At 39.1% G+C, this 144,179-nt stretch overlaps 1 protein-coding gene across 1 annotated transcript; it reads left to right on the top strand.

The window, feature by feature from the left end:
- Nucleotides 1-31,305: 31,305 nt before the first annotated feature.
- Nucleotides 31,306-107,162, top strand: LOC124275754 (non-symbiotic hemoglobin 2-like). The gene is made up of 4 exons (XM_046711411.1): nt 31,306-31,606; nt 90,726-90,867; nt 90,903-91,007; nt 106,544-107,162. Exons 1-4 carry the CDS (start codon nt 31,455-31,457, stop codon nt 106,709-106,711), a joined length of 567 nt encoding a protein of 188 aa, XP_046567367.1. The 5' UTR covers nt 31,306-31,454; the 3' UTR covers nt 106,712-107,162.
- The last annotated feature ends 37,017 nt before the right edge of the window (nt 107,163-144,179 follow it).

Raw genomic sequence — 144,179 nt, 5'->3', positions numbered from 1 at the left:
TGGATAACAACTTCTTTTATTTTGTGACTGAGACAGATTGTTGTTCCTGCTGGACAATGGTATAAGAATCTGCACCGAAACGTCGCACTCACAAAATAGAAGCAGTTGCTATCAATAAATTTATCATTTGCCATTACGGTACTTTTCGAATTCTACATGCCACTCAAATATAGTTATAATTATTATTCATATTTTGCAAAGAGGAACGAGGTCAGGAGTAAGGGGGGAACCACAACTGTTTCCCATGGATATGCCTGCCTCTAATAAACATTAACTGTTCTCAAATTCTTTTCAGTTCTATTTCCAGATGATGTGTAGTACTCCAGTACTTCAATACACTTATTCTGCATTTCCTTGTTGAAGGGGTAATAAGTAGTTTTAAAACATCGTTCATTGATTATATAATGTGGGTTGTGATGTTTACAGTTAATGGTTATGGTTTTGAGACTTTGTCAGAGGGTACAACTTGGAACATTTCCTTCAGGGCATCCTGACATTACAATTCTTTTCTCTCTTTCAGTTCTTGTAATTCACCAATGAACCCATACCGCACTGACATCACCCTCTCAGAAAGACAGTCAACAGGTACACCTTCTACAGTTTCCTTAAATATTCAATTATATTTTCTTCATAGAAGAGAAGAGGAGAAAGATTAAGTCAGCACCACGAACAGTTCTCTCAAGGCACCAAAGAAGTTGACAGTAATTTCTCCCAAGACAAAATAAGATTGAAGAAGGTGAAGATCCTATCTCCTTTCTACAGTTCACAAGTGGAGAAAACAGAATCATTGATTTCGAGAGACGGACTTAGACGAGATGTAAACTGCAATCCAACTGTGGAGGGAGGTTACTGTATTTTTGTCACTGCTCCCAGTGCAACCGTCTTCTGCAATAATCCGGTTCACGCAGAGGTGAACCTACAAACTGACCTTGTGTAAACTGCTGTGGAATGACTTGTTCAGGGTTCCGCTGATTGATTGCCGAGTACCGCATTTCCCTTGGGATATTAAATACGGATACGCTGCCACATATTGTACACAGTAAGGTCCTTAAGTGAATAAGAACAGAGAGTCACAATGCTACCATGTCACTGTGCCTTTTGAAGCACCGTTGTGAGTGTGGAGGCAATTGGTATAATTGACACTAATGGTCTCTAGTTACTCCATGTGTAGGGTACAGGTGAGCCGTATATATAAATACTGATCCCAAGAATCCTGTCGCATATGATGCTGTGGTGCACCGCACACACACACACACACACACACACACACACACACACACACACACACACACACACACACACACACACACAAATAAACCTGCCACGTTTTATTTTGTAGCTTTGTAATTAAACAAACCAACTTAACGTCAATGTCTGTCATCGATGTCCACATCAGTGCAATGGATGATCCTAAATTACATATCATGCACAACGTTAGAGATAGATAGTGCTTGTTAAATTGTTTATGCATTGATGGTAGCACCACACTTTCTACATACTAAATTAACCTATTGACAGAGGGACAGATCCTTAAATGAAAAACATTGCTGACCAAGCAGCAATTTAGAGTCCATATTCACTCGCTGCCCATGACAATTAACAGAGGTCAGACAGTTGGACTTGTGATTCATGAATTTGATAGGATATATTCAGTTTTTGCAATCTTAGGTCTGCGGTTTGCTCAGGACTGTCCAATATGATTTTCTTATTACATATGTGTTACTAAATAACCAACTAGCCCTAGACAACCCAGCATGACCGGACAGTGACATGAATCGCATTGATATATATATATTGGTCTGCTTCATTCATTCTCAGTCCTCTTCCATCGAAAGATAAACACTATGGTGGTTGACAAATATTAGCATAACTTGTTGACTTATAAATGACACTGTCTCTTTGTGTACACCCATCTCATCCCGAATGTCGTTGAATTAAACCAACAAGTGGTTTTCAGGATCTTGCTACGAGCCAAAAGCATCCATAAAGAAGCAGAGAGTCCTCCAAACATCAACTGATTTGAGTACCGTAAGAGTGCTGACTTGATAATCAATCTTTTTGTCGGCGAAGTGTTGATATGCGTGCAGAATGTATTCAGGCATATGCACGTTATGGGTGGCGTCGTTCAATTGCAGTATCCCAGCTTTTGGTCTTCATGCTGTACATCAATTTTTGAAAATTTAGACAAGTAAGTTAGCTTTTCGTGTCGAAATCAGCATATCTTCAGATACAGCCAAATAACTGACATTCATACTTGTGTCAAATCTCCATGTTGCGGGCCTGTTCGACAACCTAAATAGATGATTGCAGCATTGTAGCGCTGTATGTGTCGATGCCACAAAACATGAAGTTTCTGAGTACTGGAGTATATATTTAACTATATTCAAGAGAACCCCGTTTAAATGACTAATGTTACCTTCCAGATGTCGAGATGTCTAGCATGCGTGTCCTTCTTGAACAGGAGGGGAGGGGCGGGGGGCACTAGTTGTCGAAGTGTACAGTTGTATATTTCAGATCCGTTTTCCTGTTTAACATAGCTCGGAGATGGCATCTGCATTAATTCAATGCAATACTTGATGAGTATTCTTAAACTGGGAGGTGTTTTGAGAATGGCCATGGTTTTATATTGCTTGTATAAGCAGGTAGTGTGTTACAGGTTGAATGAACTTTCTAGTCTCATTGAACAACATTGAACATCATTTGCAACGAATGAGGAAAATTACATGGAATGCATTTCGTACACGTTGTACTGTCATACGAAACTCGAACTAACAAGCAACCATTTTTACGATCTCTTGCAAATTGTACTATAAGGTTGCAACTCTGTATTGTACGTTGTACAGCTGTTGGTTATTGAAAACGCGTGTATTGTTCCAGATACGAATATACCCATAAGAAGTACCTGTACAACTATATTCATACACGTCAATGAATGTTGGTCGTGTACTTGCCTTTGTAGTTGTACTCTTTATTTAAATGTCATGTCTGGTGTTGTTAAGGTATAAATAATCCATAACATTGACATTGAAATTTCAATTAATACAATGTAACCATGTATAAGATAATATACACAGTCTGGACCTCCACACACCGGTATTATATCCCTGTTCGGAGTATCGTGTGAAAGGAACAAGGTACACACACGTCATTAATTTTAAAACAATGGTATAAAATGTCACACAGTCTCACCATATCGTGAATGACTTAAAGCCAACGCTGTATTTATAAACTCATAATTGTAAAAGAGTCTGCAAGCACGACATTAATGAACATTCTTATGCGTTGATGTTTAGAATTCGCATGTGATTTGCCTGAGATTACGATGACGTAATTGTAATGTTTATTTTCTGGTGTGTCTGGCGGTGTGTATGTGTATGAATTGGATATAAGTGTCTTATATCACTCCCTTGAACACGCCAAACACATACACTTACTAATTAGACTCAAATGCTGGAGACAATATGCGTTCAAATACCTATATGAAATAATTCATCATTTTAACATTCAAGACCGGAACAATTCGTCAAAACAACATTCCTATCGAAAGAGTGGACTTATGGTTTCAATATCCAAATACCGAATATCCATAATCTTGTGTTTCTTCTACGAGTATTTAAGGAACAACCCCGTCCATGTCCACTCCTGTCGCCCACATATAATGTCGTCTATGTAACGTTACACAGAGCATGAGTGTAAGTTATCGAACGTGTTTTCATCTTGTTTGGAAGTGCCACTACCTGTTGTAGTGTTTGTGAAGTTATTTATGGAAGCGAGTTTGTGTATATCTGTGTTCATACGTATTTGAATACATTCACATCTACCATCCCTGCTAATTCCCAGTGCATCATGCTTGTAAGAACCGACAAAAGATCGTTGTTTTGACTGAGTGCCTGCTATGGCGTCCAAAACGTTCTCTGTTTGATTAAAGGTGATAAACTCTCATATAATCACTGCAAAGAGCAGATTGATTATACCAGACACTATCAATTAGATATGATACCATGTGTTCGCTAAATGGATTGTTTCCTTACCTACTGGTGACATGACATAAGTTCTCCTAAACACACACCGTTACATTATGATACAAGTCAAAATAGGAGTTGACCATTGTGAGCCAAACAACGTTTGATTGCTGATTAGTTACTCCCATTCGTGATATATTATGTAATTTATATGCAATATTGCTTTGTAACGTTGATTGTTTCAACATAGCAAAATATGTATTTGCTTTAGTAACCAACTTTGTTTGTTGTTCATACATTGACGCTATTATCGCCTCATCAGGCATCAACACTCAACTTAGTCACACTACTGTTGTGTGTCACACCCTCTTTGGGAGAACCTCTTGCAGGTCATCGGTTTGTATTTGGTCAGTTTGTAAGTAAGCGACAATTGGTGATACCGCCTCATCAAGACGATTGGAACATGAACAGGAACGGCAATCACTGCAACAGTGACGAAAATTAGTAAAACCTGTTACCACTATTTCAACCTTCTGTTGCCCTTCCTGCTTGTCGCATATTAATTAGTAACATGTTTAAACCTCTCTTGGATACGATTTCCAATGCACCCATTAAAAACACTGAATCTCATTTTACTGTGGCTGTAGCTTTTTGTCAAATCTGCCAGAAACCTAGACCAGGAATATTTAAGACATTCAGAGAGAAAGGTTTGTTATAGTTCTCCATGAAGATGGATCCCACGCTGTTATCATCGCTTCGAAGAATTCTTGATTTTATGATTCTACTCAGTTCTATGCAAAGAGATATACTTTACATTGATGCCTAGATATCGTTCTTATATCTATCCATTTTTTTCATTCATTGATTGACATCAACCTAACAGTTTGTGTGCATGATTTTATGAATGAGTAAATTGTTTTCGTCACTATTTGGCCGAAATATTTCCGATATGACGTTGCATCTAAACCAGTGGCTTCAGAATCGTGCATTTCAATATTTCCCTAAAATAAGGTTTGTTATAGTTTCCCAAGAAGGTAGTTCCCATGTATTACTATCGCCAAGAAGAATTATGGATTTTTATGATTCTTAACTACTCAGGTCTTTCAAAACGGATTGGAACTACTTGCAAACAGCATACATTTACGTTTTATAGTTATATTGGTGTCTAGATATAGATTTATGTTCATTCATTGACATCTAACTTGCATTTATGGTACATGCTTTTATGAACGTGTAAATTGTTTTCGTCACTATTTGGCTGAAATGTTTCCGATATGACGTTGCAACTTAACCCATGGCTTGATGCTGATTGACAGCTTATATCCGTTCAAAGGATGGGTGATCTTGCTGCGGGCGTTATGTCTTTTATCACGTGAACGAGATATCAGCCATCGGCTACATAACTTCCTTGAACCTAGAACAGCGCGTAAATTAACTTATTAGAGTAACTGGTGGGATCGACCAAATTGGTAGTCCTATCATATCGATTCCTGTCTTTCAAACGCCGATATGTTTGTCTGCTGAACCTTTCGAGAATACCTGTGGCATCACAGATTGTCAGTGATTCATTCTGGTAACTTCCATCGCTAACTTGACATTTACTCCAAACAGAATTTGATACTGTGGATAACCCTCGTTGTTCTTTGTCGTTTTTGTTTTACAATTTCCTATCATGTAGATAACTATAAGATATAATATTGTGATATTATGTGTTATCATTAGCCTAGCCGTACCACGAAATTATGACAGTTTCTCACATGGCACGAATTTCGAAACCGGAAATGGACCAAAGTCTGCCCTTGAACCATACGGCTTTTAATCTCAACATGTGCATTGTCTTTTGGTTTCTTGTACCACCCTGAATGGCTCTGAGAAATAGAGATGTTGTCAAAGACAAAGCCAATTATATTGTCACCAGATACATATACCGCTATGTAGTTATTTACCAATGTAAGTAACTTTACGTAGTGTTGCAGTTCCTAAAATATTCAACGAATGTGTGACGATAAACTATTTGTATGTTTTGACTTTATTCTGCTTTGCAGTTGAATTTTACATTAACAGTATGATTATGTTTTATCACACACACACGGAACGCTTTTAACAGAACTATGATATAGTGCCATTATTAATTCCCCACATATAGTAAGCATTTCGTTGCTTGATCAATCGGCGATGTGATGGACTTTACTGTGAAATCATCATTACTAAACTAAGCAATCAGTGTCCTTAACGATTAATGGCGGTATAGCAGTCGACCTTTCGTGAAACCCAGACATATAATTAACTCACTTTGTACTCTGACATTTCATAACTTAATCCCGTTGTATGTTTCAATAACCATAAAAATCCGGTTTAGATCTCATCGTGGTCCCTTACAGAGGCCTTCTCCAAGTTAACATCAGTATTGATAAGTAATAACAAGCACAAAGTCTCTCGCAACCATGAGAACGTTAATGTTAACTCGATTACGCGAGACGCGACAGCAATTCACCTCACCGGTAACTTCACGTGTGCAATCACGTTTCAATATGATCACTTAAACAAGCACTTTCTTCCTCTAGACCCCGAATGATCTGTCAGTGATTTCTTTAGCTTATTTATTACAATGGCCAGTGATGACACAAGCAAACGTTGATAGTCAAGATGATCGTATCCAATTTCCACGAACCTTCGTAGGCTGTCTCAGGGAATGGTCCAGTTTAGTGCAACCGATTGGAGTAACTATCGTAACACGACTAATCAATATCTTTTTGGATTTATCACTCTACTACATTTAGTGTTATCCTGACCAAGGCGCTGGTTGTGATAAATCATTGAAGGCAGAGAGATTAGCATTCTACAATATAAAAGTAAACACTAAAGAATAACTAATCTCGATTATCTGTCTAAGAGATTCCATTTGGCGTAAAAGGCAAAATAGAGATGAAACATAAATGAACACAACTGACAATCAGTGATGAGCCAAGTGTTCGAGAATAAGGTAAAACTTTTTATTATTCTATATCCTAATCACACAAATACGTAAAAGTACTTGTATTTGATTCCTGATAGTTCAGTTCCCGCACACAATCTATAAAGATTGTATAGTCCACGCTCGAAGCGTTTTCGTATTAGTTTAGCTCCTTTGGCATCTTACCCGTGAAGATCCGGGTTAGAATATTGATCTTCAGTAACCTATGCTTGTTGTAGGAGCCGACTAACGGGACCGGGTGGTCAGGCTCGCTGACTTGGTTGACACATGTCATCGGTTCCAAATTGCGCAGATCGATGCTCATGCTGTTGATCACTGGATTATTTGGTCCAGACTTGATTATTTACAGACTACCGCCATAAAGCTGGAATATAGCTGAGTGCGGCGTAAAACTAAACTCACCTTCGGCATCTAGTTACAATCTGGTTTGCAAAATAAATACAGACGAAATCATGTATAAATGGACCCATACACTGAGTTACTAATCATTGTTGGTCTGACATAATTGTAAATATCTAACTAGGGGCGGTGGGATAGCCTAGTGGTTAAGCGTTTGCTCGTCAAGCCGAAGACCCGGGTTCGATTCCCCACATGGGTAGACTGTGTGAAGCCGATTTCTGGTGTCCCCCGCCGTGATATTGCTGGAATATTGGTAAAAGTGGCGTAAAACTAAACTTAGCAGCAGGAGTAGGTCGGGTTCCTAGAATCTTTATATGGTTGTCAAGAGGCTCTTGGTATTTTACGTCATGGTTGTTTTTTGCATTGTCGTGCACTGATGGAATGGATTTTACTCATGATGTCAGTTCTTTTACTCATTTTGATGTTACCTCTAAGTACCACAGTTCCCTTTTGGATATACTATACCATGGAGATGGTCTAACTAGGGGCGTTGGGATAGCCTAGTGGTTAAGCGTTTGCTCGTCAAGCCGAAGACCCGGGTTCGATCCCCCACATGGGTTCACTGTGTGAAGCCCATTTCTGGTGTCCCCGCCGTGATATTGCTGGAATATTGCTAAAACGGCGTAAAACCATCAGGAACATTAGGACTATTTAACCGGGGATAGTACTAACGACGCTTCGTTGTAAATAAACCTGTGGCGTAAAACGAAACTTAGTAGCAGGCTTAGGTCGGGTTCCTAGAATATTTATATGGTTGTCAAGAGGCTCTTGGTAGTTTACGTCTTGGTTGTATTTTTGCATTATCGTGCACTGATGGAATGGATTTTACTCATGATGTCAGTTCGTCTGGTCGATTATTGACATGCCGAAGTCCTACAACAAAAATACGGAAGTGAATTTAAAAAACTCACTCATACCTACATGCTCAATGTTCGTGAGGATATTAGGAATCTGAAATATGTTTATATTTCGACAGATACATTTGTAGGACTCATGCAAGAACCAGTGGTCACCATGTGTTCACGTTGTTAACAAACGTTGCTCTCAATGTCTCTGCAGTGCGAAGTGCAGATTTTGTATCCATGAGGTGTGCTAGAAACATGTGATCGGTGCTTGAATCCAGACTCGCCCCGATTCTGTAAGCACCATATCCGTGTTCTTGGATGTACTAAAGGTGGTATACATCTTAGAAATGAATCTATTTGGGTTATTTATTCATATGAAATTAACACACCATGTCACTCACCTAGTCGATCCGTCAGTCAGTCACCCACCTACCAACCCCATGCTATACTGATGCTTCGGACTAAGAAAATCTCACGGTTTTGCCGTGATCATGAGATTTCGCGTTGTCAAAGAAGAAGACGTGACCTATATTTAAACATTTTTCAAATCCCCTGTCATGATCTCGTCAGCTGTCATCAATTACACCGCTCTTAAGCTCACGAGTTCCCGTGAGTACATTTCGAGGGTTTAAGAAGTATTTATCGCGTAGCTAACAAGTATTTAACTTGAAAAAGATTGAGAGCCCCTTTTCAATCAAAACGGTAAGTCTTAGAGTCAGTGGTAAAATTCTAAAAACAGGGACAATGAATCCATGATCGACACAACTGGGACAAATGACGATGGAGATATCTGGATATTCTGAGTTACACGTTCGTCTGTAGATACAACAAGAATGGGCTGAGACAAATTCTGATCGTGTCAGTTAAACCTTCAGATTTATCAATGTTTTTATGTACACACGTGAAATTCTCCGAGAGAAAGTGTGATAACATCCACCAAACGTTGTGATCAAACTCATTACTGTTAGTTTGAACCGATCATAATTCAACGGAACAGGAACATATTACCTTCATGGGATATGGTGTCCTCTGTGTCATTTCGTTCTTCTTCCTGCATTATACACAAAGTCAATAATTAGTCTCAGATATAAATCAGCTACCATAAATGAATAATTGCATATAAATTCATGCTATGCATAACTGTAGGATGTAGATGAAGTAAAGTGTCCCCATGCACAAAAATAAAGCTATTAGTAGGAAAAAACAATTAGAAATAAACATAGAACCTGGGTAAATATCTCGATAGTTCAAACTAGTTCGTTACCCACGTTTTAAAAGACAGAAACATGGTGCTTTCGAAGGTCCCTGTCTGATGGCAGTAGTATATCTTTTATACACACAGATGAAGTGAAGCACGTGTGGCACGAATCGTTGGATTAACACTGTTAATGCAGCCATTCTAGCCACTGTTCGCCGATAGGCCGGCCCATGGGCTAGGAAGTTTGTAGTTTGAGTTTTCGAAAAAGCTTTTTCACTTTGTCATCCTTAGCATATATTTACGATAAATGTTGCATTTTGTCAAATCCTTTGTCAGAAAGTTTCTGGACTTTTGGTTTTCCAGAAAGACATTGTGACGTGTTTCTTGTATATTCACCAATACATCAACGGCTATATACGACCCATGTCGATCCACGTAGCGTCCTGGACATACAGGAGCTATCGGAAAGACCTTCTGACAGTTTGTGCAAGGTTAACCTGGTTGTATGACTGAGAGTCCCGGATATCTGATGTTTGGTACCTTGCAAATTTGGAGAGTAAAGGTGCGAATGAGGAGTCCGTGTTGTACGAATTTAGTGTCGGTTGATTTTTGTGCCATTTAAACTTGACTATTTCACGCGCCTCTACAGACGGGTTACTGTGGGTGCGCTTACGCAGTGATGTGTGGAATTTGTGCTCAAATTCGATTCTACGGATATTATTTTCATCAGTTTGGAAGGTGAGTTGTGACCTCGTGGCTTCAAAGTGTCAGAAACTGAATCGGATTCGCTGGTATGTTTGCGAGACTGCTGACAAAAAAGCGAGATTTGATGGGATATTTCGGAAAGGATGGAACAGGACATGATGGGGAACCTCTGGCTTACATACGGTAAGGTAATTAATTGTAGTTTAATAGACTAGTTTAGGTCAACCAGTGATCCATGGGATCGTGACTTGGCTAAATCAGTTTTTTCAACGAAATTATTCTTTTGAGAAAAATGGCATGTTGGGCTGTACACGGAACAGTTTTAAGTGAATTTTACAGCTTCTGTAATTGTATTATACTACCACTAAATTTGAAACAGTGCATGTTTCTCATAAATATATAAATATATGTCTGAATTTATAACCGAACTGTCTATATTTATGTGGACGGAAGGCTTTCTTCTAGTCTGTCTCACAGTCCCTGAACCACATTAATTTCCCTACTGCCAAGCCCTCTCTGCAGTGCTAAAGCCCTAAATAAAGCAAGTCTAGATTTCCTCAGGTTCAGGTCTGAATCTCCGGTCTCCCTAGGGCTCCTTTTCAATATAAATGGGCTTGTTTGTTACTATCAAAATTATATATATTCAGAGACTAAGCCTTAGTCTAGCTTTCCTCCGGCGTTCGAAGTTAATGCCTCCTCCGTTACCTGATATGGATCAGTGGCCATATCGTGAACGTAATGTGATATGGAAATTATGTAACAGTTTGTCGCTTAATCTATTTTGACATAACGTGGAATCAACGGTTTTTAAGGCACTATCACACATAATCATTTTTTTCAAGCATATTTATGTTCGTATGTGTATCTGGATAAACTTAACCTAAATAGAAAAATTAGTTAAAAACATATAGCAAACGATGTCATAATATATTTTCACCCAAGAGTTCAGTCGCTGGCATTCATGCAAAGAGGTGTTATAAATTAAGGCCCAATCTTTAAAGTGTATTGCCAAAATGAAACGTCAACGATGAGGATTAACAAGTCCCCTAAAACAGATTCCACCAGGGCCCAAAGCAAAATAGCTGTGACAATTATATGAATGCCTAACTAAATATCAGTGTTGACACCTGGTGTTACAAGAACGGATTTTTGAAGATTGGATCATCCGACTCACATCATCGTGGGTCATTGTGCTGCTGCGACAAGGATTGTCCTTCATGCTTTCGCTCGTTGGTCTGCCTGATCTAGGTCCGAACTCGATGTTACAGCAGCGACTCATTTAATGTCACAGTACACACGGAAGAAAAAGGTATTAAGCAGTAAGCACGTATTTACGGTGTACATATACAGGCCTCTATCCCCTTCGCTCTTTGCAACATTCCATTCATCCTTCTTGCACTACAGGGTATTTCCGATACAAGATGTCTCCTTCATTCTATTGCTGTCAGTGAGAATAGAAATACGGATAAAACATAACGTGTTGACGCCCCTGATGTGTCTTCTCTGTGTTGTTTATTTCAGACACACAGATACGTCTCGGGTTACCGGAAGTGAGAACAAGGTCGTTGATCATTGCTCTTGGAAGTCACTCCGAGTGTACACAGAGAAAACAGTGTACTAGTATCTGTCTATAACAATTACAGAAGATCTTCAGAATAATTATTCACCAACCGTCCCCGGGTCGTTGAACCCAATTTCCTTTGTCAAACATTCTTAACAAAAGTAAATCTTTTTGTACTGTCTATTGCTTCCTGGTCAGGCCAGTTGGAGACTGAGGACCGCGAAGTCCTTCCAACATGAAACTACTTGAGTAATATCATTGTGTCTGTTTGAAGGCCACGCGATCAGAACGTATAACATCAGACGTATAGATTCACTGACATAATTGACAAGATTGTGTGAAAGCTCTATCACAGCTTTTGTTTGGGATCAAAGTGATAATAGCACTAGGAAATTTGATGAGTGTTTAAAGCAATCGTAAGTGTTCAAAACAGGCTCATACAGAGATTTTATCTTTTATTCACGTGCTTGCTTTTCATTCACGTCCCGTTTCCGACAGAAAACATGATATTCATCTGAACGTCAATGTTCAGCCTTTAAGCATTTATGTCTGTAGGAGATGCTAAGCATTGCTCCTCTAGCATGATCCATTAAAGGTTAATATAATGGTGTGTAACGGTATCTCCATGTGTGGTCCCGATCAGCCGAGATCTGTTGTGTTCCATATGCTTCGGCTAGTTGACAGATGATGCAGTGCTGTGTATAAGACGTGCCAGGATCTGGTGCTCAAGAGTTCGAAACAGGATCTGCATCATTATTAACCTTTGTTTGTCATACGGATAACGATGATACATATGCTTGTTTCATCCATGCTCTAAACGAGTTTCCTGTTTTCTGTCCATGTTCAACTACCATGAAACGACTTTTGAGCAAGATTCGCATGACGCTCGTTGCACTCTCGATTGTACCACAAACATGTCATGAAATGTAGAGGCCAAAGGCTGGAACTATCAGACATTGCTCGACATAAAGAGAACGCTGACTAATGGACATTTGAAGTGATCCCTCTTGTCAGTCAGTTTTGAAGGTGTTTTTGTCACTGAATGGCATGTAGAACATGCTAAATAGGAACAGATCAGCAGGAAGGGAAAGCACAATAGGTACCTATCACTGATCGAGAATTGATGCCATCAATTCGGTATTCCACATATTGTTTTCCTAGTAAACGTCTGATGGCATTTTCATTCGAATGATGATCATGTGTGACTTTCTGTGGGTACTCAAATTCAGAACCTTCGATACATGATATATATATATAAATAAATAAATATATATATCTGTTAATATTTTCATTCAAATGATGATCGAATCTATATATACATATATATCGTATAGTTAGTTTTGCATCCATATTTATAAATATATATATATAAATTTCAAATTAACAGAAATATGACAGTCAAACAGTTTTGCAAAACATCAGATGATTTCGTCATAGAAAAGATGTCCAACATAAGGAAAAACACATGTCCACCGAGACTATGTATGTCTTGTATTGAAAACTGATGTATTGAAATTTGAGGGATCTAAGGATTTGTTTTCAATTGGGAAAAGGACCATGCGACATAACGTCTTTATTATATTCTCTTGAAATATGTGTGATCCGTGTCATATGAATCAGTGAAATTGTGCTGGGTGTTTGGACCACATACATTACATACTTATAATAAATATTTGATTTGTACAGATTTCATCAGTAGGATTCTTCCACATTTCACACACATGTACATGTAGACATTTATATTTAGATGGTAATCCAATATTCTTTTCATGGAAACAACGGTAAAATGCTGCTTGCTAAGACACATTGATTTGTTTTATCACCCCACTTCCCTTGTATAATGTCAACGTTTGATGAACACGACTATACTAATCCCCAAATCGGAAACTTTACCTACATTTTATGTATACATTTGTATGGAAATCAGTTACACCATTGTATGTTTAACGAGAAGAATTCAAACGAAGATAGTGCGAACTTTAGCGCTGACGACTGCGATGCAACACATCCTTGATGTATTTGTCTAGCTAATTCAATACCATTGACAGAGACGTGCATTTCATGTATGAAAGTAGATTTGAGACACACAAGAAATATACCTACACTTATTTCGTCGCGATGTGACACGGATAGTATGATCTGTCCTCAGTTCAAAGCGTGACTTAGTTTATTGGTGAAGGGCTGACAACCATAAATAGGGTACGGGACGAAGTCTTCTGTAGTCATTACCGGGTTGATACTGTGAATGTAACGTGAAGAGTTGCATTTTGTAAATCAGTTCAGCTTACACTGTCTGCAGTGCTTTGACGCCCATTACTCCATGAAAATAACACTGTTTTAGTTATTATACATAATCCCATTAGAATAGATATTGTATAAAACTTGTATGCATTAAACTATTTCTGTGACAAAGTCCTTGCCTGTTCATAGTATATCTGCACTGTAATGAATTCTGACTCAATATATAGCTCGATGCGTCGGGTGTCTTTGTGCTAACACCAGGTGTCAATACTAGCTTGTTGTGCTCATGTTATCGGAATCGAACAATGGAACGGGTCGGTGGTTTTATATGCATATGCTTATATGCGATTCACAATGCATTCATGTATGCCTCACTATGGGCTGGGAAATGTCAACGGTATGGTATGATATTTGAACAGGAAACATTGGATTCAAGTAAAATGTGTTGTCCAGTACAAATTACAATTTATAATATGCATGTTTATATCATAATTGTAAAGTTTCTCCATTTTGGAAAATACTGATGCAATTAACCCTGAGTTTAGTTAATCACTCTTGCTATTACACATTGTTGGTTTTTTCATTTTGTAAATAAGGTACTCAAGATATTTAAGGATTTTTATGCAAAGGAAAAAATGGCTGACATGCCATTTTTCTATCAGCAGAATATATCAGTAAATTTTTCTATCAGTAGAATATCTAGTGTGACAGCTGGTTCATGGAAATGTTGGAACCCTGCTGCATGTGCTTTTATTAACAAAGAAGGAAAGAAAATAACGTTACGTTTTCTAGTTATACGAGAAGAAGCAAGGATGGCAGGTTAAACCACTTATGCTATCCTGTAACAATTGTATTGTACTCAGTGATATATTTCAACATCATCAACATTCTGCGTTATCTTATCATGTCGTTTCATCTTATTCTCCTTATTCACATTCCTGGTATTCACAAGAAGATAAGAACCAAAGGTGATTTATGAATTCTCTGCATAGGATTCAATGCAAATCCAATTTAAACGTCAATACTTTACGTCAACAGCTTTATCGTGCTCACACTCTGATCAACTTCATTTGAATATTTATTTGTTACGTTTACATGTTACATGTTACATTTGCCAGTTTACGTAAGCTGAACCGAGGCAGGAGCTGATACGTCAGATGATGTTGTCAGTGGCGAGGTGGGTGTCAAGGTTGGCGTGGATTTCGTCTGGTAGTGGTTAGGGTTTCTTCAACCAGCCATCAACAGAGACCAAGGTTACTACATGCCTACTGCCTACCATCAGTTCATCACTGAGTAAGCTTAATACCATATCTCATTATTGTCCTTGTCCGTCACATTACTGATTTCCTCATTAATCTCTCCCTTGTTACTTGTGCATTAACATTCTGTAAACATTAATCCTTATTGTGTAAACGTCTATAACATTTTTGCATCAACTCTATCAACTGAGTAAACATCAGTCAACATTATAAATCTGTACATTAACAGAACAGACTCATTCACTCATTCATAGTACTCACTGTACTCAGGTAAATAAATGCTTTACCCACGGTACTACACTGTTCTTCCTTGATAACGGTGTGAGCATCTACATCGAAACGTCGCATATATTGTAATAAACAAGCTGTATCTCAATATAAGAACATCCCTTGTTATCACCGTTTTATCGTGTTTACATGAGTACAGCAAACCCGTTAGAAACTGCCTAAGCCATAAACAAGCTTGCCATGTCCATGCTGACCAAAATGGCAGATATGGGACTAATTATGTCAACTTTCAAAAAGGGAGAAACCTGTTAATGAGTATGGTCATCCGCTATGTGTCGTCTTTGCAGTATTCATGTAGAAGTCTTGGAAGGTCGAAAGTTATGATGAGGCAAATGTAGTTGACATTTCATGAATGGTAATTTGTCAACAAAATCATCCTTATAATTCTCACGCTACATAGTTATCTAATCCTTCATATTAAGCTAGACATATAGAACAGCATTCAAGTCTTAACACAATGAGAGAGAGGAAAGCTCAAAGTGATGCAGATCTCAGAAGTTTACAACTTGGATATGCTGATCTGGAAACATGGTCCGGCCAACCGAGATTCGGACCCACAATCATCGATTGTGCACAAATATGAGCTAGAATTCAAATTTTGTTCATAAGTATACTTTTTGCCTAAAGTTAAAAATAGGAAATATTTAGTATGATTATTTATTGATTTATATTCCAGTTATGTCTTTCTCTTAAGGTACAATTGGACACACTTTATCGTGATGTTACTACTTTGGTTTTCTACGTTTGGGTTGTAGTTTGCATTATTTCCAAATGAACATGATACTGTAAAGGAAACAAGCCCTATCTAGTATAGTTGTTGTATGGTATAGTAAATGAATTAACTTAGGGAAATGCATAGCCATAAACTTATCTAACATTTGTCTCTCTTTTACAGTCAAACTAACGTTTACACTTCATGTGAAATATTGACTAAGATGCGGGAAAACAACTTTAAATTCACCATTTGTGTCCAAGGGTGCTTAGAACGCAATAAAAAGTACAAAATGTACCAGGCATGTTGCGTCTTGATCTCTACAGAAAGACAGAATTGTTGAGAATTTGGATCGTATTAAGTATCTGTGAAGTGTTACATCATCTGTAATAGTGTGTACACATCCAGATTAATATTACCCCGTTAATATGTCTAGCTCTGTCACCAACCTGTGCTCGTCTGTAGACGCGCATTAGTTAGGGTTTTTTCGTACATAAAAATACACACCCTGATGCACATAACTGAAATACTGTTCAAACCAGCGTTTAACCCAACTATGACAGTGCTAACAAAGTTTCTAGTGTCGAGATATGCGTACATATCAATACGTCCATTTACTCCTGAGACAAATACTAGTCTTCTTACAAGACACTGTTGTGGTTCGTCCGTCCAGACCCATGTACTCATCAAAAGGACAATCACGAGGTAATGAACGAAGATGCCACTGAAAAGATAAACCACTCCCGATGCCTTGTTAGTTCAGACAACCCCGTGGCATACATGCAAAAGAAATTAGCAAGCTCTTGTTTCATGTGTCTGGAAGTCTGCTTGTACTTCCGATGTTCCAAGCTCGGATTTCGAGTCACAATATGTCCCCCGCAACGTACTGAGCGATTGAAAGGATCATACGTTTAGGATCGATGATTTAGTTGTATATGAATGTAAGTATATGAAAGAGGCAAAATCTTAAGCACAATAAAAGAAAGATCTGCTGCTATACACAAGTGTTTATGGAATATTATTAATATTGATGATATCAGGAGTGAGTCTGTCCTGCTTCACTGTCGGCACCAAACATTCTTCTGTGTAAATAGTACATTGTTGAGAAGACAACGAATACTTTTAAGAATGTTTAAATTCAAAAATAATTATTTTAATACCTATGATTAACACGATAATATGAGAAAAGAGCGCCAACGGCGTTTTAAAGAGAGAAGATTCTTATTCGGATTTTGCATTAAACATTATGTAAAATCAATGTTAAATAAGTATCGAATATGCAAATATTAGTTGCGACATAATTGTTTATGACGTTTGTTGATAAACACTGGGAATTTTAGAAGGAGTGTGAACTGTCATCAAGACACTGTCGTTTTCATGTAACGATAAAATGTAGACATGGCGATACATAAATACTGTGTAGCATTACATGCAGCTGTCGTGATGAGGTATATTTCTAGAGTCTTGATGATCAAACACACGACATTTCCAACGTGTAGAAGAACCAAGCAGAGTCGTAGAGCCGGAATGATTACCGATCTAAAAATGTATTACAGTAAGGATTCAAATCAGGGCCTTGAACCTCGAAACACATGTAGGTCTAAACCGCGACTTAGGGAAAACTGCAGACCACATATCACTACCGCCATAGACTATCCTTTAAGTAAACATGTAATCGATTTGCTGAACCTTCGACAGGAGTCATGTTAAACACCCGCACAGACATAAATACAAAATGATAAGAACGATAACAGCCAGCATAATAGCAAGGATGATGCAAGAGGGCTTGGAAATGAAATGTAAACATGTGTCAGAGGAAACGAAATCCACTTTCATTAAACACAAATTTGATGCATCACACATTCTCATCTAAGCCTATTTCAAACTCCAGTCTTGCAATGTATTCTGCCTTGAGGACCATCCAGCACCTCACTCCAAAAACAAACTGTGATAACTGTTGGCAATTGTCTCAAGAGAATCGATAGACCTAACATGTCTACGTGCTGACTCTGTAGACCCCTTGGTCTTCATATTAACACTACTGTGGGGCTAAGCATGCAATGTTTGAAATAATTCGTGCTTCGTTGTCATGGGTTCTGGTCAGCTTGAGGAGGGACAACAGCCTCAAGAAAAGATGTGATTGCCTTAAGAATGTGTGCTATAGGAAATTGGCTCTGAAGTTCCAGCGTCCGTTCGCAAATGTTTCTCCTGAAACAAGATCATGGAAGATTCATTGTTTCTTATCGTCAGTCTTTACAATCAGAGAGTCTTCCAAGAGCCACGGTGCATGGTCCTTTAAATACAAGAGGCGTCTGTAAATATGGACTGTGTCTCTCAGGAGAGACAGTCCTTGATTCAAACACTTGTAACAAGTTATGGTAATTTCGTCAGTGTGCAGTTATTACCGGTCCCGTTTCAAACTTCTTGATAATATGATCGATATGTTTTCGTCGGGGGTCGCTTACTTGGAAATTGACCTAGTCGAAAGTGTTGTACTTTGACCTGTAGATGGATTCTTGAAGACCCTGTGTCTCTAGGGTTATTACTTCACACACTGTTCAATATATCCTAGCGAGCCCAGTGTTGATACGCTCAAGAGATACAGACAGATAGGCAGCATTGAGATGTGCACTTTGCAGTGCTGATAAGCCGTGTGTGAGTAGTCACAGTTTGGGGTACATTGTTCATGAAGCGTTAAAATACATGTTAATTTTCAGGAAATGGATTGCATATCAGACGATTGATCATGTTAAAAGTCCAAAGCCTTTTGATCATACAAGAGCAGCTGAGCGTTTAACAGGTCAATTTTGTATCATATGGTTGATGTAAACCCAGCAGTTTGCTGAGCCATAATATTTTGATAAAAGACAACAGTGCATAAAAACGGAACCGTTGCCTTTCAACCACTAAACACAAGTATTTATAAAACTTTCTCGAAGTAATCGGTATGCCACAAATTTAAACGGAGCCCCAAGACTTAAGTACACCCTGGTAGTTTTTTTTCTCGAAATTTAAATAAATAGCAAGTACATGTAGTGATTCATATTATAGATAATGTTGAAAAATCAGATGAAGAAATTGAATACATTACCACATACACAAATTTTACTTTTTACGTTTTACTTCCATTTTACTTCGAGAACGTAAGGACACAACTAAACAAATGACGTTTTATATCAATAGACAATAAGCAGTTCATAAACTTTTTCAGTGTACATTCTGATGGTAATTCTACCATGTCCGTACTTTCTTAAATGCTAATGATGTATTAAGATACAGCATACATATATGTTAATGCTTATTCACTTTACAAATTATATATATTTTTATAATGACACCTACACACAGCTGTAATTTTACGATGTCAAATCATCTATATACCTGCTGCTCAAGTTTTAACATCTTGTCCAAATTCGCAACTTTTGACTGTCCCATTCTGATCAGAAATTCCGATTCATAATGAGAAAGAAAAAGATCAGCAGATGGATGAGGACATTTCTTGCCATAAAATATTACACAGAAGTTAGGAATGACGAAATTCAGGATTGCTCGTATTGCTGGGAAGTGAACTTCAGATATCGTTTGCTTTCAAATGATGGTAATCTCTCGTATTGGTACCATGCTGTCTGGACAACTAACACCTGTAATAAATGCCTTCTTGATAGTATTCGTACTATTTATGCCATTATGAGCGAGGTGTGTCGAAGATATACATGATGGAGAGCGTGTATGAAATATTGGTTGAAAGTACAATAAAAAGTATTGATTGTGCTATGTCACTTTCATGGCATTTGGTACAGCACGGGAACGACTGATACATGATATATAGAGAGATTTCACGCATTTTCCGGACGCATACCAATTTGTAACCATACTTACTTTGTTATAAATTTAGAAATGATATATGGTAAACGATGTTAGATATGACAAGAAAACGACTTTTATGAAGAAACTTTTCCACGCCTGAATGAAATATGAAAGGTATTTAAACGGTTTGGTCATGCAAGCTAAGTCCAACATGAGGAGAAAATGTCCACCGACAGGAATCTACCTTCTTTGTTGTTTAAGCGAGTGAGTGAGTGAGTGAGTGAGTGAATGAGTAAATATTTATCGGCACATCGGCAATATTTCAGCTATATCGTGACGAGAACAATTAATTGTCATATTAAAGATCCATAAAATTAGAAATTAAAAACTGTTGACGATGAACAGTAAAACAACAAGAGTATCACAGAAAGAGATATATAACTAGCATGTAACTTAAAGCTTATACTGTAATGCAAGACAATACACAAAAAAAGAAAAAAGAAGAGTAAAACAGGCTATAGATCACCAGCAACTGAAGGTTTGTTGCTTAAGACCGCGCGCGCAGCAATATTCAGCTGTATGTAAAATAGAAACGCTATATGTCTGGACCAGACAAGATAGTTGTCAACATCATGATCATTGATCTGCGCAATGTGGGATACGATAACAATGGTCAACACAGTCAGCAAGCCTGACCACCCGATGCCGTTAGTCGCCTCCTCGCCGACAAGCATGGGATGCTGAAGATCAATCCGGATCTTCGTGGGTTACGTACACTGTACAACATCCGGTATTGAGGACAGTCGTAATGATATTTTACACTTGCAATTAAAAACAACATTTTTGAGCCTATTAACATCGGATAAACGACTGTGCGAGACAAAAGTCGCTTTGTATTTCGTACTGCTCCAAATATTGTGAACTGATATCTGGAAACCTCTGTGATCCGAATGATATGAATACGTAAAATTGTGCTGAAGGGTATTCAGACCACATGAATTATAAAGAAAGAATAAATATTTGACTTAAACATATTCTACTAATGCAGACTCTCTCACATATCACATACATGTACATATGGACATCTGTATTTACATTATAACTCAATATTTTCTTTGAATGGGAACTGTGGTCCAAAGTTGCTTGCTCAGACATATCGATTTGTTATATCCCCCCCCCGGTATAATGTCAAGGTTTGATGTACACGACTACAGTAATCCTCAACTTGTTCAGCATGGTGAAATTCTGCAAAATCGCTACATTTATGTATACCATAGTATGGATATCAATGTTACCATTGCCTGTTTTCCAGGAAGGATTCACAAGAAGAAAGTTCTACGTAACTTTATCGCTGCCGATTGGGATGCATCACATCATTGATGTATTTGTCTAGTTAATTCAAGGAATGTACAGAGTTATGAATATTTCATGTACATGTAGACTCCTTGACACATTGGAAGAGGAACTAAAGCAATTACGGCGTCGTGATGTAACACGGATGGTATGAGCTGTCCTTAGATCAAAGCATGACTTAGTTTACTGGTGAAGGGCTGACAACCCTATCTGATACATACATAGTACCGGCCGTTTCAGTTCAGCTGGTTCTGTCTGTAGCACGTAGACGGCCATCACGTCATTACAAGAAAATGCTGTTTCAGTTACTATGCATAATCACATTACCACTGATATTAGAAAAACCTTCATATAATCATAAAAGTATGTTGGTAATTCTGGTATTCTGGTACCAGAAACGAGGCATTTTAATCTAACTATTCAGACTAAACTGTTTAGGTGTCATTGGTATGTTGTGCGATGCATGTTTATTTCTTGAGCTTGATATTTCATCCTTTTCTTAAATGCTTTCCCTCACATGACTGTCTCAGTTGTGAATAGTGCTGCATGTTAGTAGAACTTTGGTGTTTCCTTACAGTCATCGAAACTGCACTGCCCGTACAGTCAACTGTTTCAGACACTTTCATCAGGAAACTTCTGAAACGATCGAGTCTGCCATGTCCATGTATTGCAAGGGGGCAGATAACTCTAACATTCATACTAAACCATTCTGGAAAACTCTACTCGCGTACTCTACTGGGCGTTTCAGTCTTGTATTGTTCTATGTACATGTACATACAAAGAAAACAGGACAAATCTTTTTCAACGTGGTTGTTTAATGATGTAATGAATATAATCATGAACATGAATTGCCACATACTAATGACTGTAGACTTTACAGTCAATCTTATGTTTACACTTCTTGTAAAATTATACCAGAAAAGAAGTTTCAAGAAGTAATTGTTATAAGCATACATGTTACCTTAAGCATCTGGTTTCCCCGGTGATTTGGAATGTAACGTTCAGACTTGTGTCTTGCTCTATACAAACACGGTGTTAACGAAATAATTGCTGAGGCGTAAAATGCGTCGTTGTATTTCAATGAAGTGGCTGCCGTTCAGCAGAGATTAATTATGAGTTCAAAACCAGAACTTTGTTAACTTTGTTAGTTTCTTTTCTAGTTTCTCATCAAACGGTGCTTGTGGGTTTATAGAGAATTGGTAATGTCTAAGACGTGCATCAGTGCGGGATTTCCTCCCACATAAATATACTAGCCACATAAAGAAACTGTGCACACAGAAAATTCCTTCAGAATTGGAATACAACACAGAAAAGACGACATGATGTAGACACTTTATAAGCTGAAGTATCGGGCCTCAACAACATGTCAAAAGAACATGAACAATATCCGTAACGATGACGTCAGAAGTTCAAAATTGAGTCGGGGGTCACACGTCCAAAACGGGTATGACCATCATGCGCGTGAAGCACAGCAGTGCATCGACGACGCATAGAGGCTACCAAATTTTCCAAATGAAGGCCTGAGGAATGGTTTGGGAGGTGGTCACTGCCATCTGGAACCTGTGTCTGATATGAGTCACCCGAATCCATCTGTCCTGTCCTGTCTTGGCGTCGTTACTCGGGGACGCCCAGAACGTGGGTGGTCGGCGACGTCATTACTGTTTCCCTAACGCCTGACCAATGCAGATATCGTGTTACGATGGCATTGGAAATGTGCTGCCACCTGTTGTTGGCTCATGCCTGCTCGAACCATTCCCATGGCTTCATGACGTTGAGCACATGTTAATCTTGGCATGATGTGCATGTGACTTTTCATGTGAATTTGTGAACGTTTGAATGACCAGAGATCAAGCTTTCGACAGTGACATCAATTTCTGAGTTTCACATGTAGTGTGCAGCTGCACAGGCTGCACGTGCAGAAACACATTGCATAGGCCACCATCAATGACGTCACGTCGCCTGGAACCTGCATGAGCGTTTGATTGTCTCCAATACTTGCTATGTTCACACCTTTATTTATGCATAAAGACGCTGTCTGCCTATCTTTATATTTCTGTGCACAGTTTCTTTATGTGGCCAGTATATGACATAACTGAAATATTCTTCAAAGCAGCGTTGAACCCGACCGAGACACATATAACATTTACTCTGTGCAGAGAGATGCTCACATATCAATTTGTCCTAATTTAACACTGCAAAAACCGAAGAGCAGACTAATGATGTTACAAATACCAGTATTCTTACCCTACTGATGTCCTTTGTCGGCTACCGACCCTCATACTCAGGACAATCTTGAGGTAATGAACAAAGGGGCCCGAGAAACGTACTGTTTGAAACATATAATACTATATAAAACTGACAACTAGACTCTGGAAAGAGAAACCACTTCTAATAAGTTGTCTGTTCAAACTATCCCGTGGAGGAAATTGGCAGGTTCCTGTTCTAATGTGTCTGGAAGTCAGCTTGTCCTTTCAACGTCCTTAACTGGAATGCCGGGTAAGAATGTGTCCCCAGCAACCTATGCGTGTCGCACTGAGGCGAATGAATGTATCTGTGATCATCATCTTTGACAAAGGTGGTGTGGTCAATGTACACCAATGGCTTATTATAAGGTCGTTGCTTGAGAAGTAAATCTGTGATTTGTTTGGTTCATGTTCGATATTTACATGTATATAGCTACAACAATGCTGAGTGCAAACAACGAGGATGGAATGAAGCCAACACACAAACATATACAGGTTTGAAGAAGTGTGGTATTATGTTGCATTGGTTTAGAAGATATAGCTCCCGCGGTTTCAATTTAGATTAACAGTGTGTAGGTTTCGTTTGAGCATATCGCTGTGAGGCATTTGCTCTTGGGATTGGGACTAAAAGAGTAGTGTTCGTCACGTGGTGAGGCAAAATAGGATCTTTTTTCAAAACCGGTAAAGCGTAAATTGCCGTTGTAGGCATTACGCTTCATTATGCAACCACTAAATATTTGTTTGATTTTAATTGTATAATTATTATAGCTAGTGGATTATGAGTGAGTGAGAAGCGTTTAACACCACTCTAAACCGGCTCCATAAAAGTAACAAAAGCTGACTCAAAGCAGCAGAATACACGTACGAATGCCCTATTCTAAAAATAAACCTGTTTATGACTTAAGATGAAAATATGAGAAAACATTCACGGTGTACTTTTTCGGATTCGATAGCATTTGCATCAAACATTAAGCAAAGTTGATGTATAATTAGTGTCTAATGTGCAAGCTTTAGCAGTCGTAACTGTCGTGTTATGTAACAAAAACGTCAGCACAATGAAGTATTTTTAGAACGGGTGTGAACTGTCATTAGCTGATTTTCTTTAGCTGATGCTATTACAGGATAAAGACTTGTATATCCTGGATTACGCTGAAGAATTACATGTAGCGTCATCCGTGAACATATTCCTGAAGCCTTGTCTGTGACTGCAATGCCAACAGACCGACATATCCAGCATGAAGCAGAACAAAGAGCCAGAATATTTTCCAATCTAGAAATTCTCTTTGGCAGACAAATGCCTGTAAAAACATTGCAGACCAGATATTACGGCGAGCGTAAATTGTCCTCTGGGTAAACCTGCAATCGATTTACTGAAGTTCAACGTTCTTTTGGAAACACCCAGACAGACAAAGATATAAACTGATAAGAACGATAACAGCCTGATTAACAACAAAGTTGAGGGCGTGGAAATGAAGCGTAAAACCTTTCAGAGTGAAACTTGTTGCACAAATTTCATACAAGTCATAACACGTACTGTGTATTATGCTTTGAGGGCCAGAATCATTACAAACTTAACTGTGATGCTTGAGTCAAGCTCTGTTTAACGTTATGGTGTTACATGCCTTACTCAACAATATTCAAGCTATAGGACGGCGGTCTGGAATAAATTCCCCATTATTGACATCACGAGTACTGATCTGCGCAATTGCGATACGATGACATGCATCGACCAAATCAACGAGCGTGACCAGTGGATCCCGTCAGTCGCCTCTTACGACAAGCATGGGTTGCTAGAGACCAATTCTAACCAAGATCTTCACGGGTCTGTTAGCCATTGCTTCAAGTGAATTGATAGACCTGACTCTATAAATCCCATTCTCGTCATATTAACACAATAAGTATCCGCAGTATGCAATGTATGAAGGACGTGGTTGGCATGGGCACTGGGTAAGGACAAAAACCCAAGTAAAGACTAGCTGGATTTAGGAAAATGTGCCATGGGAGTTTTGGTGAAATGTTCTAGCGTCTGTTCGCAAATGTTTCTTCTAAAACAAGATCACAGGAAGATTTATTATTTCTTATCATCAGTCTTTACATTCAGAGCGTCTTCCAAGAGCCATGGTTCCTGACCCTCAAGATACAAAAGGCGTCTGTAAATATGGACTCTGTCTCTCAGGGGAGAAGGCCTTGATTCAAACACTTGTAACAAGTTATGGTAATTTCGTCAGTGCGCGCTGATTGCCGGTCCTGTTTCAAACTTCTTGATAAATGTGATCGATATGTTTTCGTCGGGGGTCGCTTACTTACAAATTGGCTCAGTCCGGTGTTGTTCTTTGACCTGTACGTGGTCCTTAGATGGATTCTTGAGGACCGTGTGTCTCTAGGGTTATTACTTCACATACGGCTCAATATATCCTTGCGAGCCAGTGTTAACACGCTCAAGATATACAGACAGATAGCCTTTCACTCTGGTCTTTGAAGTGCTGATAAGAAGGTGTTTGAGAACAGTAGTCACAAGTTTGGGTATATAGTTCATGAAGCGTTGATAAACATTGTAAATTTCAGAAACGCGAATTGAATATGAGAAGTTTGATCGTGTTGAAAGTAACAATATACATTTGTACGATATGTTTTCCAAAACCTTTTTGGCATGCAAGAGCAAGAGTTAAACAGATCAATTTTGCAACATGTGGTTAACGTAAATCCAGCAATTTACAGAACCGTAATATTTTCATAAAAATTATGAATTAAAAAATAAATTCATACTAAATTTGAACCGTTTCCCGATTTTCCTAAATTCTTTCTCCGGACACAGTTTAAGCGGTGTTATTTAGATGTCTACAGTCCAACAGGAGTTCGAATTGGGCTCCCGAATCTATGACAAACTCCCAAAGCTAGCGGACATTCCCTATTTTCACAGCCTGATGGAAGCCTCCATCCTGTTCTGCAAAGCCATGTTGGCGCTAGGATGAATATATTCCCAGTTAGTATAAAGATCGCTTTGTTGAAGGGTGCCCTGTACCCCACAACGCCTTTCTTAACACTGTTGCCGCTCTCGAGTTTTTTGTAAGATAGCTGTCACCACAATCTAAAGATACACTGCGTAAACACAATGTTTGCATGTTTCCTGCATCTAGTAATTATTTATAAAGCGAATCTCATGTTGGCCAAACCGACGAAAAGCCACTTATATTTCATCACGTGTTTATCAGAATACTTAGATGTGCACATTTCAGACCTGTCAAACTTCACATCGTCGAAAACTGAGATATTCATGTCTGATAACACACTTCTGTATTATTTTACCATCTTAATCAGACACTGAAACTGTCTACTGCATGAATCCGTGGAGTGTCAGTGTTATTTAAGGGTTTCGTATATAAAAAACATCTTGCAAAATTAACCAAATTGGATGTCGGTGGAGTGAAACTGACGCGATGTGAGTGTCTAGCTGTGGCTAACAATCAACAGCCATGCTGTCTTGCAATCAACTCAAAATGTCTACGAGCTATCATGATTATTTAATCTGTAATCAAAATACCTCCATCGTGAAATTCAAGTACATGTATACTGTGATAAATATGAAACTATCACATATTTCTTTATCTGTGTGGGAAAACCATGGCCACATTGTTATGGAGCAATCACAGGTTCATCAAATCATGCAGACCAGCTGGGACTGACACAGATGTTTTTCGTTCCCGCCCAGGAGATAAACACTTCAAGCTTTATGCCGCGTTTTATATATCACATCTAGGCCTTTAGCCTTATGTAATCCGACCCTTTGTCAACAAAGGAGATACTACATCGTTCTTTATTGCACACATTACTATTTTGCTTCTCCCCCAACAACCAAACGTTTTCAGAACTTCATTTCAAGAAGTTGAAAAAAACCCCGACCCGATTCTTTCATATTACTGTAATGGTGTATTCATCAGCGCGCTAAAAGTCACGGCATGTCAGTTTAACTAATGTGATATGAAAGCATCAGGTTGTCCCAAAGTTCTATTGAGTGTGACATTAGCAAATTTGTTCCGCTATCCCTTTCTTGGATTAAGCGTTACTTTACGCCACAGTCATATTACGGCTCCCTGTAGAAATTTGAGTAGGGTCAGACAAATGTTCAAACAGGATACATTCACCTCTACACGAAAACCTGGTATCATCACTGTATTGATTCATAACATTGTGCTGAACACACACTTCTGATCGTAGGCGGAATTGTTCAATAGATTCTGCCTTTATTAAGGGATTTCCAACGGTTATGGAAATGTTGCTTGTTGCTGTCATTGTATGGATAACATATTTCACAAGTTTTTCTTGTCATAATTGAGTGAGTGAGTGAGTTGGGTTTCACGCCGCTTTCAGCAATATTCCAGCAATATCACGGCAGGGGACACCAGAAATGGGCTCCTCACATGCCATCCATGTGGGGAATCGAACCCGTTCCCTCGATGTGACGAGCGAACGCTTTAACCACTTGGCTACCCCACCGCCCCTGTCATAATTGGCGCAAATGGCATGGAATGAAGCATATTATTTAAAAAATATTAATTAAGCTTTTAGTGATATTTTAAAAAGACTGAATGTCCCGGGACTGTTCTGGACAGTACAGCATGTCTGCCAATACACATCCAGTGAAGTCCAATCAGTACATTCTACAGGCTCTAAAATACGATGTAATACAACATGAGAATATTGAATTTTTCGTGTAGACGAGAAGATGAAATGGATCACATATTGAATTACCAATTCATGATTTGCACAACGTTAAAGGAACTCATCGATTCCTATCGAAAGGCTATAAGACCCCAAGAAGAAGTGGCAGCCATCAAAGAAAACATATGTGAACCGTTGGACTTTTCATTGATAACATTTTCGTAAAATGTCTGTACCAGAACTTGTAGGGAGAAGTACTCATCCCCATGGGAACCAATTGTGCTTCCCTACCTGCTCATGTGTGTCTATATGCAAGGTCTGCATGGAATTGCAAGGTCGGAATAAATAAATGTGGCCAAGAAGTTGAAGTGAAGCTTCAGGTATACCCCGGATCTGATATCGTTCAAATAGCAGCATTCCTCACAAAGATTTACCCACCCGTGAAGATCTGGGTTAGAATTTGTCTTCCGTAACCCCTGCGACTAACGGGTGGTCATGCTCGCTGACTTGGTTATTATTATTATTATTGGATATTTATATAGCGGACATATCCACAAACGAGTGCATGCTGAAGGCGCTGGTATTTGTTTTTTCCTCGATCATTGGATGTCAATCTCAAACGGCACATCGTATTATCAATCTCAGCTCCCTGTGGAACATACAACTCTTGCTGACACAAGGCGCACCGAGTTACGGCGGCTTTCTCATCCTTACGGGGTACCCATTCACAGCTGGGTGGACTGGGACACATAGTCACAGTACTTTGTCCAAGTTTACTGCACGTTGCTGTACCCGCAACTTGGTGTTTGCACGTATTCATGTGGCCACCATCTGGTCATATACCAACGGATTCGTGGGTTCTTTTAAGTGCACAGGGTTGTGTACTGTACACTAGGGGTTGTGACAACACTGAAAGAGTCTGCACACAAAGTTGACTCCAAGGTCTTTACACCCGGTCACAGGTGGGCTCGATCCTGGCACCTCATGCTCGCTGGATCACTAGCCTGGCGCTTTAGCCAGCTCGCCCACCACGCACTTGGTTGACACATGTCACCGGTTCCCAATTGCGTAGATCGATGCTCATGATGTTGATCACTGGATTGTCTGGTCCAGACTCGAATATTTACAGACCAATGCCATATAGCTGGAAATAGCTGAGTGCGGCGTTAAACAACAAACCAGCCAACTCATGGATCTACCCGCCTGAATTGAACAAGAAAACCAGTGATGCCGTCTGTTTCAAATTAGATCAATCATTATAAACGATTCAGGGTGACAAAAAACTAAAAAACACAAGACTTTATAACAAGAGGGGTGACTTCAACTTTCCATTAGTCAACCTTCCCTTTATGCACTGCAATATTCCAGCAGCTCCGGCCTACACTTCACACATTTAGAGGTACATCGACGATGATCTTTCTTTAATGAACGTTATACAACTCTTGCTCAAAACTGTCGCCTCAACGTACAATATTCAAAGCATCAGAAAAGTTACCAAAAAGTCAACCAAAAATGATGTCTGATACGAATCTCTGTTTTGACCGTTGCATCGGTTTGTGACGGGTGTCACTTGGAGGGAAGATATGCTCGTCTTTCAGCGAACACCTGGGCCCCGTTTCACAAAGCTATGACTGTCGTACCTCCTATACTGTAACATAGACTTACGACAGTCGTAGCGCTACGATAACTTTCTGAAAAGGGGGCCCTGGTATCGTCACTATTTCATGGTGCTTAATGAACACACACTCATGACCGAATTGTACAACAGAATCTGCGTTTGGTGGATATTCTCACGTATATGGAAAGGGTTTTGTCGCTTTCGTTTCTATTTAATATTACCCGTGAAGATTCGGGTTAGAATTGGCCTTGAGCAACCCATGCTTGTCGTAAGAGGCGACTAGCTAACGGATCGGATGGTCCAGCTCGATTGACACATGTCATCGCATCCAAATTGCGTAGATTGATGCTCATGCTGTTGATCGCTTGATTGTCTGGTCCCCTCGATTATTTACAGACCGCCGCCATGTAGCTTGAACATTGCCGACTGCGGTGTTAAACAACCAACCAAACAACAAATCAATACATTATAATGGCACAAACACAATTACTTTAGTAAATACTGTATAATGTCATGTGTAATCGTTGTACAAAGTCTACAATAATATTTGTGAAAGGACCGCTTAATGGATAACTTTATGTTCCCCGATCCAAAGATGTCCGCCCCCGTGATCTAGTGCTGTGAGAACGTTCGATCGCTGCTTCCAACCCCTCCGCGCCATACCAGAAGACGTTAAAAGAGGTTACCTGTTGCTCTGTCTGGGATCCAGCATTAAGGGGATTGAACACGGACTGGTCCGCTCGTAGACGGTATACTATTTCTGAGTGGGTGTTAAAAGACGTCATGGTATTTGATGCGCTGTAAAACTGGAATCTGTTGGGACTACAGCCAGCAGCCAGGCTCAGGAAGGTTACAAAATTGAAGGTATCTGTGAAGTTTCCCAAAAGTCAAATTTGATACATGAGTGACAAAATGCTGTTGGTTTAAGGAACGTGTGCACGGACACGCACGTTCACGAACGCACACGCACACATACATACTCATAAATGTGAAAGTGCAATAATGTTGAACGCGACGTCCATAACCCTTTCACCTCATCCACCTGATCCCTTCACAATACGCCTTGATTACGCCAGGGAGACAAATCAGCCCATCGTCAAGCCTATCTCCCCAGTATGCTATGCCCTGTGAGCACTAACTGGCGTATCGATCCGGGACAGAGCTGAACAATGCTTTTATCAACAGAACATAAAATGTTTGCGATGATCTACACACGTTGCGGCACATAGGTAACAAACACACAGAACCCACGAGGAACAGTAACCACAAAAGTAAACATGAATCTCAAGAAGGGATTTCGCTGACAGTCGATCGCCATCCTTCTGAACTTTATTCCTTAAAGGGTGTCCTTATGCCTCAGGTGAAATCTCGGGACCATCTTTGATTGGTCGTCGACTCGTTCACATGGGTTTCCCCTACTGTTCCACAGTCACGTGACCAGGTCACCGTCAGCCGCGAGTACTGTCAGTAGTTTTAATAAGGGCGTCACGTTCTTTGCATATTGATAACCGGCGCGCAGCTCTCTCGCTGATCAGCTGTTAGGCCTGGTGGTAAATGGAATCTGTATCGCGGCTTCAGTGATAGAGCCCTCTTGTGAGAGCTGGCTGGCCCTCGCTGGGCTAACACAGACATGGGAAATAATCAGTCCATCTCCTGCTTGGTGGACCGACCTCAAGCTCAGCTCAGCACGTACCTGACTCCGAAACAAATCAAACTGGTTCAAGATTCCTGGGATGAAATCAAAGATGACTTGCCTACGTTGGGAGTTACCATATTTCTTAAGTGAGTATTAACCTTGTTTGTAAGCGTAATTACAGGTGCGAGAAGTACACACGCTAATGAAAGCTTTCCACCTGGGTGTTATAAGTGAGTTGGCGCTGTATATGATCGCTTTACTTACATGTCAGTGTACTTTGAATTAGGGTATTGATATATAGAAAGATCAGTGGCAGCATTTTGTCCATCATATGACAAGTTGTTGTAGTTTGGTATGACAAGTTGTTGTAGTGTGGTATGACAAGTTGTTATAGTGTCATATGACAAGTTGTAGAGTCGTATGACAAGTTGTTGTAGTGTCCTATGACAAGTTGTAGTGTCGTATGACAAATTGTTGTAGTGTCATATGACAAGTTGTTGTAGAGTCGTATGCCAAGTTGAAGTGTCGTATGACAAGTTGTTGTAGTGACGTATGACAAGTCGTTGTAGTGTCGTATGACAAGTTGTTGTTAGTGTCCAACTTATATGCCCATAACTCTGATTTTTGTAATTTTGTCTAAACAAACCGAAAAATCACAAGATATAAGTTATAGATTTTGAATTCCCAACGTGTATATTATATGAAATTTACACTGACGGTAAATGTTCGCAGTCCATGAAATGATTCAATATAAACATGAATGGGTAGCTTTAAGTGTAAGCTGGTGTGATTCTACAAACATCCTGATTCAGGTCCAAACAGTTATGATATTTAAAAAAAAGGGTTCGATATTTATTTATTTTAACAAGGACCTTTTTCAAAACAGCATATCTAATAAAACACCGGTAGAAGTGGGTGCGCGCTCGCGTGTGTGTGTTTATAAACGTGTTCATATATATTGCAAAGAATGACGTTCAACCTAGAAATACGACGAGAGCTAATTGAACAGTTACGTGCTTCACGCAAGGATGTTACGTAATCTGTATCAGAGCGCGGACACCAGAAATAGGATTTACACATCGTGGCCATATGTGGAATCGAACCCAGGCCGTCACGAGCGAACACTTTCATAACTAGCCTAATCTTGAGTTTATGGATCTTCACAATGACTTTATTTTTTATGTTGGGAAGACGGAAACCACGAATAACATCGCGACATTACGATTATATATATGTTGATGTGAAGACAAACCAACTGAAACAAACTCCATACGTTAGTCAATTACAATCGCGGGATCCAACGACCTAGAACTAATTCATAAACATACATTTTGTGAAAGATGTACTTTGGAGTGAGTGAGTTGGGTTTTACGCCGCTTTTAGCAATATTCCAGCAATATCACGGCTGGGGAAAATGGGATTCACACATTGTACCGATGTGGGGAGTCGAACCCGGGTCTTCGGCGTGACGAGCGAACGCTTTAACCATTAGGCTACCCCACCGCCCCATGTACTTATGGAACTGTTTCCACTGTTTGGTACTGATTCCCAAACACTTGGTCAGGTTATAGTTAGGATCGTGCAATGGCCACTGCTTTTAGCAGAAATTATGAAAAGGGTATTGTTGTTTTTTCACATCGATAATCATAGTGGACATGACAAAATCAGACAATACAACAATTCGTTTCAAACTGTACTCACACGAGAGCACATATAACATGACAAAACAATCAATGTTGATAATTATGTCTTCAGTGTTTTCTTCCGGGACAACAAGGTCCGCGACAACAGATAACTAGACAGTGCGAACAACCAGCGAGCTGATCAGCAAGTTTATTGACCTAATGATCGCGGAGAATGTTTGCCGACATTGGCAGTAATGTTAGCTGAACGGGTGAAGAAAGCAATTAAGTCATACATAGTTGCCAGTCTGATCGGTGCTTAAACTGTTATATAATGCCACAGGGTTTAATCACACAAATCTAGGTTTATTGTAAATCCAGCTTCTGTCGTTAGTATCATATATTTATTCAGAGTCTGTTGTAATCGATATTTGCCTCACATAGAAGACATACAAAGGTTCCCTTTTCGAAGGAGGTTTATACAAACACAGCTTGATTATGTTGAGCTTGGGGTAGCATAACAGTAAAAGTGTTGGTTCATGGCGCTGTTCCGGGTTTCATTCCCAAAATGGATATAATGTGTGAGGAAGTGATATTGCTGGAATGTGGCTATAAGCAATAGGAACTTTCTTATTTATACCCTTGACGCGTCGGACATGTTACATAGGGACATCTAGTTCCAGATACCTGTCTTGAGAAAGACCCAACAAGAATAATGACTGCAGTTTTGTTTTCTACCGAAATTGAAAACAATGCGTAATGTCGCAATTCATCATCATGAAAACTTGTATTTTCCCTGTTAACTTATCATCTGGTTCACATTTTACCTGTCTTGATAAAGACCCAACAAGAATATGGACTGCAGTTTTGTTTTCTACCGAAATTGAAAACAATACGTAATGTCGCAATTCATCATCATGAAAACTTGTATTTTTCTCAGTTACCTTATCATCTGCTCCACATTTTAGCTGTCTTGAGAAAGACCCAACAAGAATATGGACTACAGTTTTGTTTTCTACCGAAATTGAAAAAAAATACGTAATGTCGCAATTCATCATCATGAAAACTTGTGTTTTCCCTGTTAATTTATCATCTGGTTCACATTTTACCTGTCTATGTTGCGTGTCTGCTGGTTCAAGTTCTGATTGCTACTCCGTGGCCATAGACGAGTAACATTGTAAGTTTCATGTCTGTCTGCTGTGGAGTAATGAAAACATGGACAACGCTTAACTCTATCGTTAATCATATACAGTTTAATATGAATTTTATTGAATACATCCATTAAGACGAGGAAAACTTGAGTGTCTAACATAATGTAAAATTACATGAATTATTGAATCGGGTGTTAATGCGCTGGTAAGTATTATATAATTGTCTTACACAGACTTAGAAAAACATTTGATGACTTGTGACTAGATCGTCGAGTAGTTTTGACAGCGATGTAGCTTCTAGATATCCCTTGTCATACAATTTCTCTCAAGTATATATTTGAATTCCCGACCATAATGCTTAAAGCGAGACCATACTTGCATTGTGAAAGTTGAAGTACCAGTCAACCAAAAGCGTAATTGAAACACGGAACCAGTCAGGAAACTCCTTGAAGTTGAAGATGAGGCTTGGTGTAGTCTCTACAGCTCTACTTGAGACTGATTGCTGTACGCTTTAAATGAAGTAGCCCCCTCAATCACTTCCGGTTATCAGGTGCAACATTGTGGCAGTATTTCACTGGGGTTGCTGGTCGAGAATCTTAACTGAACTGTACAATGGGATATGTGGAATGTAATAAACTTGAGAGTATCTGACTGTCTCAGTTGGAGACTAAGAGTGAGAATGAGCGATACACTGGGACCATGCAGCTGGCAATTCGACACTGTAGGTGTACGTCTTGATCACAGTCTGTTGAGATTAGATTACAATCTACTGCTCATCGGTTTGGACATATTGCACAAACTCTGTCGATCTAACGAGGGATGAAGCTGATGATTCAACATTGGAATATAGATAATTACCTTATTTACATTTGGAGATATTATCCAGTCTAATTATGTTTTCACAGGAAGTCGGATTGTAAATTTTGAATAGAAATGAGGAAGAAAAGATAAACAAGGAGTGCAGAAAACTTAATTTTAGGGAACATTGAGTACATGTTTGTAGTTTCTGGAAGCACGGTTAAAACCTCATGTTTGTTGGTAGGAGATTATGATTACATTAAATTTTAAATTCACTTCAGACAACTGCTCAAGAGATAAATACCAAAATGCCATAGCCAATATTAACGAATAGATTGAACCTACTCTCGTCTTTGTCTTTGAGAGATGAATGGGTGATAGACTTGTTTGTAATTATATCACAAAATATAGAGATGGGTATTTTATTAAAGCAACTTGGTGCTTTTAAAACCCCATATATTAAATGCCCAGTCATTCAAGAGAACTGAACTGTAACTTTTGGAAATATCAATGTCCCTATTGTCGAGGGCCACCTATTACACAAATTTATACCACGGTCAAGATGAAGATGAAGGAGAATGGATATCCATTACAAAAACAACGTTTTTATCATTTGTAACAAAGTCCATATCCCTCCTTCGGGTGAGATGAAGTTGATATCCATAAAATGTGTGTCACGTCTTTAGGTTCTGCCAATTTGTAAATGCCAATCAGATACTTCGTATGTTAACGGAAATTTTATATTTCCCCTTTGACGTGCCCAAAGGCTTCTTATCCCAGTCTCACCAACAAAGGCGTGTAAAGCTCCTTATTGGATTAAGTGCCATTAGGTTTTCGCTCGGTCCAAACAAATTTCAGGATAACACAGAATAAGTGACCACTGGCGATCCACTATATGGTCGCTGTACATCGTATAAACATCGTGTACAGCCATTGGCCGCGTCGTACGAAATCCCGGTTTCCATTCCACTCTTATCATGCGTCAAAACACCCAGTGCAACTGCACAAACAATAGATAAAATAGTATTAAACGCACCTACCATTAAGAGTCAAATGTAATTTAAAGTATACGGAATGTCAGATCCTATTTAAACAAGGCTTAGCCGTAAGCTGCCAAGCCTGAGCTGGATCAGACATGTGTTAAAGGCACACTACAGATGACGTGTCAGGGATTAAGGTGACTTACACATCTGGGAGCACGCTGAAGCTGAGTCAAAACAGATCCCTGGCCAACAGATAATGCTGAACTGTCAGGTTGCATTACGAGCAAGGTGCGGTATCTGGAGATGTGGGATCCGTATGAAGGTCCTGTCGTGTTTATCTGAGCATGTTTTTGTTTTGGTTTAATTTTTTATGTAAATCTGACTGCATATCAGCGTCTCACACCTTATCATTCATCTATCTGATTTCATTCAAGAAATAATTAATATTGCCACTTCTCCCTGGCTGTGATTGTTTGTCTGTCAAATGAATAACAGTGATCAAACGTCAAAGACTTTTTAGCATTCCTCCAAAACAAAATGAACAACACAATTGTCGTAGTAACCGAACGTACTACAGACATCTGCGATGCCTTAGGCATCGCGGACTAAATTATCTAAGATTATGTTTTCAGTTGATTAATCTTAAGCTAGGTATAAAAAAATTCCCATAATGAAAACAAATATCTTCTTAAAGGCTATCGGTGAGGAGGCTGGGTAGCGTGATGTTTAGAGAGAGTGAGTGAGTTGAGTTTTACGCCACCCTCAGCAATATTCCAGCTATATGGCAGCGGTTTTTAAATAATCGAGTCTGGACCAGACAATCCAGTGATCAACAGCATGAGCATCATTCTAAGCAATTGGGATACGATGACATGTGTCAACCAAGTCAGCGAGCCTGACCACCTGATCCCGTTAGTCGCCTCTTACGACAAGCATTGGTTACTGAAGGCCAATATTCTAACCCGGACCTTCACGGGTCGCGTGAGATTAGAGAAGATATTAAATAAGTCTTTGAATCATAATGGCGTTCAGCAGTGATACACATAAGGGACAGGACATACTCCGAAACACTGTGTTCCTCATAATAAAGAAGTTGACATCCTCAAAACTTTCTTCCTAACATAATAAATAGTCCCACTGAAAATATACACTGTCAGGTAAAGATTGAATTACACTGTTCTTTCGTAAACTGGTTACTAAGAAACATAAAAGTGTTCAGGGACGTTTATTGGTCTTCTGGTAAATATATGCATGTATCATGGAATAGGTGATATGCAAAAGGACGATAAGACTGTTGCTGTCAAAAGAACTTCTGGCGAGGAAACCACTCCTGAGGTGAACGACAGTACACTACCCTTCTGGTTCTGGTTAATCGTTGGTGGCGACATCCTTGTTGGAAATAATATCGATTATATATCCATGACCTTCGATTGATTAATTATACCTGTAAGTTTCAATAATGCTGTTTTGTAAATCGTTCAATAATTCCAAATACAGTGTAAAGAATTTTATTGAATATTCGTATGACTATATACAGTAGCTGGTTTGAAGCCCCATTGACATTGTGTTGAACATTTCATGTACACACGTGTTATCAGTGACAACACATTTCTTAGTATTTGTTGTTTCTGTCACTCTATGGCCAAGGACCTCGGAGAAGATAATTTAAGAATAGGTGGCGACTTGAGGAATTGGTATTCTGGCTTTGCTTCATGACATCCTATCCTAGACAGATACTCATGGCTCCTTCTGGATTATCTGGTCCAGGCCCGATTGTTTTCAGACCACTATCACACAGTTAAAGTGTTGCTGGGGGCAGCGTTAGAAACAAATAAAACCTCACTGTGAATGTCAATACATTACCAGACTAAGCAAAACACCGCTCTACAGTGCACTTCTAGACTTCCTACTTCAGTGTTTATTTGCAAAACTACAACTTAAAAACAAATGGAAACAAATGAGGAAAACGGTTTTGCTGATAGCTACAAGAAGAATTGGCTGAGGAGGACCACCCTAGAAGGTGAACTCTCTACATCTGCCAATCTGCATTCGTGACCTTTTTGTGCTTGTTTTTGAATTAACAAATACGGGCAAGAATCGCGATGTAGTTACACCACTAACATTTACACATGTCGCTGAAGTAGTCAGTGTGTTTTTCAGAATAAGAGCTTTTGGATATTAATATAATGGTTCAGTTGTAATGATGGAATAGAAAATGCAGCTTGTAAATGACAAATAAATGACCTACCATTAATTCAAACTAATTCAAGAAACAAATTTTGGATTTTTATGTCAGTCTGTATCGAATGCGGACACTATTTCGGGCAACTTGGTCTCTGAAAGCTTTCATCAAGTTTTTGCAGCACTCCTCGTAGATTTAGAAGCAGGGAGATTAAGCCATCAAAACCATCAAATGTAGCAAGTTTGCCTGGCATAATGCCTCAGATTTAGGTTTAAAGTATAGTTAGTTATAGCTCGAAAAAAATAACAATGTAGCATACAAAAGAACCTCACCAAAAAATAGTTCCAAGCTATAACACTTACGAGAGTTAATCCAAAGAAAAACCTTTTCAGGCTATAACTGAATTGTCCTAAGCCTCTGTAATAATATCCACCTTGTCGGAACCCTATTTCAAAAGATGAAAGAGCTGAATTCTTTGATCGAAGCCATTTGACGGATATAAACGTTATCATAATCTTGTCAGATATAAAACCCATTTGGAATCCAAATGGAAACCAATAATAAGGCAGATAGGACAATTGTAATGCTCTTATACACTGCCGACATTTACCCTTATCCAACTGGATAGAATATAACTATGGTATTTTTTTGAAAAAAAGATTTTGGGTGAACCTTCTAATTGGATGGAATATCAGTGTGTTCGTATGAATTTAATCCTGAATTTAATCCTGATCAAATTTTTTTAGTTTGTAAATATTGTTCATTAATTAGTATAGCTAGTTCCACGCCCTTGGTTTATGTACTTCAAACATGAATGTACTGGCGTACTGCTTAATTAGATCTATTTGATGTATCTTTCTATTAAAAATAACTAATTCTAATATATTAATTTTAATGAAAAACGATGCAAAACTGATTGAAATCAATATTTATTCTGAGTTTAATTTTCATCAAAGCAAGTTCCAGAGCGTTTGATGTCTCGGACATTCCTTTCACTTTAGTTTATCGTCACATGTGTTTTATGATTAATTGCTTCACCGTTTTTACTGAAGGATTCTTGCTGTATATTGATCGTTTCCTTAACGCAAAAACTAATTCCCTTCTCCTATTCCCCCAAATCTAATGCCAACTTCTCCCAAGTTTCGAGTAAATAAGTACTGCATGTCAGTCACAATCAGAGCACACGTCTGATTTGAGTGAGGGTGCCCCAATTTACATCCCTGTCGTCAGACGGTAAGGACAATTTGTGAAAACGCAAAGCATTTGTCGTCATAGGAAAACATCATGTAATGTTGGATCCTCAGAGCAATAATTGGGATACTACTACTACTACTACTACTACTACTACTACTACTACTACTACTACTATTACTACTTAAACTACTACTACTATTACTACTAAACTACTACTACTACTACTACTACTACTCCTACTACTACTACGGCCACTTATATATCGCCGCTCTAACATACATCATGATAGATAGTATTCCTCGGGATAACCCAAGGTGCCTGTGAGGCGCTAGAAGGTTCTTAGTCATATGACTTTGTTTACCGGGTATCCATTTTCTGCTGTGAGAACAGAAAGGGATAAGACGTTTAAGTGAGAAGTAAGCATTGTATATTTCCAATTCTGGTGAGTATATTACTGGAACGGGTTTTGCTATTTGACCCTTATTGAATCATAGCGAATCATCAATATACCTCAAGCTTAACGGACTCTTCTTTCTCTATCCCGTTGTTTGAATTTGGGCCATCCTAGCATAAACAGACCAGTAAAAAGAGAAGCATAACTGGTACCCATGGGCTCTTGGCGACATTGCTTTAACGTTTCCAATTCATGTAGAAAGTCCGATTCATATGTATAGCGAAAGAGATGAACACGACGGAGAGCACAATTTGTGTCTAAGGGTGTTCCTATGGTAGCCAGAATGTCTATCTTGAACCTTTACAAAGATGTTATCAACTATGAAGTCCACCATTTTACATTGCACGCTCACTAACTCTGTAACTTCTCTTCTCAAGAATTACTACGGCTACGCTGTAAGTCTGAAATAGAAGTGATGAGCATCATAACATCGCCTATTCATTAAGGTTATCTCAGTATACATATTGCATTACGTCATTAAGCCAAGCTCTGATACATTGCCCGTTCACTTGCGTCTTTGGAGGAGACTTACACGATATGTGCAGCATACATATTTCAGCAACATCTGAGATCCATACCGTAAGGTTTGTGCACTGCCCGCAAACATATGTTGAATAGCGTGGTCTCAGACTATCGACACACCATCTACATAAATTGTTTATAGGTTATTCCACACTTACAGGAGTTAATGCATCTCGACTGCGTGAGAAAACAGCATGAGTGGGTGCTTCATTGGTGAACAGTTGCGTCTTTTGTCGAGGCACAGCTTCTCTCTCTCTTCTCCCTCTCTCTCTTCTCTCTCTTCTCCCTCCCTCTCTCTCTCCCTTTCTCTCCCCCTCTCTCTCTCCTCTCTCTCTCTCTCCCTCTATTCTCTCTCCCTCTCTCTCTCCCGCTCTCTCTCACTCTCTCTCTCCCTCTCTCTCTCCCTCTCTCTCCCCTCCCTCTCTCTCTTTCTTTCCCTCTCTCTCTTTCTTTCCCTCTCTCCTTTAGCAACAACTTCTTCCTTTGTCTCTACAGACACACATGCACTTCTTTAATCTGCATCTCTGTCGTGTAGGTCATTAACAAGCGGAGTCCTAACAGTTTTATTACAACCAGGACTACCAGGGCGAAAACATATAGCGTGTTGCGTGTATGGCTGAAACGTGCAATGATACAGATGTGACCAGTGATGACTTAACATACCGTATAACGGTGTGATGAAAACAAGAAATATCTTGAATTCTACTGCTGTACTTCATTTCTGTTGGTATCTTCTGCAAAGATTAAAAGGCTAACTGTAATTACCATACAGAAACGGTTTTAGGCTATGCCGAGATACATCCAACAATTACTATGAAATATTACGTATCAATATGTGGCTCATAGATGACGTGAAGGCAAAATGTAAAAGCAACCCATCCTCAAGACGTGTTGAAAAAGATGTTTGAGAATAGATAACACCCTTTGCTACTGAATGCGACAATGAGCGCTATGAAGTCAGGTAGAAGTCAAATAGACTAACGTCACTATAAGGGTGAGTGAGTGAGTTGGGTTTTACCCGCTTTTAGTAATATTCCAGCAACATCACGGCGGGTACACCAGAAATGGGCTTCACACATTGTACCCATGTGGGGAATCGAACCCGGGTCTTCAGAGTGACGAGAGAAAGCTTTAACAACTGCAATCATGTACAAAATGTATTTCATCAAAATAATGTAATTAATTATTTGAATGAGTCGTATCAAAAGTATATTCCTCAGCTATTGGTAGAGAATACGATGTTTGGTTTGAAGCAAACCCTATTCCGAATATACCCCCTTCAACGTCCTCACCGACCTAATTTCTTACGTATGAGTGGAGTTTTCGGTCACCGCTTTAGACTACAGTGACCCACACTGTATCAAGGCAAATTGCACTTGTGTTAATGGTCTCAACGTCACGTGCCTTGTAAAGAACTCCTTGCAGTCATGAGATGCTCCCATTGTCGTGCTAATCAGTGGCGGATGTAATAGGCGTACTCTGATGTGTGACTGTCCTAACACATCAAGCAAGCAATTATATCAGTGTTAAGTCGGACTCTAATGAAGGTCAGGTGTCCATTATACATTAAGTATGATTTGTGCATGTAGGCGTTACTGATCAAGGCGTACCAGCTGAAGATGTGCTTAATATAGATGTGCTTAACTGTGATCCTACACAGTCTAAGCCTGAATGTAATAAAAATAATCCGAGAAAAGGACATTGGTAACTTTTGTATAGTGTTTATTGTACTACATGCAGTTTAGAATATATAACCTAATATATATATTTAGCAAATCATCCGTTATACGTCTCTGTCGGTGCGAAGACTATATTACCATATTATTACCTGCGTCTCTCTGAATTCAATCTTGACTTATCAGTGGTATATAGAGAATCTCACCCGAGTGTCTTTAGATATCAAATATATCACCACGAGTTGATAAAGTTACAAGTATCAGAGGCTTGCCGAAGATGTTTTTACTTTTATCAACGAGTGTTGATATGTTTCATATCAGAAGACATGAAGGTGAGATTCCATTTATAATAAAAAATCACTCTTCATTAGTTTTCAATGAAAAATGTACATCTCTGAACACAGCACTGCCAGTAGACTTGCAGCGCAGCGACGTCGTAGTATTGTGACATCATCAAGTTTTTGACGTCATAGCATTTGGAGTCATGTATTTGATGACGCCAGGGCATTGCACAGAGTCTACTGTCCAAGGAGATATCGTTTGATCTCACAAAAGCAATAGATCCCGTGGAACACAGTTTTGGATGATGAGTGTTTGCTGTGGACAGAGTATGTTAACTATGCATTTGTGTCTTGGAACCACGTGGTCGGGCTTGTGTTTCTATCGTCACTAAGTATTAGCATAAGGAAGAGAGTTTTTATGGATGCTAACTTCTTTACTATGAGGAACACAACGTTTCAGAGTATATCCTTACTCCTTCATCAGGTGAATGTGTTCCTCATAATAAAGAAGTTGATTTCTATAAAAACGCTCTTCCTTAGGTGTATCACATCTAAATGCCATTCAAAGATCTAAGTGTTACTAATTCAAAAATATATATATGTGCTTATGACAGAGTTGGAACAGTACAATTTGAATCTACTTTTAGCATAGATTATGGTTATAGAGGGACTTTTTATGAAACATATCGTGCTTGTTGAAATTATAGCATTATGAAACATTTCAATGCAAGATTAGAACGTAGGATCGTTACTTTAGTTTGAAACTATAACAATCTGCAAGATAAAAAGGGAATTGGTAAGGTTCCTGCCATATTTGTGTCAATAATCATTCAATATAATGACAGCGGACACAATAGATGAACTCACACATTGAACTCAAGTACGAATCGAGCTCGAGCTTTCGGCGCGATGAGCGAACATTTGTGCCACAAGATAACACAATGCCTGGGCACGTCGACTTCACCTGCAAGGAAGAGACATTCTTTATCAGTCACATTTGTTTCATAAAGATTATTCTGACAGTTGCAATCGTTCAGTCAGCTGCTATCTGAATCACCTTACTGAATCCTTAGGTAGAATATGCATTGTTAGCAGAAGGACGTATTCAAGTGGCACATTGTGAAGTTCTTGAAAGCATCTGGAAGTTGGCCGAACATGAATACATGACACGTTTTTTGTTATCCATAAAACCATGTCATGTATTCGTGTCACATTGTGATTAGTTAATGTGTCAAATACAGTCCTTTGTCGACACAAATGAGGGATAACTGTCGAAGATTGTTCACATTGTCCATTACCGCATATTATATAAAAGACCAACATTTGAGTAGTCGTACCCGCAAGTCAAAGATAGCAATTTTACAAAAAAAAGTACACTCATTAGTGGTTGTTGTCCTGCTAATGATGACACCAGGTGTTTGCGAAACGGATGAGCACGTAATGCCGCATGACACCAGTTGTCAGCTTAGCTCAAGACGGAGGCTGTTGATATTTGACACTGTGACATCGTCTGACACTGAATACCCTCGTCTCCCTGTCAGTATGCTCGTTTGAAAAACATAATGAAATATGAGCTTGCAGATAGTCTTATTGGGGACTCGTTATCCTCGAAACTCATAAGTATACGTGGGGCTCAGTGTTATTAAACTTCGATACACCAGAATCTCAGTCTGGTTAATAAAACACTCAGTGTTCATATTCTTCTGTCAGAACCACAGGTCATTAAGCATGAAATCTTCCAATTGACATTGAAGTTCGTAAATTTTATTTTATGGCATTTTGGTAGCAAGGTCTACTAAATGCCACGAGTTGATTCTAACATGAAGAAAGACCGTTTTAGTCACACTGTTAATCGCCAGCTGCAATATTAAATCCGTCCATCGACGATTGTTTCCAGCGTTGAGGTTTCATATTCAAGAGACTTTAGCCTCAGAACGGTTAGGACTTGGAAGCCTCCTGTCCTTTTATTCATTTTCTGTAGTTGCCATCAGTTCTTCCTTTATCTGTGTCCTAGGAGTTCATCTGAACAATTACATACAACGACTGCTCATGAATAGTGTGGGGAATTGACGTGATTAGCTCCAGACTACCTTGCCTATTGCCTTCACAATAAGTCCCATTTCGTCCAGTATGTCAGATACAGCATAAAGGAAAACCAAGTTCTATGGATAGTCAACGTCTTTATTGCCATGAGTGCGACGTTTCGGTGTAGGTATTGTCGCACTCATGGCAATAAAGAAATTTTCCGTCATCTCTACAACTTCTAAAATGCCCCTCAAAGAAGAGATACAGCACAGAAACATGAAATACATCGTATGCGTTAACTTGTCAATGCCATTCCATTTCACAGTGAAAATGGAACATCGCATGTTATCGTGTGTTAGCAAAGCAAAACGGTTTTTTCGAGTCCGATTACCAAAGGTCACGATCCCTTGGAATGTTCTACATGTATGCTGTAGAATTTAATTTGGGAATGGAAAAATCATTCGGAACCTTTCACGTAGTGCTCTTCTTTCAGCATTGGCTTGCCAGTAGGAGGATTACATTTCTATGACTTTCATTTTAAGGGAATTAAAGTTAAACAAGACAAGCTGCAAAAAAATAAGCAGCAGGAAAGACTTTTTTCCAGATGCTTTATTTCCGTCATTATCAAAAGAGACATTTCATTTGTGCTAAGTTTTCTACTGAACCGTAAGTCGACATGAATGTTCCTTTCTTGAGAAACTGGTTTTGAATGTTTTGTCTGAGAGTTCCTGCTATACTAAAGATTGCCGTCTGATAATGTCCTTAGGGTTTTACAATGAAATTCTGCTTGACGAATTGGCTGAAATTAATCACCGTATCATACTTAAAGATGTAAGTAATGACTCACATGTTTGGTATTGTGGTTATTTGGGGTTTCCTTGGTCCCCAGGTAACTGTTAAAGAATTATGGTTGATTGTAATGACATCTTTGTGCAACTGAGATAATTCATTCAACGAACTACCTACAGGGACCTGGGCCTACAAGTCAAACGAATTTCCCTTATCTCGCCTAAAATAACATGCGTCTAACTGTGGTATGATAATGACCCTTTGGTACACGTAAACCATGAATAGGTCGAAACATGCCTTCGAATACCGACCCTTTTCTCATACTCGCGTTATCGAATAATGTTTAATCTGCATCGCCAATGAGTAGACACTGCTGAATTTGATGACATTAACTTAAGCCCACATTCCATCATTCAAGATGTCCTGAACAAGAAACACTATTTCTCATCGTGCTCCCAAAATGCGGCGAGCACAAATGGCCCTGACAACTAAGTCATTGTATGACAGTCAATATGTAGGCATGCGTCCTTTCGACCTGCCAGAACCCAAAATGAATTATTGTGGGTTCGACTGACGGTTTGCTCTGTCCAGTTTTATCAGCAATTGTTTAGGCACCAAATCATTTGGCTTCACCAAATTGGTAAACGTCAAAGTAATTTCGGGTTTACCACCTAGATCAAGACAACACGCCCTGATATAATTCAGTGAATATGGTCTCATACACAGCTCTTAGCAATATTCCAGCAATAGCACACCGGGGGACACCAGAAATGGGCTTCATACATTGAACCCATGTGGGGAATAAAACCCGGGTCTTCAGCGTCATAATCGAACGCTTTTTACCAGTAGACTCCCCCACCGCTCTAGATAAAATACTGTTCAAAATGGAGTTTAACATAACCCACCCACACAAATGCAGCACAAGTCCCCAGACGATATTTGATTGTTTGCAGGAAAGTTTCCCTTTGTCGTGCAAATATAATGTTCGAAATGAACTCACCTACCGGATCATTTACGTTTTATTATTTCTTTAGTAACCGAAAGACAGACGACTTTTTAAATCAGGCGCCTATTTACCTAATCTAGTAGTTCTCACTGATGAGCGGGTTTGTGATCTCATGGCACTAAGCGGTTTGAACCTACACATACACACGGTTTGGGAAAGGTCACATGGCCCCGTAATGCCTCAGCACCGTTAATGTCCAATGATCTCGTTGTGATCTGAGAGGTATTCATACTTAATTACTCACATCGATAAACGACGACACAGTTGCTTCACGTACGACCGACTCGTTATCTAATGCCTCTGTGCATTGTTTAATGATTGGGGTTCCAGTGATTCTTACGTTACAAGACATTAGATAGACGGAATAGCTTCATCTCGCAAAGTGTCCATTCTTGCCCAGTGAACCTTGAGGCACCCATAGCTCTAGCTGAGTATTGTCATTATATGGCTACAGTGTCAAGGAGTCATTCCAGCTTTCGGAATACTGGCTTCAGATTCACGATCTCACAGTGATTTGTAAGGTGCTTGTTACTTGAGTCTTAAGTACTTACGTTTTGGCAACAACGCCCAGTGTCTACGACGGGAATATGATTACGACGCCTTGTGAAAAATCAAGTGCTTGTTGTTGACTCTCTAATGGTTGGCTGTTCCTTTACACTTTAATATTTGTGTTAGAACAACGACGCCCAGTGATCTGTCAGGTGCTTGTGTCTTGACACTATAATATTTGCGTCAGAACAACGAAGAGAACTGTCAGGTGCTTGTGTCTTGACACTATAATATTTGCGTCACTGCTTGTGTCAGAACAACATAATATGATATTTGCGTCAGAACAACGAAGAGAACTGTCAGGTGCTTGTGTCTTGACACTATAATATTTGCGTCAGAACAACGAAGAGAACTGTCAGGTGCTTGTGTCTTGACACTATAATATTTGCGTCAGAACAACGAAGAGAACTGTCAGGTTTGTGTGCTTGTGACACTATAATATTTGAGAACTGTCGGGTGCTTGTGTCTTGACACTATAATATTTGCGTCAGAACAACGAAGAGAACTGTCAGGTGCTTGTGTCTTGACACTATAATATTTGCGTCAGAACAACGAAGAGAACTGTCAGGTGCTTGTGTCTTGACACTATAATATTTGCGTCAGAACAACGAAGAGAACTGTCAGGTGCTTGTGTCTTGACACTATAATATTTGCGTCAGAACAACGAAGAGAACTGTCAGGTGCTTGTGTCTTGACACTATAATATTTGCGTCAGAACAACGAAGAGAACTGTCAGGTGCTTGTGTCTTGACACTATAATATCTGCGTCAGAACAACGAAGAGAACTGTCAGGTGCTTGTGTCTTGACACTATAATATTTGTGTCAGAACAACGAAGAAACAACGGGAACTGTCAGGTGCTTGTGTCTTGACACTATAATATTTGTGTCAGAACAACGACGCCCTGGGATCTGTCATGTGCCTGTTTCTTGACACTGAAATATTTGACGTCTAGTGATCTCTCAGGTTCTTGCTTCATGATTGTTTAGAATGATGTCTCGGGCAATCAGACTGATATGGTGTTTGTTCCTTGTTGTGTTTCCGATGTGATTTGGTAAGGTCACAGTGCTATGCGCTCATTGTTGTACCTCATCCTTATACGGGTTCTCACGTCAATCTACACGGGATTCATCTGTGGGTATTAAATGAAAGTCAGTGACTGCTTACAACTGCATGTATCGTCTGTGTTACTACATGTTCACACACATACATGTAAACTACTGTCTAATTTGTGAATAAAGGCCACAAAACCGTTTCCATAGTGACACAATCTCTGTCAAACGCTATCCATTCTACCATTCCGACACCATGATCACTAATTTTTGAATCACTATCAAATAGTGATGATACCAGGAATTCGCCAAAATTCGCCAAATACAAGCCAGATATAGTGTTTGGACAAGTCAGCATCTTTCCACAATGCGTCCACTACATTAGCATCTGCCTCTGTATTAAACATTTTTATACCAATCCATCTGGTGTTGTGAATAATAACACCCAATAACTAATTAACTCACAGGCTCGACCATTACACACCAAACCTTGTAATAGTGTTTCCAATGACCTTTTCACAATCTTTCTGTGTCTCCGCACCTCGGGGATCTCGCCACCTTGGGAAGCCGTTGCGTCATTCATTGGAAGCTGGATTACATACCTTCAAGGCTAATCCCTGGACTTGCTCAGTCGTTTTGATACGGCTGTTCGAGTGTGTAATTTAATGCCGTTGGTTGCCCTAATGGTTACCGTATTGTTGGAACGGTTCAACTAATGATGTATCAACCGGCGATTACTTGAAAAACATAATAACTGTGGTTTGGGCATTTGAACCACATGACCCTCTCGTTGGGCGGTTAAAATCAAGCAATGTAATGAGATGAGGTTTACGTCTAAAAAAGTCATTTTGAGCTCGCAGCAACTGCCTTGGGAAGCAACGGTGTTCATTAGCTGACATCACTTTCTGTTCGGGAGATGTTTTTTCCTCTTTTCCCTCGAGCTCATTTAAGGAATAGTTTGTCTGGTGCTTCCTCGGTGAAATGAAACTGAATAACTAAATTCCCCGGTCAAAGCTTCTGCAAAGCAATAACCTTACAGTTTATCTTTTATATATTTAGGGTATGTTTACACGTAACAAAACTTAATAATAATGATAATGCTAAAAAACTAAAAAATATATTTTTTATAATAACAGTTTTTTTATAAGAATGTCATCTGGCCAAGTAATTATACGTTTCACAACGGAGTGGATATGTGAAAGTATGCACAAAAGAAGACTGTGTTGAACGTTGTCAAATTTACTAAGAGAACAAGAGGTTATTCCACTTGAAAAAAGCATCACATGAAACCTTCCAGGAAATGACAAGATCAATAAAATAGCAGAGAAAGAATCACTGAATTGTAAAGTGCTATCGTAACGACTTAATATCCGACGTTTTTCTTTAATCTGTTGCTAAATCAGATTGTGATGCACATTAAACTTGCACACTGCATGCTTGCCACAATTACTGACATTTAACGTAACGCAAGACCGCTCGTTACAATATCTCACAGTACTTGTACCCACTAGTATAACGTCTCCCCTTCAAGTACAACCTATCAATACAGTTTACGATTAACCATACTCTTGCCCATACGAAATTCTTCCACGTCATTAAATAAATTGCAGTAATCGTAACATCTATCCAATTTGGCCAATTTGAAACCCCAAATAGCCCAAAATGAGAAGTCGGTAAAAGCATTTATTGACCAAGCACCTAATGTTCAAATTCACTTTCACTTCTCGAAAGAAAAACTGCTCTTAAGATAATGCGTTCTGCCATACATGGACACTGCTGAAAAGGGACTCCTACCTTTGAATCCTGCAACGCAGAGAGTATTTATGGACAAAGCACCATGTTAAGTGCTGCATGTATGTGAAGCAAGTCTTCTTTATAGTTCAACATATTGCGATAACAAGCAACGATCGCTGGGAGACTCTCTCCTCGTCGTTCCAGCAATGCAAGAATCAATATGAGCTTCCACGAAAGAATCACTGTCCTGTTCCGATACTGTTAGCTGAAAACGATTAATACTCGGAAGATATCATGAATACCTTTTATGTTGAGTTCGGTAAATAAAAACGTTATTAAAGCAGTATAAACGCTTTGAACAGTTGTGTAATAAAAACAGGTTGGCTGTGAGGGCCAACACGTTGTCCGGTTTATTTGTCAAATAAACGTTTGTATTGTTTCTCTGTCAATGTTTAGAGAAATACATTGACTTGAACGTTTATGACATAATATTATATCAGTGATCCTTGTAACGTATTAAGTGATGGGTGTTTTGTTTCATGTTTGTGTACACATTTCATGGGAATATGTTTCTGATATATACAAGTGGACTCAAGACAAAAGGCATCCATGATCTCTCGATTACAGTAACGGTATACCAAGGTTTAGTATTTTGTGTTACATACGCTTATAAGTCTTGCTACCCCGTCAAAACGACACTGCTGGCTAAAAGCTGTTACCTGTAGCAAAATAGTTTAGCGTCATACAGAGTTACAAACGACGATGGATTCAATAATTTGGTACATAAATGATATGATATTATATATATGTATATATATTGCTATTGATAGCAGAGTAAATTGTTACTCATCACCGGTCTGTTATCGGTGTTGAGCGCAATGTCAACATCTTGATGCGGACATGTAAATTCCCTTAACACTTTCACTCTCCCATCTCATCTTGCAACAATTTAGTCCAATGACACTCAAAAGGTACATTAACGCTCGTCAAAGATAGGTTTTGCTCCCAGTCATACCACAATTCCCTAGAGTGTCTTCATTTATCGTTAACTTTCCGATTGTGAGGTTTCAGGTTTAGCACTATATACATTTCACTGATTGAAAAAGTTGTTCAAACACAAAGCCATTCCCTTCGAGCATGTTTCTCACCTGACGGGCACAACCCAATTTCCTAAATCGACCCACAAGTGTCACAAGTATTACACAAGGCCAGGAGTTCACAAGAAAACAATGACTCCCACTGGGTTTGTGGGCGACATAAATCGCCCACATGTTCACAAAACCTAAGGATGTTTCAATAAATCTGACGGGGTTAACAAGAGAAACTGCACAACTGCTTCAGTTGGCAAGCTCCATAAAAACCGTTGTAATAAAAACCATTGGCACCTTGCTGCTATGCTATATTGGTTGGTTTATCAAAGAGAATTGTTTCCAAGATGAACCGTATATGAAGATTGATCAGCTGTTTCCGGCCGTGGAAGAACTTACAGATTACAGACCCATCAAGACGTCTCAAGAACGACATGATCTCGTTTAGCTCTTTACTATTGGCTATGTTCTAATGATTAGATTGTAATTACAATGACGGGATCTGAAAATAATTGATGACACAATGACAACGAATGCATCATTAAACAGAGTTTAAAGAGGGAAAGTATATCGAATGAAGATCCATAGTTGGTACTATATGTCCTTCTGACAGTTGTGGGAAAAAGGTTTTAAGCTCACAGCAATTGTCGTAGGGACTAAAGGTGTTTATTAGCTAACATCACGTGTTGCTTGGGAGATGGTTTTTCGTCTTTCCTTGTCTTTCTTCTGGAAAATGCATTTGCTACCAAAGTTCACTTTCCTCGAACACCCGCAGCAATCACCGATTGTCAGAGAGTAATTCATACAAGTTTCCCGACTATGTTGCCGTTTAACGATAGAAAACTGTTTCGACAGATACATCAAGATCGCCGACATCATATTAAATTGATCTTGGTCGATGGTTGAGCTGGTGGAATAAAGTCCTTAAACGCAGAAACATGTATGAATCGGTTACAAATAAAAAACGAGTGGAGACATTATTACTGCTTCGAACTGTGTTGCAAAACCAACAAGTTCCTAAACAAACCACCGAAGACGCAGTACAAATTAAACGTATAGGTTTTACTTGCAGCAGTGTGACAAGATTTCTGGTCCATCACTTATGTCTGGAATGTTTACGTGTCTCATAGCAGAGGTGCTGCCATGCGGTGTTTGTTTGGAATGTACAAACAGAAACATTTGTACCCGTTTAGTACAAGGTAAAGCGTCAGGCTGAAGACCCGGGTTCGATTCCTCACATGGGTGAAATGTGTGAAGCCCATTTCAGGTGTCCCCCCACGTGATATTGCTGGAATATTGCTAAAACGGCATAAAACCATCAGGAACATTAGGACTATTTTAACCGGGGATAGTACTAACGACGCTTCGTTGTAAATAAAACTGTGAACATCCGGGTTAGAATTGGTCTTCAGCAGCCCATGGTTGCAGTAAGAGGCGACTAACGAGATCGGGTAGTAAGGCTGTTTTCGTATTTCAGCTGACGTTTTCCTTATCATGAAGATGCACATATGTTCTTCCTGTCACGTGCTACGGCTATTTCGTCACAAGTAATTGTACTTTGGGCCACATGGCCAAAATACCGAATAAATTGTTTAGAAAATGTTATCAAAAGCAACACAAATCTGAATCGTACCCTTCTGTAGATTTCGTTATTTTGATACCATCTTATATACTAGCATTCTGGCATAGCGTACCCAATAGGAAATGGAAGGAGCAGTTGTGAGGATTCTGCAGGCACAATTTGCTAGCTCCATTGACGCAGAAGGACCAAACACAATGAAAACGTTCCGATTCTTTACACTGATCTGAAGCCTAATGTAGTTTGACGTGTGAAAGTTCAACCACGTTAAGAGCTCACTCAGTTTCATGAACTTGATAATTTAGAACCAAAGACCAGAAATCGATTGCATGTTTTGTGGGCAACGACATAACTGAAGTTTAATGGTTGGTTCCCTCGGGTTGTCATGTACAAACTGTGTTTGTGCAATGTACAACACACTGCTCACGGGCATATAGAATCTATCACCCCTTCCCCATACAGATAACCCTATTCATTAAGAGGTAGATTACATTCGCTGGGAGATAGATTTTTTCGTTAGAGATAACGGCAAGTATCCCCACCTTATGAACTAGGTTTGCTTTGATGTTACTTTTTTGAAGTCGGCATTTTCACTCGTAATGATAGCCCGAAACAAAGGAGTCTTAAACGTGTCACATCGTAACATGTAATAGTAATGAGATCCTAAACCAGCAGGCGTAACCATAAACCCCTTAATCTTCCGAAGGCTTTCATCTGTAGATGATAATTAATCTTATCATTTACGTTTTTCATTATAAAATACAGTTAAAAGTCACATGAAATAAAATGTAAAATCATGAAATTCTTCATATAACTAACGAACAGGTGCACGATCAAAGATAAATTTGGGGTGGTGAAATCAATTAACATGTTGATGACATCATAAAGTCAGGGAAATATAGGTAAAGGTGGTAAAGAGTAAAATTGTGACATCAAAATAACATAAACAACGGATAACAGCAGCGGATAACATGACTCTCCTTGCCTAACATGACTCTCCTTGCCTAACAAAACGTACTCTCCTTACATAACATGACTCTCCTTGCATAACATGACTCTTCTTGCATAACAAGAATCTCCTTGCCTAACATGACTCTCCTTACTTAACATGACTCTCCTTACTTAACATGACTCTCCTTGCATAACATGACTCTCCTTACTTAACATGACTCTCCTTGCATAACATGACTCTCCTTACTTAACATGACTCTCCTTGCCTAACATGACTCTCCTTACTTAACATGACTCTCCTTGCCTAACATGACTCTCCTTGCATAACATGACTCTCCTTGCCTAACATGACTCTCCTTACCTAACATGACTCTCCTTACCTAACATGACTCTCCTTACTTAACATGACTCTCCTTGCCTAACATGACTCTCCTTACTTAACATGACTCTCCATGCTTGAAATGGCTCTCCTTTGCTTAACATGACTCTCCTTGCTTAACATGGCTCTCCTTGCTTAAAATGACTCTCCTTGCATAACATGACTCTCCTTACTTGAAATGACTCTCCTTACTTAACATGACTCTCCATGCTTAACATGTCTCTCCATGCTTAACATGGCTCTATTTGCTTAACATGACTCTCCTTGCCTAACATGACTCTCCTTACTTAGCATGGCTCTCCTTGCTTAACATGACTCTCCTTGCATAACATGACTCTCCTTGCTTAACATGACTCTCCTAAAATGACTCTCCTTACTTAACATGACTCTCCATGCTTAACATGACTCTCCATGCTTAACATGGCTCTATGTGCTTAACATGACTCTCCTTGCCTAACATGACTCTCCTTACTTAGAATGACTCTCCTTGCCTAACATGACTCTCCTTGCCTCTCCATGCTTAACATGACTCTCCTTGCTTAACATGACTCTCCTTGCCTAACATGACTCTCCTTACTTAGCATGGCTCTCCTTGCTTGCCATGACTCTTCTTGCATAACATGACTCTCCTTACTTAAAATGACTCTCCTTACTTAGCATGACTCTCCATGCTTAACATGTCTCTCCATGCTTAACATGGCTCTATGTGCTTAACATGACTCTCCTTGCCTAACATGACTCTCCTTACTTAGCATGACTCTCCTTGCATAACATGACTCTCCTTGCTTAACATGACTCTCCTTGCTTAACATGGATCTATTTGCTTGACATGACTCTCTTTACTTAGCATGACTCTCCTTGCATAACATGACTCTCCTTACTTAACATGACTCTCCTTGCTTAACATGGATCTATTTGCTTGACATGACTCTCTTTACTTAACATGACTCTTCTACCTTAACATGACTCTCTTTACATGGCAGCATGGGAGGATGGCAGGGTCGTACAAGTCGCAAGTAACTTCTTTACAACCAAATCATGAAAAAAAGAATGAGCCCACGATCAGCAAAGGAAGACAAAACATCTCAACAATGTGTTGAAGCGCATTATAAATAGGCAATAGATAACAGAATTCATTTTTCTGACAATTGTAAAATAAAGCAATTCTATCCCGCAGTTTCCTAGTAAGTATGCCAGGACAATATTAGCCCTGGAATGAAACATCATGGCAATGGGGGGTTTATCACTGTGAAGCATATGGTGGATGGTCCCGTGTCAGCCCTGGCTTTTGATCATACACACCCTGTGTCACTGATATCTTTATTGTGTCAATGATATCTATTTTATGTCACTCGTCAAAGATATATGAAAATATTTATAGACCCCGATAAGATATGAATATCATGAAGACAGTGCCTGTCCTTATTCAAATCATGGCTCATATCTCATGACATACGCAAATATATAATTATATGGCTATGGTGATGGAAATGTGATCTTGACTGTTCTCTAGGTATTATGTGCACAGTCAGGTACGTGGAACAAAATATAAGGCATATACAAATATATATTTATTTGACAGGAATACAATTTTAATGCATAACGCTGTAAACCTTGCCATGTTGCGGTTTGGTTGGCTCAGAATCTTTCCTTGCGGTTTCTGTGTAAACAGGAAAAACACAGGCTGTCTCGATCACACGTACGTTGGGTTAAGACGAAGCTACTATCTGAATAACTTTAATTTAATAATGATTTGCTGTCAGTATGTATCATAATTCTAATTTGATTTCTTCAGCTCTGAGAAAAATAATTTAAGTGAAAGTGCCAAAATGAGTTTTATACGTGAAGCCATTACCATGACATTTTGTATTACCGTTTCACAAGACAAATTTGTTTCCAGATCATTTATCTCATATCCGAAGGCAAAGAAAGCGTTTCTTGAAAGCACATTATTGATTTCCACGGAACATGCTGTTTGCATTTATAAGGACATATTATGCAGATATTACACGCATTTATGATTTATACTTAGGCAATAACTAGAACACACAACTATTTGATCAGCTAAGGGAAGAGTAATTTCCTTCAACTGAAAGGATTATTTTTATTCTTGATTCTTATCGTTCTCTTATCTTGACACTGGAGATTATTAAATTAGAGTTGTGTCATTATTAATTTCCTATCGCTAACGTCTGCTTGAAATCAATTACACAGTTCATTTGAGTTTGTCTAGGATATAATTGTTCGTACGTCTTCGTAACTTATGGCTATTACGACAGAAGATGGGGAAATGTGGTTAGAACTTTCTTAAATTAAGAAGGAATATGAAGGAATAGAATTTCTTTGCGTCCGTTCGAAGGAATTAGCGTTAGCAGATCAGAACTTGTTGGATGGGATCGTCAATGTCAGTTTCGTTTTTCGTACCAGAAAATGTTTGTGAGAAACCACATGCTTCTTGCGTTGAAAACAATGCAAATCAAACTACATCTACCAAATTTCAGCTTTGTCTCTCAGGAGTAATAAGCATACGTCGTAGCACAACACGACGGTTCCTGATCGGAAGTGTGACGCCTTGTCCGCATGACCAAAGAGTATTTTGTATGTCAGTATTTTGTCTGTGAATATCAGTGAAATATTTTCAAAATCGTCCTTTTCAAGAAAACAGGTTTCCCAAACAGAAAAGCCTGTATATATTGGTTTAGGACTACTTGCGTATGTAGACACCTGTATGGCATCGTTAGAAGGTTGTTGAAGTGATGAAGTATTTAACATGTTGGGACGTGTGGGTAAAAGATACTACAATACGTATGTGCTAATTCAGTGACATCAATAAGAAATGATTAATCGAGTTCGTGATTCCTTTGGGTGAGTCAAGTATATTAAGCACTAATCACGCACATTTTACACCCACTAACAGCGTGAAAGACATCTTAAGCAATATCACATCACTATATCTCTAGGCATTAAAAATGGAAAATAATCGAAGTCAGAGACGTCCTCGAAGAACGGTGTAGCCCAGCTCTTAATTACCACAACGCGTTAAGACAGGTTTGAGAATATTACACATGTCGTAATTCTAGATGATTAATCATTCTGAAAACGTACTAAAAGCTTCCCCGAGCTTCTGTGTATCAGGTTCGTTCTGTTGAGGACGTGAGACCAGCTGGCGAACGGTAATTTATCAATGATTTGTTAATGGGGTCATTTACGCAAGAACGACATAAAACACGACAGATAAGCATGCGATGTGACTAACAATGTAATTGGAATGCATGCCTTATGGTCTACGGAACGGTACCTCATCTCTGTCTGCAGATTAAATGTCTATTTCAGAAGATCTGAATCTGATATTTCTTCTTAATACATAACCACAGAGTGTTTGTCTTCATCCAGAATATCATAATTAGTGTTTATTATTCAATTGTAACAAGGAAAGAGAGGCATATATGAAGTCCCTTGGATGATGTGTGTAATGGAAATCATTGGCATTTCAGAAAGGAACGTCTTCGTTTATAAATGGTGAAAGTGTTCTTGGCGAATTGACAAAAATATCGGTCAGTAATTCAATATGGACAGTCATTATCATGTGAAATCAATACTGAACAAACATTTTGAGCTTTATTTAATTCTGTCATGTAATTTCAATAATCGCGAAAGTAAGGAATTTGCATTTTTGTGAAAAGTTACATGAAAATATTCAAAGCGATTACAAGTGATGGCTAAGACAAACGAAAAGGCATTCACATAAATCATTATTGCCTTAGTTTTAATTTATTTTAATTGAAGATCTCACAGTAAATGGAGTGCCGTGTATGCTAATTGTGTGATATGTGACAAGACAATGTCTGATGTTGACACATGTCGTATCAAAATGAGCTACCATATAACCACGTCAATTTGTCGGCATCTGAAAAATGTATTTTAGCTATACTGGTCCAACAATGTCCATTAAGGCTGATATATAATCACGAGAAAATGCCGTGGATGCAGAAAGCTCATATCTCAGTCTCCCATGAGCAAAATATGGAGGCACACTCTCTACCTTGATTTAATTTCAGCATTACTAAATCATAAATCACATCTAGGTCGTTGCTATAAGTTCGCTGAGCATATTCCTTTATTTATTGTAGGTTAGGGTATTAAATAAAAATTTCAAGATTTCGTTCCACGACCATATTGTCACTTCATGCGACAATTTTACAAGGCGTAATCTTGTTTATTTGATTAAACTCAAAAGCCCCAGGGGAATCTATTCAAGACATCCTGTTAAAAGAAACGAAACAGAATTTGAACAAATGGAAGCTACAAATTCACAGAAACCTGCATTAAAAAAAATAGATCTTCAACGTTCTGTCAAATAGAAATCGTTCCTTTTGCAACAGAATGCGGTATTTTCACAATTAGTTTTACGTCTTGGATGATCAAATTACAGACAGTCAACAGATAACAAACGCCATCCAATGCCCACTACATGCTTTGGCAGCGGTTTGGAAAGTCTCGACAACTAACACTATAGTTATTGAAATTAGCTCATAACCGCTTTGTCTGCATCGTATGGTTCTTATAATTGGAATCAGCATGAATGCCTCCTTTCTATGGTGGCTCTGGTGCCCGGCAAACCTGACATTCCATATCAAAGAACTGTTAAATAGCCTTCCATTGTGAACTTTTTTCCAGGAAATGATATTGGATGATGAATCAAACTCCATCGGGTGTGGAGTCGGGAAAGTGAGATTGTTCAAGTCTTCGCCGGACTGTGTATTTCCTAACATTATTTCCCCCTTCCCGGTTTGAGACTGTGGCGATATTCTGAAGAAGCCACTTACTCTAAACTGACTTTGACATATATAATTCAACTCGACATGTATGATATAAAATGAACCAATTTCACATTTTAAATTATATTTTGTGTGCGTGATTTGTTAGAGGAATACTCTGTAGAAGATGATAAAGCATAACTACTTCGGGGAATGGCGTTGAACTGAGTTGAGGTAAAATGGGGGTTTAAACATCAAGAGTACTGTACACTGTGTGTGTGAGTGAGGTGGTGGATGGGTGGTTTTGAGGTGGTGGTGGTTGTGATGAGAGTGTGTGTGTGTGTGTGTGTGTGTGTGTGTGTGTGTATGTAGGGGATGTGTGTGCGTCGTGTCTGTTCGCTAATGCGGTATAATGGCAGAGCACTGAGATGAAATACCACATTTTAACAAGGATACCCCAACCAACCCTTGTTTTATACGCATAATGTCAAGCGCCAGACAGGGTAACGAGAAGTACCATGATTTAAAGTATATCGTTATGACGCAGTTAGGGGACACAACCACCGACCTTCCGATCTCAGCGTGTAAGGGAACTCTTTAGTGGTAAGTTAGTAATGGTATGCTGTGTACATGGTATCGTTGCAACAGCACCACTAAGAAATACAATGTTTCAAAAGATATCTCAAGCATTACCGTCATCTCGTAAACGTTTCATTTGGACATCTTTCAACACTATTTCAACCGTTTTACGATCTTCTGTCAAGTTAAGTTCCCCAGTCAAAGTTCAACGTCTAGGTCAAATAAATCAATGATTGTATTACTGACAGCTGACACGATATGCACCTATACCGATGTTTCTGAACTTTGACTGATTTGACTGACTTACAGCTCAGCGGAGCACATTGCTAACGATTCAATGCTATTTAAAGACGAATTTCCCGTTAGGCGTACACCTCAGTCGATTTCGGCTGGTACATTTCAGCAATACGATTCATTCATTTGACAACATTAAGTGTGATGTATGGAGTTCAGTTAAATGTCTTCAAGGTGTTAATTCTGATGCATGTGACTGAAAGAAAGTGAATACAATGTAATAAAACGGACGGAATTTCGGACGAGGAGAGGATTCGCGAGAAACAAGGCTGCAAGGCGATTTACAGGACTGGGTTGTCTGGGGCGAGGATTTGGTCAATTTGGTCATTTTGTTAGACTGCACGTCGTCGTGCCCTCGAGTGAGTGAGTATGGTTTTACGCCGCTTTAAGCAATATTCCAGCAATATCACGGCGGGGACACCAGAAATGGGCTTCACACATTGTACCCATGTGGGGAATCGAACCCGGGTCTTCGGCGTGACGAGCGAACGCTTTAACCACTAGGCTACCCCACCGCCCCTCGTGCCCTCGAAACTGATTATTATAATATTGCTCATACTGTCACTTACTCGTAAACGGGTGTCAACTAGAGTATTTACAGACCGCCGCCATATTGTAGATATGTAACAATATGTAATTCGGCTTTAAATAAACAAACACATTGCCATGTGATAACGTATAAATTCACAACCGTTGTCTCAGACGCTCAATGCGGTCGACTGGCCTCTTATCAAGGCGTATCAGGAAGTGAGATATATTTATGATACAAGCATAAATTCCCTTTATCTGTCGCACAGGGCGCTTTATTCAGAAAACGGAACCATTGGAAATGTATTTGACACATCCAGTCTGATCATATCACGGCTCTTTCTTGGATTCTTCTAGAAATATTAACGTAATGAAGACCCAAGAATTATGGTTCGTATCGACCAGCAAACGGAAATTGCTCAGCATTGAGGCACACGGAGAGCTTGTCTGATTTGGGCAGAACGAATCATTGGACATTTTGATCTTATCTGGCAGACTCGTCTAAGATGTGTCAGTGATGGTGTAATTCATTGTGTTCTATTACAGTTAACATAGTTTTGCGTTGACGTTCAATGTTAATGTTTGAAACAAGGAATGTTATAGGAAATTGGTTCAAGCAAAGAATGAGTGTACATTGTTTACCTAAAAGCTCTATTTTATACCCTTTGTTCGCACATACATTTCTCAGTGATATAAAACCAGTTCAGTTCCTGTTCTTAAAACCCACTAGGTGCATTGCCCCTTGTTGATCCTGAGTTACTGTGGAATAACAAATATCCCGATTAACAAGGTAATGTAGAGAGTATTTGAAATGGGTCTAAGAAATTCCTATACTGAATAAAAGAATCCGTGAAGGATAAAATATATATTTAATCTGTCTGGCATGATTTAGATGTAACGTCGTACATATTTAAAGTCCCAATGGAAATCCATTTGGCAAAAGTGACAATTGAATGATTGATTGTTGTTTAAGGCCGCATTCAGGAATATTCCAACTACTAATATATGGCGGCGGTCTGTTAATAATCGAGTCTGGGCCAGACAATCCAGTGATCAACAGCATGAACATCGTTCTACGCAATTGGTATACGGGGACACGTGTCAACCAAGTCAGCTAGCCTGACCACCCGATCCCGTTATTATCCTCATACGACAAGCATGGGTTACTGAAGATCAATTCTAACCTGGGTCTTCACAGGTGCAATAGCGACAAAGCCCTTTCTGCATCTATAAGAGCAATGTCGATTGTATAACGAGATCAGAATCAGGTAGTAATCCAACCAGGTGTTCCCGTACAACCGTCATAACAAATATGCAAAGGCAAGTCTATGTTTCATCTAACAAGAAACGGGAACGCATGGTACAAGTCATAATACGGACAAATTATTTGATGTCTTCCACATGTTAACCATGAAACCTTTTGGAAGATTCACTGAGGTTTTGACACTGTCACCCCGAACAAACTACCCTTAAGCGAGAATCGCATAAGGCAGTTGGTAAAAAGGAGCCTGTTCGAATGTACCTGAAGTTGGAAATGTTAATTCATATGGCGACATAAAACGGACTTTTATCTGACTGTTGGATAATTGAATTACGATCAATTGGCAAGATACAACGTACAGACATCTTTGCACGGGATCATAGTTACATTATGATTGGACGTTTCAATAGTCTCCACACATCTCCAAAACGAAGACAGCTTAAAATACCAGACATTGGATTCACCAGACAGAGACATCTTAGGGACGTAAATACCCAGGTGTAGCAATCCTCAAAGCAACGGCAATCGTAACCTTTTCACAAACAGAACTCGACATTTTCAGATAAGAATGGATGTTTTTCAGTAACACTGCCTGAATGCCAAAGCCGATTCAATCTTAAAGAACGTTTCTTGTTTTTGCTTCTGATGAACTTGTAATCTGAAGGCTGAATGTTTATTCCGACTGCTTGTTTAACATCAGTGCATCGCTGATATGAGAAAGACAGAAAGATGATACATCGAATATTTGTGGTTTATATAAAAAGGCAAGGAACATTTGTTTGTTTTACCTTCATACAGTATATGGTTGTCGTAAAAGTGATGTAAGTCTACGAAAAACTTGAACATGTCTATAATCCTGATACATTTAACTGAAAGGTGAATAAATTTACGATTCCAACTGTATCATAAGAATGTGTTTATAAACCACTATCAAACAGTAGTGATACCAGTTGTTCGCGAAAAAGCTTAGCGGATCCTGCTCTATGTGTGACACTCGTACAAACACATACAAAGGCTTGTCTCTTAATCATCTCTTATATCACTAGGGCGGTGGGGTAGCCTAATTGTTAAAGCGTCCGCTCGTCACGCTGAAGACCCGGGTTCGATTCCCCACATGGGTTCAGTGTAGGAAGTCCATTTCTTGTGTCCCCCGCCGTGATGTTGCTGGAAGGGAGATGATTTTTTTACCAAAAGCGTTCTTGAATATCGACATTTCTATAATCAGAAGTCCTAATCCATATTTCGGACACGTGTTAAATAGCAAAGTTAAACCACAGTTGACACAGTTAGCGCGAACGCGATCCTCTAAAAGGCCCTCGGTCACATTGGTTGTGATTGTCACGTGACATAACTCCACAGTAGTAACAAGGCTCAGCAGAGATTTGTATGGATACTCAGTAATGCCAACATCAGTCCCGAATTATCTGTATTGCTTAATGCACGATGCCAGTCTTCTAATAGCATCAGTTAAATGAGCTCGCGTCAGAATAAACAAAATACAGAGAACATATAAATTTAGGTTCTGATTTCTGATGTTATGTAAAAATATTGGGTTAGATAATCATTAAGAAGCGCGATTAACCAGCAGTACACCCAACCTTGTCTCTGATTCCCTCCCTTCCTGTGGCCGGTTGGCATTATGAGAGGTCACGTGTTCATTGACGTCTGTCGCTCGTTCCGAATCTGACGGTTGCTTTAAGGATTTTGATAATGACTAAGATTGTGTGTAGAAATTACCTACATTTTGGATGAAAGGAAATGACTGAAACAGGAGAAATAGGTAATACACTTGAATGTGGATGTCTATCCCCTTATTTATTTCGGCCTCACGGTTTTAAGGGTCGGCAAAATCCGACATATACTACCCAAAATTTGCTAGGGATCACTCTCAAAGGTAAAATGTTGAATTGTGTGCATCTATTGAAACATATAATGAGGGTTGCGTGAAGCAATTTTTATCAATAATTATGATAATAATCTATTTACATAGCGCCGAGTTCCAACTTGTCTGCTCACAGTCAGAAAGTCTGTTGTCATATGCAACACAATGCCAACACAAACATGTGACAAATAGTATTTGTTCAGAAGTAAAATACCTGTCCATTTTTCAATGATAACGAAGGATGTGGCGAAGCGTTTCGATGTACCTCCAATAATATTGGAGTTGTTAAATCATATAATATAGAATTCTTAACCTGTTCTATCATTTTACTGGTGTACTGTGTGACTTGAACGATAAAATATATTTGCCATATCTGTAATGTACAGGAAATATACTTTAATACTTCTTTACGACGCTTTGGTTGCATGCTGCCTTCGAAAGAGTCCATGCTATTGCACATATTGATCCACCGCTACAGTAAACCTGCAGATACAGGGTATCAGTTTCTTATTAATTTTTTTCGTGCCATGTTCTTTGATAAAAACCAAGCTGAAGTGGTCATTAAAAGCCTATATACACCAAATTATCACAGAAATAGCATCTGTGTAAATAGATATTAGTTTTTCAAGAGTATGTGTAATTGTGTATGAACTACATTTAGAAAGGTCATATGTTAATTATCAGAATACAGGGGTTGAGTAAGTGTAAAATTGCTTTATATAATGCAGATTACAAAGGACGTCAATCATTATATCAGCCTGTGCCTATATCAAAGCGAATTCGTTTCGAAAGGGGAAGAAAATAAGATGAAGTAAGCATTATAATTGGCACTACGATTAACATGAACATGATGTTAAAAGAAACGTTCTGTAATATAATTGGTAACATAAGAACATTTTGAAAGCTTACGAAACCTGTTTAGTACATTGTTCTACATAATTCTCGTCATTCGAGTATTTATTGACGTTATTACTGAGGACAAAACATGCGCACATCTCGAATATATCGTTAACGCAAACTGAGTTTGTATAAAGTAGACATTGTGTGAATTAGAATGGGTTGAATCTTTGCCACTGCATGTAGTAAGTCTAGTACACTAACAAGTCTTCGCGTTCTGGTTTTGATTATACTGCGAGGAAGGGGTATTAATTGACGCCAATTTTAGCAATATCACGACGGGGGATAAGGAATGTGCTTCACAAAATGTACTCTTAAAGAAATGAATCCAGACTAGAGCGGGATGAGGCTCACCAGTCGCCCCCTTTCCGAAGAAGAGCTAGAAAAATGTCTGAAGAAGAATGATAAGAAGGTGATTCACGCGTAAATGGCAAAAACAACAGTGTAGAAAGCATTGCATTATAGCGTACAATGTCACTTTGAAGATGCAGCATTCTGAAACACAACAGAGAATATAATGCTCCAGTGTGGGTACTTAATCCTCCAAGAACATCGAGGTGGCTTGACATACAGCCCTACTTAATCACGCATTGTGATGTTATTTGTTCTTCGGTATAATCGTTAGACAACTGTTAGTTGATCAGTCAGTCAGCGCTTTTAACAAGATTCCAGCGTCAGATCACGTCGCGGGACACCAGAAATAAGTTTCAAACAACTGAATATAATACTAGTATTACAACCAGCCGATCTGTGCATTCTTTCAGAAGCATCCAAATGATTTATTGGTTCTTTATAGGATAGAGCAAAACGCAAACCTAAAACCTTTTCAAATTACAAAACTGCAGTGTATCGCGCTCCCTTTCTAAAGAAGCCTATAAATTGAAACCACCGAGGCTTAACTTTTAATTAAAACAGAATTTCATCACTGGGTTGCCTGTGAAGGGAATACTGTAGCTCAAATGTTAGGATGTAGAATTGAGCACAATTTATAAGCCTCGAGAGGGACACTTAAGGAATGGTGTATTTTCATAGCCGTTATATAGTCACTGACTAAATACATAGGTTTTGTGAATATGCATTTGCCAGGTGTTATTTTATGTTCTTGTTTTCAACATATTAGAGTGTATCTATCTCGAGGTTAATTGTTTTTATTTAATTCCAGTTCCATCAGAGCTTTATTTCATCGTATTAATGACATCTAATCTGATTTGGTACTTTTGTTACGGCCTGATATTACGAAAACGAATTAACTTCTGTAGTATCGGCAAACTTTGCTGTCTCATTAACTAATTCTTACTCCCCAATGATCATTGCATTGATAGAAGTTATAAAACTATTATTAAGATAATATAAAATGGAAGCAAATATTAGGAAACAGCGTTTAACTACAACATATAGTCGATAAGACCTAAGAAACACATATACACATACCAGAACGATGATTGTACTATTATATACTCTGGCAATACATACCAGAGATTCGAACCCATGATCTTGAGATAGTTGCTTCCCATTAGTTAACTTCTTTGAGTGGCATTTAGAAGTTGGTGTGATGAACAACGGGGAAATAGAACTCCCCCCCCCGGTGTTTTCCATTAGTTTCCGGTGAACCCAATCCATCTAAGATGAATAGAGAAAGTGCCACTGTTGTCCAGTATATACAGATACCATATGGCGGATCAGGCGTTTATGATACAAGACGTATTGTCACATTTTATGTTATGACCAAGCTTCCTTATAATGCCCTTCGTTAGCTTCTTCCTCTTCCTCTTTTTCTATTTCTCATTATTATTATACCAATCGAATGCCTGACCAGGAAGTCCTGATCTGATATGCGATTAGCGGCTTGTTATTGTCAGGTAGTTGTTATAAACGGGACGCACAGAAGAGTTTTATCGCATTAATGTATTTGTTGAAGTGGTAAGGGAGATCGGGGTTATGACTTGAACTCAGGTCAACGGGTACTCTCAGTTTTGTCTCTTGCAGAAATTATTGCCGTTTGTTGACCACATATCCTGTTTTGACGTGTGAGGAAGTGACTTCATTCAGATTCGTCATGGAAAATATATGCTGTCACTCGAAACGGATTACAGAATGTCTCCGTGAATTAATGTGGTATTAATATATTCTGTAGAGAAATATAATTCGTGAAATGACTTATAGTCCGAGTGGCCAGGTCTCCATTGATATGAAGTTTTGTGAAGCAAAATATCCGATGAATATCCCTATGGCATTGACTTTAGTCCTGATCCGCTGACATGTACCGTCTGACTGATGTTTGGTTGTCAAGCGGGAAATATCTTATCAATATGTATTGATGTTGCAAAAGAGTGAATGAGATAGGTGTCAAATACCAGGCATCAAGTTCCCAGGCCTAGAGCAGGAACCTACATCGTCAGCCATACTGGCAATTTGACAAATATTCGCCACAATTCCAAAGCCAGACGGTATGGACCCCACTATGGGCATCCATGAAAAAGATCAAAGCAACACTGCCTGACAAACGCGGGTTCACTGGGCTAACAATTAGATTTGTTTGTATGTATGTTTGTTGTTTAACGCCACACTTTGACAGCTATATGACGGCGGTTTGCAATAATCGAGTCTGGACCAGACAATCCAGTGATTGACATCATGAGTATTGATCTACGGGATTGGGATAGGATGGTATGCATCAACCAAGTCAGTGAGTCTGACTACCTGATCCCGTAAATCGACCTTTGCTGAAGACCAGTTGTAATCCGGATCCCTAAGTATGGCAGGTGCTCACAAGCGAATATACGTTTTATACTTCTACAGCATTATGTGTTTATGCACTCACTTTGTGTTACAGGGCTACCCTTAGGTCAGGACACCACATTGTGATGTGATGGCATCGCTGGTTTTAAGTAACCCATTTAAATTTTCCCGCAATTTTTAAATTCTACGTGAACTATTTCGTCAGATAACAGAGACGCCTTATAACCAAGCTTTGACCTTATATATTTATTATATATGAAAGTGAACAAGTTTCGTGCTTCAAACGTTTCGACGAATTATCACTACCCCGTGATTACTTTTGTGTTTTGGGTGTCTTGTAAATGTGTGAAGAACATACTACGCACTGTTCAGTATACAGGTGCAGTTATAATGACAGTGTTGACAGTATTAACGTCATCTGCAGACTTGAGTGTGGACACCACGGCCGTGTAGGGGATCTGTCTGCGGCTTATATCCCATTAGAGATGGTGTTCGTTAGGATGAACACTGCCACACAACTACCCTATGATGTGAGACCATAAGGGGATATCAGTATAGATTTTCTGTCAGGTAGGCTGTGTCTTGTCTGAAGGAATGTTTGACCATCCTGCTGACAAGGGTTGGTGCCACAAAGTGTGTTAAGAGTCTCTCATGGTCAACACGTCGACAGGACAGCATTGTTAGTACGGTTAAGAAAACCGCCAATGCATTTAATCAGCACGTGGTGGACATTTAACCTATATTGTATGACTTCTTTTGGAACTTGCAAACATGTCTGTGAAATCGTCGGAATGGTTCTGATATAAAATTTACATAACAACAGTGAAACTATAAAATTCATTCCATAATCATAAGAAATATGTGTTTCAAACAAAATCGATTGCACGTTTCTTAGCACATCGTGATCGTATCCTGAACATATCATGATCATGTGTCTATGGTTTACAAAGGGAGATTGTACCTGGTGTCCGTGGAAAAGTGAACGAACTACAAATGTATTTCCTACTGTCACAAACAATTGCAAAAACAAGTAAATTGTTCACTTGAAAAATAGAGGGGTATTTGCTTTGTTGATGCCGTGAATGCCGTAACCAAAATCAAACAACATTTGAACAAGAATTGTATGAGGCACTTTGAAATCTTCCCAGAAAGAGCATGCTCAAATAATCCCCAACCTGCGGAATATGGACACCAAAGACGGGAGTCATACAGGAAATATTGCTCTGCATAGATGGAAAGTTGAACGTGCAAAGTTGGAATGTTCATCCCTCTTGTGAAGAAGTTTTATTTTACTCTGAACCTTTTTGCATAGATGATCTGAATACGAAACAGATGAAACAGAGAAGGTTTCAAAGCCAACATTTTGTTGGCGGCAAGCCTTTAAACTCAATTAGCATATTATCCTCTTTAAGTGTTTGCTAAAATGATATTATTAAAATCAGATTTTTCAAGTAAATTGAAGAACGGAGAAAAGTTTGAGATTGGGTTTCTGAAAATATGACCATGTTTTTCATAATCCTAGTTTTCATAATTGATGCTTCAGAAATTTACCGAACGTATTACTGCTGGAATGCCAATTTCGAAAATAAGGCTATTTATCTTGAGAATCATTTCCCAAAAGCTGTATTCATTCCTTTTTTTTAGAAAGTCTGAAAGTTATCGAACTTTCTGAACTAATCCTACCTTACAGTCTGACTGCTGAACGATTTCAGTTTGATGATTAGCAGTTTGACCGGAAATGCACGACACAACTGGCGGAAATCTACGAGGGCGACTGTCCGCTACATGTCTTCATCAGTACCATAAATATCATAATCAATACGCTCCCCAATTTATCAATTTCAAATTCTCATCTCAACGTGTCCGTTTTGAAAGGCATTACGCTTCATGCGGCCTGTATAGACCATGATCGCACGTCGAAGTGATGCCAATTTGCCAAAGTCTCAATCAATTACACTATTCACGATTGTCAATTTCAAGACGCTGTCTGCACTATTTTTTGTCTAGGGCTGGAAATCCTCTATGACCTTTCCTGTCTCGAGACTTAGACAATTCAATCATGCGACGGATCTCAATCATTTGCAGGAATTTATCTCCCGATTAAGTCTCTTTGCTTGATTTCATGGACCATCAATGCCCATGAGCTGGGACAGATTGGTCCTTGAATCGCTTAACCTGCCTTGCTGGTGATACGTCCCAGATAAAGTCCACGGATGCCCTGCTTGTTGACAGTAAGTGCTGTACGATCGTTTATCACTTGGAATGTATACCATTAATTGTTAACAGGAAACGCGCTGACAACGAAATCTCCTGTTGCAGGTAGACGTCTACAGTTTTTTTCGGAAAAGAATGATGGACCAATTTGTCATTTTGTTTCACAGAGATATTAACCAGTGTCCAAGGTTTTCTCCAGATTCACTCTGAACCCATTCCCGAACCCTATGCACAAGCAAACAACAGCAGCAACTGCAACCAAAAAAACACAAACCAAATATAAAAATAAAATAAAAGTACTTAATTAAAGAGCAAATGAAACAAATCATATCCCCTACCCCCTACCCCACCCCCAAAAATGCATAAAAAAATAACAAAAAAACAACAAGAAAAAAACGCAAACAGCAAAAAACAACCCCCCAAACCAACAGCACAGTCATTTTATCAAGCATACTCATTGATACAAATACACATTAATACGTCATCATTGCGCCTGAATGGCTGTAAGATTCATTGCTTCATATTGTTCCAAGTCATTTTAAGCATCATTGCCTTTCCGGAAACTAGGCGAATAAACGTATCAGGTAAGAGCAAAACATGGCTTGAAGAGGAAGGTTTCCGTCTGGATGAACACCGCTCTCATGCAAAGAAAAATATCAAAGACGAAAATAATTTTCCTCACGGTTTACGCTCCGTGGTACATTTGCCTCCTGAAACGCTTGTCCTTTGTGAGACCTCCTTCAATGAACCGATGCGCGTGTATATCTATTACAAGACACGCTGATGGTTATTGTACATGTCTTTGATCACCGTCCAATCATTGATATTGACACTACACATGTATGCGGGATTTCCACCCACGGCAAGTAGGATCTGACATAGGATGAGGCTCGTATCTCGAGAACTCTTAACAAGTGCCAGAGGCAATCCACGTATCAGCTCCCACATCCTCATGAGTAATTGTGGTATCATTACCCACGAAGAGTGCTCACTGCTATGGTTCACGAGTGTTCTTGTACATCAATACACATGTCCATTTAAATGCATATGTTCAGTTTACGATAACCGATTGCGGATTGTCTTTATATTGAGTGAGTGAGTGAGTTTAGATTTACGCCGCACTCAGCATAATTCCAACCATATGGCGGCGGTCTGCAAATAATCGAGTTTGGACAAGCCAATCCAGTGATCAACAGCATGAGCATCGACCTGCGCAATTGGGAACCGATGACATTTGTCAACCAAGTCAGCGAGCCTGACCACCCGATCCCGTTAGTCGCCTCTTACGACGTCTTTATATTGAAACCACAAGGGAATACCAGATAGATTTAAGAGCCTCATAGGGTAGTGTTGTATTAATACATGTTCTACAATTTTGCTACTTCCATTACGGATTTCAAGTCGATAAAATGCCTTAAGGGGCATCTGAAGTTTCAAAACGAAATGAAACCAAGTTATGTCAAGAAGAATCATCTCAATAGTGACTGTCTGGCCTTCAACGTTATGTTCCCCTGCTCACATATCGCATAAGCGTCGGTTGGTTTATTTCTGAAAGCAGCAATGAGCCATGTTCAGCAATACGAGGGTGGTCTTTATAAAGTCTAAACCAGACAAACCCCTAGGTGGTAGGGTAGCCTAGTGGTTAAGGCGTTTGTTCGTCAAACGCAGTCAACCAAGTTATCAAGTCTTACCCCTAAAACATGCCGAGATTCTCAGGACAGTTAACCGTGGGCGAGCTGCCTAAGGCGCCAGGCTAGTGATCCAGCGAGGTTGAGGTGCCGGGATTGAGCCTACCTGTGACCGGGTGTAAAATCCTTGGAGTCAATTTGTGTGCAGACTCTTTCCGTGTTGTCACAACCCCTAGTGTACAGTACACAACCCTGTGCACTTAAAAGAACCCACGAATCCGTTGGTATATGGCCAGATGGTGGCCACATGAACACGTGCCAACACCTAGTTGCGGGTACAGCAACGTGCAGTGAACATGGACAAAGTACTGTGACTATGTGTCCCAGTCCACCCAGCTGTGAATGGGTACCTCGTTAGGATGAGAAAGCCACGATAACTCGGTGCGCCTAGGACAGCAAGAGTTGTATAATCCCCAGGGAGTTAAGATTCATAATACGATGTGCCGTTGACATTGACATCCAATGATCGAGGGGAAAATAACAGCGCCTTGAGGAAGCACTAGTTGCGTGGATACGTGCGCTATATAAATATCCTATAATAATAATAAAATAACTTGCAACATTCTTTAATACAGCGAAGCGGGAGTTCCCATTATTTCAAGGTGTCGATGATAACGACAACGAAAAGGGTTTTATAGCTGTTCTGTTAGATTCCGTTATATAACCGTTGAAACCTGCTTGTTGCGTGACGTGTTCGTCTCGATGTGTTTCCGGCACTTACTGTAGGTGTTCTATTGCTGTCGGGGGATATTACAATTCCCATGCGTTTCAATATGGTGTCATTGTGAAATCATTCAATATATTGCAAAAATAAAATAAGTTGGGTGTTTTTTACGCGACATTTTTATGAGTTGTATTCATTTACATGGAAACAATGCAATATCTCGAACTGTACATTTAATCATAAACTTGAGATAAGGCCAAGTCGACTGATCATCACAACAATGATGACATCTGTTTTCAGTTTATGGGTCAACAAAACCTGCCTTGATACTTAGAAATAGATTATAAATTATGCATTACTGTCCCTTAACATCGACACAGTAGTTGTATGGTGAACCTGTGGATTCTTTGCTTGTTTCATTTCGCAGGTTTTGTTCATTTTAAATGTTGTTACAAAATTGGTAAAAATACCCACAAGGTCACGTCTTCTTCATCTTTCATTGTATAATTACTCTTATATAATGTTGTTAGTTTTGACAGTTACGATAATTCAAATGGTCACATCGTACGTCTTCATGCGAGATAGGGCATGTACTGACATTTTTGCAGCCCAAATCCCTCACTTTGGAAGGGTTTCTCCCCATATGGAGTTCCTATATTGACCTTTAGTTTCATCGACATGACAGAACATTATTATGGTTTGAAGTAACATTGTTCCATGACTTCAGTAAATGCTTGATTGTGATTGGTTAATTAAAGTATTTCAGAGGTATGTAATCACGTATTATACCTCTGATTTTCCAACACAGTATATATTTTATAAAAATCTTAATAACGCGGTTATGGTAGAATGGAGATAAGCATACTGTGTTGGAAAATCAGAGATATATAACAAAATTATAATAGCTCTAAATCTGTCATTTTATCTCCTAATGTCCTATGTTTATCTCCTAATTGTTTTATAGCTGTGAATGCTGACAGGATATCATACAGAGGGGAAGTGAGTGAGTGAGTTAAGATTTAACGTCACATCGGCAATTTTTCAGCCATATCGTGACGAGAATAAATTTGACATTTATACACAACATGTATATATTATAAAATGTGTCGTCAAAGGACAGTAAAACAACTAGACACAAAAAATAATACTAGTATCTATCTCTAAAACTGGATTTCTAATAAGGACAATACAATTATAAACGGGCTATAGATTGCCAACAACTAAAGGTAGATCACCATACTAGGGACCATGGGGACTTACATTACTTTGGCTACCTGCATGGACCCTAGTTGGATTTACACCATCCCTTCCGCCGCTGGCGATTGTAGTCAAATTTATCCGAAATTCAAAATAACAAAAATACTACGTTATAAAAAAATTCGTAAGTTTAAATTTTACTTTGAAAGTTTTGGGACTTACGTACCCTCTCAGGAGGACAATAATTTTACGATACTTTAACCCCCTTTGAGGATACAGCCACTAACAATCGCAGATGCTAATTTATACCTGAGGGGAAGTAAATCCTTATGACGCAAGTTACTGAATATGTGAATTTGGTAACTATCCCGTTGTATGAGTGAGTGAGTGAATAAATGAGTGAGTGCATGCTGTGGTTATCTGCTTTATCACAGGCCATGACATTATAGTGAGTTAAGACCAGAGAAAACTGTTGCTGAAACCACAATATCATGTCTTCAAAGAGCGACAAGATAAAAAATAGCCTCAAAGAATCTCACATTTGAATCCCGTTTCAGCACTCGTATAAGTAAATCGTGTTCTCTGATCTGACCGAACCAAATGGTGTTCTACAATAATGCAGTACCAATTATTAGTCTAACACCATTACCACATTTACACGCACCCTTCTTGAAGCCATTACACATACGGAAGTGTCTCCGAAACTTGAAACGAATTGTCGGATCCGGAATGTCATTTTCATCTATAACCAGCTGTGGCAATGGCACCATCACCACGGGCACATTCATCGTTTAATCCTTCCGAGGCCGCCTCGATAAATAACAATGGCAATTTAGATATCTCCACACCTCGCCCCAGAGGCAGTGACAAGGTGAAGGTCATCTGGATCCCAGAGGACTGGCGTTTGTCGGTGGAGTCTAGCATTCTTGATCCGACTTCCAACTGGGCAAATGATCGAGATTGGGGAGATAGAACGATACACTCACATCCCAGAGTATATGCAATTGGGTGAAAAAGACAGATTGGCATATTAGCTATTGGCATCGGACACCAGACTGGAATTATTCAGTGGTACACTTTCACGTCACACCGAAAGACTTTAATAATAGTACTTCTTGTTACCTTGGCCAGCCAGGGACACACTATTCTATAATAATAATAACGTAGAAAATCGTGAACGTGTCGTTAACCTAACCTGTCATGACAGTTGGTACAGTATCATTTGGTCATCACTTGTCAATATGTACGTGACAATTTAGACAATATTGGCAACAACCAATACACAAAACGTCAAACCCTCAGGTCAGAAAATGAAAAATAAATTCGTTCTATACCCCCCTTACTAGATCCCAGTGTACGGCGTCATTAGGTTACAGTTCGCGTATTTCCGTCTGTAGTGTAAGGTGCATTTACCATTCCATCTCCCTCACAAAGACTCTCTGGACAGGCCTAATTCGCAGCTGGGAAATCTTCTTTCTATTAATTCCGGGCTTTGTGACGACTGTCGTCCACGGCCCGGACATGCCGGTTCACTTCTCCATCGGCGCAATCAGCAGACAACAACATGTGTCATTGGAAATTGGTGTTTACAAAAATAAAGGGCACTGCCTTGACCTTCAAAAGCCATGAGTCTCTTGGATCCACCATTCTGTTTTAAAGGTCATCCTTCGAGAAGAGGGTGTCACTTAATGAATCAAAATTGGGCGAAATTTGTTAGCAGAAAATCAATCCTCCGGTACTTTTTATAAGACCTGACCTTTAAGGGAAGATTGCTACATTTTACGACACCCTCAGCTGTGTTGTATGTCTAATGTGTGTGTCACAGGCAGCGGGAGGTGGAAGCAGAATTATCACCTGCATTTGTTACATATTTTCATACATCAGCAGCATCTGACATCATTACTCGTGGGCTGCTGGGGCAGTTACAGAGGTAGGGACACTGTGTTCCATGCTTTTGTGTTCAATTCCAGTCCAGGTCTAGACGCTGTCTGAAACATTATTTTTCGAGCACTGTGCACTTTTAATGTCTGTAGTCGTCCCATCCACGTCCAAGTGACTAGTAGCACATAGCCAGTTCTGCGGAGCTCTGGGAATCTCTGCACGTACCTCTGAGAAGTCAATGTACAAGCATATAAGTATTTTCTGATACATGTATAACCTATGTTGCATCTTACAAGGGTGAAGATAAGTCGATTCGTATGATTAATACTATTTATCAGGTTGTTGAAAAGGTTACTTCCCCTGCGGACAAAATCAGTGTAGTAATCCAGACATCTGTACATCGGCAAAGTTTTAAAGTTCACCTGGTACAAAGGCCAGCCAAACGTTGCTTGATACTAAATCAATAATGTAACATTTATTGAGTATAAAGAAAAGAGGAATTACAACTTGTGGGGGTTAATGCTCACAAGAAGGGGACAGATGTGCACTCATCTTAATAACATTAAATCGATAGTTTTTCGATTTTACCGATTTCAATATTTCAAAAGATGTTCAAAATGAAAATGCAATTGTCATTTCTTTTGCAGTAAGAAGCGTGTTATGAAACAGAGGCTACATGTTCTACATGAAATAATATCGCCTGAATTAAAAAACCTGTCTACTTGTTTGAGATGATTTGGCCTTATGTATGCGTGTGTGCGCGTACATGTATAAGAAGTATATGCATGTGAAGTATATGCATGTGAAGGGAACGGACTTCCATAACCAGTAACATAAGTTCTGAAGGTCATATGGGTTGCTCTAAAATGACGTCATACGCTGACTAATACATTGCAGGCAGGAAAAAAATATGGCTGCTAACCTCTTATTATGAGCAACAAAACGTTTCAACGTTTAAGTTTATTCCTTCTCCCGGAACACAACTTTCCAGAGCATATAGTTGCTCCTTACATCAGGAACACAACGTCGTTGAGTATATGCTTGCTTCTCACATCAGAACACAACGTCGTTGAGTATATGCTTGCTCCTCGCATCAGAACACAACATCGGTGAGTATATGCTTGCTCCTTACATCAGGAACACACATCGTTGAGTATACAGTCGTGCCCCGTTTATCCGGACACTTGTGTTTTTCTTTTTTTCGAACAAAAAAATTCCGGATATCTGAACCGAGGACCATATGGAAAAAGACAAACATACGAACATAATAAGCCTCAGACGTATTCTTTATTGATTGATTGATCAACAAATAACAAATACATACATAAAATCAGATCTTGTCAAATACAGTAGTCAAGTCAATATGTATATGTATACACGTGAGAACATACCTGTACATGCAGTTATGTTCGCTTGAAGAAATGTGTCAAAGTTTTTTGTACAGGCTTTGCAGAAAAGCGAGAAGACTTCACTTTCAGTACGAGTTCGAGGTTGTCAGTGTCGCCTGCACATTCGTAGTACCTGATCAACTGGTCAAGGCAGACATGAGCTTCGTTGTGAGACACGGGTGGGGGAGGTAGTGGCTGCTCAACTTCATCGTCATCATCATCAGTCTCGTTGTCAGGACTCTTGATCACAACTTCTTTGTCAGCACTTGCCGCTACACCTTCATATTTTCTGCTCGATACATTGTGTCTAGACTTAAACCGTGTTAACCAGCCACGAGAATAAGCAAAGTCAGTGATACCCAGGCTATCGCCAAAAGTACGAGCTTTTTCAATTAACATTTCGTCATTAACGGGCAAATTTCGGCTGGTCACATCACAAAACCAAAGATAAACTGCGTCTTCCATATTTGGATGTTTAGCATTACGAGCGCGTGATAACTCCGATGAGCTTTCGGGAATTTCTAGCCATCTTGATTTGTCTTTTAAAATGTCACTGATTGTCGACTTGCCAATGGTGTGACCGAATTCTGTGCCAAAATGTTTGCTCAGGGTTTCCAGACTTGCTGAGGGATACTGCTCTTTGTACTTGCAAATTTCTTTTTTCTGTCTCGCTGTAATGGCATGGCGTTTACGCTTTGTTGGTTGGCTTGCCATGTTGACAGACAACGTTTCTGATCAGACAAGAATTCATCAGCGTAATTATAGTGACCCACCAATTGACACGCCTCAAGATTAACTCAGTGTCACCTTGCTAATATCAAATGAAACGGGCGAGAAAGCCGTGACACAATGTAATCAAATCTGACAGCGATCTGATTTCGGTTCTAGGGTCGACCGAAAGAGCAAAACTTGTTACATTAAAGAACAATGTGGCGGATAATGTTCCCTTCGCTCTTAGATATTCTTAAATTTGTCACACATTTAAGGATGTTTTAAAAGTATCTAAAGCACAATCTGAAGGCCTACTGTACAGTATCTTGTTAATAGTGCAAAATATTCGAGGGAGTAATATTTTGTATTCAAACGAAAATATTGTCAGTGTCAGTAGTTGCCTATCATGCAATATCCAAATATCAAAATTAATTCATATGAGTGCCTCTAAAACTATGCTTAAAATATTTCAGAATTTCTATAAAGAGATGGATTGGACTTTGAATTGAATTACGTTCCTCCATGTGGATCGAATACGAAAACTATGTGAGAAGAATAGTGACTTTCTGTAGTATTGGGCGGAGTGAAATAAAGTGTATATCTTAATTATGAGGACATTTGAAGTTTTGTTACAACATGGAATTATTCACATATATTGGTACATTTTAGGAGCAATATTGCAACTGTCATTTTGATTAATTCACTGGAAATGATGGCAAGGTATGTTTTCAGAATCTTGCTCTTTTTAGTAAATGTGGAAGGGTAATAAAATTAATAATAATCTAATCAATTATAAATAATAATTTAATTGATTGACATATCAGATTCATATGATTTTTAAGGCAGAACTAGGCAAACAAATCATGGCAGGACAATCACTTGGTATTAACTTAGTTTGTTGGCTCCTGCTTTTAGATGTTTTTTAAATAATACATTTACTAATAAGATAATTCCGAAAGTGATTGCTAGCACATAACTCATCAAAGTTATTTCAACATCCAGAGAATTTGAAAAAAGCAACCCTACGCTTTGGTCACATCCTGGTCAGGCATTATCCACTTCTGGAACAGAATAACTTACACAAATCTTAGTTGATTTTTCATGTAATGGAATAAATATTGAAACATATATTTAACCCAGATTTGATGTATTTTTTTCTTATAAATCATCAGTTTTTGAGGAGGTTACTAATATTTGAAGACTGAGCCAAAGCTAGTGTTTATTAAGATGTTTGTTTTGGACAAATTGTTCAAGGTTTGTTGATGGTTATTTGGAAAATGAGCTTCATATTAAACTGCACACTGGTTTGTAGGAGGTGAATGCTTTTCATGTGTGTTTTCCTTTTGCTATGATTTTTGCCAAATGTTAAATCAACCTTATTATAATTTTTTATGACACTAGTAAGTATCTCAGAAAAGGGAAATAGATCAAAATTTAGAAATGCCCTTTAGGGACATAGTCTAAGATCTAATAAAACAAAGATTATCATTGTTTAAGAAGCAATAATGTCAATATGTATTTGTATTGACAAAAGCTTTGAAGTTAGGATATATTCTTTGCACTAGTAGTTATAGCAGTTAAATATCTCCGAAGGGAAAAACAATATTTTGTGTGTTTTGTGTAACATTCTATTTCAATGCTAGTTAATTGTTCGGATAAGAGCTAGTGGATTCTCTGTTCACAGATTTTGTAGTTCAGGTTTCCTATTTCTGGAAGATTTGTCTGCTACCCAGATAACATTCAGACGTTGGCCCAACGTTGGCAATGGTTTTGCCAACATTGCCAACGTTGGGCCAACGTCAGAATGCTATCTGGGTAGTAGGTGCAGACTGTATCTTGGATCTTCTTTGTGTTCTGGTGCTGTGACATACCTGTACATAAACGCTGGTAGTTCATGAAGTCCAGTATTGTGCAAGTTAGTATGTAAGTTAAAATTAAGATTGCACAACAAACTACATACATTGTATAGAAAAATAAAATGGAAAGGATGGTTTTTAAAAATGGATTTCTTTCTGTTCAGTGTCATTTTAGGATAGCGTACAGATTTTGAAGAGGGAAACTTTACCGAGAATTGCTGCAGATCAGCTGCTGAATATTTGCTTCTGGGTATGTCCAGAGTACATCCATGGAAACATACTGTTTTCAAACCCAATCGCATTTTCCAGATTTCCAAATAAGTTCACTAAGTTGCGCACTGTGACAGATTTGTTTACATTAATTATATACAGACAAATAAGGTGCACAAAGTAGTAAACGGGAAATATTTTCTGCTTTTTATTTACCATTTATTTAATTAATTAAAATAGACACCCATGTTTTCAGATTATTTAACTAAGTTTGAACAACGCCAACGGATAAGTAAAGGCGCCACGCGCAGTGTTGATAATCTATTTATAGATACCGAAACGATCTGCAACATGAACATGAGGATGTGTTCATGGTTTTTATAAAATGATGATGGAAATATTTTGGGGAAAAATCCAAGCAACAAAATTCAGTTACCCTTCCCCTGCTGATATCTTTGACGGAGGTGAATTGCTAGATAGATTAATTGATTCGAAAGAAAATACGCTTCCTATTCTCAGCAGCTGGCCGAGACGATTTTACATCGGGCATGTAACTCATTTTCACTCGCCAATTGCAATCTGCCAACTAAAATATATTAAAAATCACATGCCTATAACTTGCCTCTTTAAATATCATTCACAAACCACGGATACCAAAGTACCACAAGCATAATTCATCAACAACGTTCTCAATCACGTACGTTTCGCCGGCGGTGACGCCATTGTGAATAGTCAGTGGTTGTCCCCCCTAACGTCAAAAACGAAGTGGGCGGGGCTTATCGGCCGGGACTGGATCGGTCTATTAAGGGCAGTTAATCCTCTCACCCTTCAAAGAATGCCGGCTTGTAACCCTTGTTTCATGTTAGGGCACGCAAGGCCACTCGGTAAAATGCGCGTGTAAACATACTGACAGGTGCTCAGCCATCCGGATATACGAGAAAAAAATGCATATGATTTAGCATTTGGTATGTGAAAATGACCGTCCGGTTACGGAAACCGGATTTCCGGTTAAGTGAGTAGTTTTACAACGTTGTGAATTCGTTTTAATGAATTTTCGTTCGGATAAACGGGGCACGACTGTATGCTTTGCTCCGTACATTAGGAACACAACGTCGTTGAGTATATGCTTGATTCTCACATAAGAACACAACGTCGTTATATGTTTGCTCCTTACACCAGGAACACAACGCCGTTGAGTATATGCTTGCTCCGTACATTAGGAACACAACGTCGTTGAGTATATGCTTGCTTCTCACATCAGGAACTCAAAGTCGTTGAGTATATGCTTGCTCCTTACACCAGGAACACAACGCCGTTGAGTATATGTTTGCTCCTTACACCAGGAACTCAACGTCGTTGAGTATATGCATTGTCGTCCGTATATCAGGAACTCAACATCGTTGAGTATTATGCTTGCTCCTTACACCGGGACTCATCAGTGAGTATATGCTTCGTTCCGTACATCAGGAGTCGTTGAGTATATGCTTGCTTCTCACATCAGGAACACAAAGTCGTTGAGTATATGCTTGTTCCGTACATTAGGAACACAACGTCGTTGAGTATATGCTTGCTCCTTACACCAGGAACACAACGCCGTTGAGTATATGTTTGCTCCTTACACCAGGAACACAACGTCGTTGAGTATATGCTTGCTCCGTACATTAGGAACACAACGTCGTTGAGTATATACTTGCTCCTTACACCAGGAACACAACATCGTTGAGTATTATGCTTGCTCCTTACACCGGGACTCAACGTCGGTGAGTATATGCTTGCTCCGTACATCAGGAACTCAACGTCGTTGAGTATATGCTTGCTTCTCACATCAGGAACTCAAAGTCGTTGAGTATATGCTTGCTCCGTACATTAGGAACACAACGTCGTTGAGTATATGCTTGCTCCTTACATCAGGAACACAACGTCGTTGAGTATATGCTTGCTCCGTACATTAGGAACACAACGTCGTTGAGTATATGCTTGCTCCTTACACCAGGAACACAACGTCGTTGAGTATGCTTGCTTTGGCATCAGAACACAACGTCGTTGCAAATTGAGTACATATGGAACACAAACGTCGCCGTGAGTATATGCTTGCTCCGTACATTAGGAACACAACGTCGTTGAGTATATGCTTGCTCCTTACACCAGGAACACAACATCGTTGAGTATTATGCTTGCTCCTTACACCGGGACTCAACGTCGGTGAGTATATGCTTAGCTCTTACATCAGGAACTCAACGTCGTTGAGTATATGCTTGCTTCTTACATCAGGAACTCAAAGTCGTTGAGTATATGCTTGCTCCGTACATTAGGAACACAACGTCGTTGAGTATATGCTTGCTCCCAGGAACACACCAGGAACACAACGCCGTTGAGTATATGTTTTACATCAGGAACTCAACGTCTTACACCAGGAACACAACGTCGTTGAGTATATGCTTGCTCCGTACATTAGGAACACAACGTCGTTGAGTATATGCTTGCTTGCTCCTTACACCAGGAACACAACATCGTTGAGTATTATGCTTGCTCCTTACACCGGGACTCAACGTCGGTGAGTATATGCTTGCTCCGTACATCAGGAACTCAACGTCGTTGAGTATATGCTTGCTTCTCACATCAGGAACTCAAAGTCGTTGAGTATATGCTTGTTCCGTACATTAGGAACACAACGTCGTTGAGTATATGCTTGCTCCTTACACCAGGAACACAACGCCGTTGAGTATATGTTTGCTCCTTACACCAGGAACACAACGTCGTTGAGTATATGCTTGCTCCGTACATTAGGAACACAACGTCGTTGAGTATATACTTGCTCCTTACACCAGGAACACAACATCGTTGAGTATTATGCTTGCTCCTTACACCGGGACTCAACGTCGGTGAGTATATGCTTGCTCCGTACATCAGGAACTCAACGTCGTTGAGTATATGCTTGCTTCTCACATCAGGAACTCAAAGTCGTTGAGTATATGCTTGCTCCGTACATTAGGAACACAACGTCGTTGAGTATATGCTTGCTCCTTACATCAGGAACACAACGTCGTTGAGTATATGCTTGCTCCGTACATTAGGAACACAACGTCGTTGAGTATATGCTTGCTCCTTACATCAGGAACACAACGTCGTTGAGTATATGCTTGCTTCTCACATCAGAACACAACGTCGTTGCAAATTGAGTACATATGTTTGCTCCTTACACCAGGAACACAACGCCGTTGAGTATATGCTTGCTCCGTACATTAAGAACACAGCGTCGACGTCGTTGAGTATATGCTTGCTCCTTACACCAGGAACACAACATCGTTGAGTACATACTTTCTCCTTACACCGGGACTCAACATCGGTGAGTATATGCTTGCTCCTTACATCAGGAACTCAACGTCGTTGAGTATATGCTTGCTTCTCACATCAGTAACTCAACGTCGTTGAGTATATGTTTGCTCCTCACACCAGGAACACAACGTCGTTGAGTATATGATAATTCCTCACACCAGGAACACAACGTCATTGAGTATATGATAATTACTCACATCAGGAACACAACGTCGTTTGCATATGTTTACTTCTTCGTCACCTGATGAAGGAACAGCCATATTGTGTTCCTCATGATACGGAAATTGACATCTGTATCTTATATCGTAAATCATCAACACTGAGTGCTAGCCATTTAATGACTCTATTATAGTATCATTTTCTTACACGTGCTTTAAAACATTGTGATCAAAGGGGATATGTAGGTTTTCTCGCTGATTTCATGTGATACGTACAAGTAGTTCTAATTAAATTAACAGGGACGTGCAAGTTAAGCAGTATGAAAGCACCATCACTCGGTCCATGCTACCGTACTCGACTGCAATAGAGAACCGTTCATGTTATACATGATTTAACGAGTTCACGTGTACAATGTGAGCCACATTATCTTTTATGAACGACAAAGAGAGAGAGCTAGAAGTATTCCCCGCTATTTGAAGCACCAAGCATTGCCAGTTAAGGTTGAATACAACTTGGGCAATTAAAAACACTTCTACGTGACTATGTCGTACGACTGGGTGTCTTTTGTGTCTAACCTTTTCCGAGCTGTGGCTTAATCAGAGGAGCGCCGCTTCTTGTAGAAAACATTTTTTGTTCTTTATAAGTTGGGAAAATGTACTTTTTTGTTGGATTAGGTCGCGCTTAACAATGATTGAATTCAGTTCTATAAATCCTTCCACTTGGCTCCGTGACAACTTGGAGAAAATTATCCTTGCTCGTTTATTGCCAAGCTAAACTCGCACGTCCCTGCATCTCTCTCGGTTCTTGCGTTTAGCAAATCGGGTCTGATTGAATACGATTAGCAAACTAATGCGATTTGGTATTTGATAGCATTCTCAGTTGCGATTGACCAAAGATTACGCACAGAGAGCCGTGTCAACAATTGAACGAAAAAGAAGAAGATTATGAATTGATGACATTTTGACATATTTCTTACTTACACAACAGTTAAGTTCTCAAATACGTGGGAAAGTGACAGAGGGATTCCGAATCACCATGACGGTAAAAATGAAGCATTGGTACTCCCAATGATTAGCAGAAGATTTGTATGTGCTGTCGCGTTATTGTTTGCCTGGTCCGAGTCAGTATCAGTCGGAGGAAGACGCTCGTGATTATACACGTTACGTGGGCAGCGAGTGCTCCCAGTGGGGCAGATCATGCTTTCCATTTTTTCGAACACCCGGTGTAAGGTGAGCTGAAATTGGGTTTAACGTCGTGCTTGAGAATATTTCGCTCATATGACGACGTGCATGCGTGTGTATGTGCGGCTGCTTGTACTAGCCCAGACTGAACCTGGTTTTATAGTGCTAGCCCACTGACATACCATGTCGCAGTGAAGCATGAATACCCCACTCAGACACATTATACTGACTCCGAGCCGACCAGTCCTTGTTGTAGCCATTAATGCCGAGCGCCAGGCAGGGACCAACAAGTACCATATTTTAACGTCTTTTGGTATGACGCGGTCGGGGATCGAACCCGCGACCTTTCGCTCTCCGGGCGGACGCTCTAACCACCACACCACGGAGGCGGTCCGAACACCCGGTGTCAGCGGGAATGTTCAATGATAAATTCTCATGTGTTTTACTCCTCTTTGGTCTTTCACGCCCACCGGTGTCTGTTTCGTCAGATAATCAATACTAATTATTCTCCACGGTTGACGTTTTATAATTCCTTCAAATACGTATTATAATACATCAGGGATGCGTACTTGATCTATTAAATGATATCTTCTTCTATTAGACCTTTATTTGGTGACTGAATAGTTTTGAAAGTATAAAATAATTATCATACTTGTTTGTGAAGAACCAAGTTGACAACGCATTAAATCGAGGCGAAGTATTATTTGTCTTCGGATTACATTGTTACACAATCAACCAGAAAATTGGAGCCACCTGATCCCCATTTGTCTGGAGGTGCAGGGGACCAGTCTTCCCCCTCGGTACAGATGCAACAGGAAGAACAATCACAGTTCGTTGATAAACCCAAAGTAATGAAAATAATCTCAAGTGATCAGAATCCTAAGAAACTGATTTGGAGATCGATGAGACCTTCAGCGTATTTGCTTTACCGGAGGACTGAGCCAGTTATCCATACAGGCGGTCCGGATCTTTAACATAGCTTTCCAAGCTAACTTTTCATCGCTTAAGAGGGGCAGCTCGATGAAAATGGCTTATTGAACAAACTGGCTCATTTAACGTTGTGTAAACATGAGAAGAGTATCAAGTAGTGGACAAAGGGGAGAATCAGAGTTCCATTTAACTAATTGTAAATAGAGGCCGTCTCGGCCAGACACTTCTTCAAAGGGTCATGAGTAGATGCTTATAGAGACACATTGTATCAGAGCCAGCTCATTCTGATTTGTGTAGCTGCGCAGTAACGTTGTTGTAACGATTTACATGTATTCTCTACTGGTGACAAATGTGATTAGGTTTATGTACTAGAATCTGTATTGCGAAATTGTAATCCCAGATATAACATATGCTGTAAAACTAAGGTGTTTAACTAAGTCTCTAATTGTTATAGGATTATGAATATATGGACGTTTGAGATTTACCTCTCGTATAGATAGGCTGTCTTTTGTTTTGTTTGTTGTTTTACGCCGCACTCAGCAATATTCCAGCTATATGGCAGCGGTCTGTAAATAATCGACCAGACAATCCAGTGATCCACAGAATAAGCATCGATCTACGCAACTGGGATACGATGACATGTGTCAACCAAGTCAGCGAGCCTGACCACCCGATCCCGTTAGTCGCCTCTTACGAGAAGGATTGGTAACTGAAGATCAATTCTAACCCGGACCTTCACGGGTGACTGGTTGTGTATTTACCTGTACGTAGGGTTCTCGTGTGAGGACCACGCTCTCGTATAATGTATGTTCAATTCTATCGGGTTTGGTCGCTACTAATATCAACTTAAGTCGTTATTGTAACAGAACATGTTCCTGAAGTACAAACTCTTCACCACATCATGATGGAATTATGTAAACTACGTATATAATGATCACTCTTATAACGAACTCACGGATATAACGACCTATTTTTGTCACGGCGATTTGGTGTAGAATGAGTCGATATACGTTTAGCGAACTACGGTTACAACGATCTACATTTGGTGGTTTCTTTACTTTCGATATAACGGTAGTTTACTGTTTTATTCATGGTAGTTGAATGGTATTCCATAATAACGGATGGAAGTTTGTTCATAATTCGACCCTGCGTACGTTTACGCCCGTGGCGTACCAATAAATGCTGAGAGGTAACAGTTAACAGTCACATTGCGATCTCAACGTACCTGGTACCCGTTCACTACTGGATGAAAAAACCCTCCTTCAGTGCGGGGCCGGATTGAAGTCCTAGAAACTCCCAGGAGTCACGCTGCCTAACACGGTTTTGTACTCGTCGCGAGACATGCTTCATGCTTAACACCGCCATATTGACTTACGGCGCAGGACCACGAGCCACTACATGGTTGGGCTTTAAATAGTCTGTCACCTTAAAAGGTATTGGTTTTATACATTTCTGCATAACAACCTCTTTCTATAACGACCATTTTGATTCATCTCTGGGTTATGTGTCAGGTATTGCCAGGTATTGCTTGAGTGAATGTGTTAAAATACCCGTTTTAAGCTACATTGAAATCTGACAGGAATTGTGGTTTCTGACACATAGTAGGAGTACAGTAGGAGTACATAGGGGAGTCACCTTCAGTATCTTTGATTTGATCATGATAAATTCAAAACTAATGTAATTTTTAGAGTTCAGAGATACTGTATTTACTGAAGGCAATTAACATTTAGGCACGTTCCCCTACATACCAAGTCCGGCAGAATAAAAGTAAAGATTTCAAATTTACGATGAGGTACGCGTCTACAACAAAATTCAAGAATGCAATATTCTAGAACTATTTCTGCGGTCCTCCATGAATAGGTTCTACATGTTATACCTATTTGGGAAAGAGACCCCGGATCTAAAATCACTCACTACCTTGGCCGCGCCTCAAAAGCATTGAAGTTTTCAAACATATAAACGGCAAGAAGCAGAAGCTATGGATTTTCAGGTACCGGATATTCGTGGTGCGGGTTTCCTGTCCTACCATTAAGACCCGTTGATGCCCTAGTCCATCATCGTCCAGAATACGGTAACTCGCAGTTAACTTTAAGGATGGAGTTATTTAATTGTGTCAAGTGAATTAATTGCATTGGTGTTGAAAAGTAGTCCTACACACTACAAGAAGTCTACATGCACGTATTGTTGGTACCCATGGAGCCATAGGGTTATGCACTAATGTTCACTGCACACGCCCTGAAGAGATCCAAATGCTAAACTGTGAAAGAAAAAACTCTACACGGATATTTTCCAGGACACCAGCTGTCATGTTAAAAGTCAAATATCGTCACATGAAACCAGGTTCTCCCAGAGATCGAAGTATGCTACGGCGTCCGGTGTCGTATTTGGTTTACCTTTCACGTAATGATTTTGAAATCAGCACGATGCGTCGTTTGTCTGAGACACCATGAAAGGAATTCGTTCGATATAATGGCGAGTTTCGTCACTCACATTCAAACAACCGTCGACAATTAGACCAGTTGCCCTTTTGTATGCTTCTATTCGTCTCCGACAACGTACTTTGACATTCTGTCGTCTTCTCCTACAGCCTCCTACCGTCTTGGTGAAACTGCTCAGCCTCTCGTTTCTGGCTAGTCTAGTGTTTAAGCTCCCATCCCACGGTCTGTCATCCTCATCCACAACGTCTGTTTCTCGAACATTAATGACCATGGATATTTGTTCAATTTACATCTGAAACAGACCCTCACGAGACAGGTTGAATTCCAGAACAGGACCCCTGTATATCGTAAACAGTGTGTTTTAACCAGCTGACAATTCGTTGCTGGAGCGGTACATAAAGCATTTATACCATCAAATATTGATAATAATTGTGCTTGTATTATAAGTGATTAAACGACTACAATTTCAAGAGAAATGCAAATGTGCAATTTGAATATTGTCAGCAGTCCTTCGTGAATTCAGTATGATACAGTATAATTAATGAATCCAAACCTTTTAGATTATCCCATCAAAAGATGGCGTTATTGAAACCACGAGAATGTTTTGATTTCGGAAGTACAATCAACGTGCCCCGGAGGGGCTGTTTCATTCCAATGATGAAATCCACATATGAGACTTAAAAAGCACATGATTGATGCATATGTTCTCTGTCATGTTGCATACAGACTGATAGCTGAGTCAGTTTTACGACACAAAAATACACGTTCAGAATCGCCAGTAAATGGCTGGTACAGAATCAGCTGCACAAACAAGAGCTTGACTCATCATTATAGCTTAATACGGAATACCCCGATCATGTGATACACATTCTCTAGTTTCTGTAGTTACTGTAAAGAGCACTTATCTATGGAGTCATCGTTGAAGGCACTTTGTATTTAGGACTGCAAATAGTGAAGTACTATTTTCAATTGTGTAACGCCTTTGGCGCTCAACATTGATAGCTGCGTAGTTAATCGCAAAAATTCGTAATTCATTGTGGCTAAAACCGGATACCGTATTTTCCGGCCGGGAATTCAGTCTTCATTAAGCTTGTTGAGATTGCCATTGGTTACACCTTAAACAAAATACGATTATTATCTGTTACAACAAAACTGCCCACAAGGAAAATACTTAGTTTCAACTCGTAAACACACAATATATTTCTCTGACTTCAGTTTCCTAATTTGTTATTTAACTATTCGCTCCGTGAAGATTTGCGTGGGGATTATAGTAATCAACGCTTAATTGTCAACGAGTACAATGTTTAACTTCTTTGGGGGGCATTTAGAAGTTGGAGCAGTAAGGAAAGATAACAATATATAGATGAACAACTTTTTTATTACAAATCTCTTCCTCCAGCATTACTGCCAAAAATCCTGGCCAATACAAAACTTACTGAACACAATATACATAATAAATTCACAGTGCAAGAATTCATACACCAAAATTACAATCCACCAGATAATCGTTACATTTATACTGACGGATCCAAGGACCAAAATGGTAATACTAGTTTTGGTATCTACATACCCAAAAAATACCACCCAAATAAAAATAATCAAATACATTTTATCTGGGTCCCGTCACATATCGGAGTCCATGGCAACGAAATGGCAGACCAAGCTGCTCAAAAAACAAAGCAAAAATACCTTACTCCAAAACAGACCTAACAAACAAAGTTAACAAATGTAATAATAAATAAATTCAATTATAACTGGCAAAAATAGGAAAACATTATCTACTCTACCAAATTTAACAAACACTAAATACAAAATGTAAAAACTGTCACCAAACACGCCGAATTGATGTTGCCATAATCAGACTAAGATTAGCAAATTGCAATCTTAATCACTATATACACAAAATCAACCTGCATCCAAACGGCAAATCTATCACTTGCCAACTTCCTGAAACAATAGCTCACACTATCTTTTACTGCTCAAAATATAATAAACAAAGAACCCCATTTACCAATGCTTTAAAACAGTACCTCAATAATGCTAACTCTTCTGATCTCAAGCACTTTCTAACAAACCCCAAATTAACTAAACCACTCATTAAATATCTCATTCATACAAAACTATACCAAACCATCTAGCAACACAAACAATAATACAATATTTCCACTTTTATCATTTTAAAAATTGATACAAATATGTATATATGTTCTTTTAACTTTTCAAATCATCTTTCTCTTTTTAACTTCATTTTTTAACCTTTTATATGTTCACCATTATTCACTTAATAAACATGTTTTAAACATACTTACAAGTTTCTGTCCTCAAACAATAACAATAACAAGAACCATTTATTATACTACATCTATATTTAATTCCAAATCTCTATTACTCTTTACATATTTCATATTTTTCCTTACTTTTTTTAATTCGGCCTTCCATTTAAATTTCCCTTAATACTCCGGTTTTTGTAGTAACACCATTCTTTCAAAATTTCTATTTTTTGTTCCCCCTCATTTCTTATTAAGTGTACTACCCCGTCGCCGAAATACCTTAGTTGTGCATGCGACGCTAAATAAAGTAAATAACTAACTAACTATTGCTGTGAGAGCGACGTTTCTGTGTAGGTTCTAACACTGTTATCAAGCAAGGGATGAGATTGCCACTTCTACATGAAGACGACGAATAACTTCTTTGAGAAGCATTTAGAAGTTGGAGCAGAGGACAATGTTTGTGATGGAAAACAGGTCAATGTTACTTCAGCAGTACTTAAAGACTCAAATTAAGCAATGGACTTGTCTGGTGGCGATTGCCAAGGGAGTGATTCTCTTTACGTACGATACTTTGAAACGAAAACGAGAACTGGTACTTTGGTGCAATAGATGTTAACTAAAGATTTTAATACAATAAGGTACCGCTGTCGACTGAAGTCCAGACTTCAACTTTAGCTAAAAGTAATGTTTAACTCGGGGGTGTGACTGATGGGTGTTTTTGATGGCTGGTACTCCCACGTGTGAAACTATCTCAAGATGGATTAACTTGAAAGGGGACGAAGTGTACCCTTGATATTAATCGAGTCACACGCGCAGTATAATGAGCGAACATTCTACTGCCCTACGGCAGGCCATAGGGGTTATGAGGGTTATAATATTATAACATCAATCATTTGTATACGTTTAAGCAAATGAAAGTGCTCACATAAAATAAAGCAATGGTAATATACTGAAGATTCTTTCGCAATAAAAAGATTATAGAGAAAAAGTACCATCACCGATTCTAGTCAAGTTTGATGGTTCTTGAGTGCAAAGTAATGGAAGGAAAAAGAGATTATGAATGAAATGATATTGATGCTCTTTAGAAAGACTACAAATGACAAAGTCCAAATTGTATCCCAGAGGAAAAAAACTTCGATTTGTGCATCACTACAAGTCTCAGGGGGAAATCGTGTTATTCAGCTGATTTAAACTATCTTCAGGAGACTTCAAGTCGATTTTCATTTGACAGCCCGGATACTCGTTCCAGAAAGGAGGACTTGGTGATTGAAGCAGCGGCTTACTTGCTAATTTCCTGAGTTTGAGAAAGATTTCATGCTGTCGCCGTTCCTCGATGACAGAGGCATGGTGTCATCCATATACACGACAGACCCATCTCTCGAGGGTACAGCCGTGATTAGAGAAGAGTAGCCGACTTGTTGTAGCCCTGATTAGCGTACTATAACGGATGATTCGTGCTTTTCATCCTGTTGTGAAGGATCAGCTGAAAGTGTGTTACTGTCTAATTGCAGAAGCATATACATCATATTTCCAGTCGACATATATTCGGAAACACATCATTAAGTGACATTATTCTGAGTTGTTTCACATGTTATTGATGACTTTCTGTCAGATTTCTGTCATGAGAAATTGGCAGCTATTGAGAACTGGCAACTGTCGTTTCTCGTTATAATTATCACTCTCGTTGTTGTTAATTTAAAACTAGATGAATTGTCCCAAATCTCAAATAAGTCGGAAATCCAAAATACCGGTAAATGCAATATTATTTGACGTAAAATATTATTTCAGTAAAAGTGTCTTTGGTTAAATAATTTTCAAAATATTTGGCACATTGGCAATAAAAACATATCTATTGCTAATTGCCTTCAATCGGTGTCTATGGTGTACAGCTCCTCAAACCACTGTTTCCATGTTACAGTGCCTTTGTTGTTTCATTTTGTTTCAATTGTTACGTCAGACACAAATGAAGTTTTAGCTTTGTTTCGATTTGATCGACTGACAATAAGACCTCAAAATACAGAGAAATCTGATATATTTCGATGCAAGTGTCTATAGCTGAAAATGTCCTATATCGTATCCGGACCTGGTTTCCTGTTCATTGTCCTTGAAGTCTTACAAAACTTCAGACTATGTGGAAATAAATCGATGGCACGGTAACTTGATTTTGATGTATGATCTTTCTATGTTTCAGGTTCTTTGAGACCGAACCAGATATGAAATCGTTGTTCCCTAAAATCGTCCGGATGAATGAGGCGAATCAGCTGGAGTGGGACATGGACAGAGAAATGCTGCAGAAGCATGCCGTGACGGTGATGGAGGGGCTCGGTGCTGCAGTCGAGAGTCTGGAGGACTCTGACTTCCTCAACAGCGTCCTTATATCAATAGTCTGGAGGACTCTGACTTCCTCAACAGCGTCCTTATATCAATAGGGCAGACCCACGTCAAGAGGAGCGTCAAACCCCAGATGTTGAAGGTGAGTGAGTGATCGAGTCTGGACCAGACAATCCAGTGATCAACAGCATGAGCATCGATCTACGAAATTGGGATACGATGACATGTGTAAACCAAGTCAGCCAGCCTGACCACCTGATCCCGTTAGTAGCCTCTTATGACAAGCATGGGTTACTGAAGATCAATTCTAACCCGGATCTTCAACCCGGATGTTGAAGGTAGTGGTATAACAATAATAACAACAGAATCAATAACAACATGGGTTTAGACCCTAGAACTGATGATGAGACTGACCAGTCTGACTATGCCAGGATCACCCGAACCCTCTTGGTTGCATTCATTTACTTTATTCTGTAAAAAATATTAATACATGTAGAAAATTGGCGGCCAAATAAATGAACATTTTCCTGAACATCAAATTGATTTATTAAATGGAATTATGTCTTTGAAACCTTTTTCGGACTGTTCACTGCCTAAAGTTAACTGCAGTGTTTATGCGGCCGTTCGAAATGTGGAGGAACTTCACACAGTTTCCAAATACAAAATCTAATGATGAGAAAAAAACCCCAAAGAAATACCGGTTTCAAGTAAAACTAAGTGAAACAAGAAGCCGCATTTCCTGGATTGAACTGTGCCTTAAATTAAGATCATCAGGGAATCCAATGTCAAGAAGGCCAAAGTCAAATTGGAGACAATTAAAATTGAAATACGAGACAACGAAGGAAAAAATATTTTCCCTAACTGTTGATTCCCTTCCGGCAAAATCAAAGGTTTTATACAGAATGAAAGAAAATACGGGGGAAAATGAATTTGTCAAACAACGTAAAACCTTAAAAAATCATGAAAAGCAATTGTACAGCCAACTCAAGTCAAAGGACGATGGTGATTATGATAAATGATCTCACATGATGGATTCCAAGTTCCTGAAGCAGTTGTGGTCTGCACCGGGCGACTGAAGGTCACATGGATCCGTGGCTACAATCATGCAAAATGATACAGGTATGGCATTTGAATCTGACAAACGCAATACTTTTCTTTTGAAATGTAGGAAGGCAAATGAATGATTGAGTAATTGAGCATCTTTCGTAACATCAGACCTACAATGCAATTTCGAGACAGGTTCCAGAATGCCCAAATTCAAGAAAACTCCAGGTTGAGTATAAATCTCGCTTTAAGAAAATGTGGGGCTAAATGTTCGGAACAAGGTCAGAGCCACAAATACTTTTGTTGTGCCAGTCCTCTCTTATTCATTTAGAGTAGTTGATTGGCAAAAGCAAGACATCCAGAGTCTTGACCACCTCCATGAAAGGATCATCACGTCAAACTCTCTCACTCATACATATACACTCAGTTCGACAGGTCGGAGTAATTTGGCCCTTCGTGATAGAATTTAATTGCGTACCTTTGCACATATATTATGTTATCTGATGGTGATCTTATGAGCCCTTTTGTGGGGCATGGCAATATTCACGATGCAAGCTAGGAATTCCATAGTTAGTTTATGCACGCCAATAATGTTGAAGTGAATATCAACGTTAAGGTAGCTTTTGATGATGGTCATGTTGATGTACGATGGAAAGCAGGTGAACATATTCACCAGGTCTGTCCAGAGTCGATAATTTAAGAGAAAGCTTTGTTGGATATCACTGTATATATGCAGCGTGTGGAACAACATAGATATCCAACTGATCCTTTGCTGGATGAAATCGGGTGGTCTTTAAAGTGAAACAGAGTCTTAAAGAGAGTTTTAACATGAAATTCAGACTGTGTAATGAGTTATCTGAGAATGTTCAACACTTAGTCAGTCCTTCCTTGGCACAGACAATTGATGGTAAACGACACGATGGCATATCTCGTTGTTTCTATTACCGTCATCGTCATGCCTGTGGTTTTGACCCCGAGGTTCACCCAAGGTACGACCTAGAACATGTCCATGGCGTCATGGAAAATGATGCTTTTAAACCTCGTGGGAATAGGCAGTACGCAGATCAGGAGTGTGTCCAGGTTCTCCGTATTTTGTAAGACGCGTTTTCTGTGACGTATATCATGTTCAAAGCGCAAAAATGTTCAAACAAGCTTTGGGGAGAAAAGATGTGTTGTGCGGGAGGTTCTGAAGTAAATGGAGGTTGTAAAATGGAGAGGTTTCAGGGAAGCGTTGTTTCATAGGTAGGCAGCTGCGTAGGTAAAAAGATGTTTGTGGTAGTTTTCCCGCTGAGAATTGATCCCAGCTTGTCTTATAGCGACATAATTGATCAGGTGGCCTGTGGTTGACAGCGTGTCATTTCTCTCAATCACTGGTAATTACTATTATGGGCGCGGGGATTAGGTTGTGTGAACAAAATGCCCTGAAATTGTATCGTCATTATCCCTAAAATTCATATCCCAAGAATTATGTACGATTATGAATTTTCCAAGGTTATCACAATCTGAGTAACCTAAACTTCCCAGCCTGCAGAATTATTGGTGCAACAGAAATGTTAAGGATGCAAACGTGTCCGTGAAGATCCGAGCTAGAATTTGTCTCGTAGGAGGCGACTAACGGGATCGGGTGGTCAGGCTTGGTGACTTAAACGATGCATGCCATTTTCTCCCAATCGCGTCTGGCCAGACTCGATTATTTACAAACCACCGTCATACAACTTGAATATTGCTGTGTGCAATAAACAACATACAAAGGAATAAGATGCAAACCAGATCTAGTTCTAATGCAGCTTTGCATTTCTTACTTTGAGGTCTCAGTGTCAAATACCCAAATTCGACATGTACTTTGTGTTCCCGTGTTCTCTTTGGTGAGCATGAGATTTGCCTTTGCATGTGTTTGTGAATGTTTGAGAGTGATTTTACACATAAGCTTATGGTACTTTTGAGTCATTCAGTGGAGGATTTGGAAGAGATTTCTTATGATTGTGGAACTATTTTGTCGCTACATGTATCTGTTTCACATATCGTATGGCAACATATATCACTTTTGTCTCCAGTTGTGAAATGCATTTGCATGCTTCAGATGTAAACGTGTGAGGCAACGTCGTAGCTAAGTCTCCCTTTTTATCTTTCACCCAATACATGTACATATATATTATTCCCAAATATGAAACAGAGGCACTGATTCTTGTTCATTTATGGAACCAATTACAACCAGCTTCTACAATTCACTTTTACGATTAGATGCAGTGTTTTGAATAATCCGTTTTCATAATTCAGTCTAGGAAAACGATGCCGCCATACATGCCAGGATTAGATGAGAATATGAACCGAGGATAAAATGTGAATGATGTGTGAATAACGAACAAGCTATCTTACTACTTTGTGATCACGCAAGTCGGTCAAGTATCAATGTCTTCACATAAACCATGTCTTACACAGAAAGTTTCAGCCTGATTTCTTTAAAGTGATGAAATATTTAAAATTACAGGACGACCTATACCACGGAGTACGAGCCTGAATAATGCATTTTAGACTTGATCAAAGCAAAATCTGTCTGCTACGAAATGTAACCTGTCTGATGAAAGTGTTCCCCTTTTTATTAAGGCGGGCAAATCAGCGTCCGTTTAAAGGTTCACCTTCCCAACTAGTCGTTCAACATTTTTGATTCATAATCATGCGTAAACTCGTGAAATGGTTGTCGGTCAGACGCCATATTCACAGAGCCCCTTCTGTAAAGGTTTCTGTTATAATATTCGAGATATAAAAGTGTTACGGTAAGATGAAAACACCCAATTACACTGATTTGGTCCCAAAACATTCTGCGTAATGTGTATAATCCTTATGCATGTAGAATACAAAGAAAATCGTATTCAGCTGTTTAGCATATAATAGGATTGACATTTGTATTATGGCATTGAAAATACCAGGAGACAATGCTTCTGTCATCTGTATGACATTGAACAGGAAGTGACAGTCCCTTGTTATCGCCATTCGGGATTCTTTCTTTTGTTTACAATTTAATCCTTGGCAGGTTTCTGAAGTAAACATGAAGCTTGAAAGACAAGGCTATGTCTCATTAACGTGCACTGTTTGCTGAAGCTGGAACTAAAAATACTGGGAAATGTTACTCATGTCTTTTCGCAAAACTCTCGGCTCGGTGGGCTCGGTTTTACGTAGTTATCAGCAATATTCCAGCAATATCTTATGGGGACACCAGAAATGGTCTTCACACCATGTACCTATGTGGGGAATCGTAACGGCGTGACGAGCGCACGCTTTAACCACTGGGCTACACCAGTGCCCCACAACTTAACATATTTAGAAGGTTGGGATTTGCTGTACATGTATATCTAAGATACCAACCCGACTATAGAAAACGCTTTTTAATCTGAGATGACGCCCAGTTGATTGAAAATGTTGTCATATATTTTAATCATGCTACTCTTAAAGAATTAGTTCAAACATCAACACTAGATACTGTACAGTCTCGAGTGCTGCGCATGCTGGATCGGATTCCACAGGTGGTAAAGGGTATATAATGATGTAAAGTATTTAAGTTGACTACTGAAAGTAGTGATGATGCCAGATGAGCCAAGCATATCCCGCTTAACAGGTAGCTTAGACACTTACAAGTTAGATTAAAATAGAAAGTTCCAGTGTGTAGGGATGCGTTCAAGTTTATGGGATAACACCGTTCATCATATTAACAACCTAAGTGTTATATCTACTAAGATCCCGTGAATGTTCACCATTACATTACCGGGGTAGTTTTACCTTTGATTGAAAAAGTTAACAAAATATGTCTTTGAGGAAAAAGTGAATGAAATGTGCACGCTCTGGGAAACATTGGGAAATATTAAACGTCATAAATCTTGAACTGATGCTATTTACTCATCGTTTTGACAATTGGAAAATCGACCCTATTACGCTTGTCCTTCAGTAAGCAGCACCATTAAGAAGGCCTATACCATGTACACATTCAGATAGGACACAGACCTTTTTCTTTGATTCACAACTGTAGCTGTAGCTTCTCAATCAAACATTCAGTCGACTGTCAAGACGCCAGTTATATTATCAGCACCAACTTTGCCCTTTTCAGAAGCCTCCCATCATAGCATGACATGGCTTTGAATGTGATGTGTAAAATTTAAGTTTAAGACTAAATTTGTCTGATATACAAAAACTATCATTATCACACACACACATACACACATACGCACAAACACACAGACACACAGAGAATCCTATGATGCCAAAATTGTCAGAAATACCAAAAGTACCATTAATACACACACACACACACACACACACTCTCTCTCTCTCTCTGTCTCTCGCTTTCTCTCTCTCACACACACACACACACACACACACACACACATATCTATTATGTACCCAACACAGTCTTATACACATGTGTTCTCCACACAATCTTCTGATGGTGCCTTTGGGAGATATCTTGATGTGACTGTGACCTTCAAGCTGGTTATTAAGAAGTGTGTGGACGTCAATGTCCGACCGGGATATGCTGTCTGTCCAGTCCCGTCGGTGTCCCACTACAGCTTGGGGGTTTAATTGTATCACATTGCTTCTGTAATTAAGTAGCTTGAGGCGGGAGCAAAAGGAAGCTTGTAGTCATCACAAGCGGATGTCCACTCACGCATTGTCTGAAGAATGAAATACTGTACGTATCTTAATTATGCATGTCCAACTGATGGGTTTCCCACTCGCGGCCTATCAGACTCCACAGTCCAACATTACCTGTCATACCTTCTCACATGTGTTCACAAGTAATAAGTTATGCTTTGAGGCCATTTTATGTTCAACATATCAACATTACATACGTGCATTAAAGTCGTATTCTTCAGTTTTACCTGTGTCTCGCAATAAAAAATTGTTAAATCATTTATCTCCGGTCCTTGAAACTTGTCCAGTGATCTCAGAATGAGTAAAACAGGACATCTGAGACACTTCAACAAATGCTCTGAACTGAACACAATTTAAAAATCTAAGTCAGTAAAACCGACTGTTTAAGTATCAAGGTATTCACGTTAAATATTATTACGCTCATAAACCTTTATAGGCCGAAAGTCACAGAATTCCTGGTTTAAATGAAAATACGAATTTTATTGATACTGATGCTAGTCCAAAATAAAGAGTGAGTGAGTGACTTTAGTTTTACGCCGCTTTTAGCAATATTCCAGTAATATCACGGCAGGGGACACAATAAATGGGCTTCACATATTTTAACCATATGGGAAATCGAACCCGGGTCTTCGGCATGAAGAGTGAACGCTTTAACCACTAGGCTATCACCCCACCCCAAAATAGAGGAAGGCTCAGTTTTGTTTTGAGAAAGTACTGCTGTTCTTATGGTATAGTTTGGGGGCCGGGTTGCACGTCAACGTCACGAGTCTCCGACCAAACTTGAGATATATTGATAAAGCGATGTCTAGAACTACAAGAGCGAATATAAGTCCATTACATTAATAAAGTCAGCGACTAACTCAAACAAAGACTGAAAAACGGTTTCATTATTAGATGTGCCTATTGTTAAAGAAAATCGTTTAAGAAACTATGATTTCAAAATAATAATGACGTTACCATGGCCAGGTGGAACACACATGGAAACGTATGGTACAAGTAAAATAAGACACAATTTTGGTAACTGTTGCGTCAAGGTTTGAAACGTCCTTGTCATGTCTACCTTGCACTGAATCTTGTCACCCTCATCTAAGACGTTTTGACCAAGAGTCCTATGTTTTATATAATACTAGTTATGGTGCTCAGATTTAGCTTGAAAGGAGAATCCAACACCGAAAAAGTGAACATGAGGAAGTTTTAGAAATATTGCAGCAATATAGAGGAAGCAGACACCAGGAATGTGCTCCACACGATCAGTATGACGATCGAACGGATTAACCCCCACCGCCCCCGAAACTGTTTTGCGTATATACTAATATACATACGAGTAATTATTTACATGTACAAATATATATCGATAAATCCAGCTGTGATGTTTGACAGATTGCGGACAAATGATTGCTGCAAAACATCGCCTAAGTAGAAATCGCCTGTCAAATGAAATTATGAAACCGTATCCTTAATGATGCAGTGTTCCTTGTCAAGCCAACAAATAATGATTTATATGAAAACATATTTCTTAATTATTTTCGCGTCTTCACTAATTAGAAAACAAAATCCTGACTTGTTCATATAACAATATTGGTTGTCTGTTACTGTGCACACAAACAAATGACACCAATTGTCATATCACCTCGTCGCTGAAATAACATTGTGCTTTATCATCTTGACAGTTTTCCGCGGAATAATAATAGCTATTCATCGATCTTCTGACGGTCATATCCGATAATAACCATAATTTGTTGACTGATAATGACATTTATTTCGAAAATCCGTGAAAATGACGACATCATTAGAAGTCAAGCGTGAAGAGTTTTCTTTCCAAATTGTATTTTCAGAAAAAACGATAAGGTTGCTCGAATTTACCTTTGTTTACGTTCTCGAATCATTCCAATTAGAATCTAAACTAGGCGTTGATGGATTTACTGAGTGACACATTGTTTTTTAACGAGATTGCTGGAATGAAATCTCCATGCTCAAACTGTATCTTTACAAAGAAAATTTGGGTCTTCCAAATTTAATTCCGATTACATGTCTAATTGATTCCATCTAGCCCCCGTAGCGATACCAGGATATCATGGATGCCCAGTGTCCCATGTGTATCGGAATGGTCAGGTTGAGTGGTTTGCCTGACTACGCATTGTAGTGCCCTAAGAACGTGGGTCATGTGTTCCGAAGCTGGTTATTCACAGACCGTTTTGCTGCGTTTGCAAAACTACTGATTGGAGCTTTAATCAACGTGCATTAACTCAGTATCAAATAATCGCAATTCATTTCAAAGAGAGGAGAGACCAACGTTCAAGGAAGTCAAACATGTCGTGAAATCAAATTTGTTATGAAACCTGACGTGGAATTATTCAGAAAGAAAGTTAAAAAACCCTTCCCCTGAACATCTCACACACGCACGCACGCAGGCACGCACGTACTTACTAACGCATAAAGAACAGACTGACAGACAGCAATGTAACTGCAGGTAGTACTCAGTACTCGCTTCCATGCAATGTACTTTAAAATTGGACACGGGCTGCTCTGTTTTCTTCAAGAGGATTCAAGAACAAACACTCTTGACATCATTAACGCACTGTGCGCAGCATACTGTTGCCTTAGGCATTGGTCGTTCCCCCTCTCCTATGAAGAGGAAACTGATGTGCCCGTCACTCGCCTTAAATTATTTGATATTTCATGAGTAGCCTAACGAAAGAAAATCAATTTCAAATTGGCATGTATGTCACAACAAGTGCAATATTCGACAGTGTCCTTACAAACCAGCAGATCCTCAAGTATTCAATGTTCAATACCAGATATTCCTTTTAACGTAATCGCCTACATTAAGTTTGAGGACGTGTCGACATGAGATATCGCCCAAAACGATCCTTCTCTTCTGAAGCACCAACAGTTTCGCCAAGGATGTTCACTCCAGAAGACCCGTAATACAGCACTTCACCACGAGGGCGAGCCAGGCATTTATGCTGAAACTAATCAACGATAGAAATGCCCTCCCGGGAAAATTAGTTGTTCCTCTAACTTCATCTCACTTTAAATTAGCCGTCATCCACGCTTCGAGGAGACGTTCAGATTGCGGCAAAATTATGCAGTAATAACAGGGCCGGCAGAGACTGTGGTCAGCACGGGTCATTTGGAGATATATTAGATTGCTATCAATTTGCTCTTTGCTTAGTCTTCTGTAAAATCGATAATATACAGTCATCACTTTTGACCACCTATGATCGTGACTTTTAGTTCCAGGGACGTGTTAGTGAATGTCATGTTAGAGTTCTTCGTTGAAACATTTCGATTCAGCAGTAAAGCGTGTAACATTTGAATAATGGAATGTGAGTTAGCAACTGTCAAGTAAATTGTACACATTTACAGGTGATGTATGTGTGGGAAAAGGCATTGACATCAATTTTCTTGTGGAACATAAAGTACACTAAAATAATGTTTTTTAGCTTCGAGTTGAAAATGAGGGTTTAATAAATGTACTGAACAAAAGAATTCACACTGTGAGAAATGACTTTTAATGAAAATGGGTCGTGCAAGGTAGTTTATATGGACGAATACCATAATGGCCCGGTCTAACCTGACCTCATTTCAAATATGGTGAACCACGCGAGGTGCATGCAGCACGCTCTTTTGTGAAAACGCAACCCTGAGCGTGTGCGGGATCATGTTCACACAATTTCATGCACCTAACCACCAACACGTGTGGAGAATTCGCTGGTGATTAGAAAAAATCCCACGTTAACAATCTTTTCACAATTTCTATGCCACGCCTTACAAATGTTAAACGTGAACGTGCAGTTGGCATGCTCCAGGCTGGCCAGTCTACTGTGACTGTTGCTCATACCATGAGATGCAGTACATTCACAACCTAAGGATACGTGTGGATCGCACCAGGTCAGGACGACCACGTGTGACGCCATGTGCCGAGGACAATCAAATTCGGCTACACCATTTGCGTAATCGTTTGACGACCGCGAAGTGAAACAGTAACGCACTGTTTAGAGGTCAAGTAACTCAGACCATACCGCGTGTGTGCTACCCATCTTAATGCCCGACGTCCTGATGTTGGGCTGATGTAGACCGTAATGAAAGTCTACGCTGCCAAATGCTGGTATTGACGTCATGGAGTGGCCTGACCTCAATCCCATTGAACAATTACGGGATGCTCTTGGAAAACGTCTTCGTCATGAGACGTCAACTCACAGAATTGGTACAATGAGGGGCGGTACTGAACAAGCTCCAATACAGATGGCTTGTCCCTGTGATGTAAAAGACCAACCCCATCGTGCTACTGTGGACTGTGGAGGTTGCACCAAGCGCATCTTAATGCCTAACCCTGTTTCAGCGTACGGTCACTACGTCCATAAACTAGATTTATCCACCAGCAACACACCCTGTTCTACATGGGTATGTTTTGGACATAAAGGATCACATGTGAAGCTTCTTTTTGTGTTTAGTATATATATATATATATATATATATATTTCTCAGATTGTTCAAACTTTGTTTTGCAAGAAAGTCCGTTTTGATGGAAAGTACGAATTTGTAATAAGTTTACGACTGAGTTTTGTTTGTGTTGCTGTGTTGATGTCGGTTTAAAAAGAAATTTGTCATAATTATTTTACAACAGCAAGAATGACGTCTGATTTTAAGATATGAACTTCAGTGAAATACACTTGAAAGCCTATTAAGTTCAAAAACTGCTTGCTGGGACCCAGTAAATATAATAACATTTAAACCGAAAATCCTGTACTTCTTTCACTCAAGACCCGTGGCCTCGATGCACTTGGGTTTCATGTAGTCTGGATGTGCACAACTATCTCATTCTTAGAGCGGGCGGTGGGGTAGCCTAGTGGTTAAAGCGTTCGCTCGTCACGCCGAAGACCCGGGTTCGATTCCCCACATGGGTACAATGTGTGAAGCCGATTTGTATTGTCCCCCATCGTGATATTGCTGGAATATTGCTAAAAACGGCGTAAAACTAAACTCATTCATGCAATCTCAGAGTGTAAATATAATAATTAATCTCAGAGTGTCTGCTGAAACAGATTCCATTGGTCGCATGAGGAAAACCATCAGTTAAATGCCACAAGTATATATCACTAAACCAGTGTTGACACCAGGTATCCATATTATTTAATTATAGTATTCACACTAACAATGGGACCCGTGAAGATCCGGATTAGAATTGATCTTCAGTAACCCATTCGACTAACGGGATCGGGTGGTCAGGCTCGCTGACTAAGTTGACACATGTCATCGTATCGCAATTGTGTAGATTGATGCTCATGATGTTGATCACATTGTCTGCCATATAGCTGGAATATCGCTGAGTGCGGCGTAAAACTAAACTCACCCACTCACTCCCTCACTCACAGACAATAGTTAGTGTAAGTACTATGATAATTGAATGCCAGACAGTCTAGGATTTGGGCAAGATTCTAGTTGGAAGAAAACGTAATGTCCTTCCACTAGTGAACAACCTGTCTATAAACTGAATCAAACCCTGCCTTGTGTCTTAATGCGTTTATCCCACGGTGCTACTCCTAATTTTGGAACAGACGCCTTTTAACCAAATATGTTAACAACTAAATGTGTTAACTTCAGTGAAAAAATATTCGGTCGAAACAAACAAGATCCTCCCAGGAAAAGTCTCGCATTGATCTCAAGTCCCCAGCCTATTTTGTACCCATCCCTCTGCCACAAGCACAGTCTAACAAGGGTATTTATATCCATTCTAGTCAGTCTTGGGGATAATATTATCTCTGTTCCGAGTTTTGGTAAGTGTCTCTGGCGGCTGCTGCTGGGGGAGTTGGTCTTGAAACACCAAAGGACGAGTGGGGGCATGACGTTGGAAATAAAAAACACCTCCTTTTCTTCCAAGATGGAAATAACATCCCTAGTGTCCAAATTATCCCCCTCTGTCTCAACTCTGTCGCTAGGGGGCGCTGTGCGTTAGAAAAGAAGGCGGTATGACGCTGATAATATTAGAGATTGAACAATAATATTTATCAGGTATGCTCCACACATTAAAATAATCTTCTTGCCTAATACTGTTTTCTTACATCATTCGGTGTTTTTCTCCATCCCTACCATATGGGTTTCAACCATTAGCATGGCGTGAAGGAACTAATAGCTTTCTGAAATTGGGCTTTTTGACGTTGATTGAGGCAGTGTCGTCAATGCGACATGCTGAAAAAACATTATGTGTTAAATGAAAACACGAGCAGAAAATAGACCGAAGTTCAAGAAAAATATTTCTTTTGATGTAACTCAATATATCTGCTGATGGAGAAGAAGTAATCTTTATAAACAATAAAGATGGAGTATGGATTCACACCGTTTGTAGCAATATTTTAGTAATATCGCGGGGCACACCAGAAATGGACTTCACATATTGTACTCATTTTGGGAATCGAAACGGTCCCCTATGGCATCTTGGAAGGGACATTGTCACGTTGTCGCATTGTCGCGTTGTCGCCCTCTCAAAAACAAGCAAAATGATGCAAAATTTATCAAAGCGCGACAATGCGACATAGCGACATTTCGGCCATTTGTCGCATTGTCGCCCCATCTAAGATGTGTAAAAAAAGCCTGAAAATGCGCGACAACGCGACATATTGATTATGTAGCATGGTCGCGTTGTCGCCCTTTTCGATTACCGGTGCGCATGTGTGTTACTGCGGAATTGAAAAACTATCACAAGCATGAAGTCTGTGGGTTAAGGATCGTTGGTTAAAGGAATGGATGTATTCAAACTGGCCATTTTGATGAAAATGATTATGATTGAATAGGTCTATGTTTGAAACGATACAGGTGCATGTGTATCACTGGGTATGTGTACCGTCTGAATTTTTTTCGATGTATTGTGAATCATGGCATGTACAGGATTAATTATATAGAATTCAAATAGAATTGAAAAACAGACTTCACAACACATTATTGTGATGAAAACCTTGCTAATTTACCAAGCTCCCTAAGCCTTGAATGAGTGAGTGAGCGTGAGTGATTATAGGTTTCCGGCACTCCATGGGTACACAACTCTGCCAAGCGATTTCATATCATAATGATAACAGTCCGTTTGTATGGCGTTTTTCCAAGAAGAATATCAAGTCTAAAGCCGATCTAAACTGTCTTTGAGGCGCTGGAGGATTAAGTCATATTACCATCTCATTCTACCTGGTATCCATCCACTGCTGGCTGAACAGAGGCAGATCTCGGACAAATTCATCAGCATTTTTCACAACCTGTCAACTTGATATTGGTGAAATGTCCAAAGTGATGAATGTGTATGGTGCTGGGATTCGAACCTATGATCTTAGTTTTCTGGTGCGACTAAGAGACGCAACCCTGCACAGCGACTTGCTAGAAACACCTAAAATAACAGGGCCACCGTGTGCCGTCATTACAATGAATAGTAGCGCTAATAATTTGTCTTACTGCTAAAACACTCTTGACTGGCTAAATACATTTTCAATATATGAAATAATTTTCAAAGCAATAATGAAATAGTTGCATTAAGTTCAAGAAAATCAGCCCCATTGCCATTACGAGTACTACTTCATTTTTAAAACCATTGGAGGTAGCAAAAGATCAGTGAAGTCTGAAATAGAGTAGAACATTTTCTGCGCATGCGTAGACTAATTGACTTTCTACACACGTGCACCGGTAATCGAAAAGGGCGACAACGCGACAATGCGACAACGCGACATATTTTAACCTTGAAAATTGTCGCTATGTCGCATTGTCGCCCTTTGGAGGAATAGAAAAATATTATTCAAAACGCGACATGCGACATCGAGACAATGCGACAAATGGCCGAAATGTCGCTATGTCGCATTGTCGCGCTTTTGATTAATTTTGACTCATTTTGCATGTTTTTGAGGAGGCGACAATGCGACAACGTGACAATGTCCCTTCCAGGATTCCATAGTCCTCTGCGTGACGAACGAACGCCGTTTACTCCCAAACAATAAAGAATAAATTAATAGGTTCATATATTTTTCTATATGTTGGTAGTATGTCAGTAGATATCAGGTTAGCTCCCGTTGGTTGGTTGGTTTGTTGTTTAACGCCGCACGGAGGAAAATTCCAGCTATATGGCGGTGGTCTGTAAATAATTGAGTCTGAACCAGGCAATTCAGTGGCTAACAGGGGTGAAACGGTACGCTCATACCAAGGTATGGCACATATTGCGGAACAAGGCCTTCGCTTGCCAACAAGAGTCAAACCTTAAATTGTTTAATAACATGAAAAATTTAACCATAATCTTTGTTTCAATTAACAAAACTGTCATTTTATGACTAGGAAGAAGAACGGTACGAAAACTGAAACTACCGAATTTGGGGATTTGGGGTATACCGAACCGAAGGCAAAATACCGCGGTTCTACTAATGCCGCGGTATACCGTTTCACCCATGTGGTCAACAGCATGAACATCGATCTACGCAATTGGGATACAATAACATGTGTTAACCAAGTCAGCGAGCCTGACCACCCGATCCCGTTAGTCGCCTCTCACGACAAGCATGGGTTACTAAAGATCAATTCTAACCCGGATCTTCACGGATCTTAGCTCCCGCAGTAAGGGTACAGTAATATGTGTGTACATGTGTACATTTGCGTATGAATATTTCAAAGGCTAGTGAAATGGCATGCCAGAGGTATTTGATTTTATGAAGTTTATCAAATGAATTACGGAATGTTCTTTCACTTTGCAATATGCTCAACCAGGCCTACTGTCTATATCAGCAATACGTTAAATCGGTGAAATACAGTAAAGTTGGCAAAAGTCGTTTTTCAATATTTTGAAAAAAAATACATATAGATCTCATAAATACAGCTCACACTTATGTTATTTATACGGGTACCACCGTGTGTGTATTTTTGTACTCAGCAAAATGAAAGGTGCACTCGAACTCCGTTGCGTCGAACCAGCGGTTTGCTCGAAGGAAAACTTTGGTCCCTACGTATTCCAATAGTCATCATTTTGCGGTTGTGTCCAACCTAGGATATAAGTATTTACGCAGGTCTCTTCGACACAACGGAGTTTTTCAGAGTATAATAGCGAGGGCGAAAATAACAATCTAGACCGACCTTACAATGACTGAAATAATGAGCAACGATTCACTTCGTGAGGGTACGATGACACGAAATCAATCAGATCACCACTAGAAACGGTTTTTAGTGAGGAAGTGTAATCCCAAATATAACACATATTACATTTCACTGCTTTCTAAATGGCATTGTGTGTTCATAGCTTTCGGCCGTGGGAGCCGTGGCAGTTTGCACTTGTGAGAGGGGTACACAAAGTACGTGATCTAGACCCAGTTGTCCAAGTTTTTTGTGGAAGCGCTGGCTGAAAGGGTTGAAGGCTTCGTGTGCTGGCGATTAGGTGCCTGACTCTGAGAGTTTGGACGTGAATACCAGATATGACTTAACCTAACAAAAGTACTAGAATCGGTACTTTACTGTGACAGTATAATCCCAAGTATATCATATGTTACAGTAATTTGGTAACTAGGAGGTTGACTAACTTCCTCGAAACGATCTTAGGACAGTACTATCTATCTGCACGAGACCGACGTTCCGTATTACTCATTGTCGCTGGTCTTTCTTTAGACAGTTTTATAAATGCATTTTTATCATTATCTAAACTTTCTGGACGCCAAAGACCCTGGTTCAATTCCCCACATACGTGCAATCTGTGAAGCCCATTTCTGGTGCCCCCTGCCATGATAAGCGGCGTAAAACTAAAACTCACTCACTCACTCACTAAAATATCTGATACAAGCAGAGTCTTTATAATTAGCATGTCTTTATGAATCACCATGAAATAGTGTTCACGAAAATGTGAGGGTATTCTGCTCCAAAGGTTGAAGTCATATTGTTTTGTAGAGAGTTTTGAAGTGTCTTATGAAGGTTTGTTTTGCAACAGCTTCACTCGGAATCAATATGTATCTGAATCTAACATCAATGTTTGTATTGCAGAGACTCTGGCCTTCCCTCAACCATGGTTTAGGAGTGGTGCTAGCTGAAAAATACACGAAGGAGGTATCGGAGGCGTGGAGGAAGGTATACATCTACATCAGTGTCCAAATGAAGAGAGGCATGGAGAATCCTGACAGGGACTTCAATGAGGACATGTCAGTTTCATGACGCCTTGTCAATAATGGTGTACATAGCAAAGATTGGTGGGAACCATCGAGAAGCACATACTGTCACATACTGCACATGTCAGTTGTTCATTTCATTTAAGGATTACAGCCATAATGTTATCCCTATGTCACACTGTGCCAAAATACATGACGTTCACTCGTGGCAATTATCCAGGTATGCCTGTTTAACACGACTGCATACAATGTTAAGATTGCCCTATACTCGTAGGAAGGTGTGGTATTGTATACCGATTATAACATACCTTTGTGGCAAGGTGGCCAGATATTAAGCATTGTATACTGCATTACAGTCGAGGCACGTTCCCTAGCTATGAATGCACAATGCCTAGCTTTAGGTTGCAATACGTGATTGAACAAAACATGGAACCTGCCGTCATTGATTAGACGTTGCCTAAATAGAAATGGTTTAAAAGGTTTCCTTTTGCAAAGGACCTGCAAAAAATCATGACAAAGCACATGTCAAGTTGCTTTGATTTGACAGCATGGCAACAGTATTGATTCAACAGAATGCCTGTATACGTGTTTTATCTGGCATTTTAGACAGAGCAAACCCTACATGGAGGGCAGGTTTAACTGTATGACACAAATATTTCCAAGGTTTTGGGAGGTTGGCCAGTTGTTCACGTTTTCAAAGAAATGGTGTACAATACAGTACATGTGGTTTATCTGTTATGGTTTACAGAACTGTAATTATACATATGTCAAGTTGCCTATACAAGCAGCCCCGTTTTTGTATATATACTATATATTTGCGTTTTACACATGGGCTTTGATATGACAATTCACCTGCCTGGTTGAATATATGCGCATATGCTCTTGCTAACCTCTGTGGTTGATGCCACACCTTTGAATATATTTGGTTTGATTCTACAAGGGTTATTATTTTCTTGTCTTTCTCAAAGGCAAAAAAATGTAAGTCAGTAAATTCCATTGAGCATTCTGAGACACATGGTACGAGACATATCCGTTTATAATTTTTACACTGCAGAATCCAAACTATTGACGAATCTCTAACACATATTTGGAACTTACATTATGAAGTGTCTAGTTATTGGAGATCAAGTCTAACCGAAGGAATACAAATCGATATTGATACACACACCGTCCCGTCAGATTCAGGTGAGAATGCATTGATGTAAACTGATTTACAAAAATAACTTCATCATTTTTGTTTTACAAATGTATTTGTTTGGTTGAGAAACATACAGTTATGGAATTATTTGAATCAATATCTATGTCGGTTTTTGTGACATAAGTTTTGGGACGTGTGCTTTAAATCAACACTTGATCTGATGTCAATATAATCGCACACTATTTTGCATTCTTTCACTCATTTATTGGTCAATGTATATTGCTAGCTTATCATTCCATATATCAAATTGCCCTATCATAGTTTGTATTTTGTCAATTAACGTCATTATGGTCATGATGTGGACGTTTGGAAAAAACAATTCTTCCAATTTCCCCCTTTTTATTGTCACACTGGCATCTTGGAACAGAACATATTCTTTTCTTTCTTTCATTAAAAAAGTATTTTATTGGGTGATTGTTATTAATTATGCCATAAATATTCGCCACATTCCTTAGTATACGCACAAATAATGCACACATGCCTTTTCGGGTGTGACTTCGTTCAGAAAACAAACCTAATTATTTAAATTCTTTAACGTTTCTCCTTATAGAATCTCTGCACGAATACAAGTATGCAGCACAAGTAATTCAAAATTAATGTGACGTTCCACTGGATTGTTTCCACAAGAATCAATTGTTTACAGGCCAAGTAATATTGTGCAACGTTTGGCAGCAAACAAGCACGCCTTTTTCTATAAGTGGCAGGTGCTACCGGTAGAGCAGGATATACGTCCCCTTTTCGCGAACACCTGGTGTTATAACTGACTTTCAGTGATCCATTTATAACTTGCCTCATTAGCTCATTAGTCCAATATAACATATTCGAGACTGAATTTTCTCTGGCGTCGACCTCTTACACTTTTCCCAGAAATTATTGAGAAAATCTTTTGTTTCCTAATGCTCATAATAGAATTTTAAAATAGGTGTTACATTATGTAGTAAGGTACTCAATATGGGAGGCAACTCTTGTAGGCTAAAGAATGAACCTTACATCAAGAGTTATTTCCCCTGGTAAGCAGACGGCTTCCTTTGTTGAAATGGCAGATTTGACAGCAGAAGAAAAAAGTAAGCTAGATGATTTTAAAGGGGTGTGACTAAAACAAAACAGTTACCTAGTAGACATGACATTCCTCTGTCTACAGTATACAGAACTTTGAAGAATATTCAGTCAGGAGTTGGGATTGAGCACTGGACAGGGGCAGGGAGGCCAAGGAAGTTCAGTACTACGGATCTCCGGCGACTTGGTCAGATTGTGAGTAGGGGAAAACTGAAAAGCGTTGAGAATATCAGAAATGATATGAATAATAAAGGAAGTCCTCAGGTATGTAATGAAACCCTTGGACAAGAATTAGAAAGACTTAACTGGGTGAAAAAGCGCGGAATTACCTCACCATTGATGAAAGAAAAAAGAAAGACGTTTAAACTGGCGTAAGGCTCACAAAAATGAAGATTGAGATATTGTTTTCTTTTCTGATGAAAGGTCTGTCTGTCTTTTTCCGAAGTGTGAACATTTGGACAAAAGATACAGTGAAACCTATCTACCAACGTCCAAAACATAGCCCGAAATTTCACATGTGGGGTGGGATAACACGTGGAGTGACGCCTTTGTGTCTTTTCACTGGAAATTTGACGAAGGAACGATATGTTGACATCTTAACTGGTCACCTCCTTCCAACGGCACCAACACTGTATAAAGATAATTGGATTTTCCAGTATGATAACGACCCAAAACACACCGCGGACTACACAAACAGCAGTTGCGGGACGAAAATGTTCATGTTTAGACTGGCCCAGCTACAGCCTAGATCTAAACCCTATTGAGAATGTGTGGGGACTAATGAAGGACAGACATATTCTTGAGGATATGAAGAAAGAAGTGATCGAATATTGGGATACGCTGTCACACGATTTCCTACATACTTTGATCGGTAGTTTACAAAGGCGCATTCAGTTGTGTATTGCAGGGCAAGGAGGTCTCACAACGTACTGAAAAGACACTTAGACTGTAAGAGAATATCTCAACATATTCATGTAAGTAAAACGTCTATAGTTTATATATATCTGTTATATATTTGCCGAAACAACTTTCTCAATAATTTCTGGGAATACTACATATAGAAATCTAGAATATGAAAATACGTAAACAATACCTTTCTCAATCCATTACCTACCCAAGTCACAATATTTATTCGTGTGCAAGCACACATCGCACGTTGAACTGGCTATCCAACAGTAACTACGATATATGTAGAGTCCATTCTAAACATTAAATATTTTCGCTGGATATGCCACATTCGTTGTATGTGTTCATTTGTCCAAGTCCGTTACGTGAATTTCTTTGTACGCATATGTACTATGCCCTCTGATCTTTGTACAATGCATCCACATTGTTATTTGAACATGTATACATACTGATGTGTTAACATATATATGTTGATGTTCATACATCCATTTACGGTGCTTAGTTTTCACAAAGGATCCCAGTCTGCTTGGTGTAAATACATACTGATATATGACAATAGTGAATGTTAGAATGTCTCCTAAGTCCAGTCTAAAACACACAATGTACAGACATAGATCACCACATAATGACAATGTATCACTAAAGTTACTATGTGTATATTTTGAAGTATTGAATATGTTAGTTAGTGCTGTGAAATCCGCACTGTTACTCACGGAATATTACATGTAGTCTGTTTGCTCTTATTATACCGTCAGAGATAAAAAATGAATACAGCTAACTTAATTTTGTTTTCTGTTCAACCTTGAAGAATGAAAGCTAAACATCAGCTCGGATTTGCTTCTGTAAATTAGATGAGAAAGTGTGTTTGTTGTTTAATGCCTTAGTCGGTGCCGCGGTGGGCGAGCTGGCTAAGGTGCCAGGCTAGTGATCCAGCGAGGTTGAGGTGTCGGGATCGAGCCCACATGTGACCGGGTGTAAAAACCTTGGAGTCAACTTTGTGTGCAGACTCTTTCAGTGTTGCCACAATCCCTAGTGTACCGTACACAACCCTGTGCACTTAAAAGAACCCACGAATCCGTTGGTAAATGACCAGATGGTGGCCACATGAATAGGTGCAAACACCTAGTTGCGGGTACAGCAACGTGCAGTGAACTTGGACAAAGTACTGTGACTATGTGTCCCAGTCCACCCAGTTGTGAATGGGTACCTCGTAAGAAGGAGAAAACCACAATAACTCGGTGCGCCTAGTGGCTGCAAGAGTTGTATACTCCCCAGGGAGTTGAGATTGATAATACGATGTGCCGTTGAGATTGACATCCAATGATCGAGGGGAAAATAACAGCGCCTTGAGCATGCACTAGTTGCCTGGATATGTGCGCTATATAAATATCCTATATTAATATCACTCAGCCATATTCCAGCTCTGTGAATATTCACGGTCAGATAAAATCGAGTCTGGACCAGACAATCCAGTGGCAGAATTCTAACCCATTCTTCATGGATTAGATGTTTGAGTGAGTGGGTTTGACGCCGCTTTGAACTGTTGCAATAAATTAGGTCTGAGTTGTGATCACATTCCATCAAAATAGCTTGTTTGGTGTTTGCACATATTCATTCTAGTTGAAAAATCCATTCATTCATTGGTTGACTACTCATAGTCTGGTGATGTGTTTTATCGTCTTTTTCAAAAGAAGATATATTTTTAATACCTTATGTAGTAACCTGCATGTACATTCATGACACAGTAATATCTCATGACTGACATCAATTCAACCGCTGTATAATTTGCAAGACAACATCCAGACATGTTCACGAGAGGATGCAAACTCAGAGATCGACAGACAACCAGTCCAACGAACTGGTTTGTTTGCAATTCGGAAGTCAAGTACAACCGGCGAATGAAGCATGTTACGATAGAAATACTAAATTAATGTGAATATTTGTAATGTCTGCTGAGATTATAATGCTGGCCTAAAGTTCGACCAAAATTGAGTTATTATTGCTTAACACCATAACAGCAATCTTGCGATTTGGCTTGAGGAAAACCAACCTTTATTGAGATGAGTGTATTATACCAGATAAAGGTTTCCAAGGCCGCATTTCTTGTGTTAGTGGCTCACCACTGGGAACAGGAGATCTCATGGTATCATTACATTTACTATCTGATCGTGATTTATAAAAATGTGCTTCCATTTCGAATCACACAAATGACTCTGCCTTTAGTAGAGATATTTCTATGGAGATGGAACGGTTAAGACATTCAACGAAGAATTTTCGCCTTTTCGATACGATGAGGATGTGCAATGTGAAGTGTTCAGTGTGCATAGTATTTAAATCCACCCTGTAAGCTGAGGTTCTACCATTGCTTGTACATCATCCCAGGCTAAGACAGACAGATATTACATAGATAGGCCGCTTGGCCAAAATACATACATATATATACTAGGTACATTTCAAGTGCTTCTACTCATAGTCACCCGGAGGGAATACTTAAGGGTGTGAGTCGTCAATTTCTTCCACTAGGTAAACCAATAAACGCCACATATACACATATTTCTCAGATACATATTTCATTTTTAGTATTCTTGAATCTCGAGCACATTTAGTGGTGTTGAACGTATTTTGTTTGTGCATTTCAAAAAGATACAAACAGAGAACACGTACCATAAGTGTATTTCGATTATGCATAACACTTATTGATGTCTTTACTACACTGTGATTTCTGATACAGTTGCTAACATTCTTCAGGAGGTATATGCATCACATAAAAGAAAAATCGTTTTTTGAGCCTACAGTAAAGATACAATCCTAAATGGTGTTCCTATCTCCATCATGCGCCAACATTTCAGCATCTCATTATGGAGAAACATCTCTGTAAGGGTACGACTGTCGTGGATAAGATTTTGGAGTTTGTCTTAGCGCTGCGGTCGCTTTGTTGGACTGGCCCGTTGTACTAATGGAGATTCTTTCAGTTGTTGTTTTTCATTAAACATATATATACATGACAACATCTATAAATGATAGTACTTGTTGGGTTTATCCGTTTTGCATGTATTTACGTCACATCGTGGATAGTCAGTTTGTGTGAACCAAAGAGCATAAGCACTGTACAGTAATATAACTGATAGACCAAGGATACATGTGGGATTCGGAATCATGACCAATGGGTCCAGGTGAGCAAATAAGATACATTGTGCTGATCGACCGAGGATAAATCAGGGATTCGGAATCACGATCAATGGGTCTATAAGCGAATAGGACACATTGATCTATTGATCTATTGATTACGCTTGACGGATTAGAAAATGATCCATCAAGGCCTCCAAATTGTCTTTGTAGCCAAAAGAGGTTCCCAAATACATGCACGGAGGTCGAATTTGGACATACCACAGGAATAACGATAACGACAGTGTCCTACCCTATCGCTATGTTCAGGGGCATATTGATCGGTGAAAAATCAACAGTAATCAACACATATCTTCCCACTTGGTATGAAATCAATCTTGCCTTCACCAAACAGAAGTCACAGTTATGATTGACTAGACTGACAAACTGTGCACAGTGAAACAGTCATGTAATAAACAAGGATTTATTTCAAGCTACCAGTGTGTTTATCTCCTTATGGAGGGGTGGTCGTTTCCACCTCCCAGTACATCACAGCCAATATACAGCGCCATCAATGTTGAGTCTTTCTTCAATGTGGATTAATCGGGCAGGAAGGATTCCGCTTACAAAGTAATTGCCCAGAGATTAACCGTAATCGATGAGTAATGCTGAGTAGTGAAAATCACGAAGCGTTTACATGAAGTTCAATTTCGGAAGTGACTTCTTAAGCCTGAATGTATCCTTAGCTCAAGGACATCTGACCGGCACTGCTTCCTCCAGTAATCTAGTTTGGTAGTTACTTGAACCATTTATGGGGAAATGATAGCTTGGTCTTTACCACTCTGGACGCCTAAAATCATATGTAGACACATTATCTGGAGGTTAAAGGTATTCACCAATGTGTGAGATCGTCTAGAGCTGAAACTATAAATATTTATTCGATGCTGTTTTATACAGGTATCATAGATGTGTGTTGGAACTGACATTTGCAGTTTTTCAGCGACTGTTTTCAGCCATGTAATGATTGGATAGTTTGGTACTTGTTTGGTTACATACAAAGTTATTCTTTCATTTACCTAGCAGTGGACCATTGAATACTTAGTTTTGTAACATAGAACCCCCTTTGCGCTACAGTCTCCCTTTCTTTTGTTCATCCATAGCATCGGGTTGAGCAACTATTTTAACAGATAATTCTAAAGAATAAAATACAAAAAGATTTTGAGGAATGACTTAAGTTTCTGGCAAAAACGTGATGTTTTATCGTTACTCAAAGAGTGAGTGAGTGAGAATGATTTAACGCCGCTTTTAGCAATATTCCAGCAATTTCACGGCGGGGGACACCGGAGATGGGCTTCACACATTGTGCCCATTTGGGGAATCGAACCCGGAGCTTCGGCGTGACGAGCCACTAGGCTACCCGCGTTACTCAAAGAGAGGATATCGAATGAAGCGAAGATAAACTTTTTGATACTCCAAGGCGCCTCTGAAAATAGGGTTTCAAACATACAACATATCTTGACATTAGACCCAAATCAATGTCCATAACGTCTTATCGTCAAATATCTCCTATTAAAGAGCAGGCAATGTCGGGGAATCGTTATTCGTCCTTGGTAGATACGCGACCCAATTCCAGTTAGTGGCAACTGTTATAAGATGCATTACCAAGACGCCCTACTAACAAGAGCTTGCAGACAAGTACCCTTCAGCCTACAGCATGGAAACGGAATTTCGCTCTGCTTCTTCAATATCGACCACACAATCTACACGCGATAGCACATTTACAGATTTTCTTGAAACTAAAAACGTTATGTTAACTTTTTGTATTATATATATGTCATCAAAAGATAATTGACAAATTTATGGTCTAGCTGAGAGAGCGTCACTAGTTGAATATCTGGCCGTGGCATAACACGAGATTTTATAAATTATGGTACTGCTGGTTTTTCCGTGTATGACACTCGGCAGGAAAAGGATGGTCGACTGGTCGGATCGGAATGGTATCTCATTTGGCCAGCACTACAAAGCAGGCATTTGTCAGGAATGGTAAGTGTGCGAATATACACACGTGCGCGCGCGCCACTAAACACACGCACACACATACCTCATTTCGAACCATCACCAAACAGATATGTTGTATATCACTTATTTTAACTCCATACATAAATAGCTGAACAACACTATTATTACCAGACACCAGATATTAAATACAAGCTCAGAATTTAGAGACATTCCACGCATCTCCTCTGTGACAAGTCTTTTACATTCTTTTTTACAAACCATGGAGGTTATGGGTCCGACTACACCACCGGTCAGAAACTATCAGCATCGGCGACAATTGACTGTGAGTAATCAAACCCAGACAGCTTTGAAAGTAAAATCAATCAATGGTATGTCTGGCCCAAACCCGACACGAGTTATTTACCCTCCCCATACAGACACACATCCTAACTCTAAATCCTTCTTCAAGTCGATAACTTATTAAACATGGTGTAAGGTGCTGTTATTGCCACTTCTCTGAAATAAAAATGACGAATAGCTGGACAAATAATCCATTTCCTGCATAACTTCAACTTGTTGTTACTACTTTGCTATTTTGTTGAGGAATGTGGAAAAGGAAAGTGGGATAAAATATGGCTTCACATGTTAGTTTTCTTATTAATCGTGACCAGCAATAGCAGGGCTGGGAACAACAGAAATGGGTTTCACATAATCCTGTGAGGAATCGAACTAAATCACCACACCACTTTACTACCAGCACATATGACTGTATCACTTGCTGGCGGAACAGCAACACCTACCCTGCAACAACATTGAATAAATCAGCAATGAAATCACCACTTCGTCGACGACGTATTGGCTACAACGTTTGTGTACTGAAATTGCATTTGATGAAGAAACAATTACATCATTCACATACAGAGTGTCCTAAACTACATGAACATGACTATCTTAAGAAATGACAACAAAGTACAATGTTTGCTTTGTAGAAGATGATTAGACTGAATGTAACCCGTCAATGCATACACACGCGTGCTTTTCAGGAGTACCACTATCTGACACCTGTAATGACGTCATCACATCAAGTCGGACATGTGTGTGAGAACCATGCATTGCCCCTCATCCGCCTATCCTTGGACAGTGCTTGCGTGCATAGCAATGTCTTAATTGCTTTAATGTCGTGTTAAATCCAAATCATTGTTCGTGTTAAGGGTAATTTGCCAATAAAACCCCCCACAATTATTCAGATGCTAAGACAGAGTTATTTACCTAAACTGACGTTACTGTGAATACCTTATCGATTCTAAATCCTGTAAATCATCATAAATTTACATGAAAAATCACATGCTCGCACTTCGAAATAACTGGTGTTTCTGCAAGATTTAACGTTTGGTCATTTTACAATTTATATTGTTCATTATTCTAAATCTGTAATTTTATTGTGACGTTAGACTTAATATTCAATTGGATATTACTACACACATTATTGATATTTATGCACGAGTCCGAATATCGATGGGCTTGTCAGGAAGTTCCACCTGATCACAACATCATATCATTGTCACGCTGTACTCGTTCCATTTGCAGAAGCGATTGCATAAGTAGGTATTAGATTTAATAAAATGCCCAATTCAAGATTGGTTTACGATTGTGATAGTTCCACAAGAGCTTGTGTGTACAAAAGTTCATCTTAATCCTGACTCTGCATGATGAAGACTCAAAATGAAGATTATCTCACTGGCGGATTTTATTTTATGACTCAGACAGTTATGGGTTTTCGATAATATCCTCACAGAGTTATACTATTTCTGTCGACACTTGCAAATGGAAGAAGCGGAATGGATCAAATAGTGCGAGGCAAGGGAATTCGTCTATACACACAGTCGGTTCTTCTGGAAGGTTAGCGTTAAAATGCCGGGAGCTTACTGGTCGACATGAAGGAGTACGGCAACGTGTAAACCTACTCTCGTTGTTTATTGACACAAAAAGCTGTCATGCAACTGGCTGTCAGTAGTCTTTGCTGTCTTCTCTCTTGAATTTGTGAAGAAACAGATATGTCCTGGGGAGAGACGTGTTCTCCAGAATCAAAGAGACCACTTGAAACCTTATCGGGTTCTGACGACGATTTTAGCTACCTTTTGCCAAGCTTCGTAGCAACGTGTGTGTGTCATTGAAATCTCACGTTGTCCATCTCCTGCAGACACAATGATGCAACGATAGGAAGACCTATTACTCATCCTATCACAAGATGTGTTGATGAAAGGCGGTCATAGACCCCTCTGGCGGGGATATGAATATTACAATCGTTGTGATGAACAATCTTAGGGAAGAGAATCGTCGTACAAAGGTTCTTTGTTTAAGGGTTAAATGATCCGAAAGAAAGGAAATATTTGGGGCTGCCATAAAGATGCCATGAAATAGCAAAGTCAAATTGTGTAACTGCCTCATACGTGTTTTGTTAAACAGTTACAAGAAACATTGCAATTGAGAACATATCCTGTCCCGAGAATCCTTAAAAGAGGTTATAATGCATGTAATAGAGGAAGGTGCTCTAAATATAACTAAATCGATAACTCCTCTAAATATTGTGTTTTCATTGGCCAATATATAAATATAGAGCCACTTTATTGTGACTGATAAATGTCATTAATCTCTTAGCAGATCGAAAAAGCACTAAAATGCAACAAAATGTTAACTACATTGAGAGTTTTAATGGGGATACACAGTCCAAATAATTACTTAAAGGCGAATGGCAAGTTACTCATAATTAGTTTCAGATATTTATGTCACATGCATGAGATCAACGACGCTTCAATTAGAATTTTATGTATCATAACATATTTGTAAAAGTACACTCACATGTGTAATAACTTTGTCTTTGATGTTGGCATGGAAGACACTTCATCATTATTACGAAGGACCCTTTGCCGACAGAAGACAACGTGTCTGATCTTTGTGATGACATCAGACAATACAATAAAACTCATTTGGGTCTACATCAGGGTTAGCTGTGCATACCACACAAAGATGCCCTTGAATGTTACAAAAGTTTCCGTCTAAAGATGTCTAGGTTATTTCGATTTGTATTGAAACATGGCGGCACGATACATTCTGTTTTTCATGTGTAGTGCTAATTGGTTTAAATGATGACTGAAGTCCAGAAAATGACTTTGGCGTCAGATTCCTTATATTTCATCCTCATGTGAATGATAAAATTTCTCTATAAGGAACATGAATTGAAGCTGGGCAACACTGAATAACATTCGTCTGAGAAATCAGTTAACTCCGGTACAGGTCTAAACACACACATACTATCCCAAGTATATGGTAGTATGTAAAGAAGGCATCCTGTCGAAATGAACATATTATCGAAACTGAATATGTCACTGAAAGCCATGACTTTTAAATCATGCTGACGTTTTCCTCTTCAGTAAACCGATTTACTTGACGTGTAATTTCCCCATGTCCTAAGAGCACAGACCAAAGCTGCTGTTTATGGAAATATATGTAAATGAGGTGCAACTGAAAATAATTTTCTAATGTTAGGAGACAGAAGCGTAATAAGATTTGTCTGACGCTATGAAACCCTACATAGTTGGTCAAATTAGATTTCCTTGCATTCAGCTCGAGGCTCAAAGGAGGGGATATTCTTGGTTATTAGAGGTAGTCGTTAGGTTAATATTATCAGATCCGAATATGCTGTTTAGACGTCTTCCCTTCCGGCACATAAATCGCTAATCAACACCAGATACTGTGAGAAAAATATTCCCAGTCTCCTCTGAGGGCATGTGAATTATGTTATCAGCACAAGGTCAAATTGTACGTAGTGACCACTGCACGAACTGTAAACAGATGCGGTCACTCGGCTGTCAGAACAGAAAGGTGTTTTATTTTTACACCAGAAATTATTGAGAATTTAAAGATTGTAATTTGTTTTATGTATTCACTCATTACTCACGTATTGAATGTGAATATTAGCAGAAGATAACTCAAAGACAGGTGAACAGTTAGTATTTTGTCAAGTCACCATGGGCAACAATGCAGGCTTCAATGCGGCGGGGCATACTACTGATCAAAGAAGTTAGAAAGTCGTGGTCCATGCTGTCCCAATATCGGACCATCTCTTCTTTCATTTCAGCAATATTTGTCAGATTTTTCTTATTGACACGTTCCTTCATAAGTCCCCAAACATTTTCTATTGGATTTAGGTCAGGGTTATAGTTTGGCCAATCTAATAATGTCATATTTTGGGTCCGAAACCAGGCCTGTGAATGCTTTGAATGATGTTTTGGGTCGTTGTCCTGCTAGAAAATCCAAAATTTCCATAGAACACGTGAGCAGATGGAAGTAAATGTCCCTCGAGAATATCTGTGTACGGCTCACTGTTCATATTCTCTTCAAATACACAGTGGGGCGTTGCCCCTAACACAGATATGCCACCCTACACGTTAAATTTCGGACTGTACTTTGGGCGCTGATACAAAGGTTTTTCAATTTGTTTGGTCCAGAATTTCAGTGTATTAGGAAACAGCCACACAGAACTTTCATCTGAGAAAATCATATTGTCCCAGTTAAAATTTCTATGCTGTAAGCATATTTCTCAGATACATATTTCATTTTTAGTATTCTTAAATCTCGAGCACATTTAGTGGTGTTGAACGTATTTTGTTTGTGCATTTCAAAAAGATACAAACAGAGAACACGTACCATAAGTGTATTTCGATTATTCATTACAGTTATTGATGTCTTTACTACACAGTGATTTCTGATACAATTACTAACATTTTCTTCAGGAGGTATATGCATCACATAAAAGTAAAATTCGTTTTCTGAGCCTACAGTAAAAATACCATCCTAAATGGTTCAGATGCATCAGTGCATATTCCTATCTCCATCATACGCCAACATTTCAGCATCTCATTATGGAGAAACATCTCTGTAAGGGTACGACTGTCGTGGATAAGATTTTGGAGTTTGTCTTAGCGCTGCGGTCGCTTTGTTGGACTGGCCCGTTGTACTAATGGAGATTCTTTCAGTTGTTGTTTTTCATTAAACATATATACATGACAACATCTATAAATGATAGTACTTGTTGGGTTTATCCGTTTTGCATGTATTTTAGTCACATCGGGGATAGTCAGTTTAATATAGGAGGTAAGGTCTGAGACAAGGTGCTCTCCTCCTTGTGTGAACCAAAGAGCATAAGCACTGTACAGTAATATAACTGATAGACCAAGGATACATGTAGGATTCGGAATCATGACCAATGGGTCCAGGTGAGCAAATAAGATACATTGTGCTGATCGACCGAGGATAAATCAGGGATTCGGAATCACGATCAATGGGTCTATAAGCGAATAGGACACATTGATCTGTTGATCTATTGATTTACGCTTGACGCATTAGAAAATGATCCATCAAGGCCTCCAAATTGTCTTTGTAGCCAAAAGAGGTTCCCAAATACATGCACGGAGGACGAATTTGGACATACCACAGGAATATCGATAATGACAGTGTCCTACTCTATCGCTATGTTCAGGGGCATATTGATCGGTGAAAAATCAACAGTAATCAACACATATCTTCCCACTTGGTATGAAATCAATCTTGCCTTCACCAAACAGAAGTCACAGTTATGATAGACTAGAGTGACTGACTGTGCACAGTGAAACAGTCATGTACTAAACAAGGATTTATTTCAAGTTATCATTGTGTGTTTATCTCCTTATGGAGGGGTGGTCGTTTCCACCTCCCAGTACGTCACAGCCAATATACAGCGCCATCAATGTTGAGTCTTTCTTCAATGTGGATTAATCGGGCAGGAAGGATTCCGGTTACAAAGTAATTGCCCAGAGATTAACCGTAATCGATGAGTAACGCTGAGTAGTGAAAATCACGAAGCGTTTACATGAAGTTCAATTTCGGAAGTGACTCCTTAAGCCTGAATGTATCCTTAGCTCAAGGACATCTGACCGGCACTGCTTCCTCCAGTAATCTAGTTTGGTAGTTACTTGAACCATTTATGGGGAAATGATAGCTTGGTCTTTACCACTCTGGACGCCTAAAATCATATGTAGACACATTATCTGGAGGGCAAAGGTATTCACCAATGTGTGAGATCGTCTAGAGCTGAAACTATAAATATTTATTCGATGCTGTTTTATACAGGTATCATAGATGTGTGTTGGAACTGACATTTGCAGTTTTTCTGTGACTGTTTTCAGCCGTGTAATGATTGGATTGTTTGGTACTTGTTTGGTTACATACAAAGTTATTCTTTTATTTACCTAGCAGTTGACCATTGAATACTTAGTTTTGTAACATAGAACCCCCTTTGCGCTACAGTCTCCCTTTCTTTTGTTCATCCGTAGCATCGGGTTGAGCAACTATTCCAACAGATAATTCTAAAGAATAAAATACAAAAAGGTTTTGAGGAATGACTAAAGTTTCTGGCAAAAACGTGATGTTTTATCGTTACTCAAAGAGTGAGTGAGTGAGAATGATTTAACGCCGCTTTTAGCAATATTCCAGCAATTTCACGGCGGGGGACACCGGAGATGGGCTTCACACATTGTGCCCATTTGGGGAATCGAACCCGGAGCTTCGGCGTGACGAGCCAACGCTTTAACCACTAGGCTACCCGCGTTACTCAAAGAAAGGGTATCGAATGAAGCGAAGATAAACTTCTTGATAGTCCAAGGCGCCACTGAAAATAGGGTTTCAAACATACAACATATCTTGACATTAGACCCAAATCAATGTCCATAACGTCTTATCGTCAAATATCTCCTATTAAAGAGCAGGCAATGTCGGGGAATCGTTATTCGTCCTTGGTAGATACGCGACCCAATTCCAGTTAGTGGCAACTGTTATAAGATGCATTACCAAGACGCCCTACTAACAAGAGCTTGCAGATAAATACCCTTCAGCCTTCAGCATGGAAACGGAATTTCGCTCTGCTTCTTCAAACTATTGACTAACTTCGCGCATCCAGTGATGGCAATCAGAGTTGTGTCATCATCTGGTTCACCGACTGGTGAGACTAACATCGATGATATTTTGCTTGTATGTTTGACGCCATAAAGGCTGGTCCATGCTCAGCCAAAGAACCAAAACGAAGACTCCTCTTAGCCCATCATTGTAACGCCTTATGTCTGATAAGCGTTCTAAGTCGTGTATGTGTGTATAAATGCATTTACAGTTTGGTCTAATAGATCAATGGACGTTATATAGTGGCCACAGATAGAATGAGAGGTTATACAATGGCTTGGACTGTGGTAAATCACATATATCCTCATGTTTTCCTGTGCTATTCATCTTAGATAGTCGTGCAGAATGTAATCCAGAGAGGCGATACCGACTGGAAGTCTTCTAAATATGAAACATTAACACACGGGAATAACGTGTTATCTGCCGGAACAGATTCTATTGATCTTAAAAGGAAAAATAGTGGCGAAGGAATCACTGAAAATTATTTACGAGATGTTCGTAGAAAGGCTTAGTTTGTCCTGCCCTGCTGTTCTACACAATTGCATGAACAAATGTTTCTCACCAAATACCGCGCATCAATATTCCTGCGACTCGACGGCTGCCTTGCAAAAAGTCGACCACACAATCTACACGCGATAGCACATTTACAGATTTTGTTGAAACTAAAAACGATATGTTAACTTTTGTATTATATATATGTCATCAAAAGATAAATGCCAAATTTATGGTCTAGCTGAGAGAGCGTCTGCCCGGGGAATGGAAGGTCACTAGTTGAATATATGGCCGTGGCATAACACGAGATTTCATATAATGGTACTGCTGGTTTTTCCGTGTATGACACTCGGCAGGAAAAGGATGGTCGGTTGGTCGGCTCGGAATGGTATCTCATTTGACCAGCACTACAAAGCAGGCATTTGTCAGGAATGGTAAGTGTGCGAATATACACACGTGCGCGCGCCACATAAACACACGCACACACAAATTTCTGGAAGACATACCTCAATTCGAACCATCATCAAACAGATATGTTGTATATCACTAATTCTAACTCCATACATACATAGCTGAAAAGCTCAAAATTTAGAGACATTCCACGCATCTCCTCTGTGACAAGTCTTTTACATCCTTTTTTACAAACCATGGAGGTTATGGGTCCGACTACACCACCGGTCAGAAATACATGTCACGAGGGACGACATTAACTATCAGCATCGGCGACAATTGACTGTGAGTAATCAAACCCAGACAGCTTTGAAAGTAAAATCAATCAATGGTATGTCTGGCCCAAACCCGACACTAGTTATTTACCCTCCCCATACAGACACACATCCTAACTCTAACTCCTTCTTCAAGTCGATAACTTATTAAACATGGTGTAAGGTGCTGTTATTGCCACATTTCTTAAATAAAAATGACTAATAGCTGGATAAGTAATCCATTTCCTACATAACTTCAACTTGTTGTTACTACTTTGCTATTTTGTTGAGGAATGTGGAAAAGGAAAGTGGGATAAAATATGGCTTCACATGTTAGTTTTCTTATTAAACGTGACCAGCAATAGCAGGGCTGGGAACAACAGAAATGGTTTCACATAATCCTGTGAGGAATCGAACTAAATCACCACACCACTTTACTACCAGCACATATGACTGTATCACTTGCTGGCGGAACAGCAACACCTACCCTGCAACAACATTGAATAAATCAGCAATGAAATCACCACTTCCTCGACGTATTGGCTACAACGTTTGTGTACTGAAATTGCATTTGATGAAGAAACAATTACATCATTCACATACAGAGTGTCCTAAACTACATGAACATGACTATCTTAAGAAATGACAACAAAGTACAATGTTGCTTTGTAGAAGATGATTAGACTGAATGTAACCCGTCAATGCATACACACGCGTGCTTGTCATCCTTGTGTAGCCAGGAGTACCACTATCTGACACCTGTAATGACGTCATCACATCAAGTCGGACATGTGTGTGAGAACCATGCATTGCCCCTCATCCGCCTATCCTTGGACAGTGCTTGCGTGCATAGCAATGTCTCAATTGCTTTAATGTCGTGTTAAATCCAAATCATTGTTCGTGTTAAGGGTAATTTGCCAATAATACCCCCCACAATCATTCAGGTGCTAAGACAGAGTTATTTACCTAATTGGCGTTACTGTGAATACCGTATTGATTCTAAATCCTGTAAATCATCATAAATTTACATGAAAATCACATGCTCGCACTTCGAAATAACTGGTGTTTCTGCAAGATTTAACGTTTGGTCATTTTAAAAGTAATATTGTTCATTATTCTAAATCTGTAATTTTATTGTGGCGTTAGACTTAGTATTCAATTGGATATTACTACACACATTATTGATATTTATGCACGAGTCCGAATATCGATGGGCTTGTCAGGAAGTTCCACCTGATCACAGCATCATATTATTGTCACGCTGTACTCGTTCCATTTGCAGAAGCGTTTGCATAAGTAGGTATAAGATTTTATAAAAAAAACATATTCAAGATTGGTTTACGTTTGTGATAGTTCCACAAGAGCTTGTGTGTACAAAGTTCATCTTAATCCTGACTCTGCATGATGAAGACTCAAAATGAAGATTATCTCACTGGCGGATTTTATTTTATGACTCAGACAGTTATGGGTTTTCGATAATATCCGCACAGAGTTATACTATTTCTGTCGACACTTGCAAATTGAAGAAGCGGACTGGATCAAATAGTGCAAGGCAAGGGAATTCGTCTATACACACAGTCGGTTCTTCTGGAAGGTTAGCGTTAAAATGCCGCGGGCTTACTGGTCGACATGAAGGAGTACGGCAACGTGTAAACCTACTCTCGTTGTTTATTGACACAAAAAGCTGTCATGCAACTGGCTGTCAGTAGTCTTTACAGTCTTCTCTCTTGAATTTGTGAAGAAACAGATATGTCCTGGGGAGAGACGTGTTCTCCAGAATCAAAGAGACCACTTGAAACCTTATCGGGTTCTGACGACGATTTTAGCTACCTTTTGCCAAGCTTCGTAGCAACGTGTGTGTGTCATTGAAATCTCACGTTGTCCATCTCCTGCAGACACAATGGTGCAACGATAGGAAGACCTATTACACATCCTATCACAAGATGTGTTGATGAAAGGCGGTCATAGACCCCTCTGGCGGGGATTTGAATATTAAAATCGTTGAGATGAACAATCTTAGGGAAGAGAAACGTCGTACAAAGGTTCTTTGTTTAAGGGTTAAATGACCTGAAAGAAAGGAAATATTTGGGGCTGTTGTAAAACGGGGCGACATTTTCACTACTGAATTTTTCCGGAGAACTTACTTTCACGTTTGGAATCTTTGGAGACATATGTGCTATATACAGGGAACGACGACACCTAGTATATTGGACAATTTCAATGTGTAAACATGTAGGAAGAATACATCTAAAGATTATCATTACCGTCAAGTAACAACTATATTTAGTTTATTCAAAAACAATCAGACGTATATGAAGTGTACCATGAGTGAGTGAGTCAATTTTTACAATTTTCTCACGGTGGTCTGTTGTTAAAGCTGTTTGTCAGCATGATCAATGATGAACTTAGTAGGGGGTAAGATGCCATGAAATAGCAAAGTCAAATTGTGTAACGTGTTAACAGTTAAAAGAAACATGGCAACTGAGAACATATCCTGTCCCGAGAATCCCAAAAAGAGGTTATAATGCATGTAATAGAGGAAGGTGCTCTAAGTATAACTAAATCGATAACTCTTCTAAATATTGTGCTTTGATTTGCCAATATATAAATATTGATCCACTTTATTGTGACTGATAAATGCCATTAATCTCTTAGCAGATCGATAAAAGCACAAAAATGCAACAAAACGTTAACTACATTGAGTAGTTTTAATGGGGATACACAGTCCAAATAATTCCTTAAAGGCGAATAGCAGGTTACTCATAACTAATTTCAGATATTTATGTCACATGCATGAGATCAACGACGCTTCAATTAGAATTTTATGTATCATAACATATTTGTAAAAGTACACCCACATGTGTAATAACTTTGTCTTTGAAATTGGCATGGAAGACACTTCATCATTATTACGAAAGACCCTTTGCCGACAGAAGACAACGTGTCTGATCTTTGTGATGACATCAGACAATACAATAAAACTCATTTGGGTCTACATTAGAGTTAGCTGTGCATACCACACAAAGATGCCCTTGAATGTTACAAAAGTTTCCGTCTAAAGATGTCTAGGTTATTTCGATTTGTATTGAAACATGGCGGCACGATACATTCTGTTTCATGTGTAGTGCTAATTGGTTTAAATGATGACTGAAGTCCAGAAAATGACTTTGGCGTCAGATTCCTTATATTTTATCCTCGTGTGACTGATAAAATGTCTCTATAAGGAACATGAATTGAAGCTGGGCAACACTGAATAACATTCGTCTGAGAAATCAGTTATCTCCGGTACATGTCTAAACACACACATACTATCCCCAGTATATGGTAGTATATAAAGAACGCATCCTGTCGAAATGAACATATTATTGAAACTGAATATGTCACTGAAAGCCATGACTTTTAAATCATGCTGACGTTTTCCTCTTCAGTAAACCGATTTACTAGACGTGTAATTTCCCCATGTCCTAAGAGAACAGACCAACGCTGTTGTGTTGTTTACCAGAGTAAATGCCACAGACAGGCTCTTACAAGCTGTATAAGGAAAACGATACGTTATCCATGCAGAATTAAAGGTGCAATATTGTATTTTCACCTCACAACTATTTATGTAAATATATGTTAATGAGGCGCAACTGAAAATAATTTTCTAATGTTAGGAGACAGAAGCGTAATAAGATTTGTCAGACGCTATGAAACTCTACATAGTTGGTCAAATTAGACTTCCTTGCATTCAGTTCGAGGCTCAAAGGAGGGGATATTCTTGGTCATTAGAGGTAGTCGTTAGGTTAATATTATCAGATCCGAATATGCTGTTTAGACGTCTTCCCTTCCGGCACACAAATCGCTAATCAACACCAGATACTGTGAGAAAAATATTCCCAGTCTCCTCTGAGGGCATGGATGAATTATGTTATCAGCACAAGGTCAAATTGTACGTAGTGACCACTGCACGACCTGCAAACAGATGTGGTCACTCGGCTGTCAGAAGAGAAAGGTGTTTTATGCTTAGACAATCATCGGAGTTATTCATTGTAAAACGTTGCATGAAACTACATATAATGCTTCACCCAGAACGGAGATTATGCGTGAGGTTTAATATATGTATGTGAGTGAGTGAGTTTAGTTTTACGCCGCACTCAGATCAAGATCAAGATGGTTTATTGTACATAAGGCCTCTGGCCCGTATACATAGTATTGTAATGACAGGCAAGGTATGGACATTGCAAACAGTGGAAAGCATCATAACATTGTTAGGTTAGTTGACAGGAGAAATTAGACTCTTCCTTAAAGACAGCGAATGTGTTAAAAACAGGGCTAATTTTACATGGACAGATTCGTCTTTTGATGATAAAATTCTTATAAGTGTTTCCCTTGTAGGGTGACCCAGATATTTTTGTGGAATGTACTCCTTTCTTAAATCGGCATAAGCGTCACATATAAATAACAGATGATATTCGTCTTCGATATCCGCCATACAGACAGGGCAAAATCTGAGATGTTTGGCGAGTGACTTGTTACGGCCAGTATTGATTATTGTATCTGTCAAGCCAAGTCTAAATCTAATAACTGTATTTCTAAGTTTCTTGCTTGTAATGTTTGATAGATATGTCTCAGGTTCGATCAATGTTTTAAAGGATCTATATACATCAAATCTTGAACATAGATTAAGGGTATTCATCCAATTGTGGCGAAACATATCCACGGCTCTTTGGCGAAATTCATTCATAAACAGCCACTCGTTACCGACACCTTGGAAAATCCACACATATCCAAATCCATACGAAAATAACAGATTTCTTATATTTGATGCCCATGTTACATAACCAATATTATCTAAATTAAGTAGCATGTTATATGACTTTCTTGGTAGACGCTGTTCATGCATTTTCAGTATTTTGAACCAGTATTTTATGCAGCAAAGGTAAGAGTATATATAAAGTGGGTATCTTCCACATTCTCCATATACCATATAGTTTGGTGTTGTAATGTTAACATTAAGGAACTTCTTACATGCCAATAGATGTATCTTTTCAATCGGTTCAAAAGTCTGGAAACCCCATATCTCCGCCCCATACAAAAGCATTGGTTGTATCTGTGCATCGAAAAGTTTAAAAAACATCTTTGGTGTTATTGGCGCTAATGGATAAAGTGATGAAAGCAGATACACCAGAGCCTTTTTTGCTTTTGCTGATAAGGCAATAGCAGTTTTACCCATATTCAATGTATAATTAAAAAGTATTCCAAGATATTTGTATTCAGAAACTATTTGCATTGGAATGCCGTTATAAGACCATTTTTCGCCATTAGCGATTGGTCCACCCCTTCTAAATACAACAATATTTGACATATCAAGATTAACATCTAATTTCCATTCTTTCGAGTAGTTCTCCAGAATGTCTAATTGGTTCTGTAAACAGTAGCATTAAAATCTCCAAAATATCAGGATATAGTTGTACACCATGTTTGCCTTTATGAATTATTTCATTTTCCAATTCGCTAATGAAGAAGGAAAAGAGAATAGGGCTTAACAAACATCCTTGCTTCACACCCAGTGGGCACTCAAAATAGTCAGTGAATCCCCCCATTGCTACGCACACAAGCCTTTACGCTGGCATAAATACCTCGTAACATAAATAACATTTTCCCCATCTAATCCCGCCTGCTTTAAACAAGCCCACAATTTCTGTCGATTGTCAGAGTCAAATGCTTTTCTAAAGTCATTAAATGCTACATATAATTTACGTTTTCTTCTTATTAAGTACTTTTGCACAATTGCATACAATGTAAAAATATGGTCAGATGTGGAATAACCTTTCCTAAAGCCAGCTTGTATTTCAGGAATTTTATCTCTAATATTAGCCCACATGTTTAATCTTTTGTTGAGGATAGATGTAAACAATTTACCAATACTACAGAAATATGCCTCTGTAATTGTCAGGGTTATTGGTGTCACCCTTCTTATGTAGAGGTACTGTAGAGGCACTCAGCAATATTCCAGCTATATGGCGGCGGTCTGTAAATAAACGAGTCTGGACCAGACGATCCAGTGATCAACAGCATGAGGATCGATCTGCGCAATTGGGTACCGATGACATGTGGCAACCAAGTCAGCGAGCCTGACCATCTCGATTACGACAAGCATGGGTTACTGAAGATCAACATTCTTACCCGGACCTTCACGTGTAAATATATGTATAGTATGACCAGAAATTATTGAGAATTTTAGGAATATGTTTAATTGGGTTTCTAGTATAAACAACCTTGACCAGCTATCAAGTGATTGGTTTCATTCAAGAGAGACAACTCCGTTAATCCTTTTTCATTAGTTTATGAAGAGTTATCCCCCTTTGTTTACTTGCTAGCAGACGACATTTTCAGTGATCCTCAGTATGGATGATTTAGAGAAGAGGAAGTTGATTTTAGAGTATTATAACAAGGACATCAGATCAGCTAAAGTGATTTCAAGTAGAACAGGCATCCCTTTGTCCAATGTTTATTGTGTTTTGAGGCGCAGGTAGGCCCAGAAAATTGACTGTTGGTGACAGGAGGCGGCTTGGTATTCTTGTTTCTAAAAACAAACGAAGGAGTTTAGAAAACTTAAGGCTGGATGTGATTGATAGAGAAACTGTGGCTGTCTGTAAGGAGACAATTAGAACTGAGCTGCATGCAATGGGTTGGCAGAAAAGTCGAGGAATTCCATCACCGATCATGAAACCTGAACAAAAGGAGCGAAGGTTGAACTGGTGCTTACAGCATAGAAATTTTAACTGGGACAATGTCGATTTTCTCAGATGAAAGTGCTGTGTGGCTGTTTCCTAATACACTGAAATTCTGGACCAAACAAACTGAAAAAACCTTTGTATCAGTGCCCAAAGTACAGTCCGAAATTTAACGGGTGGGGTGGCATATCTGCGTTAGGGGCAACGCCCCACTGTGTATTTGAAGAGAATATGAACAGTGAGCCGTACACAGATATTCTCGAGGGACATTTACTTCCATCTGCTCACGTGTTCTATGGAAATGTTTTGATTTTCCAGCAGGACAACGACCCAAAACATCATTCAAAGCATTCACAGGCCTGGTTTCGGACCCAAAATATGACATTATTAGATTGGCCAAGCTATAACCCTGACCTAAATCCAATAGAAAATGTTTGGGGACTTATGAAGGAAAGTGTCAATAAGAACAATCTGACAAATATTGCTGAGGCAGTCCGATATTGGGACAGCATGGACCACGACTTTCTAACTTCTTTGATCAGTAGTATGCCCAGCCGCATTGAAGCCTGCATTGCTGCCTATGGTGTCTTGACAAAATACTAACTGTTCACCTGTCTTTGAATCTGGAGATATGTTCTGCTAATCTTCACATTTAATACGTGAGTAATGAGTGAAAAAAATAAAAGATACATACATACATACATGTGCATGGGGTGTCATTTTTTATTTTTCCGTTTTTTCAAGAAGGTACACAACACTATAGGAGACCATTACTTTTGACAATCATCTTGCATCACAATGTTGTTAAAGATCACATATACTCTAGAGGGGTACAAATACATAAATCACTAACTGGCATCGTCAGAGCGGCGCGCCTCTGTTACGTCATATGAGGAATAGATATGAGGGCCGATGCAGAATTCATGTACATTTCAGGGGGTAAATTATCTTGTTTACAGGTTTGTATAAACCTGAACTCGTGACAACTGTTGTGAAAAATGAAAGCTATATGTTCTCACAACCTACTGTCATTTAATTCTGTCTCCTGCTTTGCCTAGTTTCCGAGTTACAACTTGTTTTCATAGACGATTCTGTCAAAATCGCTTGGTGTCGCTAGGCCTTAGTTGTTCGAGCCAGACGCTAGTGATAGCGAAAACGATGATCAGCCTCGCTCACAGCAAATGCTTATATGTTTTTCTTATGCAAGAAAGTTCTGTTTGTATTCTCAAAACAGTGTCGGCCCATAAGATTTCACATGCAATTAAAATTGCATGCAATACGGCAATTAATACTCCCTTGTTGTAACCCGTGTTAGGTGGTATAAACCTACACAAGTCATGTTATTTGCCACTATTCACTTGATGGTCAATTGATGAATTTATAACAGGTATAATTAGTGGTAACACCACTTAGATTACCCGACAAAGGTTCCCATTTGTCATTTTTGTGTCTGGAGTAAATATTCAACATTATAAACATCGATCAAAGGATTAACCGATAACACGCTGATTGATTAATTACTTTTATCTTACTCAGCGGATTTATAAAAGGTAGTGTTTATGTATGTAGATTTACTAATCTATACTGAATACACTCTGTCGTGTCTGTGAAAATGAGACTATACACTAATGTGAAATACCTGAAACGATATGTCACTTTTTCGTATATTAGACTGTTAAAAGACACATCACTTGGAACAGCTGCAGATGAATGGCACATCACTCGTTTTTGTGGAATTTGATGGATACATTCCTCGAACAAGGTAATAGCCTGACATTGTTCCTATAACTTTAATCTGTTTTTATTTTAATATTTGCATTTTGTTTTTAATCATTTGTCGTAGCATTCAAAAGAGTCATTGTTTTCGCCGTGAAGTGTAATCAGACAGACAACATACATTAGGGCGTGTGTGCGAATTATGATTCACATTGGCAAACTATAAAATGTCTAGATATTACAGTTCTGTTATAAATTCACTGTAAGTATCAGCACATCGTCTGCTTTTTATTTAGTTTCAAAATGCATACAAGTATGATAATAAACTAATTAAGATTATAAGACCAAATATAAAGACGTACATTGACTAGTATCTACATACTGGTGAGTGGACGTTAACCACGTGAATGTAGCAAGAAATTTATCGCGCAGTATTGTCACTTCGACCCCCACCTCGCTTCCGTGGAAGAAATCGTTATGTTATAAGTTGTGTCATACAAAACCCTTTTGGTCATGATTCAAATACATATTTAACTACGAGTAGAAAGTAGTTTTGATTTTCTAACTTGATGAAAACAAACCATAATCTAAAAAATCTAACAGACTTTAGCCCGTGACTACAAGTTTCAAAAATGGCTGCGCCCTGTCGCGAACATCTGCCAGTCTGAGGATAAATGCTATTTAGGTTTGTTTTCACCGAGTTACAAAATCAAAACTACTTTCTACTGGTAGTAAAATATGTATTTGATTGATGACCAATAGGATTTTGCATGACATAGCTTATAACATAACAATTTCTCTCATGGAAGCGAGGTGGGTGTCAATATAAAACTGCTTACAGTATTTTTGTTACTTCGACCACAACATCGCTTCCGAGGAAGAAATCGCTATGCTACAAGTTGTGTCATGGAAAATCTTTATGGTCATCAATCATATACATATTTTACTACAACTAGTAAGTAGTTTTGATTCTTTAACTTCCGTGAAGGGGTCTGAACACAAGTAAGATATCGTTTCAGGGTTTCTACAACGTTTGCTTCGCACTCACAAACATAACCCATTTAGCACGAACTGTGGGGTCCTGTGGAAATCTGTGCATGGTGACACCATCGCCCGACCCCTCGGAGCAATTGACGACAACGCAACGATTCGGCATGTCTTCGTTGGTGTAGAGAAATCATCAAAATGATGAGCTTTCTACACACTTTCTATACAACTAACTGAAAATCCTTCCTCATATGACGTCACTGCAGTGCTCTGTCGACAGAGTTACGTTACCTGTCTGTGGTTTCGTTGGCGGGCGAGAGTGAAGCAGGCGACTTTTAAATTGCTCGGTATTAATTAACCACAAGTTTTTTAAGAATGAATTTGGTGTTCCGCATAAGACTAACCACAAATCTTTCATATGTAATAGTTAAAAGAGTACCAAAAACCCAAAGTTTATTTGTTCTTTAGTGTTTTTATTTCTAGGCGTCTTTTTTGTTTAAAAGTGAAACTCGTACACACAAATTTCACGTCATACACAAATCATCTTTCAAGAGCGATTACTGTGCAAACAACTATTGTCATAAGGAAGTGCAAGTGGTAATGCACTCACAAAACATTCATTATCATCAAATCAACATTGATTGACTCCGATATATCTCCCATTTTCTTCAATCGTAAATTAAAAAATGAAGTTCCCCTATTTTGTTTAAGAGTATAAATCAAATGATTACTTCAAAGATATTACCACAATTTTACTACTAATTGCACAAATACCCTCAATGCATTCATTTTGACTTGTGATGATTTCGGCCTGAAATATATTTTTTAAATCCAGGTACTTGTAAGATTAAAAGTATACTTGTGCATCCATCAAGCCATCATCCTTGACTTTAAAGTCCCCAAACTTGACGGACTCAACTGCCAGTGTTGAACACATGTTTGTTATATACATCGTCCAGAGTATGTTGGCTTGGATGAAAGCAAAATAGCCGGCTTGGGGCATCCATTTAGAGATTATTAACCGAGTGTTTTTCCGTATCATTAATATCATATATTAGGAATAAAAATTGTATCATGAAAGCCTTTGGCGAGCATAATACATATTTTTTTATTTCTAATATGTGGTATTAATGACACGGAAACAGACGAGGTTGATAATCTCTTTATCATAAAATGTCATTCTTAAAATTACTCTAAAAAAAAGAAGCACATCGTAGGTGAATTTATAGGAAGAGAATCGAGCATTCGCGTAAGAATACTTGGTACACCAAGGTGAAGGTCGTTCATGACGGCGGCATATGGTTGCGACTAGTCGCTAACACAGTGCAAACATAACTCATGCTTAAAATAAGATCTTTCTGTCTAAAAAGAACAACAAACTCGGGCTGAGTTTTCCTGGCAGTGTTTCTATTTTCATTGCGGGTAATCACCTCATCAATATCAGTTTCTGATACCTGACGGAATCGATTCGTTGTCTGTATTGTGATCTATAGATCGAAATCTTTGGTTGGTACCTTTCTTAGACGATTGTGCCTCATAATCCGTACCTTCAATTTGAACGAAGTAATCCGTTTCATGTTTTCCCAAGTCAATTACTGCAGTAACGACTCCAGAATCTCTGTCATCAAATCTTACAGAATCACCAATTTTGAGAATGGGGTCAGACATGTTTGTTTACAAACAATGTAAACTCGCGACGACGTCATCAATGAAATGTTTTAGGATTCGCATGGCGTGTGTGCTGTTTTGTGAAAGTAGTTCGTGGATTGACGTAATGCATTTGCATAGCTATCAGATTTGGATACCAAGTTTATCAGATTGCTTTATTGCACTGATAACACCCTCCATTAGATGATAAACTGGTATCTCAGCCCCAAAAGGCAGATGAACAAACCACAGAGCAATACATTGCAACAAGTTGACAGATGCAAGATGTGAACTGAAGATCTGCGTCGGGTTCCAAATAATTACAGTTACCTTGAGACGCGCTGCTCATAAACTACAAAGATGGGCCACAGCTAGAGGCACCTACGCGCGCGAATTAACTTTTAGGACGTGGTGATGACACAGGTGTCCGCAGTTGTCATTAAACGGAAGTTCCCAGACGACGAGTTCCTCATAATAAAGAACTTGACATCAATAAATTCTCGAGTTTTATGTGTATCACTTCTAAATGTTGTTAAATTACTCCAGATACACTGTCCATATATTCATACATAAATACACACCTCGGTGTATAACAAAACATTTCTGATAAGAGACTGAATTTTATTTCATATGGGGAATGTAGTTTATATGACTAACTGAGGGAACATAAAACGTCAATGCCAGAGATCAGCCAAGTCGACTATCTGCCGAAATTGATTCCAGTAGGCTGGAGACAAAGCAGTGATGGAAACGATGTAAATGGATCAGGTATCCGCGAAAAAGGGTAAGCATGTCTTGCGCCACTACTAGAAGCATCGCCCTCACAATCTGAATAAAAACTAAAGGCCTGTTTGTTGCCTCCCGCAATTCCAACACAAACTTAAAACCATTAAGCAAATGTAATATCAGCTGGAAGATACGTACACACGGCGTTCGATGTGCCCCCATGCAATTGACCTGAGGACTGAACGTTGTCCAATAAAGCATGTAAGTGTGGTTCCTCCTGGGAGGAGATCTTGCCTCTAATATCCATGGAGGCTAGATGCGGTTTCGATTGCCGTCTTAGTAGATTGTTTCGCTGCGGTTTTGTGGTCACATGTAAATATCGAAGAGATTCCTTTTTCCTTTTACACACCAAAAGTGTCGAAAATGAAGTCGGGTAAATTAATCCTCAAAAGATATCCCTTTCCTAGTCGATAACGAAGACAGATAAAAGATGGGCTTAATCCCAAGCAGTGATTGTTTTTAGTACATTTCGACCAATGATAGTGAGAAAACTATTTCAGAGATAGCTCAGGCCGTCTTTTACCCATCAAAAGAATCTAACGGCAACGATTTGTTTCAGTCAAGGGCAAGCAATTTATCCGAGAACGCTTTCATTTCCTTTTAGGTAATAAAGCGTATTTCAAAATTGACGATAAGCGCGGAAAGAAATGAGGGTTCAAAAAGATTCATTTTATTACATAGTAAATCACTTCACTTCCAAGAAAGAATGAAGTAATTTCAGCTGTGTTTGACTCTATCTTATTTTTTTCATCGAGGAGTGAAGTTTGTGGGAACGATTTTAGACAGTAGATTTTGTCGAGATATCAGAGAGATGGAATGGTAATTGTTCGTCAATGTGTGCTTCAGCGGTAAAGGTTTTGCCTACTGTAACGCTTGGAATATATTTTAAAAACTGATACCGGACGGTCTCTTATTAAACTGTTAAAATGTGTGATTATGGTTTTACGTCAACTGTAGCTATATCACGGTCGTTAACACCAGTAATGGGCTTTACACATTGTACCTTTGTGAGGAATCAAGCTCAAGTTTTCGGCGTAACGAGTGAACACTTTAACCATTTGGCTACCCCATCGTCCTGACTGGTACATTCACGGTACTTTCTCTTCAGGTTAAGCAATTTTCCAGCAGATTCAGCCTTCATATTTCGGAATTCTTCAGGTGCAATCGAGTATGCTATTTGTACGAATATTTCACGAATGGTTCAGAAAGATTTTTATCAGGGTTACAACATTTATGGCTTTCGTAATACTTTCAAAACGTTTTAGGACAGATATATTGAGGTTCATTTTCCATTTCAATGCATCAGTGACGAAATGCCTTCTGATGCAATTCCCTATTTCGAGCGGTACGATATGTGCACATGTTTTGCAGTTAAACAACTAACTTACCTTTGAATATGTTTATGATTGTGCCACCAGCGGGGTAGGATATGCTCACCTCTTCGTTAACGCCTATTATCATCATTATTTGATAGTGACTCATAAACACACGCTCATCAAAATATCAATCAAACAAGGGCAGATACAGATATAGTTTAGAAGCTTTTGACGTTTCTCTGTATGAGCAGTGTCAATCAAAATGTGCCTTTTAAATGATTATAAAACGATCGTATCTAATAAATAAGCTTTCCGTGAATGCTACCGATGGCAAGATTGGCATATGACGTTATCCATTGTATCATGGCAAACGCTCATTTCAACGATAAGACACTGCCCTGATTTCTGGAAATGAACATATGAACTCAAAATTGAAACTGACTTTGAGAATTTGAAACAGATGAGATGCTAATTAAAAAAACCCAATAGCTTCTTAACCAATTCAAATTGTCTGCCAAGTTCAATATTGATTACTTTAGGTAAAATGCATTTGAATGTTGTTGTTTTTTCAAATTGGAGTAACTAATCACCCTTTAGTAAAAACTCTTAAATTTGAAAAATCGGGGCCAGATGCTATTGTCTTAAACTGCTGGTAATCGTGCATTTATCCCAAATGCAGCTTGGGGCAACTCGTAGTATATCGGGGATTCTCGAGGCATCTCTGGACAAATTATTTAACCAACGTAAATTAGCTACAATGAATTTGTCCGGATTACCCAGGTGAATTGTGTTGTTGATAAAAAGCATCAGCAATGTCATCATTTTATCATCATCCTCTGAAATCATCTTTTGAAGTTATACTTATCCATAACTCAGAAAAATAATTATTAAATAGCAAAAATCTAAACAAAAAATCGATATGAAAAACTGATATTGCTAAGTGTTATGATTCAAATAATCCATCTTCAGAAAAAAAAAACATGACAAGATCCCCATTACAAATATAAGTCAGCCTGAATTGTCTTCCAAAGTGGGTGTGTAAATTCGGAAACAAGATTACGAACATTCTCGCTGCGTTGTCAACCCACCAGCAGTAACAATGTAGGGATAATTCGGTGGGGAAAAGAATTTCATCGAACACGTTCGATAGATTTGAACTTCGGAATGGTGGACATCCGAAATCTACACGCATCAAAGGATTTCCTCAACGCTTTCTCACTGACTGGTATTGATGCCTCAAATCCTTGCGATTTTGAAACTGATTCTATCAAACTAGAAAGATTGTGATGGAACTATTCTCAGAGTCAAGATAGAGGTCATAAATTGCTGTTGATCATCTAATATGCCTTGAATTCAATCAGAATAAGGTCTTGACAGTAAGCACATGAAATTAGAGGGCTGCACGCAAAGACATTCTAATACTGTGATCAGCGTTAAGTAACCCAAAAGACTATTGTTTCGTAGGAATAACAACATTTCGATTGCAGGACGTGTGCAGTCAGTGAACATATTGTTGGAATACTTTCTATATTTGATGTTTTCATTAATTTGGGAAGGCGTTTATTATCTGGATAGCTTTAATGGTAGGAACGTTTTAAATTTGTGTTAGTGAGTAAGTTCTTTGGATTAGGCTAACTCTTTTGAATAAATTGAAAACAATAACATTTCTCCTTACTATTCCACTTGTGATAAGCAAATTCTAATGCCATGGACTGAAGTGAAGTATAGCGGACTCTCAAGAACGTAGTACACCCATGATTAACCCGTTTGGGGGAAAACTTGCAAGGCATTGTTATAATATAATAATTGTGCTTCTGAAATGGTATCGATTTTATTGCATTTTATAGGTTATTTTACTGCTAATCACAACGTGGGTGAAATACAGTTTTACCAATTCACATGAGAGTAGTAGAGATTCGACCACTGGGCTTGCACGATCCGCCATTCATTGTTTGTCTATCATAATTTGGACATTACTGAAATTCTGTTCCAAACAGCGATAAACCAAACTATCTCACTCACTCCAAAATATGAAAACAAATTAGGATACGTTGTATGAATATAGAGGTGGTTCCGCAAGATGGTTTCCTTTCAACGTCCCCCCAACATTGACAATTGTCAATACCATGCTCAGTTATTGATTAAACTGTCCACAACACATTGGACATGCTGGGCGCCTTTGGGCGACATAAACCTTTTTAGGAAACTGAACAACTGCCTCTTTCTGATCAATACTATAGTAAGATTATATTACGATTCATAATATTAGAATTCAACACTGTTAGCTGAAAGGAAATTAGAAAGCTTATATTCCCTAAGATATTTAACATTATGTGGACATCGGGGTATCGACAGTGCGATGACATCGAAGTGGACAGAAACCGCTAAAATTTAATTATTTAGTTGATGATAGTTGTTTTTCTAACCCTTCCCTGTCGTCACGACGTTGTCATGGAAGTGGTTGTTGATTACTCTATGCCTTCATTACATTGATTCTAGAGTAATGTACTCATGGATTTAGCGCAAATGCTTTGTGTTTGTTTTGACACTAAATGAATGATTGCCATGTTTGTTTTGTTTGTCAAAGGAGCCTGGAGAACGTGCATTCGCAGCGTGAAATATTTCACTGGCATCACGCAACGGCTAACGCAGCATACATACAGAGAGCAGACGACATGTGTTATTTTTTAAATATTTTCCACAAAAGAAATTATGTTAGATTAACAATGTAATTTATGTTTGGGGCAGCCTGAGGTTTATGGGATGGTTTGGGTCGTATCGCAAAAACTTAGATACATTTGTTGGATCTGTCCAAACACTTGGTTCCCATATGCTGTCATAGAGTTAATACCCTTAGAATGTATTTAAAAATTGGGGACATGATCCGTGCACTATTGAAATGTATGCTCGTTGTCCCAAGTGTTATTTCCCTTGGTTTTCCTTTACGTGTACTGAGATTATTTCTGGGATCTACTTGCACCGTACATATTTTGTTCATTTTTAATTGTTTTGACTTCCATTTGTGTAACTGAATTTTATTTACTTCTAATATAACGGAAAAAACATGTGACCCACATACTCGGCTGAAGCACAACAGTTTGGTTCCTAAAGGAGGTAAGTAACAAACGCCAAATGGAATGGATTGGAACACGCAGAGGATATACCAGGCTACCAAACACGTACATAACAGCTGATTATTCTCTGGCGTCGAGGTTTTCAGTTCACGAATGCGCTATGGATTGTGTAAAGAGTAATCACCTCATATTTCTGTAACACCAAATGACAATATAACGAAGCACATGTCTTTTAAATGTGGATGCAGACAGACAACAGGGAATAGTACAAGATAATTGAGCTATCACTCTCAGCAATACAATCGACAGGTAATTAAACCTATACGTTCATAAAATGAATCACTACATTAGTCGCCCTTAAATGCCACATCTCTAACGCAATAGCTTTCAGACCTGATATACAAAAGAACATCAGCGATAAATATATATTCAATTTGTCAGATTCGATAACTAAATCCATGTTTGAAATATTTATAACACAATAATAAAAAAAGACACCCCCCAAAAACAAAACAAAAACACAAGAAGAACAACAACAGTAATAAGAATAATGGCCATTGTGGTATAACCACTGATGCATGCTCACACCAATCCATTTCTATTACGTACTGTATATACTATTTTTGTGCGTATTATCATATGCTTTTAAGTGCTTTTGTATGGAACCAACTCTTCTCTGTAAATATCACGATACATTCAAATTCCTATCCGCTCGTATGTAAGATTAACTGCAGTGATATTGGTCGTAAACGTATGTTGTTGCCACGTCAGACGTTAAGTCTCGTCACTATCCTCATATCCTTTGTATAAATATTGATAAATGTAAAACCTCAAGGTGGTTTGTCCACGTGAAAGATGATGAAATGAAACATATTAAGTAGATAATAAATAATATATTTGATTAAGCGCCTTGAATCCATGTACATGTGTTAACTGGCGCTATGGCGAAGTAACATCCAACTACATGCACATATATACACACAATTCTAAAAGATGAGTGAAATGTGGAGTGGAATATGTGAGTTTCAAAGAGAGACTTGAACAAATCTTCAGATTCAGTCTTTCTAAGTTCAGAAGGCAGAGACTTCCATGACTGGGGACTGCCAACTGTCACGGTCAGACGTCACAGACGTAGACAGAGGCTGATTAAGTCCCGCCCAAATGGAGAATTGAGGTGCATGCTCCCGATAATACAGTCAGATCAAGTCCTTAAAATATGAAGGATAGTTTCCATTGCTGAGGCAATGATTGGTAATAACACAGATCTTGTCTCGAGAGGAGATGGGGAGAGCAGGGATGGCGTGTCCAGATCTTTGAATCTTTGAGATGTATTAAGCTGCAGAGTTCTGAATTTGCAGTACTTGCAGTTGGAAAACAGTACTCTTGCCAATGCGAAGGCAAATGAGGCAAAAAGATGGATGCATACATACAATTATACAAGTTCTGATATCTAAATTCATTCTGTTTAGTGGGAATTGAGTAACTTTGTTCAAAATGGTGTTCAGATAGGGCGGTGGTGTTAAGATCTCGGAACATGTGCCACACTTGTCTGACTAGCAATCTAATGTTTGATCTCTGACTGATACTCACAAGGGATTTGGTGGGGAAGTAGGTCCCTATGTATGCGTCGATTGAAGAGCTGGTTGTTACAATATCTGATCGTATTCTTTCGAAAGACCGTGCCCGGAAATCGCGAATTCATGCTGACGTTGTCGACCACTGGTTTGCCTGATCAAGACACGAAAGTTTTTGCTTGAATGATGTCTGTGGCGTAAACCTACAATCACTTTTAACTTTGACTGACAGATGTTTGATATAATTTGGTCAGATGTAAATAGAAATAACCGGTATCAACGAGTAGAGGCATGCTCAATTTCCACTCCACAGGACAGATTAAGAAACAGTCACGAACACTCAGTGACAGGCACAAAATATGACTCCACTTTCTGTCAAGATGGACTACACATACAACAAATGGTTAGCTTGTACAACGGGCAGATAACTCCACATTAGGGAGCAAGCATTTGATTCGGAAAATCAAACCTTTTTTTGTAGACCATATTTTCATCATCCAAAGAACTGAGGTCTCTACATTTTTTTGTATAAAATTATATATTTAGTGTCAGTTAAGTTTGATATTATACAACTCCTGACCATTACAACAAAATGGTTGTTCCCTTAAATCAGTGGATATTTTACCTCAGGCAGTCTTGAAGAGGGTAATTACTATCACGTGCACGTTAAGAACATTGAAAAGCATACCCACAATGTGGGTCTTTCGAAATCTTCATGAGGTAGGATATATTGCAGAGCCGGCGGCATTTGCTTGGTTTGTGAAAAAGAGATTAACCTCAAGATGAATTTTTTCTCTGTCCAGAATATGGTGTGCCCGAACAACATAAAAACACCAGGCACCATTATTCAATTGGTTCCCTGTAACTCTGATTGAAACGATGACTCCAGCTGGCATTAATGTAATGGCATTTCTTTGAACTTAAAACGTTGCAAGCCATGATACAGAAATCAACATCACCGGTAGTAAAGCAAAGGTGGACACGAGCTACATTAAGGTGCTCTTGTTTTTATTTGGAGGATACAACACTCGTTTTTGATAGTTACTGAGGTTTTTCTGAAAGCCCCTACTCACGGTGTCCCAGTTATGTCCCAGCGTGTCAACCATAGTGGTAGGTTAACCACAGGCCTAAGGTCTCAGACGTTGACCACTGGGGTGAAAACTACAAGCAGGATTATCGAGCTGAGAAACGTAGCAGTTCACTACTGACAGATTAATTATTAAATTCGAAATGTACTCATCTTTCTTGTCCAATAAATTCGTACTCTAAAACCCTCCCATGTGCAAGTTGACGAGTTTAATATTAGCTTTCAGCATGTCCTCCCAAATCTTCTTGATGCGTATTTAGTAACGATCGTATGGCATGAATAAAAGTAAAATATTAATTGATTACGGTTGTCTTTGGTACTGTGGGTGTATGTGAAATGAAACTATGGATAAGGAAAAGCGACTTATAGACGACCCAAACGCTATCACAAGTATGTGTTTTTTTATTCACTCTCTGATGCTATTAGTTCTTCATGAAAAGGTGGGCACATTGTTACCTCGTAAATCCGGTAATCAGAACTATGTTGTAAAATCACCAAAAGACGGAACAAGATTATGGAATAAGTATTAATAAATGCTATCAAATTACGAAATTTGAAGCTAACAACCGCAGATGACAGTAGCCCTCGTTAGGTAAAGCCCGAAACTATCCCATCTTGAAGCTCGAAATGACACTCCGCAGAGATACACCGGCGCTTAATTACTTTCTGCCACTGAAACCGAGTTTAAATAGACTTACATTAGTCTCTATAGCCATATAATGATAAAGTGCTCACCAGTGGCAGCGGACACAGGCACCATGAAAAATATGCACGCAAAAGTATGCCTTGTCGATTGTCATATTGGGAAACATTCTCCACATGTTCACCATAAACTGTTTTGGAAAGGAGCAATAAAGACAAATGTAAATCTCGTTACTCGTATGAACCACTTAATGTGAACACAACGATATCCATTCTTTATAACATATGTACAAAGATATTATAGCATTCGTACACTCTCAAGTCAATTGTATAATGTACATATATCTATGTTAAGTAATCATTGGTGGAGACCTGCATCGTATGTTATGCAGTAATAGATGCTCATGATGTAAATCATTGTATTGTTCGATGACTGAACGTCCACATGTAGATGTGATATCGCAGAGTGTGGCTTCCAAAACCAAAAACAAATCAAAATCAAAGCATGCCTTGATATTTCACCACTGGCGAAAAGCCAGAGCCACTACACAGACACACAGACAGACAAGTATATGTGTGTCTGTGTAAAATGATATATCAGTTTACCTCTCAGACCTTGTGCAAGAATATCAACGAACCCGTCATCTGAGGTCATCACAACAACACATGTGCCAGATAGTGGTCAGCCGGCCCAAAACATTTAGTGATAGGTCTTTTCAGTTTGTCGGCCCAACTTTGTGGAACAAATTACTCCCCCCCCACCCTCTCTTCGATCAGTAGAGACGTTCAGCACATTCAAATCCAGATTATTGAGTCATTTTTGCAGCATTACATATAGAGTTCAGCAGCGATCTTGAGACTAGATATTAGAGCTATATAAATATATATAAATGTAATGTCAGTATATTAATTAAACAACGTTAGTTATTGCGTTGAAATATAAGGTAGTGAACGAATCTAGCATTGTGACGTTATGGGTAACGCAGTAAATCTGTAAACCCGTTCATTCGAATCACAGATCGAAATCAAAAGGGACATCGCGGCAGTGTCCAGTAATCATCAAGATCGTTGTTTAGCACCTTTGTTCCTCTCGTTCTCAGGCCCTTGGGGATCGATGTCAATTTCACAAGCGTCCCCTGGTCTCCCCGGATATTAATCACATGGACTGATCGTGGTCAGAGGGAACAATGCCGTTGATCTGTGAGACTGCCAGTGCTGACCAATGCTGACCAGTGAGTAGAACCACAGGTGCACGGTAGCTGGATTCACTGTGTATCCAGATGAGTTTATGCTATTGTGTTTTGATATTTGTTATGGTACTTGAAGTTGAAGGCATTACAACAATACCACGGAGTCATGCACTGAAAGTAACAACTGTCATAAAAGCCTCTAGTCAGAGGGAGGCGATGAGCATATAGGACATCAGCAAAAACAGAACGAGCAACGTGTTAGTATCCACAGTTCAGTAGGATTCAGAATCACAAATGGTGCTATGGTGATCGCACTTCAATGGTGTG

This window comes from Haliotis rubra, unplaced genomic scaffold, assembly GCF_003918875.1.
Source record: "Haliotis rubra isolate DU_JTF1 unplaced genomic scaffold, ASM391887v1 Scf202, whole genome shotgun sequence".
Classification (NCBI taxonomy): domain Eukaryota; kingdom Metazoa; phylum Mollusca; class Gastropoda; order Lepetellida; family Haliotidae; genus Haliotis; species Haliotis rubra.
This window is presented reverse-complemented; position numbering and strand designations above follow the sequence as displayed.

Excerpts from the sequence above, each read along its gene's own strand:
- LOC124275754 (XM_046711411.1), top strand. The coding sequence starts at position 31,455 with ATGGGAAATAATCAGTCCATCTCCTGCTTGGTGGACCGACCTCAAGCT. Across the intron at positions 31,607-90,725 it reads GGAGTTACCATATTTCTTAA|GTTCTTTGAGACCGAACCAG; the intron begins GTGAGTATTAAC and ends TCTATGTTTCAG. Across the intron at positions 91,008-106,543 it reads TCAAACCCCAGATGTTGAAG|AGACTCTGGCCTTCCCTCAA; the intron begins GTGAGTGAGTGA and ends TTTGTATTGCAG.